This window comes from Sceloporus occidentalis, unplaced genomic scaffold, assembly GCF_023333645.1.
Source record: "Sceloporus occidentalis isolate IW3139 unplaced genomic scaffold, rSceOcc1.0.p SCAF_1, whole genome shotgun sequence".
NCBI classification, from domain to species: Eukaryota; Metazoa; Chordata; class Lepidosauria; order Squamata; family Phrynosomatidae; genus Sceloporus; species Sceloporus occidentalis.
In genome coordinates, this window is record NW_028316981.1 from 164577955 (window position 1) to 164722133 (window position 144179).

The 144179-nt window shown below is 41.3% G+C and overlaps 2 protein-coding genes across 11 annotated transcripts; one reads left to right on the plus strand and one right to left on the minus strand.

The window, feature by feature from the left end:
- Window positions 1-6885: 6885 nt before the first annotated feature.
- SLC11A2 (solute carrier family 11 member 2) lies at window positions 6886-80141 on the plus strand. 3 transcript variants are annotated; one of them, XM_089480781.1, is made up of 18 exons: window positions 6886-6933; window positions 24588-24671; window positions 34677-34795; window positions 36476-36601; window positions 38455-38574; window positions 41638-41744; window positions 42723-42793; window positions 46723-46790; window positions 47976-48131; window positions 49088-49246; window positions 51814-51900; window positions 53426-53545; window positions 55686-55835; window positions 56992-57065; window positions 59648-59801; window positions 63163-63216; window positions 70581-70613; window positions 75230-80141. In XM_089480781.1, exons 2-18 carry the CDS (start codon window positions 24638-24640, stop codon window positions 75305-75307), a joined length of 1710 nt encoding a protein of 569 aa, XP_089336907.1. In that variant the 5' UTR covers window positions 6886-6933; window positions 24588-24637; the 3' UTR covers window positions 75308-80141. The 3 variants fall into 3 exon arrangements, with proteins under 3 accessions (XP_089336907.1, XP_089336891.1, XP_089336899.1); XM_089480765.1 differs by lacking the exon at window positions 6886-6933 and adding an exon at window positions 13252-13304; XM_089480773.1 differs by lacking the exons at window positions 6886-6933; window positions 70581-70613 and adding an exon at window positions 13254-13304.
- Window positions 80142-81810: 1669 nt separating this feature from the next.
- HIGD1C (HIG1 hypoxia inducible domain family member 1C) lies at window positions 81811-115050 on the minus strand. 8 transcript variants are annotated; one of them, XM_089480825.1, is made up of 6 exons: window positions 114963-115050; window positions 107114-107179; window positions 90929-91001; window positions 87504-87606; window positions 82819-82953; window positions 81811-82006 (listed from the first exon to the last, which is right to left on the minus strand). In XM_089480825.1, the coding sequence occupies exons 4-6, from the start codon at window positions 87595-87597 to the stop codon at window positions 81951-81953; spliced, it is 285 nt and encodes a 94-aa protein (XP_089336951.1). In that variant the 5' UTR covers window positions 87598-87606; window positions 90929-91001; window positions 107114-107179; window positions 114963-115050; the 3' UTR covers window positions 81811-81950. The 8 variants fall into 8 exon arrangements, with proteins under 8 accessions (XP_089336951.1, XP_089336959.1, XP_089336926.1 ...); XM_089480833.1 differs by lacking the exons at window positions 107114-107179; window positions 114963-115050 and adding an exon at window positions 95864-95986; XM_089480800.1 differs by lacking the exons at window positions 107114-107179; window positions 114963-115050 and adding an exon at window positions 94750-94891.
- Window positions 115051-144179: the final 29129 nt, after the last annotated feature.

The window sequence follows — 144179 nt, forward strand, 5'->3', positions numbered from 1 at the left end:
ATGACTGATTTCTCTGTTCTTATGAAATTCTACCTTTACATCCCCTTTACCACTACCTCCTGAGGACTCCAGCAAACTATGAGGTTTTCTACTAATCATTCCATGGCCACCAACTGTGAGGGTTTCATTAACGCCACCTCTGCCACCAAACATGAGGACTTCCTCCTGTCCCACCATGGTGGACTCCAACCATGGGGACCTCTTAGATGCCCTTATGATTTCTACGCAAGACTTTACTCGTCCAATATCCCCACCAGGCAACAACATCTTTGGAGACAAAGCCAGGCTCTCCTGTACTTCACTCAACATGGAATGACCTGGGGAGTGGGGCTGCAGCAGATAAACTATAAATCCAAGGGGTGCTGAGTGAAGATACATATTAGAGTTCCACATAAGGAACTGTTACACTGTGCTGTGCCCTGCGTGATCTCAGCCTATGTACTTGTTCCTTGAAAAATACTTCCTTCTTCTTTTTTTAAAAAATTAATCTCATGCCAACCAATTTTCATTCTGTGACTGGATGTTTTAATGTTGAGAGGCTGGAGGAGTTTGGTTAGTTTTCCTGAACTAAGCATCCTCCAGAACTTCAGGTCTACAACTTCCAACTCTGTGATCTGACTCAGCCTGATGCGGATTGTAGTTAAAAACATATGAAAGCTATCATTTGGGGGAATACTGCACTAGCGCAGAGTTGATTTCTATATTTTTCTGCATTTGATGGGAAACAACACGCAAGTGTATCAGAAGCAAACCAGTATGCCTTGGGTGTTCAAATGAAGGATGTTTTGGGACAGCCAAAGTTCATCCCTATAGCATAATCAAGTTAGATGTTGGATGAAAAGAGGTTAAGGTAACCTATTTCATTCAGGAAATCCATATGCACTAAGGCTTAAATGTACCTGTGGATCACGTCCTGTGGCTGAGTCATAACTAATCTAGACTCCAAGCAAGCTTTATGCAAGAAGAAGGTTCAATTCCCAGTGGCTGAGATCTCAGCAGAGACAAGGAGCAGGTTCTGCCTTGGCCCCTGGTGATCTATTTAAGAGAATCATCAATTCCCCGTCTCTTGTATGAGTGGTTGCTATTGCATTTATTATGGGGAAGAAGTACCGAACTTGGGATGTAGAGCAAGGGTGCAGAACCTTTCCTCAGCAGGTGTTTGCTGAGACTTCCAAGTCCCAGATGCCACATGACCAATGGTAATGGATTATTAGAAAAGAAACTCTACAACATCTAGAACAGGGGTAGGCAACCCTTTTGAGCCGGGGGCTGGGTTGGTGTCCCTCAGACAACTGGGGGGCCGAAGCCAAAAAATAAATAATTAAATAATTTTTAAATAAATAAATAAACCGGGACAAATGTAGGACAACATTTTCAAATGGAGGGCACTTTTTAAATAAAAAATGGAGGACACACGAAAAAATTTGCTGATTTTTTAAAAAATGTTAAGATAAATGCATGTTTCTGAGGCTTCTATAGAAATTGCCCCACCGTGCCCCTCGTGCGAGACGCCAAAGGCCCCGGCGGCAATCAGTGGCAATACCGGGCTGGGGCCGGTCCCAAGGCCTCGCCGGGCCGCATCCGGCCCGTGGGCCGCAGGTTGCCTACCCCTGATCTAGAAGGCCAAAAGTTCCCTGCCCATGTTGCAGATAGAAAAAAGCCTGCTCTTTAGTCCTGAAAGAAGGTGAGTTGATCCTCACTGCACAGAATGGCAAAGAGCAGGGGTGTCACAAGGATGTACAGTAGCTGAAGACCACGCTAGGTGACACCTAAGGCGAGGGGATCTAATCCGGTACGCTGGTGGGAAGAGACTGCCTTCCTAGTCTGGCAGAACTGCTTGGTGAGTGGGAGAGAGCGGGTATTAAAAAATTATCCACACTGGGCGTGAAATATACCAGGAACACCACTGGCAAAGAGGATGCAGTATACCATATGCTTTCAAGTACAAGACTAAAGGCCTGAACAGACAGGCCAAAATAAAGCAGCTTTGGGTCACTTTGAAGGTATGCTGTTTAAATGACACACGCATCTAAAGAGGCCAGAAGCCACACCAAAGCTGTGCTCCTGTCCTTAGGACTGGAGCCTGACTTTGGTGCAGCTTCCGGCCTCTTAGGATGCATGCAGCATTTAAACAGCATACCTCCAAAGTGACTTGAAGCAGCTTTATTTTGGCCTGTCTGTTTGGGCCCCAACTCTCTTCCTTTCTCCCCACCACACAGCTGGACATTTTAAAATGGCCATAGAGCACTTGCTATCATGTGCCAAGGAGGTACAACTTAGGGTACCTGGTTAATTGGGGGTTGTTTGTAGATGACCATACGGCCATGTTTGTTTTATCAAGTCACAGATCATCTGTTCAGCTGGGTGTGTCATGATTCATGAAACCTTATGTATTCAGCACTTTCTTATCAGAAGCAATGCCCAGAAATCAAGAGACTGACTACTGGAAATCTTCAAGTCAGTTGGGTGACAAATGAAGTCTTCATGGGGCATTCAAATCAGCAGTGATTGTGATATACTTTGTATTATATTGATCTGCCTAATGGGAGTTATCTGGGCTGCACGTACCCAGCAATGGAAAATGTTAAATGGTGCCAAGTTCTGATCCTAATGGGTGAGGAGAGGGAAAACCCACCCCCAAACAAACCACTCCAATCCAGTGCAGAGGTCATGCTATCGTATGTACAAATATATAATTGGAATGCTGTCTCAAGTTTCATGATTTTTTAAAAAACTCTTGTCCTCGTATCAATAACATCTGGCCAGAAACAATCCTACTGTGTCCAAGAGTACCAACTGCACCAGTGAATCAGATCTGGGAACAAAGGTCCTTGTGCCCAATCAATTCCCCATTATGGTTAAGTGAGTTATATAATTATATGCGGGGAACTCTAAAATAGTGTGTATGTCTTTAAAAAAACACAAGCAAAGATAAATTGGTTTCTCAGGTATTTAAAACCACCCTGCCCATTACCATCCTGAGAAAATATATATATATAGTGAAAGAAGTGTAGAGGGTTTTTCATGCTGGATGGTGGGAGCTGCAGAGCGAGGAGTTAATAATGCCTATAAAGCAGCCTCCCAAGCAGATTTGTGAATTGGGTAAGTGCTTTATTTTTATTTGGGCTGCAAACAGTATACAGAGACCCAAAATGAGATGAGTTTTTCTGTTCTGACAAGCAGGCAGTCTTTTGGAGGAGCGGACTTCGCTTACACTGTTCTGCTTGGCTCAAGGGCTTTGGTCATCTGGAGTTCTTTTGCATTGTTGGAACATTTCTGCAGTCTTTGGTGAACTGAAATGGAACGTGTAACCTTGTTGACCGTTTGGTTTTGCAATGTTACTCCCAACAGAAGGAAGTTGCCTACAAATATAGAAAAGAGGATTTCACAGTTATTATTTTCCTTTTTGTATCATAAACTGAATTTGCTTTAATGCAACCACCTTTCTAAGGCTAAGCTGATCAGGGTTTGGTCAGTGACTAGATTGGGATCACCTGGGCATCCTCACCTGTGTTGTCTTGAGTCCTACAGAAGGAAGATGGAATGAAATGAAATCAATCCATGTGTAAAAGTTAAAATTATCCTCAGAGAAGAGAGGGGGAAAGTGGTGCTCTTTTTAAATTAGAATGTTAAAATATACATTTGTCCAGATTACAAATTTAAAGTGTAAACATTTGTCTTAATTTTCCCTCCAACTGTAAACACTTTCTTCATAATGAGTAAGTATTCTAATAATGATTAAATTATTAATGGTTGAAGCATGTGTTAAATTTGAAATGTACTGAGGTTAGTCATAACAGTGTGACCAAAAAAAGAGCAATGAAGGGTTTTCTTTGTGCGCTGTGTGCCTTCACACAAGTGGGTCTGTGTCTGTGCAGAAACTCTGATGGAATGTTCTAGAGCTGAGTAGCTTGGTGGGAACACCCTGCCTTCTCCTGCCTACTATGCACGTCCCCTCAGTTTTATGTGGCTATTTTGTGGGAAAACCCACCAAAAATGATAGTGGCTGGCCATGAAAGCCTTCAACTTCCCCTCAGTTTTTTTCCAACTGTCGGTAGAACAGCTTTTCTTTGGGTATTCTGCTGAGAAGTTATCTCTCCTTCCTTCCTTCCTTCCTTGAATCTTGATTCACCTTCCTTTCTTGTTAACATTTCTTTTAATACCCCTCCCCCCCCCCAAAAAAAAATATTTATCTAACCTCAGAAACTAATCTCCTCTCCTTTTCCTTCCCCTCCCCTAACTCTTGTCTTGCTACCACTTCAGGGTCATTCAGGCCCCATTCCCACTGGGCTATAAATTGAATCAAGAATCGGATTACAGGAACATCGTTCCTATTTGAATTCACGTTAGATCCTCGTTTAAGGAACAAGAACATGGGTCAAGAAAAACAGAGTCTGTTTGCTCCCTTTTGTAATGGGAATGATGGACCTGATTCTAATATGACTCAGAAACTTGATCTGATCCAGACTTGCAGCAATATAAGTCGCTTTATATGCCCAGTGGGAATGGGGCCTCACACTACAAACTAAGCCAGTGTGGAAACCTGATTATTTCAGGGTCATTCACATTGTGCCCCAAACGCACTCAGCATGGTGTGTAGGGGTGGGCGGTGAAAAAGCAACTTTACCCAGTGCATTTGGCACCAAGTAACTAACCACACCTTTTTGGGGGGGCTGGAGTGATTCCCATCTTTGGCAGTGCTAATTTGGTACCAAATTGATCTGGATCACTGGGATCCATTCCCAGCCATGAGGCGCTGACATGTTGATCTGAAAGTGGCACCAGTGTGAATTCCAGACTGGATTGGAGAGATGTGATTATGCTAAACGTAGTGTGAACATCGATTCGGTATCACATCACTGCACAGATCTGCATCTCCTCAGTACAAAAAAGTGAGTGTGAACTTTTTCAGCTTCCTAAGAAACCTAAGTCAACCCAAAACCTAAGAAGCCTAAGTTAACTCTGGTACCAATAACTCCTTTGGTATCTGCAACTTCAGCACCGATGATGGAATCTGTATTGGTGTTGAGCACTACTCCAGCTGAGGTTTTGCACAACCTCTTGTGTTAGCTCTGGTACAGAGCGACAAGACTTGTAAGAAGCACTCCAAATCTAGTCAGAAGAGACCAGCCTCTCTAGATAGCCTGTCTAAGATCCGAGAAGATTTGGATGTGCCAGTGGTGACGGAAGAAAAGGAAAAACTCCAAATCCTCCAGCAAGCAAGTGGCACCAACAGCTTCACTGGATTCCTCACCATTGACAGCTCTTTCTCAGGTACCTGCGTGACACATGTCCTCTGCATCTTCCCACTCTGCTGACAGGTCCTTGTGTTTCACCACGACAAACTGGTACTAAGATCAGATATTTCTTTGTTACCAAAGATTGTATCCCAGTTCCATCTTAGGATATTTTCTTGCCCACATATTATTTTCATCTGTAGACACCTCTGGAGAAATCTCTGCATTGTCTTGATGTGGGCTGAGCACTAGCATTCTATGTCCAACACACAGCCACATTCCATTTCTCCAAAAGACTTTTTGTTTGATATAGCGGTGCTTAGAAGGAACAACAAGTGTCCACGTTGAGATTTGCCCAAATTGATTGTTTAGACCATTTGGCTAGCCTATGCGATGGCCAGGTGGTTGGTTCTTGAATGCTTATGAATATATTCTATTAGAGCAATGGCTTCTTCAGTAGATCTTCTACAGGTCATTTCTTTACCTGACCTCTGCAAAGCTGCTCAGTGGTCATAGCTGTCCACATTTATCCAACATTAACATCTGGATTGCAGTTGAGAGCAGATGCTAGTTTTGGATGTGCTGCTCTCTCGTCTGTTTTCCAGTGACTTGACAAACCAACCTCTGGTAAGATACACAGTTGCCCTATTGTGTGAGCTGTCTTATTGAGGATGGAGCAAGCTTGTTTTTCTGCTGCTCCAGAGTGGAGGACATAAGAGCAATGGATTCAAACTAGAGGAAAAGAGATTCCACCTCAACATTAGGAAGAACTTCCTGAGGGTAAGAGTGGTTTGATGGTGGACCAGTCTCCTCCTTTGGAGGTCTTTAAACAGAGGCTGGCTGGCCATCTATCTGGAGTGCTTTAATTGTGTATTCCTCCATGGCAGAATGGGGTTGGATTGGATGGCCCTTGGGGTCTCTTCCAACTCTACGATTCTAAGTAAAGTCTAGAAAGCTCCTGCTGACAACTTCTTTCTTTCAATGACTCTCAAAGGTGCTACATAATATTTTTTATGTATTGATTTACAGACTAACACGGCTATAGATTTGAATAGTGGTCCCCAAACTTTGACCCTCCAGATGTTTTGGGACTTTGGCCTCTGAAATTCCTGTTGGTCAAGCTGGCTTGGAACCTCTGGGGAGCCGAAGTCCAAAAAACACCTGGGGGACCAAAGTTTGGGCGCCACCGTCTTCGAAATTGACCTTCCTTAGTCAATAATATTCCAAGCCAGTAGTCCCCAACCTGCACCCTTTAAGGGGGAATTTTGGACTTCAACTCCCAACATGGCTGAGGCTTCTGGGAGCTGAAGTCCAAAGTCTTTTAAAGGGCACAGCTTGGGGACCACTGCTTTAGAGAGGTCTTGTAGCAGTCCACTGGGCCCTAAACTGTGCTCTTTAAGAGATTTTGGACTTTAGCTCCCAGAAGCCTCAGCCATGTTGGCCAGTAGTTTGGAATTCTGGGAGCTGAAGTCCAAAATCCCTTAAAGAGCACAGTTTGGGGACCACTGTTCCAAGCCCTTCCTAGCAATATGACTGCGGGATGTCGTTTTGGTGGAGTTACACCAGGGGGCGCTGGCAGAAGCGGAGTGTGCCCTTCTTCCCCCCAAAACCATAGAGAGCTGGGGAAGGGGGCGGAGCCAGTGGTGACGTCACGCATGAGCTGAGGCATGGAGCTGGAGAGGCACTGCTGGCTAAGGTGAGGCAAAGGGAGCCAGTCTATTTGTGTTAATGTGTTTGGAGGGTGCTAATGTGTGGGTGCATATGACAAAGCCAGGCTGTTGAAGCGGTCAGGGATAAACTCATTAAGCTGGGGAGTAAGAGAGCCCTTTCATTTGGATGTTATCTGTGTACATGTGTCTCTGGGTGCACGTGTGAATGTGGCTGATACCCCTCTGACACGTGTACAGGGAATCCCTACAGTTCCGGGGTCTGTCATGGGGAGGAGAGGCTGGAGTTTCATGGCCTGAGTGAGAGGGGGGTGGGTGGGTGGGGAGTGTTCCCTAGTTTTCTAACTGCTGCAACCACACTGCAGAAACAATCCAGTTTGACACCACTTTTAACTGCCAAGGCTCAGTTGCTATGGAATTCTGGGAACTGTAGTTTGTTGTGGCACCAGAGAAGGCTAAATGACACAAAACTATACTTCCCCAGAATTGCCTAGCTATGAGCCAGGTCAGTTAAAGCGGTCTCAAACTAGATTATTTCTGCACTGTGTTTTGGACCTAGGGCGGCAGAAATAACCCAGTTTGACACCACTTTTAATTGCCCTGGCTCAGTGCTATGGAATTCTGGGGAAAGAGGTTTTGTGGGACATTTAGCCTTCTCTGCCAGAGAGAGCTCTGCTGCCACAAGAAACTATACACTGTAATTCCCCAGAATTCCAAAGCATTGAGCCGTGGCAGTCAAAGTGGTGTCAAACTGGATTATTTCTGCGGTGCGGATGCAGCAACACAGTGCAGGGAATGGTGCCTGAAAACCTGGCTTGAAAGGAGGGGCACCAACCAAGGAGAGGAAGGACTCCCTTTGCTTGCTTGCTTTCTTTCTTTCTTTCTTTCCTTCTTCCTTTTGCTCTGTGATTTTTGGGGAAGATGTTTTCCCTTATTGTTAGGAAGATCTTTCAATTTGCATCTCCTCCCTTGTATTGCAGTTTATCCATGTATTTTGGAGCTCACCGCCAGCCTTCATTCCCTTGAGGTTATTGGTGTCACCTTCCACCATAGGATGGAAACCTAGATCTGATCTGCCCTGCAGAAATAATGCCAGTTTGACAACGCTTTAGCTGTCACAGCTCCATGCTAGGGAATCCTGGGAATTGTAGTAGTTGTGGCACCAGAGCTCTCTGACAGAGAAGGCTAAACGGCTCACAAAACTACAAATCCCAGGGTTTTGTAGCATGGAGCCATGTCAGTTAATCAGCGTCAAACTGCATTGTTTCTGCAGTGCAAGGCTGCACCCACACTCCAGAAATAATCTGGTTTGACACCACTTTAACTGCCAGCTTCTAGTGACAGCAGAGCTCTCTGGCAGAGAAGGCCAAATAGCTCACAAAACCACAAATCCCAGAATTCCATAGCACTGACCCATGGCAGGCAAAGTGATGTCAAGCCAGATTATTTCTGCAGTATGGAATAGAATAGACTCTTTATTACGGTCATAGACCAGGGCTGGGGTTCCTAATTTAGGGAGGAACATTTAGGATGCATTCACATTTTAACTGCCATGGCTCAATGCTGTGGAATTCTGGGAACTGTAGTTTTGTGAGAGATTTAGCCTTCTCTGTCAGGGAGCTCCAGTGCCTTGCCAAACTACAGTTCCCTGAATTCCATAGCACTGAGCCATGGTAGTCAAAGTGGTGTCAAAACAGATTATTTCTGCAGTGTGGTTGCAGCCCAGGTTAGCCCTTAAAGATGTTCAAGTGTTACGAAAAAGCAGCTGCTTCTCCTGCTGTCAAGGTGTTATTGCACAGTTGTGTCATTGCTTGGCTCTCAAAAAGTGCATTTAAGAGTGGAAGGATAGTGGAGAATCACTCTTCCTGGAGTTTATCCGGCCCTTTTCATTGGAACAGGAGCCTTCCTTTTCAAGTGTCTAGGAGGAAGACTGATGATATGGTTGTATTTTTCCAGAGCAAACCTAAGACGATAATCACAGGTGAGATCAGCGGCAGAAGGAATCCTTCTCTAAACCAAACAGAGTTGCAAGGCAGGAGGGAATGGTCCTGTTCAGTTTTTAAAAACATCATTCAGTTTTTACCCCTCTGCTCCCTCTCCTTTCCTGTCAGTGGATCTGTTCCATAGTCTTGGGTCCAAAACACACTGCAGAAGTAATCCAGTTTGAGATGGCTTTAACTGCCCTGGCTCAGTGCTAGGAAATCCTGGGAACTGTAGCTTTGTGAGACATTTAGCCTTCTCTGTCAGAAAGCTGTGGTGCCACAATAAGCTACAAGTCCCGCAATTCTCTAGCACTGAGCCAGGGCAGTTAAAGCGGTCTCAAACTGGATTATTTTGCAGTGTGTTTTGGACCTTAGTGATTTCCCTGTCTAAATCAAAACACTTTCAAGGCAGTCTATCCCAGATTTTATACCATACTAGAAAGAAAGAGGGCACTCTGGGAAAAGCCAGCTGGGCTCTGGTGACTGTTTACATGTGACTTAAAGACATTTCACCACCACCACAGTTTACTTGGACTCAAGGCCAGTTGGTTTGCAGTGGGACTTATTTCCAGGTAAGTCTATTTAAGTTTGGAAGCTAAATCTTCCCATTGGCTTAGTCTGTGAATAATTAAGCCTAGTGACTTATTTTTAAGACCCCAGGTATGCAGAACAAATAACATCTTGCTCTATAAACTAAAATCTCCATGGACAAAGGTGGTATATTTATAAACAGTGGGTGCTAGAAACAAGTGGGCAAGGGCCGATCTTTATTCTATGCCTGTGAGCTTGTCAGAGGCTTGTCACAAAACCAGAGGTGGCCAAAACATGGCCCTCCAGATGTTGTCGGATCTCATCCTTGGCTCTAATGGCAGAGGCTGATGGGGGTTGCAGTCCAACAACATCTGTAGGGTCACACTTTGCCAGCCCCTTATTAGCCCTGTATATTTGGGAAGCTCAGTAACAGAGGATTGTTGCTTTTTTTTCCAGCTAGTGGCAGGCTGCTGCCACACTGCAGAATTAATGCAGTTTGACACTGCTTTAACTGTCATACCTCATCCTATGGAATCCTGGGATGTGTAGTTTGTTGTGGCACCAGAGCAATCTGACTGACAAGGCTTAAATACCTCACTAAACGTCAAATCCCAGGCTTCCACACAATCAAGCCATGGCAGTGTGTTGAACTTTATTAATTCGGCAATGTAGATGGAGCTGTAGACACTGAAGGGCTTTTCCAGGCAAAACAATAATCATGGCTTCCAGGAAAGCTGTGCGGTCATGACCTTGACCAGAAAGTCAGCATCAGCGTTGCACAGCAATGTCATGCTCTATAGGCAGGCAAGGTGTTTTGAAAATTTCAAAGAAATTAGCCAGGTGTGGGTAGCTTTAGCATGTCCAGTTTGGCTGTTTTCTGCCCTATGTTCAGCCTGGAAAAGAGACGGTTAAGAGGTGATATGATAGCCCTGTTTAAGTATTTGAATTAGTCTTGTTTTCTGTAGCTCCAGAGAATAGGACCCAGAACAATGGATTCAAACTAAAGGAAAAGAGATTACACCTCAACATTAGGAATAACTTTCTGACAGTAAGAGCAGTTTGACAGTGGAACACACTCCCTTGGAGAGTGGTGAAGTCTCCTTCTTTGGAGGTCTTTAAACAGAGGCTGGATGACCATCTCTTGGGGATGCTTTGATTGTGTCTTCCTGCATGGCAGAATGGGGTTGGATTGGATGGCCCCTGAGGTCTCCTGCAACTCTATGATTCTATGATTCTGAGACACTCGAAGGCTATGCAGATTATTAATAACCCCCTCCCCATGCTAAGCAGAACAAAACTAGAAGTATCTAAAGTCACCTTCCAGTTTGAAAAAAAAATGAATGTTTTATATTAGGGTCATTGTGACCTATTTATAAGGTGAGTCACTTGTCCTGGCACCTTCTGGGAAAGGCAGTTCACCCATTTTTGGCAGAAAAGTGGTGGTTCAGGAGAAGGGTTTGGAGTGGTCAAGGGTTGCAAAATTGCCATGGGAGGCCATATTTTAACCACTTATGGACTGTATGTAAATCTACTTTAATGCAGGAGCCCAGGTAGCCTTGTTCTTTATGTCTACTAAGCACAGTGATTTTTAGAGGTGCCCATTTCAGTAATGGGGAGCAGAGATTTCACATCAGTTTTCAAAAACCTGCTGCTAAAAATCCATGATTAACAGTGTAGTCTACTCCAAAGTAAGCCACATTGATGTGCACATAGAGTAAGTCACATTGAATGTGTGTGTGCCTTCAAGTCACCTCTTGATTTATGACAATCCCATGGATTTCATTTTCTTAGGCAGGGACACTGAGAGGTGGTTTTTCCAGTTCCTTCCCCTGAAACATATCCATTGAATGTAGTGGGATTTAATTCCAAGGGATCCTGCAGGGGATCAGAATGTAATTTGTAAAAACAACCATAAATTCTATAAATAACTACATTATTGACACTGATCAAACAGTCACCTTAAAAAAATTATCTTTACCTAGTAGTAACTATGTAGAAATAGCAAATAGGCCAGAAATAAATCATCCCGAGGAATAATCACATGTGCTCTGAGTCTTAGGGGAGTTTGCTGGAAGCGAGAAGAGGATAATATTCCTCACTATTGCACTCTCTCATTCTTTTTTTCTAAACTGAGTTTTAGCTGGTGGGAAGACAGAGCTTTGACATGGAACAAGATCAGTATAACTACATTCAGTAATCAAAGTATCTGAACACATAAAATAATCAGTACTGGGTAACATTTAATCCAGGATTTCTCAGGCAGGGTTTCCTGGAACCTTAGGGTTCTGTGAGAAGTTGCTTGAGGTTCAGCAAGAGATTGGGGTGTTTGTGGAAGTAGTTGTAAACATAATAGTTTTTATCCCAGGATTCCATGACTACTGAAAATTCTTTTAATTTTTATTTATTGAATGAAAATTGTTGTTGTTATGTGTCTTCAAGTCATTTTCAACTTATGGCAACCCTAAGGCAAACCTGCCATGGGGTTTTCTTGGCAAGATTTGTTCAGAGGAGATTTGACTTCCCCTGAGGTGGCTGAGAGTATGTGACTTGCCCAAGATCACCCAATGGGTTTCATGGCTAAGCAAGAAATCAAACCCTAGTCTCCAGAATCATGGTCCAGCACTCAAGCCACTACTCCATGCTGGCTTTCTTAATGAAAATTATTTTATGAGAATTATTTCAAGGGTTCTTCTGGAGTAAAAAGGTTGAGAAAGGCTGACTTACGGATGAAGCAGATGGGCTGCAATTGGCCCGGGACCTTAGCGAATGGACAGCCCGCATTCAAAGCAGGACACCACCCTGGTACCAGAACTGGCAGCCAGCAGGAGCGGATTAAATCTGCTCCTGGAAGAGTCTGCTCTTCCCACAGCTTCTGGCAACTTTGGAGGCGTGCATCATCTAAACAAAACTCTGTGTGGTGTTTAGTATTGTAAAAAGTGTTATCCAATGTTGCTGAAGTTTTGCATATTTAGATTGCTCGTTATATGTTTATACTGATCTTAATCTATATACAAATATATACTTTTCTGCTGGAAATTTACTTGGGTAATAAATTTAGTATATTGGTTTGTGTGTTAGCTGTAGAAAAAGAATGTCCTAGTCTGTTGTGATTTGATATGTTTCCTGCCATAACTTTTGACAGTTAAGACAACCCAAACTAAAATAAAATGTATGATTTATGATATGTAATTAAAACTACAAAAAGACAAAGATGTAACATAATTATGTACATGTTCAAGAGAACATTGAAGTATACAAGTTTCATGCTTAAAAACATGTTATTACAAGTTGAAAATTCCTTATTCAAAAAGCTTGGGACAAGAAGTATTTTGGAGTTGGGATTTTTTTTTTGGATTTTGAAATACAGTACCTGTACTGTGTTTACAAGGCTGGAGAGAGACACGAGGCTGGATCTGTGGGATGGCAGGAATGCAAGTGTATTGCTTAGCCTGAATAAAAATGAATAAAAATGGGTAAGGCTGAAGCCAGTGATGTATGAGGCCAGAGTAAAAAGTAAGTTTTTGTCTTACTCCTTTCCCCTTTCTCTATGGCTGGAATCCTTTTGGTGGCATAATGCCCTGGCTATACCTGCTTACTTATTTTTGGGACGTTGTGAAAGTGTCCTCTACCATTTTGCACAACATCCCTACCCAATGTGTGCAACAGGAGCTGGTTGGTATATCGGTGCTGCTCACTGTTCTTGGCCACCAACTGAGTGCAGGTCCCCTGGTGTGTTTAAGCTACCTTTGGACAGCTATGGAAGAACGAGCAATTTGTGCATGAGAGGACAGAGCTGCCCCAATGAGTTCCCCCTCTAAGCTTTTGTTGCCAACTAATGGAAGTAATAGGAAGCAAATATCAGCTTCCATCCTCTCCCAGACAACAGTGTAAGTACGCTAATGGAAGCATGCACTCCTTTTCTCTCTTTTTCTCACAATCATTTCTCTCTCTTTTCTCTCGGCCTCTTTCCATACACTCTCTTCTTTCTGTTCTCTCTCTGCTTCCCTCTCCCCTCCTCTCCCATGCCCTTGTTATCTCTCTTTCTCTCCCTCACCCCCAGCAACAGGCCTGAACTGATAATTTTTGGTGGGCATTTCAGTGGAGATCAGGCTGAGGGCCATAAATTGTGTGGCCCTGCCTTATAAGCTGTTTTTGCATCATTCTAAGCAACATCCAGCCTTACTAAGGGTTCAGTAAAAAGAAATACTTTTTCATTCCAAAGGCATAAGGTTCCCTTGAAGCTCTCTTGTGAGTTAATTTTACCAGTCATATTCCATGACTGCAACATCTTATTTTCCTGTATACCACCCTTTCTACCAACTTAGCTTCTTGAATTAGGCCATATTTTTAAAACTAGTTTAGCATTAAATGAACACAACCCAAACTTCAGCATTTAAACAAACAAACAAAGAAGAACAATACTGTAGTCAACATCCTGGGGTAGCTGTGTTGGCCATTTAACAAATACAAACCAAAATCCATCAGTCATACCTTTTTCAGTTGGCTAATAAAAAAATCCCTAATGCATTTTTGTTAATACTGTAGCCAGTCCTCTAAACACTCTTTAAGTATGGGCAAATAACAAGTTTTTTTAGCTTGAGAAATCAAAGTGGGCCCCGGACAAATTGATTTAAAAAAGGGTTAGGAGTTCCAGAGATGAAGTAATCTCAGATGAAACCCTGAGCAAGTTCAGATAGGATGGTGCTGAGATAGCACAAATGTTGGTCTCTGTAGATCAGAACTAGCATTTGAATTTAAAAGGCAAGGTTGATTGTCAGCTCTCTGTGAGCGTGTTAAGCCAAAACATAGGTACCTATACAAGTTTCTGCAAGAATTAATAAAACCTTTCAGCCCAAAGGCCAGATTCCAGTTTGGGAGATGTCTTGAGGGGGCATATTCCAGCAATCAGTAGGGCCTAAAGAAGTAAAGTTTACAGAAATGTTGAAGTCAGGGAAAAGGGCTGTGGAGTCAGTATGCCAGACCCTTTACTCTGTTTCTCTACTACCTGATGCCTCCTTGGAATCACAGCATTTCTTTTCATCTGGGTCCTGTGTCATATATTGTCCCATAAAATGTTTTTCATTGTAAATTATAGTGAAATGCTCAAATACAACTGATTTCATTGGACTTTTCTTTGACACTGTGAGTTTAAATGTAAATCAAAATTACAAATAGTTTTTTCCTGGAAAATGAAAAAAAAGATAAAATTATATATCTACCAGATGTTGTGATAATATAAGTTTTTATGTTGAAGTCAAAGTCAAACTCAGTACACTTCTGCTGATTTCAAATAAAATTGCTTCTAACTCTACAAGTGTAGGGCCACAGCCTCGGGTGAGGAAACCCATTTTTATGGGTTTTCAGGGAGAAAAATTAACTTGTTCAGAAAAAATATATATGCAGTATTTGCACCCTTAGCTTGCTAGGACTGGTAGGGATGCCATAGTACTTCAACACCCCCACCTAAAAAAAACCTAATATTTTAATAACAATTTAATATTTCTCCACATATGAATATTTTGGCTTAATGTAGAGCAACAGTGCCCTTTTCGCTTTGTCTCAGCCACAAAGTCTGAATCAGCAGTGGAGCATCTTGTAGGGTGGCCACGAAGTGCTACTTCCCTTGTGAAGACAACAACATGGGTGGGAGGGGGGAGGATTTTGTATAAGAAAATGACCCCAAGTAGAAAAAGATAAATAGTTCTGCTTTTACCTTTATTTCATCAGTCTTGTCCCTTAGAAATTTTGATTTATGGGCCCGTACAGACAGGCCAAAATAAAGCTGCTTCGGGTCACTTTGGAGGTATGCTGTTTAAATGACACACGCATCTTAAGAGGCCAGAAGCTGCGCCAAAGCTGCGCTCCACTACATAGGACTGGAGTGTGGCTTGGGCATGGCTTCTGGCCTGTTAGGATGCATGCATAATTTAAATAGCAAACCTCCAAAGTGACCCAAAGCAGCTTATTTTGGCCTATCTGTATGGGCTCTTATAGTGCATCTTTTATAATAGTGTGGAAATATAAGGTCCAATTTTTTTCCTTCTGTCAATGCAGAATAAATAGTAATATGTTAGTCTGTTACAGTCTTGTTCTTGTTTGGTGTTTCAGTTTTCTCTGCCCGACCCATATCTGTTTGCTGCTTTCCTTGTATTTCTGTCTGTCCTGTTTCCTTTCCTAGTTTGAATACTGTCTGAAATATTACTGAAATGTAGTGAATATCAAAAATGGTATTCTGGAAATTATTTCATATGTCAACAGTTATATTCTCTGCACATAGCAAGATGTGCCAAGGGGGCAGGAAGGTGTGGCAGAAGTAATGTTTGGGTAGGCAGGAAGGTAGCTTGAGCCAGCTCTGTTCAGGCAGTTTCTTCTCAGAAATAGTTTCCAGTAATTTCTGGCTTGCAATTTGAAATGGCTTTATTAACCTTCAGTCTCTCCTCTTAGAAATTATTATTAGATTTATTATTATTATTATTATTATTATTATTATTATTATTATTATTAGATTTATTTGTATCCCCCTCTTTTCCCAGAACTGGGACTAAGAGCAGCTCATAATATTAAAAAACAACAGTACAATGTGAAGTCGAAGGCTTTCATGGCCGGCATCCATAGTTTTTTGTGGATTATTTGGGCTATGTGGCCATGTTCTAGAAAAATTTCTTCCTGAAGTTTCGCCAGCATCTGTGGCTGGCATCTTCAGAGAATGCTTGCCTGGAAAACACACTCTCTTTGTAAAAACTAAAAAGTATTACTGACTGTTAGATCTACATAAAATAGTAACACCTTTTGGTCTTTATCAATTAGACTAGATTTTATCATTTAGATGTATAAGTTCCTTCTGTTTTGTTTAGAGGTAAAAAAAATCCTAAGAAATTGGTTAAGGTGAAGTGTCCCCCATGTTTCTAGTTTATGTTTGAGTTACCTATGATATTAGAGCACCAAGTATCTTAGTTAATTAATTGGAGAAGAAAAGAGTGTGTTAGGCTATAAAAAGCACATCATAATTGTGATTTCGGCATTACCTTTTGTCAGAGCAAATTCTAGTCAGAGTTATAGTAGGACCATGTATTGTGTGAGTTTGTAGAACATGGGTTCACTAACATGCATTGGAAAAAAAATATGTTCTCACTAGAAATTTTCTAGGTCCTCCAGCACAATTCTGTGGTAAACTACCTCCAGAAGTTCACCATATTTTTTAAATCTAATTATCAGGGAATAAATCATGCTGGAGAACCTAGAAATGCCTAGAGAAGTGTTCTCTCTAGGAATCTCTTAGTCCTTCAGCATGACTCTTAGGGCAACATCCAGCAGTAGCATACCGTAGAATTGTGCTGGAGGACCTAAAAATGGCTAGAAAGGACATTTTGTCATTCATTAAGAAAAACAGGATTCAATTTTTTATGCAAAATCATATTATGCGAAGTATCCTGGAATGGATCTCTTGCGTAATATATGTGCTGCTTGTAATATATTTGATCTTTTATTATCTGTTTGTTTATTGTACCGTTTTTATACCCCAGACTTCAGCCACAAAAGCTCTCAGAGCTGCTTACTTACATGTGGTTTTCCCTGATAATTAGATTAAGAAAATATGGTGTTTTAGCTCTTCTCCTTAACACTGCTTTCTGTTGATGTTGACAGTTGAGTTTAGTTAATGTTCAGTTTAATTAAGAAGTCAGTAGAGGGTATACATTGCATGACTTTTAATGTGTATAAAATATGACTAAAATCTAGCTGTACATCACTTACCCATATTGTTGCAGTTTGTATGTGCCAGTCCTCTTTAGAATGGCCTCTGTAAAGTTGCAATATGTGCTTCGGTGTGTTATCTAAAGAAGGGGATAGTTAGTTCCACTGAATAAATTGAAGTCAGTAGAGCATGCAACTTATGGTGGTGGCGGTGGCAAGGACTACACTGTTGATGTCTTACAGATATTACTGGGATTGCCATCCCAGTATCAATCCTGTCTGAGACGTTGCAGATTGCAGTGAGAGTACCAGACTTGAAGGATGCCACACAAACACACACAGTTTCATAAGAGAAATAGAGTTTGACATGTCATCAGGGCCAGCTGTAGGTATTTTGCCACCCTAGGCGAGAAATACTTTGGCACCCCCTGTCGCCCCTCATAATTATTTTCACCCCTTGATTTCCACTGTTTCATTTGTTAAAGCTAAACATGACATAAAACTTAGGTTCCAATCTCTTATCATAATACTGAGAATTAGTCAAAAAACCAATTAAAAACTGTACCACGGACACAGGGGACGCACATTTATGTTTTGGCCCTTGTACAGACAAACTGTCATATGCTAGCTTGCTTTTATGTCACTTGCTGTAATGAGTTTTCACTTTAATATTGTTTAATTATGCAGAAAATTATATCAAAAAAGCCGCCGTGCCACCCCTAAATTTTGCCACTCTACACGGCTGTCTAATTTGTCTATATGGATGAGCCGGCCCTGCATGCCATTGCTCAGTCTTGATCCAGTCTGAAAATCAACTTAAACATTTAAACTTTTGTTTATCTCACTTCAGGTGTTATCTCACTTCAAAATCAGCTTGGGAATACAATCCAAACAAAAGCAAACTGTCTGTACTCACATAAAACAAGCTTTATAGCTAGTCATACTGTTTGGATGACTTTCTTATTGTTTGCTCATTGTCTGCTACACCATAAATATATACTTGTTAGTTGTCAATGGTAGTTAGTGCTTGGGAATGGGGTCATAACAGTGTTGCAGAGCACAGAATTTTGCATGCAGAAAGTCTTTGGTTCAGCCTCCTTGTGTCTCCAATTAAAAGCATTCTGCACAGTAGGGGTATGAAAGGCTTCTATGGAGAGCCATTGTCTATCAGTCAGCAATACCAGGTTAGGCAGACTCATAGTCTGAGTCAAAATAAATTACCGTAGCTTCATAAACTGATACAGTTTCTGAGATGGTGCCCAGGAGCAACCTCTTGGGCACGCCACTTCACCTGGCTTGCTGACACAACCAAAAAACAGAAATAACTCATTTAAAGGGCAGTAAACTTTAGGCAGGTTTACTTCCCATAACTTGCCACTCCTTTAATTGTACCCAGCTTTATAGAGCAATGTCTAAGAGCAGAAAATACCATTTTGCCAGCAAGATGTGCAAGTTGGCACGTCCAAGAGGGTGCTGTTAGTGCCCATGTTTGCTAGGACATTGAGCAATGTGTGCAAACAACACCCTCTAGGACATGTATCCACTTTTTCCCATATTGTGACAAAAGCACCAACGTCTTGCACCCGCTGATGGAATGTCACTTGGCAGTGGCTACTCTGAAAGGAAATATAGGTACAGTGGGGGGATAGACTAGTGAAATTGTATGCTGGGAGTTTTGAGAATTAGAAATAAAGCTGCCAGTGTCAAAATAAAGCTGCCAGCTGCCATATAAACTTACATTGTGGCTACATCTAGGATACTGTGCACAGTTCTTTTTGCTTTATCCCCAAAATAATATCGTAGAGTAGGAAAAGCTTCAGAATGGAGCAATCGATGATCAGAGAGGTTGGAGCAACTCCTTTATTTTTAAAAATGGCTACAATGATTAATTCTCTTTTTTGTGAAGTGGGGGAGGCAAATAAATTAGAACATGATGAATAAGAGTTTTACAAAGTTGTATGCATGGTGCCCCACCAATGACACCGCCTTTCCATGATAGTGGGATTGCATGCTCCTGTGAGGCAAGCGGCTATGCTGACAGCAGCAATGCTGCTGGTAGTGTCTACCATATCAGACAGGCTTTTGCTGATGAGCCAAACTAAATGGGCCAAACAGCTACTGAGCAGCAACATTAGTGAAGGAGTGACACTGGCAAAAGATCTCTCAGGAGCAACAGCAATGGCATCATAGCTAAAAGGATGTCCAGCTGTTGATGTGCTCAGAGGTGAAAGGAAAGTCTGAAGCAGCACAACACATATTATAGGAACATGGAATGTGAAAAGCATGAATCAGGGGAAGCTAGACATCATAAAATAATAAGTGGGGTATATAAACATAGCAATACTTGGAGTAAGTGAGCTAAAGTAGACAGGAATGGGACATTTCGTGTCTGATAATTACAGTGTTTTACTCAAGAAATGAAAATCTACACAGAAATGGAATGGCATTAATAGTGAGGAGAGATGTAGCAAAAGGAGTCAAAGGATATCATGCAAGTCTGACCAAATCATATCAGTAAGACTTCAGGAAAAACCCTTCCATATTACCAATTACAGCAATACAATTGGTCCTCTTATCAATGGATTCTTTAGCCACAGATTCAAGTATTCGTGACTTGAAAATATTTTTAAAAAGTGTAAATTCCATATACCAAACCTTGATTTTGCCATTTTATAGAAGGGAAAACCATTTTACTATGCCATTGTATTTAATGGGACTTGGGTATCCACAGATTTTGTTATCCATGGTGGGTCCTAGAAACAAACCCAAGAGGATAACAAGGGCCTACTGTAGTTATTTGTCAACATAGATAAAAGTATCTCCAAATTCAGGGGTTGTATGCTTCTGAATGTCAGGGTAATGATGGCAAAGGAAGAACTCTTCCATGACTTCCTGGGCTTCCAGGAAACAGAAAGGCTCTGCTCAAGGTCCTTTTGCACTATCCGATCACTGTATATGCTATGATTCCACTTTAACCACCTAGCTACCTCCTATGGAATCCTGTTGGGAATGGTTTAAATTTGATTCCTGCCATCCCCCTCTGTTTTCAGCACTGATATAAGAAATTGCACAGATATTCAGAATGAAATTCACCTTGACTAGAGCCAGCACGTGTTGAACGATGACTCTGAGACCAGGGTTCGATTCCCAGCTTGGCCATGAAACCCACTGGGTGACTTGGGCAAGTCACATGCTCTCAGCCTCAGGGAAAGTCAGTGGCAAACCTCATCTGAACAAATCTTGCCAAGAAAACCACATGAGCCTTAGGCTTGCCATAAGTTGGAAACTATTTAAAGGCACACAACACAAACAGTTGCTCTTTTGATTTCAGTAGGGCTTTGTAGGGCTGGACCCCTTGCCTGTCCTCCTCACATGATTGCTATTCCTTGCTCCTAATAAAACCAAAATGGTTTGGATCCTGAAAACTGCAGGCCATGTTTTTAAATTTTTTCCCATGTTTAATCACTGACTTTTTTGCCTTGCCAAGAGCAGAATTTGAATTCCTGAAAAATGGATGTGTCACAGAATGTGCCTGATTAGTACACACTGTCCATGTTGGAGAACGGTTTTGCAAAACAAGTAAAAGTTTTTCTGTCACATTAATGTAATTGGGCAATATAATTTTAAAAGAAAGGGATCTGCCTGTAAAGGAGGTGATTTGCGTTTCCCATGAACTCTCCTTATCTAAAGCATGCACACTTGCCTAGCCCCATAGAGTGAACAGTAAACTTTTACCAAAGAAAGAGCTGGCACAACTTAGTAACCTCCACCAGAGTCTTGAGATGTGCAGAGTTCAGTGTTTATTGGGAAGGAAGAGTTCCTTCGGCTTCAGGAAAGTTTAAAGGATTATTCACACTGTGAAAATAATCCAGGTCAAATCTTTTGTGCATCCTGAATCCACCTGATTCAGTTGGGGGGGGGGGGTTGCCACCACCCCCATTTAATTCAGGATAATTGATATCAGGGGTTTCCCTGAGTTTTTTAAAAAGACCTACATCATCAGGAGTGTGAATAACCGATCTGAATAGGCCTGGGATAAAACACTGCATACTGAGAAAGGGATTCTGAATGCATTAACACATCATCGACTCCATATTTATTTGAATGCTTGCATGGGTGAGCAACCAAACTCGCAGAATGTGGATTGATGCTGATCCATAGTGTGAATAACAAACCTGGAATGAGTGAGATGATTCACACTAAAAAAACAGCGAATGTATGATCCGTAAGTGGGGAGGAAGCTATTTTAGGAACATTTTTTTTTTATTAGATAAAAAACAGAAACATTTACAACTACTTGTACATTGGAGAGAAAAATGAGATATCACAAAGACAGAAGACCGAAAACAAAACAAATAAAAAACCCATAAACACTTCTCTATATAAATAAATACAACAACACATTTAAAAGAGACTTCCCTTCCTTTACTGTGAATATAATATTGTTAAATATTTGACTTTCCTATTTTAACTTTTTAATATATTTTAATACGTCTATTTTATTATAATCAATCTATCTTTATCATTATCCTTGAGTTTTTAAATTCATTCATAATTATCATGCCCCTATTCTTATATCAACTGTAGAACATTCATATTTTTTTATTTTGTTTCCCACAGAGATCACCTGAGGATAAATTTCTAATTCTCAAAAGCAATTAAACTTTTTTCCCCTTTCTTTAGAAAGATAATTTATAACTGGCAACCAATCTTTCTTATAGCGATTGATGTTTCCTTCTCTCATAAAGATTGTTAATTTTATCCATCTCTAATATTTCATAAATTTTAGTAATCCATTCTTTTATTGTGGGTTCTTCCTTGTTTTTCCATTTTTTAGCCAATACCAATTTTGCGGCCGAGGTTAAATAAAATAGATCTTTCCTGCTTTATGTTCTAATTCTTTGTTAGTCATCCCCAGAAGGAATAGCAATGGTTCCAAATCAATCCTGGTGTCTATGATTTTTTCCCATTTCCTTGTGTATATCAGACCAAAATTTCCTTGCACGTTTACATTCCCATCACATGTCCATCATGGTGCCTACTTTTTGTAGGCAATTCCAGTTTTAGGAACATCTTGAAGGAGCTAAAAAGTTGTTAGCACTTATAGCTGGAGATAAGAAGCAACAAGGAAAAATTGGCAATTTTAGGATTTCCCCCTCCACTAGACATTTTTCAATTTCTTCAATGAAAAACTTGGAAATTCTAGGGAATGTCACAAGATACTTTTTCTTTTAGTTAGTTGTTTTTTGTTTGTTTGTTTGTTTTGGTACGTTTTTCTATATATATATATGAGTTTACTGATTAAAAGTATGCAATATAAATTGATGTAAATTTATAGCATTGGGGAAGCTATACATTTATAGCATTGTACACATACAAAACGTTAGAATTAGCTTCAGTTTTGTTGCTGACCAGCTTAATGCCACATCTCAGCTGTAAAACAATAATAATGCTTTCTGTTGTTGACTATAAGATTTGTGGTTTATGTTTTTAATGTTTATTTTTCTCTGTATTTGAGAAGGTAAAATGTGAGATATGTATCTTTAGGGTACTGCAGATTGTTGTGTGTGCACTTGCTCTAGGGTTGCCATAATGGAGGACCTCCAAACCGGGACAAATGTAGGACAAGGTTTGAAAATGTAGGACTTTTTTTTTTTAATTTCCTGGCTAGGAAATTAAAAAAAAAAGTCCTAGATTTTTAAACCTTGTCCTCCTCCTCCTCCTCCCGGTCTGGGAGGAAGCCTCAGCAGGCTCCCAGGCCGGGAAAGAGGCAGGGGCCGCTCCTCATCGCGGCGTTCGCCGCGGTGGGAAGCGGCCTCCTCCTCCTCCCTGGCCTCGCGCAGGCCTTGGAGGACCCCGCGGCCGGAGCTCCGACCGCGGAGCCGCCTCGAAGGCCTCGCTGGGGCCCAGGAGGGAGCGTCTCCGCGGCTGGAGCTCCAACCGCGGAGAGCCTTCCCAGGCCTCAGCAAGGCCTTGGAGCCGCCACGGGGGCTGAGGTGGCCACGGTGGGCGGGGCCGTCCTGGTTTGGGCGCCAAACCGGACCGGGACCGGGTTGGCACCGCCCAAACTGGGATTGTCCCGCCCCCCGGCGGGATATGGCAACCCTAACTTGCTCTCTTCATTCTCTCTCTTTCCACCACCGGACTGTACTCACAGTTTTGCATTTACTCAAGCATTTATATTTTTGAGGCTGCAGTCCTGTGTGTGCTTACATGAAAGTAGCTGTCACTAAACCAAGTAGATTTTTAAAGAAATGTGCATAGAATTGTCCTGTAAATTTCATAACTATACCAAATGGTAACATGTAGTTACAAATTACACATATATTGTTAAGCTGTTTGGTAAGTTTCAGTTTGACAAGAAAGCAGCTATTGCATGTTTTAAAAAACCTGAATTTTCTCCAGCTATAGCTTCAGAATTTGTAGAAATCGTAAAAATCTCTATATAGCAGAGACCACAGCTAGATAACTGCAGTCATGGAAACCTGCACTTATAGGTCGAACCGAGTATTGATGACATATTCATGCAGATTGGAGTGAGCAAGATGTGAGTGCTTGAAACTCAGGAACTTGCTTGATAACCCTTGCTTGAAACTTGCTTGATAAACCTTAGCCCTCCATGGTTTTTCGGGTGTGCAATAAATATATGCGTGCCACATGGGAGGAGGGGTACATGCTAGCCCCATCCCATCCATCTTTGTATTCTTCATGTGAAAATGATGTGTCTGAAGAGGAGAGCCTGCTCTGAATGCAGGACAGAATGCAGAAAAATTGCTCATGTAGAGATTCGCTTCACTTTTGCTTGAGAAAAGAAAAAATGGAGGGAGCCAGAGTTAATGCATGTGGAGTAAACATGATTACCAGATGCCTGAAGAGAGTACTAAGGAATGAAGCAGTTGAGACAAGCTACAAAGTATAAAGTAGGGCAGAAATGAGAAATTACCTGCTTTGTGGGCCTCTTGATGTACTCTGCCATGTTGATCTTGGTGTTCTGCTTTTTGTATGGATTGGGTGGTGGGGAAGTCTTGTGGAATGACAGGTCCATCTAATAAGGATTTCATTGACAAGAGATGTTGCCTTTCATGGCACATTTCTTATGCTATGCTCCTGGTGGGTGATGCCTTGTTTAGTGCTTTAAGTCAACATACCCTGCATATTCCAACATCCCTTCTCTTTCAGGTTTGTATCAAACATCTCCCTGTGCATCAGCAACCTCCATCTTGATGAATGCAGCTTAGCAAGAAACATGTGCTGTACACAGTCTGGCCATATGATTCTATATTTCATCTATCCCTGTTTCTTTCACGGTCATATATCTAAATTTTCTATTGTATCTGCTTTCTCCAGGCCTGATTTCCCAAGGAGAGGGGAAGAAGATCAATAAGAGTTCTAAAAATGTACAAACAGTTCCTGCCTATGGCAGCTTCTTGTGTAATCTTGGCCTAATTGTGAATTTAATTTCTTTGCTCTTTTTGCAGTTAATGTGACTCCTTCTAAAGATCATAATTCAGGAGAGAAGGTTCCTGCCATGACACCTGGGAAGGAGCAGGAAGCATTATATGGTAAATCAATAAGACAGTTTGGTTAAGACTAACATTGGAAGAACTGAAGGTCAACTGCTGCAACTAAACCTCATCAGCTTAAGTCTCTTATAGGCAACTAATTGTACAATTTGAAGAGTTTTTCTATATGTTTTTTGTCTGTCACATTGTAAACCACCCAGCAGTGTTCCACATGATAATTTTTACGACCTCCCAAGATTACATTATCACCATCTTCCAGCCATTGTAATGAACACTTTCAGTTTGTTTTGAATTGCTTTAAATGGCCTATACTGCTGGAAACCATAACCTACTTTATGTTCTCTGTGCTTTCTCAGAACTTCTCTCAGCATTTTATTTGTTTAATCTTCCCTAACACAAGATGGGAGTTGGAGATAATTTTTGTGTTAGGCAAGTATAGATCTTCTTTGACCTGATAGCAAAGACTTAACAGTAGTTTGGCTTTAACGGACTCACATTAGGTATGACTATGTTTAAATAATCTCTTCCGCAGCTATTTCAGCCCCCACCCTTCTGAAAGAGAAATCATTTTACCAAACACCTTTCACAAGATGAAGACTAACTTAAGTTGTCATTGTGATTTTTTTGCCTTGTTCCATAGTAAAATTAAACCTAATATCTTTTGGACTGATCTTGTTCAGTATTATCTGCAGTGGGGTTGGTAGCATCTGCTGCTCTGGGGGCTGCACATGCCTTGCACCAGACCTGGGACAGCTGAATCCTCCCCTTGCCCCCACTTTCCCCTCACCATTGCACTGGGACTCCTAAGGAATAAACACCAGCACTCTGTCCACCTCTGCTCTGCACTGATTAGCAGTGGTTCTCTGCTGCTGGTCTTTTCCCTCCTGGGAAAGAACATTGAATTTTACAAAGTCTCTGCTCTGCCTCTGAGCTACAACTCCTTTCCTCAATGGTTTCTTGTAGCACCTTGGAAGCTGGTACCCTGAACTTTCATAGACTTAAGCCTACTTCCTTAGATGCAGTCAGGAAGTAGGATATTGCCTAAAATCAAGGTGAGTAGATGACCATATGAATGGTGACTTAATCCCCTAGTGACCCTGAAACTGTATTTGTCACCTCATCTACATAACCACAAGTTTTGCATTTCTATTGCTATTATCATACACAACCTGTTTATATAGGTCTGTCTCTGGACCATCCACTCCATGCATCTGAGGAAGCAGACTCAAGTAAATAAAAGCTGATTCCTCTAGCTTCTCTCTTTCAGTTGATTTCAAAGATGGTACACGATCCCTTTGCATACTGATTTTCCAGACTAATGCAGCTTTGTCTTTGAATTTCCTCAGTGGGTTCAGGGTTCAGCCTCTGTGTTCTAGGAGAGTATATGTTGTGCAGTATTGTCCACCTTTGTCTTGTAGGTGGAAGTTGTTTTCACAACTGCATATGTTTTTTTCTTGACGACTAACAGAGAATGAATGCTATCCTAGCCATCACTCCCAACCACCATGGCACTTCTTTATGGTGGAGAAATGACTTCTAAATGATTTCAGGATTTAGATGGATTTCTTCCCGATTGAAATTGTATTTAAGCTCAGTCTTCTTAATATGTTTTGACACAACCACATGGAATAGTTCCTACCTGTTATTAGCATATAACTGTTCTTAACATACACCTGTCAAGGGAGCTGGCAATTAAGTCTGAACTTGAAGCCCTTCCATCTTTCCTTCTTTCCTTGGGTAAAAAGCATAATATTTTCCTTGATTATCACATTTTTTCTGTTTGTCTGCAAGAGACCAACTTCCTTATTTGTCAAGGTACCTTTGTGGTTTCTTTGGCATGAGAAGAAAACTGAAACAAATTCTCAATTCAGAATCTTTATCTGAACGTTTATCTGCTTCTGCAAGTGTCTTCTTACTTAGAATGAAAGAGTTAAATTCTGTCAAGGAAGTTGAGTTGAGAGTTAAAAGTGAGTACCATATTTGAAACTTACTGGCATTGGCTTAATTTCTTCTACTTCCTCAAGTGTCTTCCTTAGAAGTTTCTCTATCAAAATATGGTGTGTAGTTATATGTGAATGAGTCAGGAATGTTGCATCTCAGTGTTAACCACTCAAGCGGCAGAAACCTGCTGGTGGAAAAGAAGGAAAGTGGTGAATGATTTTCAAAACCATGTAGGCCTCTAATAGCCTATGCTAGAACATTTAATGGAAGTGGCTTCCTTCTTTAGGGGAACAGCAGGGATTCCTTTACTACCCCTATTCCACTCCCAGACAATCTCCTTCCTTGCTTTCCGAAAAGTCCCTGGGATGCTCTCCTAGGGACCAAAGGATTGTACCATAACATTACAGTCATGTATACAAACTGGCTTCTCCGTAAGCTCTGTTGAGCTGAATTGGCCTTACTTCTGACTAAAAATGCAGCTAGGATCACACTGCTAAAAGCAGAATTTGCTTCAAGAGCATCTTTTTCTGTATTCTTAAAATGATGATAATAATGGTAAATGGTGACTAATACAAGTTATTTTTGTTCTAAATTAATGGATTAAAATGATTCCGCAACACTCTCAGCAGCAAAAACATTGCAACAGTGGCCTTTGGTATCTGGCAGTCAGGAAATTTGCCTTGGGTTGCAGAGTACAGGAAGCAAGATGTACGAAAGACCGACACTGCACCATGGCTTATAGGTGTATAGATCAGTGCACCTCAAGCTATCTGACATTGGGGGACCAACACTTACTTCCCTCATGTGCCAGGGACCGCTGCCATATTTGTGCCCGTTGGCTACAGTTTTTTTTCTTTCCTGGAAACTTGCCATAAGATGGCTTATGGACTTCCACTGTGAGTATCACTGCTCTAGATTGAGCTCATCGTTGAGATAGATGATATTGCAAAACTCTTAAGAGAGCAACATCTGGATATCTGGAAAAGTTGACAATAATAAACTGTGAGGAAATCTGCTAACCAGCTTGTCTAATACTGCTTTGTCTAAATCAAGAGCAACTTTAGTGGGTACAGTGACCAGTTCCTCCTGCCCAGAGACTTACTATGGCTGTATCTCTCCATCAGAAGTAGACGTCAACTTCCAGGGGGTTGTTGCGGTATCCCCCCCCTTCAAAAATTGCTTGAATTTGAATTGGGTGTATATGGGGGAGCATACATTCCTTGTTTTAAAATTCAATCACACATCCTGTACACTTCTGGGAGCATGATTCTCATTTTAAGAAGGGAGGAAAGAAATGCAGTGTAGGTGTGAAGTGAGGGGCACTAAGATATTCAGAGCAGCATGCGGCCCACAGATCATCTGTTCCCTACTCTTTATGTAAAGTAAAGCATTTGTTGCCTAATGTAATGGTTGTTGATGATGAAAGAATTGGAATATTTGCAGTGGCTGCATCAAAGCCAAAAAAGATTTATTTATTATCATTTATTTATTTTATTTCTATGCCACCTTTCTCCTAAAAGGGACCCAAGGCGGCTCACAAGATAAAAACACATTAAAACATTTTTTAAAAGACAATTAAAATAACCCAATTAAAACACTACAAAGTTAAAATTGAAACATACAAAAGTTAACAAACATAATCTAAAACAGCAACCCCCCAATAAAATTTGATTGCAGCTATTGCAGTAAATTCTAATGATAACATTTTTATATACGTTATTTATTTAAGGCTTATTCCAGAACACATCAACAGATGACTTTTTCTTTCTCAGCCTCTTTTTGTTTTAATGACTTTTATTATGGTGGCCAGAAGATCTATGCTTGTTTAACATGCTGGGGTTAGCTGGTTAGGCAGGCTTATCTGCTCTCCCTTTTTCTCTGTTTTGCTCAGCAACCGATTCTGGAGGAAGCTGCTGCTTATCTTGCCTGTTGTAAGCAGGCACACATGACCTAGCTAGAGTAGAATCCCATCACTTCCTAACTCAAGCTTTATTGCATTCTTTATTGCAGGCACAGTGCTGCAACCTGACACCAAAAGTCTATTATTTTCCAGCCCCCCCCCCCCTCCATCCACCCAATGTGAACACTGCAATTAAAAAAAAATCTTCCAGGTAGAAAAAGAATGGGGAGGAATAGAAGCCTGTGTACACAAAAAAAGTCTTTATGGCCTGATACAGACAGCCAAAATAAAGCTGCTTCGGGTCACTTTGGAGGTATGGTGTTTCAATGATACATGCGTCCTAAGAGTCCAGAAGCTGCACCAAAACCACGATCCAGTCCTAAGGACTGGAGTGCAGCTTTGGTGCAACTTCCAGACTCTTAGGACGCATGCATCATTGAAACACCATACCTCCAAAGTGACCCGAAGCAGCTTTATTTTGGCCTGTCTGTATAGGGCCTATAGCATGGACACCTCACTATCAGAGGCTTTGTTAACTGCAGTGTGCCTGTATGTGGTTAAACAATAGATCATGTCGATTAAATGTGTTAAACCATCTGAGGTCATATGCTTCTTTTCCCCACCAAAACCTCAATCTTGCCTATTGAATTTACCATGTCATTAATTCAAGACACTCTCTTGTGCTCTGTATGAAGTTTTACAGTGCTCTATAGTGTTCTAAACTAACATTTTTTGGTTCTCTTTCGCATGCATAGAATCCACTGGTGGAATGATTCACAGGCATAAAGGAGCTTGACTAATAGTCTTCTCTATCTCCTAGTGTTTTTACTAACACACATGTTGTTTTTTCCATCAATTATTCATGTTGCAGAAGATATGCTAATTATGCTAGTTGTAGATTTTTTTTTAATTCTGAGCAATTGTAAATGGTTAACTGCTTGTTTGTTAAACTTTGCAGTTTACATTACACATGAAAGCTTAAGGCATGCCATCTTGCAATGAATGGCTTTGTTAGCACATTATGTTAATCCATGGCTTATGTTAGCCATGGTTTGATTCTTTAGCCATAGCATTCCATATATAAGCAAACAAAATGTGGCTTGTCTTCTTCATTTCTGACCCATTTCTATCCTGCCTTTTTGTCAGCTCCTTTTTTTCCTTCAGAGTAGAGAAAACAGGTCAAGGACAAGCCACGATTCTGCATTCAAACATAACAACTAGCTGTGGTTTAAATAAATCAGACTTTATAATCTGTCAACAAACTATGGTTTCTAATTGTGCCTGGCTAACAGTCCATTTTTTATTTGCAGTGGTGCTGACACAGCAACAAAGCAGAATTCGGCAAATCAAAAAACTTGACTATTATTATTATTATTATTATTATTATTATTATAGTTTATTTTATAGCACTGTAAATGTACACAGCGCTGTACATAGAAATGATAAAATCAATAAAAATGAAACCTGCCAATGGCGTACAATCTACAAAATAAGTATAAAACAATAGGTAATAATATACATTGGTTAAAATAAGCAAGTGTTCATTACATCTGAACCTAGCCTCTCTAAATTTAATAAAAACATCTAACAACCAGTTCTTCTACCAACAACTTTAATTACCCTCTGGTACTTTAATGTCTTATCCCTTTTTTTCTTTTCTTTAGATTGAGATTTTTATCAATGGCCTTGATTTTATAATAACTGGCACACAGTTCCCACTGTACCTCTGAGCAAGGAATCCCATGAGTAATGAATCGCCAGCAGCTTTCTTTTCTTCTTGTTGCAGTTGATGGTTAGGTTGGCTTCTTCTCTGGCATGCAGTGTTTCTTGCTGCTGTTCTCCTCTTTGCTCCTCTTCACCACCATTATCCTCAGGAAGATGTAGGAAGCAGTTGCTTAGTTGGACCAGTTCCAGATCCATGCACAGTCTGCTCCTGACAGTGACTGTCTTCCAGGGTACTACCTCACTATTACAGCCGTCTTCATTTTCATTGGCAGTTTCTTCCTGTTGGTTTTGTAGGATCAATTCTCCATCTGTTCTACCCAGAAGGCCCTCATGTTCTCTGATGAGTTGAAGAGTTTCAACATGTAGCTGCTGTGCATTGGCCTTCTCTTCTAAGAGGATCACTAGTCTGCACTTGCTGCAGGCGTAGTCAGTGAGTTTTTCTAGCAAGAAGACAAATATGGTACATACATTGTAGCAAATAATGAGAGGTCCTTCTTCCTCTGTCCCTTCAGTTGTTGTTTATCCACCCCTTTCAGTCAGTAATACCTTGTTACTGATGCAACCACACATACTGCAGAGTGTGGAGCACTGGTCCTCAGAACTGAGCTCCAAAGACTGAGGAGGCAGTTCTGTAGAACTAATGGCTGATCATTGAGCCCCCAAGCAAGTTAGTGACTGGTTTCACTTATGGAAATAATGGTTTGGCGGAAGATTCCATAATTCCTTGCTTAGTTGAGAGACAAAAGAAAACATGCTAGAAGAGCATACTGGGCTCACCACCTCCTTAGACCATGTGTTCAGGCCAAAGACAAACGAAAGCCCTCACACAAACCTTCAAACATCAAAGAGTCAAGAGGGTTTAGAGTGGCTGCCTTTTTCCAAACATTCAATGAGCCATGTTTCCTTACTATAGTATCATTCTGGAAAATACTGCACAGACTGTGTTTTTGGTAGCTGTATAAGAGGAAAATATTCAGAGTTCTTCCACCAGGAAAAAGGTGGCTGTTCTGAAAACTGAGGAGAGTCAGAATTGTGTTCTGTATCTTAAACATAGCCATCTCTTTTTGGTTAGCCCAGAATGTCCTCCTAATATTTTTTTCCCCTTCTGTTTCTCAACTAAGCAAGGGATTATGGAATCTTCTGTCAAATCATTATTTCCATGAGTGAAACCATTATTCTCGAAGTGGGCGAGATGGTGTCACAAAGATACAGTAACAAGAGAAGATGGAAATAGAGCAGTGGATGGGCAGTTCAAAGATGACAGAAGAGATCCAAAATGGTTTGTGTGATCTTTTATGGGTGCAGCAATGGCCATGGCTTGCCACACTTAGTAGCACAAAAGAATCAACAAAATTTATTATCTGAGCCAATTTGTAGACTACCTGTGAAGGCAGAAATCTACTGCTACTGCTTTTATGTTGGATTCCTTACAGAAGTAAGGGTGTAGAATTCCCATTCTCTGTGTCATACCTTGGTCACCAGGATGAAATTACCAGTTCCCCAATATTATGTAAGACTGCTGCCACTTCTTGATGCTAGCCTCTGCTAAGAAATCCAACATGACAGGTTGTGGAAAAAGATTGCTCAGTTGGTTCCCCTTGTTTTTTGTAGAACAAAATGCTTTCATTACTGACCTAAATTTGCTCTGCAGCCTACACACCTTCCAAAAGAGGCCATTCCAGATTCTTGTTGTCTGCCAAAGCAGTGTATTATCCTTTTTTTGTCAGGTAGCCAACTTTTCTGAGCATAACTTCAGGGAAGCTGCTGCCAACCGGTTGATCCTGTGTGTTACATACTGTTCCCTAGACTTTCCCAGCTTTGTTTAACTATCTGGCCAAGGTGAGTTTGGCTCTTCAGGAGGTAGAATTCTTCTTCCATTGGTGATAGTATTCATTACACAATGCGGCTGTACCTTTAAATCCATCATGTAAACAGATTGGTGGAGTAGTGTCTCCTCTCATGTAGGAGGTGGGGAAAGTGGAGGTGTGGGAGGAGAAACCCAAGTGCGTTCTTGCAATAGAAAACTTTCTGTACGTGTTCCCATTTTAAACTATAAATTGGTGGCTTCTGCACCTTTGAGGAAGCAGATGTAAGTGAAGTTCTGCTTCCTTCGCCTCTGGAAGCAGAAGCAGCATGCCACATAAAGAATACAAGCTTGAATACAAAAGTGAGTACAGTCAGAATGCGGGGATCTGTGGTGCAGGTTGGAAAATAGTAGAATAGAGTTTAAGGACTGGGTACAAAAATATTAATTTTTTTTGTCTCTTGTAACTTATTCCTTAGGCAAGAAAAAGAAACTGTTTTTTAAGAAAAACTTTTGTTTGACTACCTCTACACAGAACATGTTGAAGCTAAGACAAGGATTGGGAATGTGGGATCCTCCAGATGTTACTGGGTTACTACTTTCATCACTCATCCACTATGAATTAGACTGAGTAGGGCTAATAGAAGTTATAGTTTGAAGCACCACTAGTTGCCCTCCACTACTCAAATGGGTGGAAGGGTGTATTTAGGCAGCTCTTCTCTCAGCACTTCTCACAGTTTAAAAACAAGATTTGATCTGTACCAGAAGTCACTGTATTCACCAACTTCAGTTTAAAAGCAGCTAGGTTAACTTTCAGGGCTTGATAAGGAGATGAACATTTACACATGAGTGTAGCTCTACTGGGCTGGACCAAAAGTCCATTTAAGCAGGCATCTTTTTCCAGCAGGGATCTCACAGGAAGAGTACAAAGGCTATTCCATGGCAATTACTTAAGGGGTTTGTGGAGATTTTATAGAAAATTGTGTGTAGTGGTTGGGCTTGGTTAGAATATCTGTGCTTCTCTCACTAAACAAACATCATAAGAGAGCTTCAGGTGAAAGACATGTTTTACATCTGAAGCAAAAAGAGCTGGCAATAACTGATTTTTGGTATGTAGATTCCTAATGACAAATCTTAAGTATCTGAAGATAAGCAAAGAAAGAGAAAGAAAAGTGAGTGAGTGAGTGATAGGCAATTGACAAAGTCAGAGGTACTACATTAAACAGTAGAGTAAGAAGGGGGGATATCAGGGGACACACATTCAAATTGCAGAGAGGCCTGGTTTACAAGGGTAAGGGTAGAAACGACTATAAGGACAGTTACAGCTAGGCAGTGGAACATGATGTGCAAGGATTTCTCTGGAGAGTAGTTTGGTGGGACTGTTAGCCAGCAAGTAGAGTATTGAAAGTGAACTACAGTAAGAAAGTACTTTCCCTGGTCACTGCATGAAGATAGCTTTGCATAGACTTTGCACCTTACTGGATCACTGCTGCAGACTTGTGAACTTCCACAGGTCTGCACTGGAGCAACCCTGAATGTTGGGATAATGATTTAAGTGGCAACATCCATGTAGAATGAAGAGCTGTCAAATTTGGTGTATGTGGGGTGGGATGGGGGGAATCGTCAGTCTTAAAAGTCATTATTTGTATTTGTTATGCACAGGTGCCCAGCTAACATTATAAATGCTTGTGTTCTGCTTTCCCCCTTGTCATGGTGGAGAATTGGTGAACAGTATAAAAAAGCACACTCTTTACTTTTCTGTCACCTTTGAAAATTCTTTGGCCCTTCTTTACTGCTGTTTGGCCATCAACATGCAACAGAAGAGTTAATGACTGAATTTAGAGAAAGGCTTTTTAAAAATCCATTTTCAAAAGATTTGCTTTTGGAACAGCTTTCAGCTGTGTCTTCTGAAGGTGTCTAACAACTTTGAAGCCATCTTGAAGGAACTGGAGAGAAAGCATTTTTATAAATGAGAAGCAGGACTCTGTTGTTGGAACCCAAATTTGTTATATAAATGAGATCCCATAATGCATATACACACTTGAAAGACATTCAGAAAGTGGATGGTCTTAAGCATTTTTAATTCTGGCTCCTTGTTATGTGATAAGATATTGCCACTTGTGATTAACCTCCTTCCCATAATCTTGATAACCTAACAGCATAGTCCTATATACTTTCCTATATATATTAAAAAATAAATCTATTGCGTTTGTTGTGGCTTATTCCCAGGTAAGGGAATTAATTAAGGCTTTTAAATAAATATTTTCCTAGGACTCTAAGATAATGAAGGCAATGTGATGATGATGAATCATGCAAATGCGGATGTTACATGCAAAGCACTTCATCCTCTTGATTCTATCTGTTTCTGCGACAGTTCTCTATAAAATTATGTTTTGATGCTATTACACTGGGGGCACGGGGGTTGAGGGCTCCGGTTCAGACTGAATCCCAGGTCTTTAGAGGTCAGTGTATTCTCCTGCATATGCTTTACTAGACTCAGAATCAATACATTACCATAGTATAGAGTTCTGACATTTTTGAATTATTACCATGCAATAGAGTTTTAACACTTTCAGTTTGCATTTTGGGGTAGGTCAGCAACATGGTATACATGGCCTGTGCACTGCATCATTTTTCCTACTCTTTACTAAAATTTGTTGTTGTTGATTTACAGAGGATTCCTCTGGAGATGGCGTTAGCACCATTTATAGTAACACAGCCCAACGTTCAGACTCCACAGATGAATTTACCACCTATTTCGATCAGAAAGTACCTATACCTGAAGATGAAAAGGTGAGCCATATTGCCCCTTCTCCTTTGGGATGGTGTGAGTTGAAATCTGGACAACCATTTACCAGGTGCTAAGGCCACTACATATGGAGGAGGCTGCACACTGTGTCCTTGTGCGATTGTTCACTTTTACCTTGCATCCATCAATCAGCTCCTGTTAGTAAGGGTGCCATTTTGCATAAGGCATGATTGCATCTTTCAGTTGCTTCTGATAGGGGCATATTTCAGAACTAACTCTTCCTTGGAGGCTGCCCATTGGTATTCTGCACAGGTCATTGCTCTGAGCTTGCTGCTTTGCAGTTCACATGATTAATGAAACTCAGAAACTCAGAGAGTCACTTCTTCAGCCTTCCCCAACTTGGTGCCCTCCAGATGTTGACTGTGGTTTCCGTCATCCCTGGTTATTTACTATTGTGGCTGGGACTGGTGGGAGTGATTCCTAAACATCTAGAGGGGCCAAGGCTAAGGTATGTTGCTCTAAAAATAAACTGCTTCAGCCATTAAGAACAAAGATTGCCACCAGTGTTTATCTCTAAGGGAAGGATGCTTTGGCTGTCAGAATTTTAGAAGCACTGGTCCAGTGGTTTCCAGTTGTTGTTGCACTTGAGACTCCCAACAGCCCCAACCAGCGTGACCAGTGGTCAGGCACTCTGGAAGTTATAATCCAGTGACATTTGGGGAACCAGATTGGCAGCCACTGCACTGGGCTTATTAATCAAAGTGGCTCTCAGTAGATTTTCTTTTTAGTTGTTCCACCATTTACAAGGTGGTCTATTTATTTCAAAATTCTGTTTTTCTGCACGCACCACCCATTTGACTGATGTGATTTGAAAGCCAACTCCATGAGAGGTGGCTTTTGGTTCCTTACTGTTAGTTGCCAGAGGTAGAAGGCAGTCAACAGTCATTTTCTTTCCTAACATCATCAGTGCAATGGTTGACTGAAGGGACACAATAGGGCTCTGTGAAGATAAACAGCGACTGTCTTTAATTTTTGAAATGACCAGAGAGCTTGCTCCTCATTCTGCAGAACAGCAGGATGGGCAAAAGTAGCTAGCTGGTAAAGAATCAGCCCCTTCAGCTGATGACCACAAAGACCTTCTTTAACTAAAGGGTTGGACATGGAAAATCAAAACAGTGTATGATTAGGAGAGACATTATCCAAGGCTTGCCATTCCGTTATGAGCAAAGGGTTCACGTTTTTTGCTTTTAACTTTAAACAAAGTCTTAAAAGAAGAAGCTATTGAAGAATTCTTTGTAGGTAAAAGGTTGATGTGTGCATTCCTTCTTTCCAGTGTCTCAACTCTAAAACATAAACACAGTGCATATACATGTGTGATTGCATTTGTGTTTTTTCATTGAGGAAGAGAGTGCTCACTTGAAATATTTCTCACATGAAATAGTCAGACTGAGTTATATTACCAGCAGGAAGTAGTTCAGCAGAGCTATTCTGACATCACTATGTCACTTACATTATATACAAGGCATCCTGCAGCATATACATTTTTTAAAATGTGCCTGTCCTAACAAGATTGATTCTCCTGAAATTAATAATAAAGAAGCAACAACAGTATAGCAATTTTATTTGTTGCTTTATCCTTCATATTTTTTCTTGCTTCAAAACCTCTTCTTTTTTGTGAAAAAGAGAGATTAAATATTTTCCCCTCATTCTCTTCATTTTTATAGCATCCATGGTTCAGTTTTCGAAAACTCTGGGCCTTCACTGGACCAGGTTTTCTCATGAGTATTGCCTACCTGGATCCAGGCAACATTGAATCGGATCTGCAGTCTGGTTCTATTGCAGGCTTTAAGGTAAGTAGCTGTGAAATACTTGATTCTGAGCCTTCAAAGCTCTCCAAAGGACTCCAGAGATGAAAAATAATATATCTCAGCTTGAGATTGGCACCCTTCTAATAAGCTGAACTACAGCTTTGATCTCCAGCCACTGAATATTTATGTACATCTCAATAAATGGGAGGGAAGGAATTAGTACAGTCATTCCTCTGTATCCACGGATTCTTTATCCATAGATTCAAGCATCCACAGCTTCAACATATTTTTTTAAAAAAATATAAATTCCAAATAGCAAACCTTGAATTTGCTATTTTATAGAAGGGATACCATTTTACTTGAGCATCCACAGATTTTGGTATCAGTGGGTATCCTGGTACCAAACCTCAGCAGATAACAAGAGCCCACTGTAGTCAGCACATCTGTAGAAACGATATATCCAACTATAAGTTGACCTCATATATATAAGTCGAGGGCAGGTTTTGGGACCGGAATTATGGATTTTGACCCGTGCATAAGTCAAGGGTAAAACTTAGGGGCATGTAAGGATATAAAGGGCGAAGGAAAGGAAAACAATGCCAAAGAACTTACAAAATTCCAACAGACATAACTATTTGTGCTCATACTAAAGGCTAGATGGATGAGAAAGTAGAAAGGGGGTCAGTGCTTCCAGGGCATAATAAACTCTTGCCTTTCACCACACAGACACACATATGGTTTTTGGGGTCACTTTTTAAACTTAAATGTCTAGACTTATACATGAGTATATACAGTAATCATATTCTAGGCACTAAAGTAATATTATTAATAAAAAAGTTATTCACTGCCAGATATTTACCTTAATCAGTATTTTAAATCTAGATTTTTTAAATTGTTTAATGGAGTTGTGTGTGTTTGAAGGTTAAAAGTGTTTTCCTAACAAGTCCTTAATGCCATTTGCCATGCCTGAGTCATGCTGAAACATAGGTAGTTAATTTCCAGGAGACCAATCTGACTTGACATGAGTGGATGTTGCCCCCTTTCCATACATCAGAAGTTGATGTGGCCATGCCAATGATGTTGGACTGCAGTTCCAATGAACCTTAATCAACATAGCGAATGATGAGGAATGCTGGCAATTGTAGTTCAACAAACTTCTGGAGGACCACACAATCCCCCCTCCCACCTCCACATTGTATAGATTAAGAATATGTTGTAATTGAGTCCCACTCTGTCCTTTAGATCTAGGAGGTCAGTTGCTGCAATTGTTTACTTCGTTTATTTCTTAGCCCGGGCAAAAATCTGAATTTTAAAAAATAACATAAAGCTAGGTGATAAGGCCATGCAAATCAGACAGCTTTTCTAGATTAATTTTCAATCTTTAAACATTTGTTTTAAATGTTAAAGAGGCAGAATATTGCACTGCTTAAGAAGAAAACAAACAGTATTAAATCCTGGTTTGGAGGGCACACATCTCCAGCTGGCTCACTTTGCTTCCTGCTCCTTAGCTAGCCAAATTATTGAAATAAAGGGTTTTGCTTGGTTCATTAAAGTAGCAGAGGAAGTACATAAACATTTTGTTTTTTCCATGAAACTGTATGTGTGTTGTGTAAGTAAAGTCCCAAGTCTGCTGTTCCCATAATTCTTGGAGGCTGATATTTGTACAGTACAGACACAACTGGAATATGGTGCTTCATCAATCAAAACTCCAGAAACCAAAACTAGGTGCATTGGAAAGCTGTGTTCTTCATGCTGTGTATGGCTTTTAACCCGAAGCTGGAATGAATTCAAGAAGAAATGCAAGCTCACTTTAGTAGGCAAAATCTCCCAGGTTGGTTGGCTGGTTGCTAAGAGTTCTCATAGCATATCTGGTTTTTACTTTTTGTGTCTTTCAGCTGCTCTGGGTTCTCTTACTGGCCACTGTCATTGGTCTGCTCCTGCAGCGTCTGGCAGCTAGGTTAGGAGTGGTAACAGGACTTCATTTGGCAGAAGTATGCAACCGACAATATCCCAAGGTGAGCATCAAAGCTATGCAGTTGTATTGTGAAAAACCATCTTGCGTGTGAAGCACTTGTTGGCAAAGGAGCACACCTTGTTGTGGAATCATGTCTGCTGGTGGTCTTTAAAATCCCAGGCAGTCAGGTTATAGGAAGTCTTAGTGAATGAGGAATGAGCAGAAGCAGGGTTGAAACAGGCCAGAACAAATGGAGCCAGGAAATGAGATAAGTCCAGAGAGACTCATGAAAGGGCCAAGCAATTCTCAGAGTCTCAAAGCTGAGCCAGAGTCTGTAGCCAAATTAGCCTGTAAGTATATGGGAACCTGTGCATGTAAAGTGGCAGCAGTGGATCTAGAATGGCAAGTAAGATAGGAGCAAGGCAAAGGGGTTGTGCTAAAGAACAGCATGCAATTGGAGGAGATATTTGTCATGATGTCCATCATTCCCAAATCTTTCTGGTTGTTGCAGTCCTTCCATAGTCACATAGTGAAACCACAGGCTTTGGAGATAGGACATAGGTTGATATATCTGAGTGTACACATCATGTATCTTTTAAAAAAAATATCATCATATTGAACAGTGGTTCTCAACCTTCCTAATGCCACAACTCTTTAATACAGTTTTTCATATTGTGGTGACCCCCAACCATAGAAGAGTGGTGTCTCGGTTCCTAAGACCTTTGGAAATATGTTTTTTCCCCGATGATCTTAGGCAACCCCTGTCAAAGGGTCATTCGACCCCAAAGGGGTTGTGACCCACAGCTTGAGAACCACTGATATAGAGGAACACCTAGAGCCTATATACCCTAGGTACCAGATTGTGTCTAATCTTGGAAGCTAAGCAGGTTCAGCCCACATTAGTTTATACTTGGATAGGAGACCACCAACGAATACCAGGTGCTGTGGGTTATATTTCAGACAAAGCGACTGCCAAGACCACCTTTGAATATTTCTTGCCTAGGAAAACCCTAGAAAAATCATGGGGTTGCCATAAGTTGACAGGCAGCTTGAGGGCACATACGCACACATGGGGGATCACTAAGTGCTTATAGAGAATCTCCTATACCAATTTTATATTTGAGCCAGGAGCTGCCCTTAAAAAGGAGGTCAATAAATGCATGTCCTTTGAGCATGTACAGAGAGCACTGCTCTTACTATGGAGTAATCACTAGCACCTGGAATGATTAGGGGCTGCTGTTTCCAGACAGGTTTGTGAATTATCCTCTTCTTCCTGACTTTTCTATAAATGCTCATGCCGTGCCAAACATTACCTCCAAGGTTGTTTTAATTACTGATTTTTTGAGAAACCAAACTGCTAAAGCCGTCCTTGGTTTAAACAAGTACATACAATGCTTGGTTCACAATGAAATCTTTCCTGGGCTTGTTTTGGCAGGACACATTTACCTGAAGATCTGGTACTGCTTTATGTATTCTTCCTTCAGCGGTGTTAACTAATCCCCCTTTTCTCTTTTCCCCTCCCCTCCCCCAGTCATATTTGATGGCCTGCCTTTGGGTGGTCGTGGGAGGGAGGGAGGGAGGAAATGTATTCCTTTCTGGGATATGCAGATCATGATTGTAATGCAGAAGTGTCCTTGTTGCCATGTTTTCCTCGCAGAGTGAGTTAAGTTTTTCCCAGGACACGGAGTTGGGTTCAGGTCATACTGGACCACTCGAAATAACTAATTTTTCCTGAACTAAAGAAGAAAGGAGGTGTGCAGTAAGGTTTATTGGGACTGAAGTGGTGTGGGAATTGCTCCAAAATGTCTCCTTCCTCCTCTATTGAAGGTTGTGTCACAAACCCCAGAGCTGCATGGGAGGAACTGCTTTCTGGGAGAACCGATACTGTTGGCACAAAGCAGAGCCACAAATGTGGCCGCCTCCCATGTGAGCTGGAGTTGCTGGTGTTTTGCTCTTTGTAATGGCACTAGAAGATAGTGCAAGAAAGGAGAACTGAACTCATTTTGAAAAGTAACAATGCCAAATAAAAGGTGTCTTTTGTTCTTGGCTTCCCAATAAGAGGAAGACTGTGCCAGAATGTTTGACCTAAAAGCACATAGCTTTTCATGCTGACCTTGTTTTTGTTCTATCATACCCTCTTAGATAGAGGCTGACAGATCTTCTTGCTGTCTGCCTGTTTGTGACTTCACTGAATTTCAGACAGCATAATCCACATAGGCAGTTGCTGGTCAGCAGATATGGAAGATTTTCACACCAGCGCTTACTGTGAGGTAAGTGTTGGTAAAACGCTAGGGAAGTGTGCATGTGTGAAAGCTTGACACACTTCTGAAATGTTTGGGAATCGTCCCCTTGCTTCTGGCATCCTTGAATCATTCGCAGAGCAGCAATTCCCTATGAATGCAAAGTTTCCGTTCATAGGAAATTGCTGCTCCATGAATAATTCAAGGCGGGGGGACAATTCCCTGATGTTTCAGAAGCACATCAAGCTTACACACACACACACACACACACACACACACACTTCCCTGACGTTTTACTTGCGTTTTACCAGCACTTACTCCACAGTAAGCACTGATGTGAAAATCTTCCCTTAATCCTCCCTTCACCAGGAGTATTTGATTTTTAATTTTAGACTTCAACAATGCTTTTTATTGCACTTGTGGTAACAGGAATAGGGAAGAAAATTAAAGATATGTTTTTGTAGTTCTTGCTTAGTTGTGGGGAAAGGGGGACATCCACTAGAATGGTGTGAACCCTATCACATATTGCCTGTCAAGATTCTCAGCTCAGTATAGGTGGATGAAGGACTGGCTCTCCTTTGTTCCCTATTCTCCTCCCTTAACTATTAGCTTCTAAAGCAGTAGTTGAGAATGGGAGATGTTTTGCTGTTTGAACAGGTGATATGTTGAGGGCCACATGGGTGATGGGTGGAGCAGGTGCCAAAGGTGGGCTGAGCTCTCTTTCTCCCCATCTAGTGAGTTTCCTGGGAAGGAAGAAATCTGGGCTGATTTTCTGCCAAGTGCCAAAAATTGTCCACTTGTGCCCTAGTTAGGGAAGTATATGTTGCAAGGACTAGATTCGCATCTTTGTACATATTAAATGAAATTGTCATGTTTTTGCCTAGGTCCCTCGGATTATCCTGTGGCTGATGGTTGAGCTGGCTATCATTGGGTCAGACATGCAAGAAGTCATTGGCTCAGCAATTGCCATTAACCTTTTGAGTGCTGGGATGTAAGTTGGCTCCAAACCCCTTGGTCTCTCTCAACACATTGATTATATTACAATAATTGCCTTTTTCTCTCTGTGTTTTATCTTGTCGTGTGACATTTGTTCTTTTTAAATGAGGCATCCAGAAACATACAGTGTTTGTACAGTATGCACTTACTGAGGCAGTGGAATCAGGGATGGCTCATTGGTTAGGGCACATATGAAAGGTTTCAGGTTCAGTCCATCCACACCAACATCTCCAAGTCTGCTGGCTGAAACCCTGGAGACTCGCTGCCAATCCTGTGTAAATCAGAAGTGATGGAATCATACTAACTTCCAGATATTGTAGGACAACAGTTTCCATCAACCCTGGCTGGCAGTTCCAGTGGTGAGCGATTGTGGATGTTGGAGTTCATTGACATCTTAAAGCCTGCATATTCGCCATACCTGCTGTAGAAAATATTGAGCTAATGGTCATTCTTGTGGGGATAATTGCCAAACTTGTTTCAGGTTCTTTGAATAATTCTTGTTATTCAGTTGCCATTTCAGCATTAAAGATCATTAAGTGAGATTTTATCGTCTGTAAAACCAATGACCATTTCCAGAAGAGTCACACATCTTGGTGTGAGGTAGCAAGGCCTTGTTCCCCCCCCCCCCCCCCTTTCTTTCCTGGAAGGATCGGGCTTTTCTAAGATGATTGGAAGATTCAGACTTCAGTTAGAAATATCCAGCTGTATCTATGTTCCCATTTTCCTCTACATTTGTTTTTGGCAATGAGCATAATGTTATGCTCCATAAACTTTCAGCAAATTATTAGGCTTCCCAGCATCTTGCCTTTAAATAAGGAAGTTGTTGGTCTGTCTTTTCAAACTCTACCTTGAGGTATGCCTGTGGTGCATTTCTAAAAGTCACCTAAAGGTAAGGGATGCTGGGCCAAATTTGATTTGAGGAGAGATACTTAGAGTACTCTGAAACCTACACACCTGTTTTGTCTTCCTGCAGAGTACCTTTGTGGGGTGGAGTTCTCATAACAATTGCTGATACCTTTGTGTTTCTTTTCCTGGACAAGTATGGTAAGCTGCTTATTTGTATTTGTTTATAAATGAAGCATACATTTATTTCATGTAATTATATTTTTAATGCTGCTCTTCCTAGGGAGGGATGCAGTTATGCAAGGTTCAGTCTTGTTCACCATCCCATCCATTTTGTTGAAATTTTTATTACTTTCAGGCTTATGGTAAGCTGCTTATTGGAGCAACTTTTCTTCCATCCTAAGTCATCTGTTTTTTGTTTGTTTGTTTTGTTTTTAAACCATTGGGGTAAGGGCTCTTTCATAAGTGGCATCAAAAGGAGGCCTGCTGACCTATGTGCCAGTTTACTAATTTGGATGCACATTAAATGGGGCTTGCAAAATCCTGAGTGCAGGAAACTCCATTAAAATATATCTTGTATATCAGGGACACTGTCAGGAATGTGGTTGGATTGCATAGTTCTCTGAACTGTGGGTGAAGTCTCCCTACGCATTTTGCAAACCTTGTGACTATTAGTAGCATAAAGTTTTACATGGGAAACAGCCATTGATTCAAACAGTCCCCTTGACTTGTGGCTTTTTCCTTCCTGTAGCAATCAATCACCTAGTATTTTTCAAAAACAACTGTGTTAGTCTGGAAAGTCAGTATGTGAATGGATCTTGTAGCACCTTTGAGATTAATTGAAAGAAAGAAGCTGGGAGCAGGAGCTTTTTGTAGACTTGAGCATACCTCCTTAGGCGCATGCACCTGAAGTCTACAAAACCTCATACCACAAGCTTCTTTCTTTCAGTTAGTCTCAAAGGTGCTACAGGATCCCTTATCAGTTATTCTTTTTTTCTTTACACATTCCATCCCTTGGCCATAGAGACCTCATTGGCATGAACATTGATTTTATTTCGGCACCAAGTAAAAACATGCATTTATTAAAACTTCTGGGCATCATTGATTTATCCCAAGATGCTCATACACAAGGTTTTAAAATTGTTTTGATCTTTTAAACCTGCATTAACTTGTTAATCATAGTTCATATATTTTAGTCTATTTACATTATTTTTACTGTTTTAAAAATGGCCAAGTGAGGAATTAAACTTGTTTGGATTTATTTTACTTGTATGATACCCTGACCTTTTTTTTTATAGAGTGGGATAGTAATGTTTCAGTCAATCAGTAAAATAAAAACTGTGGCCCTCTGGCTGTTGTTGAACTCCAATTTCCAATGAGTCTTAATTTGATAGGGAAAATTACAGCCTGTGCAAGTGGTGGATGGAGGGAGTGGTAGTTTATCAACATCTGGAGGGTCAGAGGTTCCTCACCCACTGTCATAGAGAACTAGCTTTTGTGCATGGGACTGTGACAGCCTTTCCCAACTAAATGTGTTGGACTACAAATCCCATGACCCACCCAGTTGAACTGCTGCCTGAGGATGGTAGGTACTGGACTCCAGCTTATCTGGAGAGCGCCAGTTTGGGGAAGAGTATGTTATGAGATGATGAGTTTGATATCCCATATGATATGAGGATTCTTGATGATGGAAATAAGCTCTCTTGATTATATTCTGAGTAAATGAGCAAAAGCTGCTTTCTCTGTTGCCTTTTGTGTAGTATGTAATATGTCTGCATCAATTGCTTCTGTTCGAAAGGGTGCTTGCGCACACACACCATGCACAGCATTTGTCCTTCAATTTATGGCTGCGAATAGGCTGCTTTTCTTTCTCCCACCTCACTAACAGCTTTTCCTCCCTGTTCTCCCCTCCACACAAAGAAGCACACTTCATTGTTGTTTTGCTGTTGTTGTGTGTCTTCGAGTCATATTTTCTAGGGCTGAGGCTCTGTGACTTACCCAAGGTCACCGAGTGGATTTCTATGGCCAAATGAGGAATTGAACAGTGATCTTCAGAGTTGTAGCCTGCTGCTCAAACAACGACGCCACATTAGCTTTATACACACACACACTCACAAGTTGCTTGTAATTTAATTTGACAATTCTTCTCAACTACTTGGATTTTGTAAGATTTCACATTTTTTCTACGCTAAAACCAGAGTTTCCCCCTCCAGTTGCAGTAGAGAAGGAATACCTTTTGAAAGTGATTTACATTACAAGTGAAACACCAGTATGGCCCCTGTTCACCAGTGTTAAACCAGTTTCTGAACTTTCATGCTTGAGGAAAGTTCTGGAGGCTGTGTTCTTCCTCCTCTCCAGCATTGGACTGTGTGTTTCTTTGGGAGATGGGGAGACAGATAGCAGTGAATCATTGTTTTTCCTCCTGACAGAATGGGGCAGTGGGTGACCTCTCATATTTCACAAGTGAGGGGCATCCCAGGCTTAAGAGGGAGCCCTAGTGGTGCAGTGGTTGAATGCCTGTACTCAGCCACTCACTCAAAACCATAACGTTGCGAGTTCAAGACCAGCAAAAGGGCTCAAGCTTAACTCAGGCTTGCATCCTTCTGAGGTCGCTAAAATGAGTACCCAGATTGTTGGGGGCAAATTAGCTTATAGTTGTAAACTGCTTAGACCAGGGGTTGGCAACCTCCGTTCTACCGGCCCTCAGCTGCTGCCGGCGCCGGCGGTCGCGGCTTCTTGCCGCCGCCATTTCCCCCCCAAAATGGCGGTGAATTCTCGCGCGACTTTCCCTGCCATTTTGGGTGAAAAAATGGCGGCGTCCAGAGGCTTTTCGCCGCTCTGGGCGCCGCCATTTCCCCCCCAAAATGGCGGTGAACTCTCGCACGACCTTCCTCGCCATTTTTGGCAAAAAATGGCAGCGCCCAGAGGCAAAGTCTCGCGCGACCACAGAAAAGGTTGCGCGAGACTTCGGCCTCCAGGAGGCCCGCTGCGGCCACCGGAGCCCTTGAACAGGGCTCCGATGGCAGCAGCAGGCCTCTGGGAGACCCGCTGCCGTGGCTGGGGCCCTCCAGGAGGGCTCCGGCGGCGGCAGGGGGCCCCTGGGAAGCCCGTTGCCGTTGCTGGGGCCCTCCAGTAGTGCTCCGACAGCGGCAGGGGGCCCCTGGGAGGTCCGTTGCTGTTGCAGGGGCCTTCCAGGAGGGCTCCGGCGGCGGCAGCGGGCCCCTGGGACGCCTGTTGCCGTCACAGGGCCCCTCCAGGTGGGCTCCTGCGACAGCAGCGGGCCTCCCAGAGGCCCGTTGCCTTCGCTGGGGTCCTCCAGGAGGGCTCCGGTGGCAGCAGTGGGCCTCTGGGAGGCCCGTTGCCTTCGCTGGGGCCCTCCAGGAGGGCTCCTGCAGTAGCAGCGGGCTTCCCAGAGCCCTGTTGCCTTCACTGGGGTCCTCCAGGAGGGCTCCGGCAGTGGCAGCGGGCCTCTGGTGTCAGGGGCTGGCAAAGAGGGGGAGGCCTCCAGCGCTGGCAGTCCCCGCTGGCTCTTTCCCGGCCTCTGACAGGGCCTGGGGCCCCGTCAGGGGCCGGCAAAGAGGAGGTGGCCTGGCCCCTGGGGGTGGAAGCTCCGCCCCCATGGGTGGGAGCTCCGCCCCAGAGGGTGGAGGCTCCACCCCCCGGCACGCGGCTCCACCCCCCCGGCTTCGGCCCCCCCAGTTGTCTGAGGGACAGCAACCCGGCCCCTGGCTCAAAAAGGTTGCCTACCCCTGGCTTAGACACTGCTTAGGCGGTATGAAGCAGTATATAAATGAAGCTTGTTTGTTTTTGTTTGTTTAATGGAAAGCTGCCACTCCCCTCAGGAGGGATGATGGGAGTTGGAGTATTGCAGCTCCTGAACGTCATTACTCCATCCTGTTGGAGCAGGATGCAGCCATCCCAACCACTGGGTCAGTACTTGGAGCTTATTTTGGCAACTACTGTAGTTACACTGTAAGAGAACGACTGGGCTGATGTTGGCAGACATACAATTGAGGACAATGTCTATTGTGATTATGTGAAAAAATGAGAAATTCACTTGATTCATATGGATTGTTAACCAGAACATTGGGTTCCCAAAGTGGCTAATGGTGCATGTGTTTCTTTTTCAGGCTTGAGGAAACTGGAAGCATTTTTTGGCTTCCTGATTACTATTATGGCCATCACGTTTGGGTATGAGGTAATGGTGCTTTTTACATATCTGAAACTTTGAATGTAAGAGGTGACTGCTGGTTCTTGCACTCTGTGGGATGGGCAGGGAATGAATGAGTCACAGGCAAAGTGGACCCCCAAAACTATTTTTCAGGGCCCACAGCAAGAGAATTTTTCATGGTCTGAACCCTTCAAATCCAAGGGCAGGTAGCTAGTGGTGGCATTCCACTGACAGAACAGTGGGATCTAGCAGAAATGGGAAAGTGCCATTCTTTTTGTCCCCCTGAACCTGAAACCAGGCTGAGAATCCCTCTGGAACTTGTTTTTGGGAAGCAGAGAAGGCTACTGGAAGGAAAGGAAGTGCCACTGCAGCCCTGCCCTGAAGAATGTTGGTTTTTAGCCACCAAGAATTTTATTCTGCTAACTGGGTTTAGATTTCTTCATTCCTGTGGTAGATAACAGTAGTTTAAAACAAGTATTTTTAATTATAGTGATCATTTATTTGTGAAAACAGTGCACTTTCCCCTCTCTGAAGTGACTTTCTCTCTGAAGATGCTGGGGAAACATCAGAAAGAAACTCTGCTAGAACATGCCCACATAGCCCGAAAAATCCACAAAAAACTATGGATGCCAGCCATGAAAGCCTTTGGCTTTTTTGTTTCACAGTTCTTTTTGCTTTTCTATATGCTTACTAAAGCTATTTGAAAGTTTGCATGGGGTGAAACACATGTAACACTTCCTTTTGAGCTGCTCTGTGTACAAGGATATGATATTCCAGGAGTCTTAAAGGAGAATATTCTTTGAAGCAGTAAATAGTACTGTTTAAATTGTTTTTAATCGATGTTTTTAGGTGCTGCTAGCACAGGGGTTTTTTTCCCAGTGGAAAGACAGATTAAAAGTGTAATGTTTAAAATATATATATAAGAAGTCTATGAAGCCGATTTGACTGTGTTGGTGCCTATTTTTAAGTGACTCGTGGATCTTGGTGGATCATTTCCCCAGCCCAGATCCAACACTTCCCAGCCATTATAGCACTCTGACTCTGTTTCAACTTCACTTTGTGACAGTACACTGAGACAAGAGCTCCAGTGCTTGAAAAATAGACAGGAGGCTTACACCAGACTAGAAGTAGAATGGGGACTGCTTTTGTGGCTTGCTGAGGCCTGTCATTATTGCAAGAGGGGCTAATCCTAATTTTCTGTGTATTCTGTAGTATGTTACAGTACGACCAAACCAGGGCCAGCTGCTAAAAGGGATGTTTTTGCCATATTGTGAGGGCTGTGGGCCCCCCCAGCTAGAGCAAGCTGTTGGAATTGTTGGTGCTGTCATCATGCCACACAACATGTACTTGCATTCTGCTTTGGTCAAGGTAAGATTTGGTGGGTTTTCAAACAGGAGGGAGGCTTTTCTGAACAGTCCCCCCAACACTTATCACACACTTGTTTTCTGAAGTGGTCAGTTATTTGTTCTGTGACAAAATTGCTGTTTGCACCACTGTTGCTTCAGTTTTGCATATACACACACAAAGAGAAAATCCTAGTTAAAATGGTTGCCTCTACAATAATAATTCACACTGACAGCAATTTTGGTTATTCTGCTTAAATAATAGTAGTGGAATGGTGGAAAGAAGGTATCATGGCAACACTGTCCTCTCCCACAACATCCCCACTTGATGATCATACTGTGCTTTCTAGTGATGTCTATATAAATCAGGCTTCCATTTGGAAACAGTAGCTGACCCAAAGGAACAGCAGAACTTAAATGTCAAGCACCCTGCCAGGAACACTTACTGCTCCTCCCATACCACAGACCTGCTCTAAGACCTGCTAAGGTGGGAGCAACTGATTCCTGTGGTGTGAGCTCATCTCTAGTTAATTCTATTTTCTGGTACTGAGAAAGTGTCACAGCTTGTTAACAAGCTTTTAAAGTAGAAACTTTCTGACTTACTTTGGTTTGGTTTTGGTAGAGTATTTAATAGCTTTGTTTTGAAATAAATACAGCCCTTTTTTTTAAAAAAAAAGGTTTCTTGTTCTGTAAGGGATTTTTCTCTCCTGAGTACTTACGTTCACATATAAAATACCATGTTGAATCAGCCACATTAGACATCCCAAGATATTAATATTCTGTCCTCAGATGCTATAGCACAATAGATGGTCACAAAAGCCTCCCTAATTGTTTTATCTTTCATAAGATAGATAGATGGTACCAGTTTGCAGCCTGTGAGTGTCACCCTGTGGGTGAACCCCAATAACCTGGGGCATAAGTGTGTAAATTAGCTTCGCTCCTGCCTCCACAGGCTGTGTGAATCTGTTGTCTTTTGTCCAGTCTCGACAGGTGAATCGTGCCAACAAGAAGGAGGTCGCTGAAGCCAACAAATATTTTTTCATAGAATCCTGTATTGCCCTTTTTGTCTCCTTTCTCATCAATGTTTTTGTTGTCTCAGTATTTGCCGAAGCTTTCTTTGGAAAATCAAATGAAGTTGTGGTAAGTGTTCTCTCAATGTCTCTCATCCCTCCCTGACACACTTTCTTCTGTAAATTTTCAGTGCTTACTATAAAACAACAAATACTATTGTTTACATTAACTTGGTTGTTTTTTTTTGGGGGGGGGGGGAGATGTAGACCTTCAGATAATGTTGATTTTTCAGCTCCCATCAGCCCCAGCCAGCATGCCCAGGAGTTGAGGGAATTGGGGCCCAGCAACTTTTGGAGGGCCACAAATTCCCCAACCCCATTCAAGTGGGATTCAAAACTTCATTTTGAAAATAAAATAATTGACTCTGAAATCCAGGGTTGACTTATATATGGGTCAGTATAGTCACCACAGATCAAGATAAACTGGAGAACAGTTAACAACAACAACAACAAAAAGTAATACTGCTTAGAAAGGTCCTTTAAAAAGTAGCTGTGACGCTCCACTCTCCATGCCTCTGCAGTGATTTCTACTGCTGAGGCAGGAGTGAGTGTCAGTGTGAGTGTATGTGATGATTCCCTTCTCAATTTGACATTAAAATTTTCTCTCCCCATCCTCCTCTTCATCCGCTGGATCTCTTTGACCACCAAACACTCTGTTTCCCTCCACTTTCCTCACTTCCCAATCCGATGTTAACATCTTTCCTCCTCCTCCTCTGGATTCCCCCTGACTACCAAATGCTCCATTTCCCTCCACTTTCCAATCTAATGTTAAAGCCTTCTCTCCCCATCTTCCTCTTGCTCCTCCGGATCTCTCTGACCGCCAAACAACCCAATTTCTGTCCGCTTCCTTCCTTCTCAGTCATCTGTCAAATGTCCAATGTTAAAACCTTCCCTTGACTTACCCATGAGGTTGGCTTGTACACAAGTATTTAGTAGTTTTATCCTGCATGTTGGTTCTTCTTCTGGACTTTCTTCCCAGCAAAAAGCAAAAGCACTATATGACTCTTCTGGCTGCAGTCAGTAGCCCTCCAGAATCTGGAATAGTAGTTGGCAGGGCTCTGTGGTAAACTTTTCCTGAGCTGGAAAGGGCCATGCAGGTTCTGTGGTGTTCCTTTGTATAGTATGTCCTGGCCCTTTTGAGAATGACAGAGTCAACAAGTGAAGATTGTTGATGGGGTGGGAAAAGGGGATGGAAAGTGCTGCCATGCATCTTCTCATCTCTGAGAAGTGACGTTTGTCACTCATGCAGCTCAGGCTAGCATCTAGAGACAGCTTCTCCCCTTGGATTTGGGATTTGCCCCTGCAGACCGTTTCTGAAACAGGACACACGAAGGCTGGGAGACTGACATCCAATGTGCAAGTTCTGGTTCTATAGAGCTACCGTGTTTAGGCCTGGCAGTTCATATCTAAAAGATTACACATATTAAGGCTGTGAAAGACCCCTGTCTGCAATCCTTGACCATCAGAGTTTGTGTGTTTAGTAGTAGTATTAGTAGTAGTCATAATAGTAATAATAATTATGATGATGACAAATTTTATTTTTTACCCATCTTTCCCCAAGGCTCATGGCAGAGTACAACATAGATTAAAACACATAAAACCATTTTAACGCATTAAGTTAAAAACACATAAATGTGTGTGCATGTCAGTGTCAATATATAATTAAACATTCCTGTGAACTCAAACTACTGCACTGTCAGGGAGGTTGCCCACTGCTTCTCTGCATGACTCTCAAGAAACAAATCAGGAACATATTCACAGTATTGGAAAGGGGTAGGGAGCTCTTATTTCTTCTACTTTTAAGAACTGTTGTTGGGAACCAGTAGCCCTCCAGGCATTGTTGGTCTGCAGCTCCCATCATCCTTGACTACTGAGTACTGATTAGAGCTCATGGGATTTCGAGTCCCCAAACACCTGAAGGGCCATAGGACACTCATTTCTGTTTTGGAAGCTCACGTTTGGAATACAGGGATAAAGACTGCTTCTCAGTTGTCATTCGGAAGAATGTCAGAATGTGGGGAAAATGTTAGGTTAGATCAACCATCTGACTTGTAATAAGCCAGCTTCATAGGCCCAAGCTTTACCACGGGTATAAAAGCTTTCATGGGGGAAAATATTAATAGTTTTCCTTGGGAGTTTCTTCTTCTTTTCTCTCTCATTTTTCAGGCTTTAACAGCTGACTGTAGGTAGCTGTGCTGTCATTATCCCCATTTGGATGAACTGCACCCCCCTTTCCCCTACCCCCTTTCACATTAGAAACCATGAAATACGGTGGGGGGACAGCCCTTTTATTCTAAGCTGTGCCTGGGATTACATCCACTGAACACTAGAATAGCACCCAGTATTTGTTACATCACTGTGTGTGTGACCAGTGCTGTAGCATACTAGTGCCTCATTAATACTATTCCTACTGTTTATTTCAAGGCTGTTCCTGTCATTTTCATGATGAGCTTTTGCACTTGTGTTACAGTGGACCATTTTGTAAACCTGAATTGGGCTGTTTACTTGGCCTATTCTTTCCTAAATGCATTTTTTGTGTATGTACCCATGTGCATTGCGGGTGCCTGCTTCTGCTCATAGTAAGATCTGTCTTGTGAAAATCTTGTCCCTAAAATGTATCTAAATTTGTGTTTCTAGCACAACTTCTGTGCAAATAAAAGTGATCCTCAAGCAGGACTGTTCCCAGATAACAACCAGACCTTGGACGTGGATATCTACAAAGGGGTGAGCAAGTTTTTGAAAGACCCTGTGTGTTTCCCTTGGGGAGAGATATGAAAGAGGACACTTGCTTTGCCTAGAGTTGGTTAGCCCTTCTGTTTTTGGGGGGTATGTGTGTGAGAGAAATAGCGATAGGACAAAAAAAAGTGATAGAAGAAAAAAACTTGCCATGGATTTAGAGTAAGGGTGGGAGTCATGCAGCATCCCTCCCTCACCAGTGATGTAATACTGAGCTTCTGGAGCATGTAGATTCTTTGAAGCTTACGGAAAAATATTGTTTTTTTTTTAATTGGGATCCGTACTAATTTTTGAACAACAGTGAAAAATGCAACTCAGCACGAAAACTGATGAAAGGTTTAAATTTAAAATTCTCATAATCTAAGACAGTCTCTGAAAAACATTGCCATGTATAACTGTAACATTTTATATTTTTGAGGGAAACCAGTTCATATTAACTATTTTGCAGAAAACGTAATCTGCTCACTGTGTTTTGGGGCAACAGAGCTGTAGTAGAAGCTGGCAAGTCCATAGTTGACACTTGGCAGATTGCTCGCAGACGGACAAATAAATGGTGCCTCTATTTTTATCAAGTACCTACTTCACATCCTGAAAATATTATGATGTGGAAAATGCCACCATAAGTAAACCTGTCAACATGTCTTTTTGTGGTTGATCTCTAAAGATTGAAAAGATTTTACCTTGAGAAAAACCAAAAAACAGGAATGAGGCTTTATCAGACATTGAGGGGCTGTACAAACAGCCTGTTCAGGGGTGGTTCTGTACCACCCCTGGAAGTGCTGGGTTGGGGATGTGGCAGACGCACGCCAGCCCCCAACCCGGTGCAAATAGAAGCTGTGAAACACGGCTCCTATTTGCGCCCTATAAGGGGCGCCATAAGAGCCGCAGCACGGCCTTATGATGCCCCTTGTGCGCAGCACCATTTGGACACTGTGCATGACGTACGTCATCATAGGGTGCACCATCTGAACAGGCGCATGCCAAGACGGCACCTGGGCGGTGGAGTAGGGTTTCTGAGCATGTAAACGCTCAGCCCTTATCTGGCCCTAAAAAGTGCTGGTCTGTATTCCCCCTTAGTCAACAGTCCATAGATCACTAATGTTAAAAAACACCCCCCACCACCACCACCAAATCCATATTATTCAAGGTGACAAGTGGTATACTGACACTTGTCTTTTCCCTCTGAATTTAGCTAGCAAGGCCTGGGGAATGAAAAGTATGTCCAGGATTCTATAAAGGGTTATGTGTTTCTGTGCACATGTTTTGTCCTATGCATAGGAGGAAAGCAGCCCATGGTCTTGGAGAAGATGAACAGCACCCTACTTAGCATAATTATAAAATGAGTGTATTTGCACTGTGGCCATTGCTTTTCAGATATATACTGTGTTTTGAATAAATTGGCAACTCTGATCTAAATAGAGTTTTTTAAAAAAATCAGCATAAATCTGTTTTGCCTCTTACATGCTCAGTTTTTATCTTTTTATAACCTTGCTTTGATCCTTCTGTGCTTTAGGGTGTTGTCCTGGGTTGTTACTTTGGCCCTGCTGCTATGTACATCTGGGCAATCGGGATTCTTGCTGCAGGCCAGAGCTCAACAATGACTGGAACTTATTCTGGACAGTTTGCCATGGAGGTATTTTCTCTCTCTTCAGACATGTTGGCTTACATTTGTTGTCATGGCTCTTCCCACCTTCTCCAGTGTGTTCCTACAGCCATTTTTAAAAAGAGAAGGAATAAATGCAAGAGCATAGTCTAACTGGCTCATGGCCCTCAAACCTAGCATATGACATGTGTACTTTCCTTACCAGAGAAATTGCATATGACGAGAATGCTAGTTTGGATTGAGTGATTTACATTTATATCCCACCTTTCCTCTAATGGACATGATTCCGTCTCCTTTCCCATTTCTCCTACTAATGGCCCTGTGAGGTAGGTAGGCTGAATGGCCCACGGTTACTTGCTAAGTCTAATGGGGAAACCACCACCTGGATCTCATCAGAGCAGCTTCTTTTGCTTCCCAGAGTGTGTGTGTGTGCATGAATTCCTTAAACACATTAATCTATTCAGATTTCTTCCATGGCTTTCTTTTTGTAAAGTGCCAGTAAAAGAACGTTGTATAATAATACTGTTATAAAGTTGAAGTACATGGGCCCAGTTGAAAAATGAAGATTTGTTGAATTTAGAAGGCTTTAATATTATTTTTGGCTGGCACACATACCTTTGGTATGACAAAGTAAAGCAAAATAAACAATTCAAAGATCACATTGTAAAGCATTCACTGTTAAAGGTATGGGAGAAATATAAAGGAAAATTCTTTAGACATTTACCGGTTTGGGTATCCTCTCACGAAGCTTTTCTAAAAAGGGATAAAATAGAATTAAAAGGATGGTTAAGTTACAAAGATATCTTGAGAAAACAGATGGGGAAGTTATCTCATCTGAGAACATGTTTATTATGAGCTAAATCTCTGGCAGACAAGGAAGATATTTCAGGACAATAAAGGAAACAAAAAATTACCATGCTACATAAAACTGCTACTTTATTTTCCCCTCAATGTTTCAGTTTGATACCATGTAAATCAGAGTAATCATCTGACTCCTCAAGGACTGCTAGCTGCCATTACCCACAGAGGAAGGTACTCTAGTGTTACCCTCCTCTATAGCTGCAGTTGTCCTGATAATATTACCAAATCATAGACACAGTAGACTGAACTCTGCAGTTAGAATAATTAATTAGAATAAGTCAGACATAGGTGGATTCCAAGACATTGAGAAAACACTTGCTTATTTTGGTTGGGGCACATCATACACCGTCTTATATTCTATATGGCCGGGGAGAAATAATTGAATGAATAATCAAACTGCAATATTTGGGTTTCAATATACTTCTCCAGTGAAGCCTTAGTTTTTAGAAAAGCAAGGGTCAGAAACACTGCAGAAATAATCCAGTTTGAGACCGCTTTAACTACCCTAGCTCAGTGCTAGGGAATTCTGGGAACTGTAGATTTGTGAGACATTTAGCCTTCTCTGTCAGAGAGCTCTAGTGCCATAGTAAACTACAGTTCTTAGGATTCCTTAGCACTGAGCAAGGGCGGTTAAAGGAATCTCAAACTGGATTTATTTCTGCAGTGTGTTTTAGACCATGGTGTTTAATCCTCAAGCAGAATATCTCAAAAAGAAGATAGCAATACATGCATCTAGTGGGATCTGTGTGGGATACCTCTTACATAGAAGGCAGAACTTAATCCTTACAATTTGCTGCTTGCCTTCCTGCTGCACATTTACTGCCTGATAACAGTCTATGAATCTTACTCTGGTGCTGGTGGGTTTTGTTTTGTTTTGTTTATCTTTCTGTTATTTTGCAGTTTAGCCAGGTTTCCTAATCCAGGACGAGGAATATTACATAGTAGATTCTATTTGTATCTAATAATGTATTCTGCTTCAGGCAGAACCCAGCTATTCTGATTGTGGTGGGTATATAATTTTGCAGTCAAATGTCTTTCCTCTCCTCTCATGGAATCACATCTTGGTCCTGCTCCTATTCATGTAGTGTAGCAGTAAGTGCTTCAATTAAGCTCAGCCTCTCTTGCTTTGATTCATTTACCAGATCCTTAGGTTCAGGTTTGCTGCAAGATTCATATTTTACTGCTCTGGGAAGAAGAATGTACCTGCCATGTGTAGCATTATCCCTCCGTACAGTTTTTTCCACCATTGTTCATTTGTTGCACGCTCTGCTGGCTCCTCCATCTTAATCCCGCCCATTCTTTGTTTCAGGGTTTCCTCAATCTGAAGTGGTCACGTTTTGCTCGTGTGGTTCTGACCCGCTCCATTGCCATCACCCCAACCCTTCTGGTTGCCATTTTCCAAGATGTGGAACACCTGACTGGCATGAATGATTTTCTCAATGTTCTTATGAGTTTACAGGTAAAGGCATCACCCTACCTAAAGAGCAGTTATAGCAATATATATAGTCCTAAAATAGGTATAGGGACCTAGAATCCAGTTTTGAGAATTGTTAATTTAAAATTATGTCTGTTAGAGAGGGTCCAGAAATATGGTGGGATTGAAGGTAGGGATTTTTCCCCCAAAGAGGGGTCTTACTACAACCTCTTTCAAAGTTACAGGGACTACCCTTTCTCACAGTGAGGAATTTACCATTCCCCATGCATCTGAGGAAGTAGGCTCAAGTCTATGAAAGCTCACGATACCAGCTTCTTTCAGTTAGTCTCTAAGGTGCTACAAGATCCCTTTGCATATTTATTGTCCAGACTAACAGGGCTATGTCTTTGAGAAACAGAGGGAAAACCAGGTATTTATTTATTTGATTTATATCCTGCCTTTCTCCCCGAAGAGACCCAACACAGCTCACAAATAAAATCTAAAAACAAATACAATGAAACAATTAAAATATCATTTAAAAACAGTATAAAATTACAGACATTAAAACCACACTAAAACCATGGTATCTACCCTATATAACGAACACCCAAGCCACCCCATGATTATACACCAAATGCCTGCCTGAATAGAGCTGTTTTTGTTTGCCTACAAAAGGCAAGCAAAGAGGGGGTCAGCCTTGCTTCTCATGGAAGGGCATTCCAGAGGGCAGGAGCAGCCATCAAGAAGGCTTGCTCTCGTGTCCTCACCAGGCGAGCTTGTGATGGTGGCAGGACTGAGAGAAAGCCTTCCCCGGAAGATCTTGGGGTTCTAGCAGGTTCGTATGGGGGGCATTTTGGCATGCTTAGGGGAAGGATGTGGCACGAGGGGGCTGGGTCAGAAAAATTGGGCTATGGTCTCTGTGCAGTTGCATACTCGTTCTCTAAACATTATGCAACACTCACTCTCACTCATGAATAGGAATGATTTTTAATGCAATAGCCTCACAAATGGGGTCCCATTGTGGGGAAAAGGCAGAATATAAATCCTAGAAACAAACAAACAAATAAATAAAAGTAACGAGGTGGGGAGAGGATAAAAGAAGTTGCTCTCGAGTTTCAACCATCCAGATTGGTCCAGATTTCACAAAAGCAACAAAAGGAAGAATACATTCTTCAACACAATTTCCTTTAATTCCTTACAGCTTCCTTTTGCATTAATCCCAGTCCTCACATTCACCAGTCTGCGTCCTGTGATGAATGACTTTGCCAATGGCTTGTAAGTATGAAGAACACCATATATCTCCCTCCTTTGAGTAATCAAATAATCTGGAATCTATAAAACATCCCGCCTCTTCGGAGGTACTTTGTAAGGGGCTGGAATGTTGTTACCACTTTGCCAAGTTCAGCACCTTACTGTCTGGTTGCATTTCCCATTCTTACCATAGTACTGATAATCTTGTAGTACACTTAAGATGTATTTTGTTACTGTGGCAGAAAGTTTTTGTGATATGAAGTATAATATATGAATGTGAATATGCCCATATTTATTATGTGGTTGCAGACTATCAAAACACAGGATGCCCACCATATAAAAATGTAGTACAGAAAATAAATATTGTAAAAAAGACAAAGAAGTAACAATTTAGCAGTTAGATAAGATTTTAAAGCATAATAAACAAAGAATAATTTAAAAGGAAAAATATGTCTAAATAACAATTCCATAAATCTTCGTAGCAGATAAAATGAACTTTGCAACAATTTATTAGCATCCAGGAATACCAAGTACTGTACTAATCAGACGATCTTCCATGAATTGTATTTAAAAGTGGTGTGATATGTCACATTATAAACTATACAAAATCATACTAAATAGAGGGTCTCTTGATCCATCTCTGCACGAACAGTTATGACTTTTGTAAGGAATTCCATAGAAATAGCCATCCAGCACATAACAAGTGATAATGCTGAATCAAGCTTTGGTAACAATTATGCAGTATTTAAGGACAGTCAAGTTTTCAAGATAGCTTGCACCCCTAAAAGCATGCTGTATATGGATGTACACACACACACAAAATATTCTTCTTTTTCCCAAAAGGAAAGAAACACAAAACCCTCATATGTAGGACATGTAGCCAGCAGATTTGCAGCTGTTCTTCCAAAGCCAGGCCCTTACCATATCATCTCTTCAATATGTGACACATCTGCATGGAAAAATTATGCACACAAATGCCACTGGCCTTTTGGCTAACCTATCGTGCACATCTGTTGCCACCACATGTAGAATTCATCTTTTATCTCCTGGCCAGGATCTGAATTCTGCACAGTAGTTTTACAGTCTCCTGTCCAGGCTTGGAACTGGTAGGATTTGGTGGTAGCAGAAATAGACCTAGGAACAGATATGTGATTCAGTAGGATCAAAACTGCACACAAATGGCCATTTCTTTAATTTCTCCTCTTTAATTAATGTGGGAGGAAGAAACAGAATTGCAATTAAATGCACTACTCTCTTTCATTCAATATTGCCAAGATGGAAATGGGGCCCCTGGGGCCAGATCCAGTTCTCTTGTGCTCCCAGTCTCCCCCTCTGAGTTTCTCCAGTTGGTCATGTTCCTTTCCCCATGAAGCTGTCCTCATTTGGTGATTTCCCAGATCATGTATGTCCCCCTCCCCTCCTATTTTAAGACACTGAAATTCCTATCCAAAGGCTACATTGCTGGCACTAAAAGCTTTAAATTAAAATACATTAGCATTTTTGGTTCCACCCTTTGGCCCTGCCCACTACCAGAATGTGGCCCTCAAGAAGTTTTCAGAATTGAATTAGGCCTTTGGGCTGAAGCAGGTTCCCTAACCTGGACTTAGGGCCTGAACAGACTGGCCAAAATAAAGCTGCTTCGGGTCACTTTGGAGGTATGCTGTTTAAATGATGCATGCATCCTAATAGGCTGGAGCCATGCGAAAGCCACTATCCAGTCCTGAGGACTAGAGCCTAGCTTTGGCGCAGCTTTTGACCTCTTATGATGCATGTGTCATTTAAACAGCATACCTCCAAAGTGACCCGAAGCAGCTTTATTTTGGCCTGTCTGTTCAGGCCCTTAGTGAGTTGAATCCAGAGCAGTGTGGATGAAACTTGGTTCACCTAGCTAAGCTTTCCAGGAATTTGCTCACAGCACAGGTGGGGGAATTGCCAGAATTTAGGAAAGCTACTTTGCATGAGCAGAAGTGCCTGTCTACATTCAGATCCCAGTGTAGCTGCTTAACTTTGCTTCCCTATGTTTGGTATACTGAAAGAAATTAATGTTGCCCTTCTTGCACTGCACATGAAAGCACACTCTTGCTTCTTTTTTCCACAAACTTCACATCAGTTTCTGACCACAAACACAGAAAATTTCTGTCTTATTGCAGAGTTCCAGGTTTATTGGGTGTTATCTATAAAAGTTCTGAATTAACTTGCTTTTTTGAGCCTTTGAATGAGCACTGTGCCTGTTCTTGTGCCCTGCATTCTATTCTTAGTCCCAACTAGAGTAGACTACTGAATCAGTGAGATTTGACTTATCAACTGGTGTATTTGTATATTGATTGTATTTGATGTTATGTAATTTGTGGTATTGTTTGATTTTATGCTGTTCACCGCCCTGATCTTTGGAAGGGCGGTATACAAATAAAATTTTTATTATTATTTATTTATTAACTTGTGTGTTGTCTTATCATTGAATGATTCAACAATTGATTCAGTGGATTTACCCTAGTCAGGACTAACAACAGGATTCCAACTATTGTATTTCTCAGCTGTTTTCTTAGGTAGTAATTTCCAACCCATCACTTTCTGTTGTAATGCTGCTTTCTTAATTTGATTTCTAGAGGCTGGAAGATTGCTGGAGGAATTCTCATTCTTATAATCTGCACCATTAACATATACTTTGTTGTGGTTTATGTTACTGCCCTGGGACAAATGGTATTGTATGTGTGTGCTTCCATTCTCAGCCTTGTCTACCTTGCCTTCGTGGCATACTTGGTAAGTGAACAGAGGGGTTGGCATGCTTTCTTTTCTTTCAGGTGAGGCTGGCAAAACTGTGGCCCTCCAGGTGATATTACGCGGCAGTACTCATCATTTCTAACCAGTTGCCATAATGGTTGGGCCTGAAGATTGCTGTTGGGATCCAGCAACATTTTGAGAGCCATAGGTTTCCCATCTCTTCTTTAAAGATTTCCATCTTACTATGGCTTATCTCTTCTTTGAGCATAAATATTTTAGGCAAAAGGCTGTTACTAGGATCTGTTGCCTTAAAAGCATGATAAACTGGGGGACAGGCATCCAGTTTCTCACTGCTATCCTAATTGCAATATTTGATCCTTTTATTTCACTGCACTTCGATTTGTAGCTGTTTGTGTGAGTGTCTCATATTCCATTTTAAATTCTGCCATCTGGAGAAAATGAAATCAAATGAACAAGATAAAATGTGTTCCGCAGGCCTCATGATAATATTCAGAAATATTTACAGAACAGTGCTTGTGTCTCTAGAAACACCTGTCCTTCAGAACAGAGGACAGCGATCTTGCTTTATCTTTCTAAAAAATCCCAGTCCCCAGAGTAATGAGCAAACTGATCCCATTCGCATTGGCTCAGCAAGTTATATACCCAATCTTTTAAGCATGGGTGAAAAGTTTTCTTATGAGACTTAGAAGTAATAAATTAAAACATACAGTCATATAAGGTGGTCTGAGAGCTTTTAAACTGTTGCTTTCAGTGGTAAAAAACTCTCTGATAGACTAGGGAGCATGGTTCCTGGCATGTGCTTTGAAGCTGAGCTGACCCTGAAAACAATGCTACCTTCTCACATGACATTACAGGAGGTGTGCCCTTTCAAAATAAATAATAGGCAGGTAGGGCCATTTTCTCATAAGGAACAAAACGGTGAGCCCTTATACCATTGTGCATTGCTCTTGAATATATTACCTTGTAAATTGTCAGGATTCTGAAGGTCCCTAAACTACAAAAGACCACTGACTCCCTAGGGCAGCATTGGGCAACTCCAATCAGGTAGGAGGCTCTTTCCCCTCACTCCATGCTTCAGATGGTATTAATTGGGTGTGGTGATACCCCCAACCTTATTTCCTCCCATGTCAACTAAGGAGCTAGCTAGATTAAATATTCTTCTTCGAGTGAGTTTTTCCACCAGGTTGTAGGACCTAGCTAGACTCAATATTCTCCTTTACCCATAGACGGAGCAGGAAGGAGGTGTGAAATACTCCCAGACAATACCTGTAGGCAACATCTGGCAGTTCCACCCCTATCACGGTTTCTCCCCTCATTCCTCTTCCACATGTGGAGAAGGAGGAAAGGAGTGGGGTGAGGAGGGCAATCCCTGCTATTTAATTACTAATCAGGATAAGGTGAGGCTCAGGAGAGGGAGACTTCCATGCCATGGACAGAGATTTCCCACCCCAGTAAAGACCTGCCTTCTTGTTTCATTACCCATGACATCTGAGAGTTTTAAGCCAAAACCACTTGACATACCTACAGTTATATAGCTCAATTAAACTCAGCTAAATTTGTATACTTCTGACATGGCTACTGGCCCATAGAGTGGTTGCAGGTCTGAATAAATACAGTACATGAATGGGTTCATACAGTTTATGTCAATTTTTAATAATAATAATAATAGTAATAGTAATAATAATGTTTATTTATATACCACTTTTCCAAATTAGATCAAAGCGGTGTACAACAGGAAGTACAATACAATATCCAGAGTCAAAATAAAACATAACAAGACTCTCTCCCCCTCAAGATGGTGGTCCGAAGGAGGGCTCTTTTTCTTTCAGGCCAGGCCTCTCTCCCCCTCAAGATGGTTTTAGAATTTTTAGAATTGCAGCATCCAACTATGAGTAAAGTTCTTTGTGCTGGATCAGGCAACACTTCTTTTTTAAAAAATCATTTAATAGTGTACTTGTTAAAACTACAGGGGGCACTTGCCATTTTAGAAGATGTATTGCCTTGTATTTAATAGAAAAGAGCAAATGCCTTTTCTTTAATATGGTGCCTGCTGTGACTTGTGTCTCATGGAAAAACAAAGAGTGCTGTTTTGTCAGAATTGTCTGCTAATGCTGTTAGGCATGTTTAATTGGATCAGAGCTCCTACACAGAACTAGGAGAGTTACTTTTCAAAATTAATTGGTTCCAGTTGTTTGTTGCAATGTTGACAAGATTAATTTGTTGTTGTTGGTACTTGTTGCAATATTAAACAATAATTTATTATTTGGTCATTTGTCTTTTTGGGGGCGGAATCTTAAAATGGATGAGAGAATGGAATAAAACCTGAAAAAAATCAACTAAAAGGACCTTTAAAAGCAAATTTAGAAACTAATTAGAAAACATTACTTCTTCCAGACATAAGTCCTCCTGATTAGTAAACAGATAGCAGGAGTTACCTTCCCACTTAATGCATTAGTTTTGAAATGTAACTTTCTGCTCTTACTTTGTGCTGCCTCCCCATTTCAGGTAATTATGTTACTTGTAACTCAGTATTTCCGAGGTTTGTTCCTACAGTTACTACAGTTGCTGAAATTTCTGGGCAGAGCAATCCTATGAGGGCAGGAGAAGTGAAGAAACACCAAACCAAAAGCCCTTGTTGGGCTTCTGTTGGTAGGAGACCAGATTGAACAAAGTGACTGCAGGGAGAATAAATATGCCACCTGAGTTATTTCCTCCTGTTCCGATGAGGAGGGCTTTACATCCAACAGATATAACACTTTATTCCAACCACAACTGGCATGCCCCTGCCTTTTTTTGCCTGATCCAAGATTGGAGTCCCAAACTAGAAAAAGCCTGTGGTCCTTGGGACACACTCCCAGGGAACAGAGACCTATGGTTTCAATCCAGGATGCCATTTTCCATTCCACTGAAAGGCTTCAGTGCACTTTCAGGGCTGCCATTTAGGGTAATGCCATGCCATTCCCAATTAAGGGAGGGTGCCCCCCCCCCATTTCTGGTCTGTGGAACAATTGTTTTTAGCCTTATCTCTAGCCACCTTGAATCCCATTTTGGGAGAAAGGCAGAGTAGAAATCCCTTAAATAAAATAATTCCAGGGTGTTGGTTTTGTTTTGTTTTTTAAAAAACCTTTATAGCTGAAAATTTAGAGAGTGCTGGAGATTTTGCAGAAGGGTGCCAAGGCTACACACTTAATAGGAGGAACAGTGGTGTTTCCCCATCATTACCCTGCCCTTTGGTGTAAAACTCTTTGAGCCCCTTTGGAATAATGCTCTTTTCATTTATTGTAGCTGTTAAAAAATACTGTATGTAGTGGTGATCCTGGCCTGCCCCAACAAAACTGTTACTTTTTCATTTTTATTTATTCTTCCTCTGTCCTCCCAGACTTGGCAGTGCTTAATTGCTCTCGGGATCTCCAGCCTGGCCTGTGGGCACACGGTAAGAGTCACAAGAGCCTTGCTTACTGAAGAGCCGCCTTCTTCACCAATGAATTAAATACTGGGTCTGTCTGTATGCAACAGGTAGCCATCAGGGCCAGTGTGTTTCTATGGTTTACTCTGTGAACACATCCAAATGTATGTGCAGTTTTGCACAAAGTTTAAGATTGTGATAATGATGTAAAATTAATCATAGATGTACATAATGAGAAATATTTTGGTTGTTCTTCTCCTTGTTGCTCCCCTATAATCACACTCAGGAGAAATGCCTGTGTTTCTGTTGTAGCATCTGACTGACAATGTGAGCTCTGCTTGTAAGCTAACAACACTAAAATGCTTTGGACTGACATTGTGAGCTCTGCTTGTAAGCTAATAACTCTAAAATGTGTTGGAATTTATTTAAAGAGTAAGTATTACGGGACTTATCCCATCCATGGCGATCTTCTTTAAAAACATTTTTAAAAAATTATTGATAGCATTAAATGAAGTATAATTTCCACTTCAGTAGAGTGGGACCAAATGAGCTGTACTGATATCTGTAGCTAGAATGAGAGCATTTTTGTCTGGGCTGTGTACCCAGAGCTTGAGAAAGTTATTTATTTTGGCCTACATTGCCTAGTACCCATCAGCCAGCCTGACCCAGTGGCCAGGCTGGCAAAGGATTCCAAAAAAGTAACATTTGCAGGCTCTAAGTAAACCCTCCAAAATGTGATAGGTGTAGAAGACAGACTCCCTGGACATAGTACAAGAGCACCGGGGCTAGCTGGAATCCTGTTTGCTTCTCCATGCCAGGGAGCAGTTTGTCCACAGCAAAGCATTCAGATCTCCAAATCAAAATGGTACAATCTAGGTAATGCTTTACCAGTTGGTTCAACTTAATGTAAAAACACTATCCCATCATATAAATTGGAAACTTCAGTCCATACCTTCTGTTAATGATTCAAAAAGTGTGTAACTTATGCCACTGAGGCTGCATTCTGATCACCACAAACTGTTTGACTAAGCAGACATATGTAGTGGTGTCAAGCCAAGTAAGTTCCCCCTTAAACACGCATGCAGTACAAGCATCAGGTGGTTGAGCTGTCTTCTGCCTATCAGAAGACCAGTCAGGAAAAATAGAGTTCCATGGAGTGCCTGCACATTTTGGCTAAAGAGAGAGAGAAACAATTCTTGGCTTGGTCATCCCCACTATTTTTCTTTGATAGAGGGATTGACTAAGGAAAACTCCAAAGATGTGTAAGCAACAGGAATGTTTCTCATGGTGTTCTTCTGAGTAGCTGGCCTCACAGAAGTCCCAAACAGCTATCTCAGTTTTCTTTAGTGCATGTTTACCAAGCTGTACTTAAGAGATAGTATCTAACTGTGAAAGTGTTTCTTTTCTCTATCTCCAGCTGATTTTGCTGGATTACATTCAATTGGTTTTTCTTGACCAGAAGCATGTGGGGCTAAAAAAAATTAACACCAGCCCCATATGTAAATGAAATGCGTGTTATGCTATTTGGTGTGCAATTCTGGGGGACAGCAAGGAGAAAGTATTTTATGTTCATTGTTTACAAGTTTTAACTTTTGTGATTCAACTTTGTGTAATGCAGTAGAGTCTGTATTTCCCATAATTCCTTGTAGCAGGAACATCAGAGTTACAATCAGGTTTTCTGGGTCACATAGCAAGTGTGAAAATTTGAACCCTCTTCTCTACTCAATAATCTCCCAGTAGCATTATAAAATATGTGTACTTACAAACACATATTTTAAAATATACGCTTGGTTAATGTGGCATGTGTTGTAATTGACCCCTTCTGTCTTTCTTATCTGTCTATATATCTTTATTTCTCCTCTTCCTGTAACAGTTTTTACCCTCCTGTTGCAAGATTGTCCATCTTGTCATTGCAAAATTCACAGGGAGCTTGGTGGTGAGGGAAAACTGGTGATAGCATTAAGAATTTTTTAAACTTGCATCATTGAGCTTTGGGTGGGAGAGGTAGTGATTAATTGATTTCTTAGATGCAAAGTACAATTTTTTTAATATTCATGAATACTCATTGAAACAAATTTCATATTAACTTCAAGAGGCTGTAGTACAGACTGAAAAAGTCCAGTGCAAGTACCTGAGTCTGATTACAGGTTGTGTATGCTCCTTAACTGTAAAGTGTGGCCCACTGAGAGGCTCACCACCCAGCTTCCTTTAAAAAAGAAGAAGAAAAAGTGGGATTTGGCCCTTAGATGGTCTCTTTGAAAATATTAAGTGCCCCAAATAACTTTTATGTTCTTAAAGAAAAAGAAAAAATTGAAGAAAAACCTTGCAATTTGCCTCAAGCAACACTTGCTTGAACGTTATGTCACTGATCTGAAATGTAACCTTGATCTCATAAAATTAATAAGTGTATTTGTTTTGATGAGCTGGAAATTTCAGTACTAACTTGTTCAAACGTATGCTATTAACTTTGTTTCAAAGACAGACATTTGAAAATTTTGGATGTAGTTTCCAAATGAAATAGATTCAGATTTTGATTGATTTCAAATTTTTATAATTTTCCTTTTCCACACATGCGCTGTGACACTAACTGCCCTCTTTGGTCGATGACGGGCTTGTGATTGCTAGTTCGGCTCAAACAAAAGTAAATCCCATATATAGAGTGGTATAGCTTGACTGCTGTCTGAGCTCACCAATACATTTGTGTGTTGCTCGTTAAAAAAACAAACTCTGTTGCTAAATGTTAACTTGAAATGACTAGTGCTTTTTTGGAAACCTGTATTTTCTGCTCTTTGCTAAAAAGCAGAAATTGAGTTTACCTAGAGTTTTGAGAACGCTTCACAGGTTAAAGAGTAACGCTTTTATCAGGATTAACCTTTGTCCTCCTGTTCTGGACAATTCTAATACATAGTTAAGGATACAAAAGTCCAGTTCAAACTGGAAAATTTAAAGAACACTAACCAATATTCTGAATTTGAACCAGTGATAGTCACTAAAATATCCTACTAGTCAGCTCAGTAATAAACTCCTAAACCAAGGGATTCTGAGCTGCCTATACAAATTTCTGTTATCACCTCTTCAAAGTGAAAAGATGCAACCAGTCCTAAAACGTAGGGAATAATACCATTATCTGTTGTTTTAAAGGTGGTTTGTACTGAGGGCACTGAGTATTAGTTGTGTTTGAGGCTTACTCTGAGTTTTTGCATCTTGTGTTTTGTACTGTGAAAAAAATATGATTGCTAAAATAATTATTTTAGAGAGGAAAAACTGTGTGTGCTTCAGGTTTTCATTGGGGCTTAAATGGAACTGTACCCTCACAACTGTACGTAGTCATATAAATGTGATAAAATGTATTCTTTCACCTATGGTGTGAAACAAGAAAAGTCTAGTGTTCTGCCTCACACAGCTAGATTAAGCATTAACTGGAGCTTTTCTCTCTCCTTCGTGAACACTAAACTGTAACTTCCCACTTGGTACCAGGGTTTGGATCTCTTTCCTGTTGTAAAGTGTTTTGAGTTGACCATAGTTTGGGGATGTGTGAATTCCTGTCAGCAGTGCTGATGCACCTCCATTTGCATCAGAGGGGTTTGCAGAGGACTTTAGTCATTCTTGATGGATGAGCTTTCACTTCCCATTGTGAGCTGGCCAAAGCTTGCTGAAATGAAGTTCCTAAATTTTAATAACTACTTTCCTGTCCATCTCACATCTCCACTTGAGTGCTTTTCTTTTGTAAAGACCAAAACTAATGTAGCACCTCAAATAGACATCATTTTTAAATCCTGTTTTGCAGACTCTAAGGATATATCCTATAATTTCTATATAAACTTAGCAGCATGACTTTAAATGTTTTGCGGAGTGCATGGTTTTATGTCTTCGGTTTTGGATAGCCATACAGTTTACACTGAGGCTTGCTGGAGAGTCACATTATTAAAAATGGCCAGCATCCTTCAGCAACTCTAATTTTTTCTTCTATGCACTTTAACTCTGTAAGTTCTCAGAATGAAAATAGATAAACTGCCTCCTGGATGTCAATTTCTGTCTGACACTGTTTGAATACGGTACAAGATTTTGAAAATCAGAGCTATGTAGCAATCATGTACTAAAACATCTGCGCTACATTTTGGCTTGTATAATCTGTGAAAAAAATGTCTTATTTTTATCTAACATAACCTAGTCTGTATAAGCAAAAATTTCAATTAAAAATGGAACATTTTTCAACTTGGGTCTCTTTGTTTCATAAAATAAAATAAACATCACAAAGATTATCTGATAGATATAGTGGTATATACTTTTAATCACAAATACACAAAAGTGTTGTTTGCAGGATCAGCGCACACATGTAACCCAGTCTAGAAAACAAGCAGTTCCTCTTGTCCATTCACATGAGTGTGGAAAAATTCTGCAGGCCCATTGGCAGAGGACGCCTTGCTGCTGAAAGGGATATGGATGTTCCTATTTTCTCACATGCAGTTCTATACATGCAGATGAATCTGTGCAGTCCATTCACCCAAGGCTGCAACCAGTCAACCACACAAAAGCAAAAATTAAGTTTGTTCCTTTGAGACAAAAAATACACAGAAGAAATAGTCCTGTTAACTGGCCATTAACAAGAATGGTTATGGCCATGAGTGGTGGATAGAATTAATCTTGAAGAGCCTAGCATAGCAATTCTTTTTAACACAGAGATGGACATCAAATCATGATTGTTGTTTGACTGCAGTTTCCAGCATTCTTCACCATTGAGTGTGCTTGCTAGGACTGCTGAGACTTACAATCTGACAACATCTGGAGGACCAAAACTTTCCCAACCCCTGCTATAACAGATTAAAGTTTTAAATTTATTTCGCAATAAGGACCAGCCAGATTCTTCTGCAAAGTGTAACATCTGGATTTAAAGAAAGATTCTATTTAAATACCTTGCTGAATATATGCTGGTAGATCTGCCTTTGCCCATTTTGAATAAAACCCTTTTGAAAAGGGAGCTGGCAGCACTCATCTCTTCTTAAAAGTAGTGAATTGCACTAAGCTGTACAACCTGTCATGTTTTCCTCCTTGAACTTTACCAGGCCAAGTTCTAATGTTGCTGAAGGATTAGAGCCCTTGTCAGGCCACAGTATCGTGCTATATTTGGGGATGGAGAGGGGAATACATGCTCCTTGTTTGAAATTCTACATCACTACCAGTGGGCCAACAGATTATAGGAAACAAACATGGACTTACATCCTGTTAGTGAGTTATACAGATGCACTCACTAGTTCATTCTGTAACTCACTGTTTCTGTTGAGAGGTCAGGATCTTCTGTCTTCCTCACACAATGATCAAAACCCCCTCCAAGCTTATCTTTTTCATGCTGCTCACCACTAACACAGCCATGTAGGGAAGCATCTGAGAAACAGCTGGCTATGTCCCTATAGCAAGAGAGAGCAACTGTGCAGGGGGCAACGATTATTTTTCCACCCTGTGCCTGAAGTGATGCAGTTTCTCTCCTGGATGTCATTTTGGCTTATTTTCAGCTGATTCTTTTAAAGATTTGTTTTGTATTTTTTGGGGGAGGGACTTTGAAGAATCAGGGGAAGTTGACCTCAGGGAGCCCTGGTGGCGCAGTGGTTAAATGCCTGTACTGCAGCCATTCACTCGAAACCACAAGGTTGCGAGTTCAAGACCAGCAAAAGGGCCCAAGCTCGACTCAGGCTTGCATCCTTCCGAGGTCGCTAAAATGAGTACCCAGACTGTTGGGGGCAAATTAGCTTACTTGCTAATTAACTTACTTGCTGTTCACCGCTATGATCTTTGGAATAGCAGTATATAAATAAAACAAATTATTATTATTATAAGTCGAGGGCAAATTTGGGGGCCAAAAATATGGATTTTGATATGACTCATGTATAAGTCGAGGGTAAAACAAAGGGCATGTAACAAAGGATCTAAAGGATGTAGCAAGGAAAACAATGCCAAAGAATTTATAAGATTCCAGCAGGCATAGCTCTGCTCACCCTAAAGCCTGAATGGATGATAAAGTAGAGCTGGGTCAGTGCTTCCAGGACAGGCTTCACTCTTGCCTTTCCCCAGGGGATAGTTCATTTTTTAATATGAGTTAAAATGCAGTATGTTTGTTGACCCATGGATAAGTCAACTCAGTTTTTGGGGTCAATTTTTTGACTAAAATCTCTAGACTTATGCATGAGTATATACAGTACTAATATGGCTTGGGTAATTTTGGGTGGTTTGGGGGCAAAGATTTGCCTCCAAATTGGTTTGGAACGTTTGGGCATAAATTTAGTCTGGGGATTTTTAGGAGCTTCAGAGGCTGAACTTGGGTGTATGTGGCCTGCAGGCCCACTTTGCCCACCTCTACCCTATAGGCAGCAGCTCAATGGTGAGGGCATCCTCTAGGATCTTCTAGGGGTCCTCTGGAGGTCCTAGAGGACAATGTTGTCATTGTGCTTCTGGATGTAGGGCTATAGGCAGATGCTTCTCAGACATTTCCTGCACTCAGCTGACTACTACACACTTGCCAGGGTGGGCAGCATGAAAAAGATGAATTTCTAGGGAGATGAGACAAGAGACTTGGTGTGGTAACACCTGTGAAACTTTTCCACTGCATCTCTGTGAGGCAAACAGAATCTCAGGTGACATTTCCTTGTAGGCCACCTTATAGGGACAATAAGCACTCTGTCTTCACTTTTAGGCCTCTGGTTTTACCAGAGTCCATTTATATTTGTTTTTTCACTGAATGATGGCTGAGGGCCCAGCAACCTACTAACCAACACCAACCTGTGACACTTGGCTTTAACTCTCCATCCAATCAATGCAGGTAGCAACAGAAGCTTTGAAGTGAATCGTCTTTTTTTGAAATATAGCAGACACCAGATGGGGGAAATGTGTTTGCAATGGTGGGAAGATCAACCAGGGTATCTACTGATGTTAATTCATGGGTGGGAGTAGATATGGCTTATCTTGCATAAGTGGAAAGTAGCTAGTTTGGTTAATAAAGATGAACAGATATTTGAGGAGGCACATTAGAAAATACACTGTGTCTAAGTCCTCTGTTAATTATCTATTCCTAGTTGAAATGTATTGCTGTATTTCTCTTTCTGTTTCTTGTGGTTTCCTATTTCGCAATCCAGACAGTAGATTTACTGAAACGAGTATACATCTTTAGTAGTCTCTTTCTACTAACACAGTTAAATCAAATAACCAACAGATCAATTAAATAATCTTCAGATGACTACTTCCAAATTAGTAAAATCCTTTCTAATATATTATAGATAAGCACAATGTGCAGAATGAAACGACTCATTCTCCTCTTACACACAGGTTAAATCAAGTTATAACTTGAATTCTGATACAATATGTATTATGGGTATTTTCTCTTCCCCTTCTTTTATTACAAGCTTTCCCTGCTATCTTCAAGGGACCCAGAAGGTGTAAGTAATTCTTTCCTCTAAGAAACCTTCAGCTTAAACTCTACAATATATAAAACACACAATACATTTTAATTTTCAGTTCCCAAGCTCATTTTGTTAAATTCCAATGTTTTAAACAGTTTGTCTATCTTTTTAGATCCATCCCTCCATAATTTAAAGACCTTCCATAACCATGAATTCTGCATCAAGATTCAACCATTTACAGATTTTATATATTTAAATATATATATAAATCCCAAAAGCAAACCTTGATTTTGCTATTTTATATAAGGGTCACTATTTTATTGTGCCATTCTATTTAATTGGACTTGAGCACCCACAGATTTTGATATCCACAGGGGACTTGGAACCAACCTCAGGAGATATAAAGGTCCCACTGGAAAAGCCTAAACTCTTCTCAAATTTCTGGTTTTTCAAAAATGGTTTTGAATTTAATGGGAAATAACAGTTAAAAGTACAACAGACTTCAAAATCAAATCTACGACCTCTTAAATTTTATCAGTCTAGCAGCTTAGATGCAACACTCAGAACAATGTTTGTATCTAGCTGCCAGATAATCTTGGGTCTTTTTAAAAATGTTTTTTGTAGAAGATACAGTAGCACTAATGGAAAAGTTACTTGTCATGAGACATGTAGAGGATGATGTCAGTGGGTGATGTGTGTCTTTCATGAGGACTGCTATGTTTTCCAGAAATAATATGGACAAAGGCTCCATTCTTATTGCTGTAGCTTCAGCAACACAACTGTTTCCAACTGAAATAAATTCATTTAAACTGCTCACATTTTACTTGGTTTTTGCAGACCCACTTATGAGTATGTGGGGTGTGGTTGAATTTCCTGCACATAAATTAGGACATTATAACATCACAGAACTTGGAAGGAATCACAAGGTCCATCCAGTCCAATCCCCTCCCATGCAGGAGTACACAACTAAAGCGCTCCCAAGAGATGGCCAACCAAACCTCTGTTTAAAAATATCCAAATCTCATGATCACTCATCCTACTAATAAAATTAGACATTTTACATAGCTAGTATCCACAGTAGGAACTACCATAGGTGACTGTCGAATCTTGCCACTCCATATACAAACAGAAACTAGTATCTCTCTGACATGCAAATGAAACAGTAAGAAATTCTTAAGGTGTAAAGTGGTTCTTAGACTGGGGAAGTAGGAAATATTATTTTCTATCTGAAGCATCACCGCGCTCAGCAGTTGGTTGAAGTATTAATCTTGAGGCCTGCGTATAGTTCCCCAAACCTTAAAATCCCATGAAATTTGCCTGTCTTGATGCATTGAGTCCTGTGGATGCTCCAGTATGGTCAAGGACCTTCAGTCAAAAGAAAGAGTCAGGTGCCCAAAGAAGGTACATGTATGTGTCTTCTTCCAATAAAATGGATGGGGAAACCCCACATAATATTCCCACAATAAAACTCTACATTCGCAGGTATTTTATGAATGGGTTTAATCATTTTGGAGGTGGAGGAGCCAAGTCACACCAACTGGTCACTCCCCAATATTAGAAGGAGTGTGTGTAGTTGTACTAGTTCTTACATATGCAATGCCCCCCCTTGACACACAGACAAACTTTGCTAAATGGATTGGGGCGAAAAAGGATTCATTTCTAAGTTCTGGCATGAGGCAGTTGCTTCCACAAAATAATGTTTTTAAAACAATAAAAAATCAGTTGGTATGTTGCCCATGTAAACCACTCATTTCATACAAAAAAGCGAAGTTGACATAACGCTCATAAAGGGGGAAAGGGCAAAATACTTATTAGACTAACTCTTCTATCAGGCAAATTGAAAACATGGAAACATGTGGTCAAGTGTTCAAGATCGGGCAAGATACTACAAAAATTGAAGAATACATAAATTGTCCTGGTGTTGAAATCACAGTGTCTGAATGATGTTCCAGGATGGAATTAAGGGATACAGCCTCCAGTTTGTGTGTGTGAAAGAGACTCCCAACTAGGTGTCACCATTCATGGAACTGGCATAATCAGATTCATGACACAAAGAAATACAATATTCCACTGTACGAGTACCGCTGAATTACAAAAATACTTTCTCAGCTCCCTTACCATTAAATGTCTCTTCCCAATCTGAGATACATTTATCTCATTGTGAGCTTCATGGAGAGGAGGCCCACTGAGAAATCTCATGAGACCTACAGTGATTTCCACTCTACTATTAAGCTATGCTTCAAGCACACCATGCAGAGAGATCATCCCAGTACAACTTTGTGAGGGGCACAAAAATGACTGGAAAGTGATTCAGCATCACATATAATCTACATTCTAGCAGCCAGCTGCAACCCACAACACACCACAGACCCAGTTGTGTATGGCCGGGCTTATGATGTAATAGCATTTATTAGATTTCAACCCTTCTGGCAAAATTTACAGCAGCCATTTATCTATGGAGGTGAGGAAACAGATTAGCATGGTCAGGAGTTGCCAGCTACAGACCAAGTCAGAAAGAACAAAAAAATGGCAATTGGTACCTTAAATTCTCAACTAAAGCCCCTCCAGGATACACAGAATGTAATCCAGAATAAATGAAATGATTAATCCTCACAGGACTTGCAAAGATGATCTACCCTTGCTTAGGGGCAGGCTCGCAATCTAAATAAGCAGCTTACCAGTAACAATGAGTCACAGAAACAGGAGATAAGGACCAAGGAGCAAAGGCCTACAATCAGCGCCAACAGTCTACTTATCTATTCAAGTAACACAATCACATGACCAAACAGCAACAACCATATTATCAAAGGCTCATTCATCTACATATTGTCTTCACATTATATACAGCATCAGTTGCCAACAATGATATTTGGTTATTAGTTAATATGCGGTTTAGCAATTCAGTCTCACACTCAAGATCATGAGTGCTGGCATATCAGATTTAGAAACCAGTTGGGATGCATTGCGTTATTCTGAGTCATGGAGCAGAGCTCAAAGTCATACCCCAAGAAGAAAGATGCAGTACTAAGTTGTAACTAATTTGCAAATTGAGCAGTGTAGACTCTTAGCCCAGCAACGACTGGCAGTGGCAAACACACTACATAAAACATCTGTCCCTCTTTTAAGTGCAGATTTTAATTTTCCTTCTTGTTTGCCTAACCACCACATGGCCCCTGGACTTGATAGCTGTGACTGCACAGTGTGCTCATTTGATTGAACCTTTAATTAACATTATGCTCTTGTTTATAATCTTCTCATTATGGTCACACACACACACACACACACACACACACACACACACACACCATTTCTTGCTTTGCTTGACTTTTTGGCTTCACTTTATAGAAACAAGTTCCTCCTCTCTTCTCTGTGATCAGAGTATGTGTGTATATATGCATATATACAGTCACCCCTCCAAGTCCGCAGACTTGAAATCCGTGGACATGAAAATCCGTGGAGGGGTGACTGCTATTAACTTTAATGGGGCGCACGCCTGCAGTGTGTGCCATGCATGCATGCGCCCCATTCAAGCCTATGGGGCTTGAATATGTACGAGATTTCATACTCACCAGAGGGGGATCTGAAATGGATCCCCCACAAGTACAAAGGGGTGACTGTATATCTACCAACTTCAGGTGATAATGGATATAATGAAGTGAGCTCTGGCCCAGAAAAAGGTGTGATCCAACAGATCTTTTAGGACTTTACATAGCGACATTACGAAGATACCTTATACTGAGTCAGACCACCTGTACATCTAACCCTGTCTTGATAACCCTGACTGGCAGCCAATCTCCAGGATTTCAAGTACGTTTCTTCCCAAGCCCCTACCTGGAGATCCTTGATGTTATTATTTCCTAGTGCCTGCTCATCTAAGTACTGTACTAACCAGCCCCAACCTGGCTTAGCTTCCAAAATGAGACACAACTGGATATGTTTAGGGCAACATGGTGGTATAAACATTATTGCTGCTGCTGCTGTTGTTTGCTGAAGCAAACTGACCTGGCTACCTGTCTAGAATTTTTCCCAGTTTAGATGTATGGTTTATATAATCTAAGATGATGGTTCACAAATTTTGGTTCTCCAAGTGTTTTGGACTTCAGCTCCCAAGGAGGCCCAGCTGCCTTGGCCAACAGTCAGGAATTCTGGGAGCTGAAGTCCAAAACATATGCAGAGCCAAAGTTTGGGAATCTCTGATGTACGGAAAGGAGTGTAAAGAAATAGACATTTTGAAAATAAGAACAAAAGGGATGCCATACTTTTTAACCTACACTTGTCTTCTTCAACCAGGTTCTGTCAATACGTATTAGATGAAAACGTCTACCATCATCATGCTGGCTGGGGATGGTCAGACTTGTAATCCAAAAGAATTGGAGGGCATGGGAAGGTTGATATCCAGGTATTTTCTGTTAGCTTCAACCTGGACAGCATTGGCATCAAAATTGTAAGAGAAAGAGGTTAAATGCTGAGCCAACCTCCTGAGAAACTCAAGAGTTCAAAGTTCAGAGAGGAGCTAGCCTTTCCTTAACAAATATTTTCCCCTCTCTGGAGGATACTTCCAGGTCTGGGCATGCCTGACTTTAAGAGCCTTTTAAAGTCTGTTTTTAAGAAAGCATTCCTAATTGTCTACTTCTTTTCTCCTCCTTCTCTAGTATAATCTGGGACTCATCTCTCATCCTGAACTCTTCCTCCTCAACGACATTGATGCTGAACCAGTCCTGAGTAGGTGAATCCTTCTGAACCACAGAAGATGGGAACTTCTTTTTAAAAGGAAAAAAAAGCCCTCCTATGCTGCACATTAGTTCAGAAGTGAGTGTGTATGGCAAATAGAGACAGACTTCTCTTTTGCACGAGGAGCACAAGTGAGAAGCAGGGAGGGGGAAGTGGTGCTATCAAGGATTGTTTGATTCACTGGAAAATAGACTTCTTTAAAGATGCCAACAGTGAAGGCTGTTAAAGGGCTACTGACATCAAACACTGTGAAGGGGGAAGAATTGTACTTAATGGTTGATGGACTTCTATCTTTTTATGTGGGTCACTGCCAAACACCTGCAAAATGCAAGAGGAGGATATCACCAGAAACAGAAGAGCAGTTATTAAAGGGAGGGTGTTATTCTCTTCTTCCATTTAATCCTCTCCCCAATACACACATCCTCTCACCCTGGTTAGTTTTCTCCTAGTTGGGCTTATTCCTCGGAGCCCAAGTGGAAGAAAAGTGGCTGAATGAGAGTTGCCTGTTGGGTTGAAGAGGAGGCAGATGAGAGAGTTCAGCCCTCCTTTCCCATCTGCTGTTTTTCCCCCCTTGAAATATTTCCTTTTTGCCTTACACATTTTGGGCAGTGAGTTGTATATCTAAATAGCTGCCCCATGACCTGTGTTCTCATGTGACTCGTTTGTCTGTAGAATTTTTACAGATTTTTAAAATTTTAAAAAATAATTTGAGTAGCCATATATTTATCAGTGAAGGTACTAACTCTGTGATTCTAATGCAGAGCACTATCTGTCTTTCTGAGATATGAAATGTCTTCCTTGACCTCAGATTTCTAGAAGCTGATGGATATTATCGTTGAAATTAAGAAATACTCTTCTTGAAATATTATAATCTTAACTATGATCCTGTTGGCAGTGGACTGGAGCCAGACTTAGTCATGAACTAACTTGAGTCAATTGATATTAAGCAGTCCAGACTAATCATGTTAAAGTCTAGATCCAGTCCAGTGAGCTCAAATGAAAACTAGAAAGAGAATTTTGAAAAATAACACTATGCAAGAAACACATATTGACACAATCCACAAATAACAACTTCTTCACATACCCCAACAAAACATCTCCTTCAGGTAACTTGCTCTTTCAAAAGGCAGCATAGAAATCCCAGAAAAGAATGATGGAATGAACAGAGATGGAACAATGTCCCAAGGAGAGTTTGGACAGAAAAGTTGCTTGATGGATTTCCTGGGGAAGTTAGTAAACTTTCCCCGGAGTGCTCTCCCCGGAGACAGTTCCTTTGTGACTTTTTATCTGTTCAACATTTTCCTTCTTCCAACCACCCAGTATTAATTGTCTCAACCATCCCCATTTATGTATGGTTATATTATCTGCTCCTGGAAGTCACACAAGCCAAACTTTCTTGGCCATCTTGAGTTCCTGAAGACCACTGTTTTCATTTGATATGCAGGCATATTGGTTTGTTTTTAATGTAGGATTAAGGAGACCCAGACAGAAAGGGAATTGTTCGCTTCTGTGTGGTTGTACTGCAGACTCTTTTTAGGACTAAATGGTTGAGCATTATGCCTTTTTTATCCCCTAACCTAGATGTCAATCATACCCCCCCTAAAAAAATGGATGTGGAAAGCATAGGACAATGGAATTCAAGGGAAGACTTCATTATCAGTGTTGTGACTAAGGACACATGTGCACAGTTAAACAGTTTAATTGCCATGGCTTTCTCCCAAGAAACTTCGCTGGTGTGATTTTGTGACAATGCTTTTGAATGTGGTGGCAGCATGGTTAGGGAGCCTCTGAGGTAATGGTATGGTCTCTTCGAGAGCAATCTGAGATACTGTGGGCCTTCCTTTGTGCAGGTAGAGAGGGAGGGTCTGTTCTTAAAAGAGGCAGGTCCCTTGCTGTGGTCCTCCCTTGACTGGGAAGAGGGAGCTCTCCACTATGGTACTAAGGACAAAAGGGGTGTCTGTGGGGTATATCAGAGGTTTTGGATCTACCAGATTTCTTATTGTTATTTCTTAGCCACGGTTCCCAAATTGCCAGGCTGAGTGGGTAGACTGAGACTACAACAGCCCTAGAACTGGTCCCCTCTTGCTAGAACCAGTGTAGGAATAAAGGGAAATTAAAAAGACAAATTGACAAGAAGGGAGTGAAGGTGATATGAAGGAATGGGTAACAAACCCTCCTTCCCAGTATCTTCTGCCTTGGGGACTGTAAGCTTGACAGGACTTTGGTAGTGGTTCCTCCTCCTGGATTTTTCTTAGCCTCTTCAGAAGGATTGCTGAGCCCAAGAAATACAGTTTCTGGGCATAGGTAAACTCTGATTCAGCACAAGGCCTTGTTAAGAACATTTATATCCTTTCTGAATGATATCACAATAAATCCCATTGTCTCCCTTTGTGCCACATATATTCTACCTGTATATTTCAAGTTCTACACAACCTATGTAAAATTCAGAGGGTGAGCTCACGTATTACATAGAGAGTTTCATTGTTCCAAACAGAATAATGTTGATTTAACTTGCAACAGAATATGTCTAGGCTGGCTTCTGTGTTCTTTCTCAAAAAATTCTCTACGCTTTCTTATGGCTGGCAAAATTCATTCAGTGCAGAGGAGAAATGTGGTGTTAGGAATTTGAACATGGCATATCCACTGAATCCATGAGATTCAATAGTAGCTATCATTTTTGAGAAGCAGAGCAAGTTATAGCTCTTGTGATGCAGGACAGTGATAAAAAGATGCAAATTGCATTAGATAAAAGCTTTCTAGTTTAGAGAGACTTCTCAGTTCATGAAAGATATTCCCATCTTTTATGTGTCCTTATCCCTTTACATCCAACTCCCTTCATCCATGATCTGACTGTCCTTATGTTTATTCTTCTCTTTATATATACAGTATCAGCAATATGTTTTCTAATGTGAAGTCGAAGGCTTTCATGGCTGGCATCCATAGTTTTTTTAGGGTTTTTTTGGCTAAGTGGCCATGTTCTAGAAGACTTTATTCCTGACATTTTGCCAGTATCTGTGGCTGGCAGCCTCAGAGAATGCTGGAATGGAAGAGAGTTGGGTACACACACACACACACACCCCTGCGTAAGGACCCTGCGTAAGGAGGAGTGTTAACATGTAAATCACTCCTGGGTCACACAGTGTGTGTGTGTGTGTGTGTGTGTGTGTGTGTGTGTGTGTGTGTGTATCCATCCATCCATCCAACTCTCTTCCATGTCAGCATTCTCTGAAGCTGCCAGCCACAGCAAGCTTCCCTAATCTGGTGCACTCTAGATAGATTGGAATACAGTCTGCATTATTCTCTGACAGCCTAGGAAATGGAGACAGCAGATTTAAGGAGGGCTCTCTTACAGAGCAACAAGAATAATTTTGTTTCTTCCTACTACTCAGTCTTGCAATTAGGACAGAGTTGCTGGAGTAGCAGAGATAGCAAAGTTACAAATCAGTTGACTTGTTTAGCAAGCTCGGTGGGTACTATGTCATGTCTGATTTATGAGATAAGACCTAAAGCGCTGGGGTCTGTGTTGTTTATTTTGCTACTGATAGACTGCCTTTAAAAAAAACCCAGCCCCCTCTTTCACTTTTGTTGCTTTGCCTCTTATTTTATACAGGCCCACTAATGATACAATACAGATAGATCAGACCCTAATGTGTTCTGTAAAGATTCCAGACAATGCTTGGGATTTAAATAGAGTTGTTTTATCTTTGGTACATGTCAAAGAAAACACCTGGTGCTGAATTTTAATTCCTGGAGATGCTCAACCCTGCCACATCTAGGTTTCCTGACCACTTGCTTAGGACAGACAGATGGCCTGGAATAGATCCCACATTGGCAGGTGTGGCTACAAAAATGAAGCTCATTTATCATAACTTTGTGTCCTAATTCAACCCCCCACAAAACCCACCTTAGAAGCCAGGCAGTTGCACTAACTCCTCTCTAGGCCTAGGAGTTTAGAGGTGCTGGAGCACAGAGTGAATAATTATGAATGCAGCCCCCTCCTGTCAATGAGATGCCATGCAAAAAAAAAAAAAAAAATCCTTATTGCACCAGTCTTTGCTGGCAGGCGAAGGCTGGATGTATCATTGTTCAGCATCCTGCTCCCCAAATTCCTCCAACTGGTTTGGCTGCCTAGCTTTTAAGGTGGGTGAGTGGGGGGCATTTGCTGTCATTACAATGGTGCCACAACCATGGGATTTGCAATATTTATGATGTCATATATCTGTCTTATAATAATATACTTGGGGGTGTGACAGACCGACCATTAAGGCCGGCTTGGGAGCAGAGTTAGGGCATGGTGTCCACATGATGCACGGCCCTACTCTGTCCTCAGCCCGGTGTGATGCCGTGCCATCACTCCATATGGTGTGCAGCATTACAGAGCTCCTCTGGTCCTACATCTACATAACACAGCGCCAAAGGAGCATGAAAAAGGCATGTACCAGTGGCCATGGCACCCTTTGCAGGGTGCAAAAAGGAGTGTAAATGAATCAGGAAGTCTGACAGAGTTTATTTGCAAGCTTGGCCCAGATTGTTACATCTGAACTGAATAGGTACATTTTTCGTGCAACCACCTTACTGAAAATGTTCTGTGTATCTTTCCTTCCATATGTATGAAATATTTGGAATTGTGTTACAAAGCATTCAGCAAACATTGTCCTTTGGTATCTGGTGTTTCTAAAAAACATATTTGAAACCAGTGTTTGTTACATATTCTCCTTCTTTTTTCTGATTTTGTTTTAATTTTAGCATTAATTTATTTTATATGTACTGGTCATCAGCTTTTGTTTGTTTCAGTGCAAGTCCAGATTTTCAAATAAATATGTTCACTACCCACTTCTGTTTTTTGGCATCTAATCATCTTCTCTAGTTTCTTTAGTTAACCAGGGCCAGATGAACTACATCCAAGGGTGTTTTAAAAACTGGCAGAAATAATCTCAGAACCACTGGCAATGATCTGATACCTTCTAAAGAATAGGAGTAGTCCCAGCAGACTGGAGGAGGGCTAATGTTGTCCCTATCTTCAAAAAAAAAAAAAGAAAAAAAAAGGGGGGGGGGGATAGGATCCCAGCAGTTATTGCCCAGTTAAGTCTGACATCAATACCAAATAATTAAACAGAGAGTCTGTGAATCTTTATAAGGGAATGTCATAATCATTCTGCTCAGTATTTTATCACACCTTGGCCAGAATCCTGCTGGTTTCTTACAGATGAGCCATGATGGAAATGGTTGAACCTATGTCTGATGCAGAACATCCAAATTCTGTGGTGCAGATGCCGAGATGTGCATATGGTGTCCTTGGGCACACAGATGTGCACTGAGGTACATGTGCATTTGAGTTGCCTTTCAGGACATGTGATGCATACCACAACCAACATATAATTGCAGAAGCAAAGATTTACACTATTCAACCTTGATGTATGATCTTAGTTCACCCAATCTACAGACTCCTTACTAATTGGCAGGACAAGATAGGTGAACAAGCTCTTCTGGACCAGAGCACTCATTCCAATGTGTGGCTGACTTCAAGATTGTATCTAATTGCATTGTGGGTAAAGGCCACACTACCAGATGTCGCCTGGGAACTGCCGTTGTGTGTGCATTCAACAAGGAGCTGCAGCAAATCCTGGCTTTGTGACACGTGCAATTGTGATGCCTATCTCCCAACAAATGCTTGCCACATTTACATTTCTTATGTTGAGGTGTAAACCCTTACAAATGTGTGACAGATCTCCTCCGTTTGTGTTTGTATACTGCAGATGATGTTAGAGAAGGAGTTGTTTAGCAGTGTGATCTGATAAATGTCTGCTCAGAAGCAAGTCCCATGAACTTCAGTGGCACTTCTTCCCAGGCAATTGTGCATAGGACTGCAACTGAATTTAGTAACAGAGCACATGTTTCAGATGCATAAGGTCTCAAACTCAATCCCTCATCTTTGAAAAAACACCTGATTTAAGTGCTGAACACCTGTTACTAGTCACAGCAGAAAGCAGGAATATCCGCAGACCAATGGTCTAACACACAGAGGGAAGCTTCATACAGTCACACATTATGCAGATTAATGTCCCAGTAACAAGCCTGACTGCTTGTGTTTCAAAAAGCCTGTTGTAATGCATTAAATCCATGCTATGGTCCGAAACTTCTCCAACTCTTGAAATCTATACTTTAAAGCCGTGGTTCTATCTGAAGTGGGGGGCCAGCAGAGTTCCTCCCATTGCATGAGGGTCCAACACCATATTTTTGTCTATTGATTATAATTGTTTCTTCTTTTCCTGCAAACTTCCCACAGACTAGGTCATGGACTGGCAGTGGTCCATGGCCCACCACTTTTGAGTAGCAGTGATTTAGAGGAGAAGTCTGATACAGGATGGCTAGAAATTATAAGAATAGCAGTTCAGCTGTGGTGGACCACAAATTCTCCAGCCCTGCTCTTGCACCAGCATGGAACTGCAAAGGTGAGCCAGGTTTGAATACTGAACAAAAACATAAATTCAGGGCTCCGTTCAAGCATACCGCAGTTGTTTTAATAAATAAGAAAGGTACAGAAATCATAGTGCTGTGTGACACACATGTTTGAAGCCATTATACACATTTTTAAATGATGTGAAATACCATGCTTTAATCTTCATGCTTCCATGAGACGGATCATTTTTTTGTGACTGGATTTTTGATGTAATCTGTGTACATAGAATACAGAACACCTAACAAAAAGAAAGCAAATGTGCTTGATTTCAATGGCTGCTTCAATATATCATCCAACAATATGTCAAACTCTTTAAATAAAGTGACGTTTTCACTCCTTAGAAGGGCAGCTATGAAGGAACTAGACATGGTCCTGAGGTGCAAAGATATATCACTGAATAGTAAAGTTAGGATTGTCCATGCCATCGTATTTCTCATTTAATCTAGACCGATAGTAAAACAACAATATATGGGTCCTAGAGCAAATCAAGCTTGAACTTTCCCTAGAGGCCAAGATGACGAAACTGAGATTAGAATTCAAAGGCATAGTCTGGAAAATGTATGCAAACATCTGTAAACTAAGGCTGTTGTACATTGGCCATATCATGAGAAGACACAACTCACTACAAAAGACAATAATCCTTAGGTTGAAGGCAACAGGAAAAGAGAAAGACAACATTCAAGATGGAGAGACTCAAATCAAGGAAGTCATGGCCCTGAGTCTGCAAGACCTAAGCAGTGCTGTTGACGATAGGGTGACTTGGTGGTCTCTCATTTATAGGGCCAAGGTAAGTCGAAATTGACTTAACAGCAGTTAAGAACAACGAAGCATGGATATATTGGGCTATTGTTCACTGCTGATCAATCAGCAATAGTGGTAACAGTTTAGGAATAATGCCAAAAAGCCCAATAGTACTTCTGATATAGTAAACTCCAGATTCTATGGAAGAAGTGACAAGAGGGTATAGAGAAGGGACAACATGTTACACATATGGTTAATGAAAAAGAGCATATTTAAAAGGCCAGTAGCCACAACAATACATTATCTTACCAATGGTTATTGCACCAACAACAAATCCTTGTGCTGCAACTCTCATGTGAATGAGGTGGACTGACATTTTTTGGCTTCCTCTGTTCTTCAGCTTGTAAAGACCATATGCCACAACAGCAAAGCAGCCTGCCAAGCCTGTATATCAAAAATATAGGTGAAGATCAGTCCTAACACTAAAAACAGCTCTGATGGCTTGGGCCAGAATTCTGTAGTTCAGAACTAGCATGAGGATGGATGGGTGGGTTGATGGAGAGAGTGAGAGACAGACAGAAGACAGGAGGGAGAGACAAGAGTTTTTGAATTATTTCTTCATGTGTTTTATGGTGTGATTAGACTTGAAGGAATTAAGAGAAAAGATAATGTTTACCTCATTTTTAATTGTTCTAGGAACCAATTAAAACTCATATACCGATGTGCCAATTTTCATGGACATTTGCTTACCTGGATTCCTCACTGATGAACCTAAACTGGTGGACAGCTTGACACAATAAGTGTTGGAGAGTTGGGTTTCTCAGGCCAAACTCACTGGGATAGGTCTCTCAACCTACCCTAACACAGAAGGCTGGTGTCACAACTGATTATACTAGGTCTGCACAACATACAGTCTGGGGGCAGCCTGCAGCCTGCCAAAGGATTTTGGGCGGCCTGCAAGGATGTGCAATGACTTCAAGGCTCCTCCACTGCTTGGCCTCCTCCTGAGGAGAGGGCTGGGCAGAGGAGGACGGAATTAATATTAATAATATAAAATACATTAATTAATTAATATTAAATTAAAACCTATTTGCAGAAGAAGTTTAACCTATTTTAATTTTAGCCCCTACCTACTGACAAGTTGTGCAGGTCTGGATTATACCATTAGGTCGAGTAACGCAGCTGCTTCAGGTGGCCAGTTTCAAGCCTCCTTCCTCTCTAGAGGCCAGGGAGCTGGAAACAGGCAAGGCAGTGCCTCTGGTGTGTCCTACTCTTCTGTGTACAGATTTATTGGTGAGTCTGGCTGCAATCTTGCTGAGAGCTGGTAAAGTGGAAGGCTGTGTCAGTGTGTAACTCCAGGAGTTGCAGAAAGGACAGAAGCAGCCAGCTTTCGGGTGGGGTGGGGTGAGATGTGTCACAGGGTGCATTTACACTGTAGAAAAAATGCATTGACACTAAGTGCTGTTGCTTCATCTTATGGAATCTTGGGATTTGTAGCTTTACAAGGTCTTCTCTGTCCAAGAGTACTGATGAGTCACAAAACTAAAAATCCTAGCAATCTGTAGGTTGGAGCTATGGCAGTTAATATGGTGTCAAACTGCATTATTTCTACAGTGTAGATGCACCCCTATGAGATCGGACACCTCATAGACTGTTGTGGCACTACAGCAGCGAACTGCTTGGGTAAGGGAACCTCCTTATGCAAACACAAGTTAAAAATGGCTCTGCTAGTGCAACCAGCAGTCATGACAGCTTCAAGTCCCTTTAGGATCCTGCGCTATGTGACTACATTGGAGACAGTGACAGAAAGGTTCTATTGGAAAGAACAACCTATAGTCACTTTTTGGTACAATGGGCAATATGGATGGAGCAATGCAAGACAAGAGAATCAAGTGATATTCTTTCTGAAAAGAAAAGGTTTAAATTGTATGCCACTTTTCCATGCAATGGCTGCAATGTTATTGGTGACATATGTGCACTTAACTGGAGATTACGTGTATGTATGTCTTTTTCTGAACAATGTAGAAGGAGGTGTTTGGGCACCATCCACTCTCACTGCCCCAGCCAGCTTCCAAGTGCCTGGAACACCCTGCCATAGAAGTCCGCAGCCCTGGCTGGAGTTCTGTAGCTGGAGAAGGAAGTTGATCTCACCTTCCCTGATCTTCAATGAGTTGCTGATAATGTGGGAGGGTGAACTTAGCTTTCTCCCTGGAGCTGCAAATTGCAATCAGATGCTGCCTGGTTGCCCTCCATTTCCCTCCAGCCAATATGTGGCCATAGCAGTGTGCTCCAGTTGCTTGAAAGCTTCTTGGGGCAGGAGGAACTAAAGGTAAGACTCTCAGCAAATTGCTCATAGCAGCTGACAACACAAGAACAGAAGTGTAACAAGAACAGCAATGCAGAAGTAAATATAACAACACAGTAGTGCAGTATCACAATATTACTGTACATTAGTAACTCAAACAATTTTATTTCATGAATACTAGCACCATATTTAAATTCATCATGGTGGAGGCAGCCAATAGAGACACTTGTCTCACTTTTTGAAGAAACCAGTTGGAATAAATACCAAAGTAATTCTTTTTTCTGAAGGCTAGGTTGTTTGTGACAAAATGTATCATTAAAAAAAATCTGAAATACAAGGATATATTTTTTAAAGTCCCCATTTTGGGGGGGGGAGTTACTTAAAGTAGTAACTAGTAAACACTAGCTTATTTTCTTTAAAAATGTTTCAATTTGTTGAGCAGAGGTTAGATTTTGCTTTCCAGATTTCACTATAACCATAACCACAGCTAGGGAATTATATGTTGCTCTAAAGTGGTATCCAGAAGTGCTGTGAACAGCTTGCTCTTGAAGATTGGCCAGGCAATATAAAATTGCTTTTAGCTTCTTCATGTTTGATCCATAAATTCAATATAATTACATTTAAGTTTCATCTTTCAACTGTAAGCGTGGTTTGGGGCAGGCAAACAGTGTCCTTTCAGCCAGTTAATTGACAACAGTGCATACAAATTAGTGTGTGTTCGTGAGCACTGCATGTGCACATTGCTTTAAATTGTGGAAAGGTTCCTGTAATGTTTCAGTTCTGCTGAAGTTGATGAATGGGAGGGAAGATTAAAGAAGGTTGAAGAGTACAAGGCTTCTGCTTACCTCTTTCAATGTGGGCACATTTTTTTAAAAAGTAACCCTAATTGTGGAGACCCAGAATGGTGTAGTGGTTGAACTACAACACTGGAGACCAGGGTTCAAATCTCCACTCGCCATGGAAACCCACTGGGTAACTTTGAGCAAGTCACATTCTCTCACCCTCAGAGGAAGGCAAAGACAAGTTCCTCTCAACAAATCTTGCAAGAAGATCCTCTCATAAGTTTGTCTTAAGGTTGTCAACAATCAGAAATGACTTGAAGGCACACAATAACAAAACCTAACTGTGAAAGGAAAAGCCATTCACTCATCTGTTTATAGCAGCTGTATATAACTTGCAGCCCTGAAGCTGAATGCAATAAAGAAGAGTCCACCACTTTCTGAGATAGTCTATTAGGATGTCAAACATCTCTTAGCATCAGGCACTTCTTCCTAATATTTATACAGACTCTTATTATAATCTGAATCAATTGGTTCAGGTTCTACATTTTAGAGCAGCAGAAAACAAGCTCACTCTATCTTCCATCAGAGTGTCCTTCTGGGGGCCAAATATACCCACTTCTAAATATCTGCCCAGAACCATGGAAGCAATGCAAAACAATGCACCAAATGCCTGAGGCTATGAACAATCTTGGACATCATTATGGGAACATTCCTGAGATATTTCCCCCCCTACCTGTGCCACTTTGTTCTTGTATGTGAACTTTTCCCCTGCCACCATGACGTAATGCATTGAGTGCTAGACGAGGCATCCAGGAGACCTCCACTCAATCTTGGAGAATGACTGGACGATCTTGGGTGAGTCACAGTCTCAGAGGAAGGCAATGGTAAACCCTGTCTGAACAAATCTTGCCAGGAAAAGTAGTGATCACTTCACCTTAGTGTCATAAATGAATTGAAGGTGCACCGCAACACATGTCAATCAAATGGCCCACAAAGCAGCTGCTAACAGCAAGCATCAAATTGCTATTAGGCAACTAAGCTGCTATTACAACTAAATAGCCTGTGCAATAGGCCTGTCTTTTATATTTATCAGTTTACTGTTCTTCTTTTTAAACATCTTGCTTAAATGTACAAATTGTTTGGTTTTATGGATTGTTTTAATTTACATTACCTTTAGACTTGTCATTCTGATGGTTTCTGAAGCTGCCATATCAATCATCCCCTGTCTATCACTTATTCACCAAGATCATAACCTTATATGGGTGGGGTGTAATATTTCACCTGTACAGTTGTGGTGAGCAATCAATCCTTCTACCACCTGCCCTGAGGAAGACAGCTTCCCAGCACATGACTGCAAACCTTGGCAGTTTAGTAGCTGGGGGAAGTAGGGAGTGGAGCCCAAGCAATGTCCAGCTGCAGTTGGGAGAAAAGAGCTGCCATTACCCTTCCACAGCTATGGTACCTCTTTTTTCTCTGATACAGAACTGCAGATGGACACTGTCCAGGCACTTCCTTCATCCTCTCCCAAGTACTAAATGGTAATGGGGGCACAAATGCAGCATTGTGAAGCTGCTTTGTCAGGAGGGAGAAGAAATGCTATACAAGGGGATACAGAATACTATCTTGCACATCCACTCATGTAATCCCAGCTATATACTAACAGGATTCCAGCCGTATTTATCTGCTTTTCACATTTCTCTCCTACTCTTCTTCCAATTAATTTAAGATAACTTACTCAGTTTTATCTTCAAAACATTCTTTGAGTAATTTAGACTGAGTGCAGTTTCTGGCCAAGGAATACCCTGCAAGTTTAATTGCTGAGCAGGGATCCAAACATAGGCCTCTTCAGAAAGGGCAGCACTAGTCACTATCACACTGCCTCCCAAGTGCTTAATAATTCAACTTACCTATGGGGACAAAGGGAGAATCCCTGGATTTTCTAGCTAGCTTAGATGCTTGGCTGTCATCCTCAACTGGAGACCAGTGCTCATCAGAAGACATCTCTCACACCTGAAAGTAAAAAAGGGGGAAACACTGAAAATTAGAAAAAGCAGAAAAGGCTGCGGACAACAGACTAATCAGTGTCTGAAGTGGGACATTAGCCATTAGCCATTTATTTTCAGGTTAAATTTCTTCTGAGCTTCTTTTGAAGTAGCATTCATACATGAGACAAACCGGAGGTACATATTATCCACAGCAAAGATATGTCAGGGCCTCTTCTTATACCACTTTTCTCCATGTACTCCATGCTAAAACACCACTATATATTTTTGTTAGCGGACTATTCTCAGACAATTAATGTTGGTTCTTTAGCCTCTCCTTGAAAGGGACTAGTTTGATTAGCACCAACATTGGTTTCTTTTGATTACCAAATCAAGACGTTATTTTTCTTAAAGCCTTTGTGGATTAATTTTCTTTTAAATGTACATATACAGATTGACTATCCGTTCTGGAATTCCAAAATCCAAAATCCAGTTGTCCCTCCATTTTTGTGCGAGATCCATTCTGGTACGAAAATGAAAATCCGCCGATATTCAAGCCCTATTGGCTTGAATGGTGGCACACACCCCATTTTAAGTCCCTCCATTTGCCCCTCGCGAGTAAGCAAGAGACGCAGATTCGAAGTCCGCACAAATGGAGAGACGACTGTACTGCAAAATCCAAAAATGTCCACATGGGTTCAGTGACACTTTTGCTTTCTGGTGATTCAGTGTACATGAACTTTATTTCATGCACCAAATGATTTAATCTTGTTTAAATGATTTTATTCTTTCAGTCTGGAATTGTTCTAACATTTTTACTGCCTTATCTGTACACCAGCTTATAGTTATAAAAGTTATACACCCGCTTAAAATTATAAAAGGTGAGGTATAAATATATTAATGATATTAATAAATACATATACGAATATTGGGAGGGGGGTTGTTGCAGGTTCAGGAAACCAAACAGTATAAGGAAATATAACTCAGATTTGATCTGTCTGGCCTGGAGAACATACAATAGAGAGACAAAATGAAAATTATTTATTATTTATAATTATATTATAATTATATATAAAAAGTATTTGAAAGGCTATCAGATAGACTGCTTTTTTTTCTTGCCATGCTCCTATCTCACAAGAAAAGCATTTTGCTAGCATTACAATTACATCCAAGAGCAAAATATTTTATAACATCAAGAATTATATTTCCTATATCCAAACCTGTTCTTAATTGCTTTTAGTATGAGGACTCATAAATCTATGGCAAATAGTTGCTTTAAAGGTCTTATAAATAGCAGATATTGTTTATCTTTTCTTTTTATTTCCCAACCCCCTTACTGGAACACAATGACCGCTTGAATTTAAAAATGTTTAACTTGAACAGTTTATTGGCAGTTGTTCATTATTATAACAGTATCCAATGTCAGTTGTTTTTTTTATAATCACTTTATTTTATAGTGCAAGCAATGCCATTCTGAAATAAATGCTTCCATTAACATAAGTTCAGCTAAAACATCTCACTTTAAAAGAACACTTTATTTAAAAAAAACACTCATTATTTAAGCTAGTGGCCATAACCTCTCAACTAAATTTTGCTACTTAATTTTCTGATTTAGTCTTTATTGGTGTAGTACTGTACTCCTATATACTGGCTACTAGTTTGCCAATACAGTTCCCAAAGTTTTTTAAAAACAATTTTTACTGAATTATTTTATTGACATATACATTCGCATAATTAATAAGCAACATAACACACCAATGTATTTACATATAAGACATACTCCTTCTAGTCACCACACTTTAATACCCAACCACCACAAGACAGCCCACCTTATGACATTTAAAAATCACTTCCCACTTATGTCACTCGGATTTTCTCATAGCCATGCTCAAGTATTGTATCAGTGTTCAATGTAACCTCCAAGAGTCATCTAATAAACTTAACAGAAATGTCTGCAGTTTGAGACACACCTTTGTCTTAAATATTCTGTTTTACCATGAATCTGCTTCCAGTATCTTTTTGCATTGTTACATGTCTACCACACGTGGTAGTATGTCCCCAATTGCTCTTTACACATCCAACATTTGTTTTGAACAACCTTATACATTTTAACCAAGTTCTCTGGCATTAAGTGCCATCTGAACATCATTTTATAGCAATTTTCTTTCAAATTATACAATAAGGTAAATTTCATTCCCTTTGTCCACACTATCTCCCAACTATCTAATTCAATAGTATGTTCAAAGTTTTGAGCCCCTTTAATCATATACTCCTTTACCTTTTCCTCCTCTACTTCTAATTCCAACAACATATTATACATTCTCTTGAACAGATGATCATCATTGGTGCATATTTGAGTCTCAACATTTGTCTTTTGGAGTTCAAAACCATACATTTTAAAACTTAATTTGTATATTTCGAACATTCGATGATTCCTAAAGTTTTGTTGAAAAATGTAAATCATATCAAAGACAAATAACTTTGGATTATTAATGTTTGAAAGAATTAAAACATAGTTGATCAGGCTTTCTAATACATGAAACATTGTTTCACAGTATTAATATAATAAGCAGGATTCAAAAATTTTCATTAAAATAAAAGATTAAACCCTGAGGTTTCTTTTAAACTGTTTCCCTCCCAAATCCTGATTATACAATCGCAACCATTCAAAGGTGTGGAATAAAACTTTCGGTTAAATTAGCTGTCTAATTTCTTTGTAATTTTATGGACCACATACCCTGTGAAGACATATGCAGTAGTATAAAGGGACTTAACTAAAGGCTATCCAGCAGTCTCTACTTGAAAGCTTGATTTACCTTTTTAAAGTACCCTAACCATAAATGTTGTTCTTAAGACTAAATTCGTGTCGTTTGAGTTCCCTGCCAGTGGTTTATGCCTTGTCTATAAGATTCAAGAGGATGCAACTTTCAAAAACATTTTCTCAAGTGAAAAATACACATCATGGTCTTTTGTTTCCAGACACTAAAAAACAGAGTACTGTACCCTGACTTCCTTATTCTTAAGACTTGCTCTTTCCCCAGACTCTTACAACCTTTCTTTAAAGTTGTTTAGAGTCCTTTATTCTTATCCAAGAGTTTGGGGGGAAAGGGTCAATATATGGAAAATTCAAATGTACATCATATCTGTATAAAGAAATAGCATTTGTATAGCTGTCTTATTACTATTTGTAATAACTGCATTATATACACAGAATCCAACTAAACTGAGTATTATATAAAATTGCTTTTTAAATTAATGCATCACTATAACCCTCTTTACCTGAGCCATCAATTTTCAGTTTTGTTAGAAATTTTAACTTTTAAAACAATGATCGGAAGTAGCTGAGTTACCTTTGCTGCTGAAGCATCAAATGCCCATCTACTCTGTGGTTCAGGGAGAAATGATCTTGTACTGCAGGCTGAGCTGTTGACAGTAATGAGACAATGATCATTACAGGTGGCTGGAAAACAATGTACGATAAAACTGTAAGCTTGGTTAATTTCATATTTTTTCCTTCAAGCACACAGGTCATAAATCTCTTCTAATATGGGTTTAATGACCAGATGTATTATTTATTCAGGATATCATCCCTAAAACGTCATCAGGTCATTTATGGCTATAATTCAGTTTTGATAGAAATTTTAATAGCTTTCTCTAAACCACAGTATGCTACCTGTGATTGGAAATATTTAAATGTTTAAAGTTTTACTTTTTAAAAACCATTTTCTGTTTTATCACCATTTTCCGTGTTAGGAATACAGGTCGAGGCTTTTTTATCCAGAATTCCGAAAACTGAAATATAGTATTCCAAAATCATCCACACGGGCGGCTGAGGTAATGATACCTTTGCTTTCTGATGTGATGGTTCAGTGTATACAAACTCTGTTTCATGCACATAATCAAAAATGCTACATACAAAATTATCATCAGGCTATGTGTGTATGAAACATGAATCAGTTTCATGATTAGACTTGGGTTCCATTTCCAAGATATCTTATTATGTATTTGCAAATATTCCCAAATCTAAAAAAATCCAAAATCCAAAATACTTCTGGTCCCAAACATTTTTGATAAGGGAGACTAAACCTGCATCTTTTGCAAGTTAAAAAACAATAATTAACACATTGTCATAGGATTGTCTTTTTGTTATTACAATTTTACTGAGTATGTACTACAGAAATTACACCCCCCTCCAAGTTTCCTGCATTTTATAAATAGGCTGTCTGGAACCATAATCTTTGCTATAATTCCTCAAAGTACCAATTTACTTATGCACTTGATTTTATCCTAAGGAAAATTCTCCACCCAAGTATCTGAACCATATTCTTCAGAGAATGCCAGCAACAGATGCTGGCGAAATGTCAGGAATAAACTCTTCTAGAACATGGCCACATAGCCCGAAAACCTCACACAAAACTAAGGATGCCAGCCATGAAAGCCTTTGACTTCCCACAGAATTATTTTGCATTTATTCCATATAAGCACGCTTAGTAATTGCAGTCTTACTGCTTGCTACACATTTAGTAACATCTTGGGAACTAAGCAAGATCACCCAAGGTTAGCACTTGGATGGGAAACTGTCAAGAAATACCAGGTGCCGTAGGCTATATTTCAGAGGAAGAAACTGTCAATACTATCTGAATATTCCTTGTCTAAGAAAACCCTATGAGATTAATGGGGTTGACAAGCTACTTGAAGGTACATACATACAAGCTTCAGTAAGGCTCCATCCAAACTGCAGAAATAATCAAATTTGATACCACTTTAACTGTCATGGCTCCATCCTATGAAATCATGGGATTTGTAGTTTGGTGTGACATCAGAGGTCTCTGACTGGCAAGATTAAATATTTCACCAAACTATAAATCCCAGAATTCCACATGATTGAGCCATGGCAGTTAAAGTGATGTCATACTGATGAAGGAGCAAGCTTGTTTTCTGCTGCTCCAGAGACTAGGACCCAGAACAATGGATGCAAAATACAGGAAAAGAGATTCCACCTCAACATTAGGAGGAACTTCCTGACAGTAAGGGCTGTTCGACAGTGGAACGCACTCCTCTGGAATGTAGTGGAGTCTCCCTCCTTGGAGATCTTTAAACAGAGGCTGGATGGCCATCTGTCAGGGATGCTTTGATTTAGATTTCCTGCATGGCAGAATGGGGTTGGACTAGATGGCCTGTGTGGCCTCTTCCAACTCTACGATTCTATGATTTGCATTAATACTGAAGTGCAAATGCAAGCTAAACCAGCGGGCCTGCTTTCTAAGCCAAGCCTGTATATCAACTGAGAAAGAAATGCCCATATACGTTTACATTGTGTTTTGCAGGTGCCACATGTCAGTACTAGTATCAACACAAAGTGAGTCCCACCACTTATTTATCATGAAGCTGCATGTAAAACAACTTGATTCTACTGGTTCCCAGAAAAGCTGGTAAGGGATATTGAATTCAAGTACTGCATAAGTATTGTATAAGTATTCAAACGAGATCAGATCTTTTGTAGAAGAGGCAACTTTGGAAGATGCTGATTACCATAATAGTAAATGGGATGCAGCAGCTGCAAATCTTCTTGGGAACATTTCATCAATTATGCTTCCCAAGCTTTCTTGGAAACATGTAAGAGGGACCTTTATTTATGCTGCAAGGTTCAGATACATGGCATGAGGTTTAAAAGCTCTCTCTATTAAAACAAACAAACAAACCAGGGGAATATGCCCCTCGAAGGTAACTCCCATCTAGATTTTAATTCATCAAATATAAAGTGGCCAAGGGAAGCTTAAAAGTCAAGCCACGCGATCTGTAGTTATATCCTTCAGTCTCAAATGGATGGAGGCAACTAAGTAGTATGAAAAGGCTCTCTGGTGTGGCGTAGTGGTTTAAGCATTGGAGACCAGGGTTTGAATCATGGCTTGTCCATGGAAACCTTGGCCAAGTCACATTCTCTCAGCCTCAGAGGATGGCAATGGCAAATCTCCTCTGAAGAAACTTGCCAAGAAAACTCCATAATAGGTTTTCCTTAGGGTCACCATTAAGTCGGAAACGACTTTAAGCCACACAGCAGCAACAACATACTTAGAAGCACCCTCTTATCAGTATGTGTGCCTGACCTGCTTATAATAAGCTAATTTTCTTAACTCTGGGCTGGAGAACCTCTGCCCCTCCAGACGTTTTGGACTAAAATACTGATAATCCCTTGCCGCCTGCCAAGTGGGCTGGGGCTGCTGGGTGGGACCTGAAGTCTAAACATCTGAAGGGCAAAATGTTTCCCTCTTCTAGTATGATGGTGCATCTAAAAGTAACACAGAGTGACATCACTTGAACTGCCATGGCTCCATTTTACAGAATACTGGGATCTGTAGTTGGCTGGGGTAACCATACATCCTCCTATCCAGGCAGTTTTTAATCATGAATTTTAAACATTAATTTTATATTTAATTATTGTTCTACGTATTGCAATATAAATATTGTTTGGACCTCTTAATATGTGTATTTTATGCAGCTTAATATGTGTATTTTATGTAATGATTGTGTTTTAACTATGTTGTAACCCGCCTCGAGCTGTGAGGAGAGATGGGTAAGAAATAAAATAATAATTATTATTTTCCAGGACATGCCCTATATTTCAACCTTCTGTTCAGGAGGAGTTCCAAAATGTCCTCCATTTTGAGCATGACCAAGAAGCATGAACTGACATTTATTTTAGTGGTTTTGGCTTTTATTTAACTTGTTACATTTTAACTGTTTTAAATTTTATTGTAATTTTTAAACGTAGTTTTATATTGTTTTTAGATAAAACTATTTTAAATGTTATTTTAATTTTAAGTGCAATTTTATATTTAGATGATTTAACTGTTTTAAATTTTATTGTATTTTTAAATGCAATTTTATATTGTTTCTAGATGATTTTCACTGACAAAATAGAATAAATAACTAAAAAAATGTATTTGGTCATTCCCCCCCCCCCCCCTTTGAACGTCCTCCATTTTGCAGCGCCTTGTCCTCCTTTTGAGCCCTAAGACTCCTTGCCAACAAGAGCTCAAATACAACATTATTTCCACTACAGTTCTCTGTGTCACCCCTCCATTTTGTTTTCTGCCTGGCAACCCTCCCTCAGAAAGCAGCCAACCAAGCCCCGCCCCCTTGCTCCTCCCAAACCCCTCCCTTCGCTGACCTCCCCAAAGAAGGCCGGTGAGAATGGGCGGGGCCAGGGTGAACGCCACTGCGCTCATCCTCAGGTTTCTCCATCTCCCTCATAGACGTCACGGCTGAGCCACCAATCAGAAAGAAGGAGGGGTTTTATTTTTTTAAGTAAGGGCGATAGAAGCTGCGGTTAACCCATGCAAATACCCGGATGTAACGGTTTTTCTGCATGGGTTTCCCCTCCCCCCACTGTTAAAAAAAGGCGGGAAAAGTTTAAAGGCGCCCCTCGCACTTGGGTTGCGCTTTGTTGTTGTTGTTGTGTGCCTCCAAGTTGTTTTTCATTGAACCTATTATCACAATGATCCTTGGCCAGATTTGTTCAGAGAAAGTTGGCCATGATTGCCCTCCTCTGAGGCTGAGAGAGTGTGACTTGGTCATCACCCGATGGGTTTTTATACTCGGGCTAGGATTTGAACCCTGGTTTCCAGAGTCATAGTCCAACACACAAAGCACACCAGGTTTACTTTAGAGTAATCCTCACTGGTTTCTGTATTGGTTACAAAACATGACTTTGGCACTGGTTACACAACCTTGGGCATGTTACTTGTGGTATCATAGAATTATAGAAGAGTTGGAAGAGACCGCAAGGGCCCTGATCCAGTCCACCCCCATTCTGCCATGCAGGAACTCTCAATCAAAGCATCCCTGAGAGATGGCCATCCAGCCTCTGTTTAAAGACTCATGGTACTCTTGTGGATTTGGGGCATTAATTGACACCTGTTTAGGGCGCTGGGCAAAAATATTTCATTTTGAACAAGACAGAGTGTGTGGTGTATTGGTTTGAGTGTTAGACTGTGACTGTGGAGACCAGGATTTGATTCCCAGCTTGGCCATGAAACCCATTGAGTGACTTTGGGCAAATCACACTCTCTCAGCCTCAGGGGTAAACCTCTGAACAAATCTTGCCATGAAAATCCCATAATACGTTCGCCCATAATAGGGTCGCCATAAATTGGAAACAACTTGAAGGCACAAGACAAAAGTGTGAAAGAAGAGAGAAAAATTTGTCACCATCAACCCTGCCCTGGGTTGCCAAAAAGAAATGGAAGGGGCTCCTGCACTTTTAACAGTTGCGTCTCTCTAACCTGGTTGTCTGAGAAGCAACAACTGGAGAAATCCCTTCTTCTGCAGAGTCTGCAGTTTTCAAAATCAGGCTGAAATTCAGGGAGTGTGGAAAAGGTGCATCACCTGTTGGATTTCTGCCTGACATGATGATACACATACATATAATGTGTCAAGTGTGTAGAGAGACCTTGTAGCTGACAGCATGAGCTTTTGTAAAGTCTGTTTCCTCAGATGCATTTTTCGCAGGTGAAAATGCATCTGAGGAAGTAGACTTTAGTCTAGGAAAGCTCGTGCTGCCAACTTCTTTCTTTTAGTGAGTTTCAAAGGGGCTACAAGGTCTCTCCACATGCTGATTCTAAAAACTAACACGGCTATATCTTTGAGGTCCAAAACACACTGCAGAAATAATCCAGTTTCATACCACTTTAACTGCCCAGGTTCAGTGCTAGGAAATCCTGGAAATTGTAGTTTATTGTGGCACCAGAGCTCTTTGTGACAGAGAAGGCTAAATGTTTCCCAAGTTAAAGCAGTCTCAAATTGCATTATTTCTGCAGTCTGTTTTAGACCTGAATTATACTACTATGGAAATGGTGGTGATGATAGAATTAACCGATGTGATTTTAGCCTGTAAAGAGAAGAAACTAAAAGCTATGCTTCAAATTCTCCTTTCTAAACCGGTGCAGGAGCATCTGCCCACACTAAATGCAACTGCCTTACTATTTTTTCTGACAACGCCAGCATATAGTATAGGAGATACAGTAGCATACATACACACTCTCTCTAGTATGTGTAAATGTGTGTGTCCTGCTGTAGGGCTAATAGAACCTGGAGAGGGGGATTTAGATAAGAAAACTAGGAAGTAACCCTCCAACTGCTTTGGGTAACATTTGAAACTTGATATAGATGGTGTGCGTTTTATCTGTCTTTTCCCTTTCATAACATGATGTAAGACCTCCATGACTTGCTCAGGTCCTGCAGAGTCAGGGCTGTGACTTCCTCAGTTGAGTCCGTCCATCAGGAATATACTCTCCCTCCTTTTCTACTGCCTTCTATCTTGCAAAGCATTATTGTCTTTTCTAGTAAGTCATAACCTCCCATGTACAAAGTACTGTATGACAGTCTTAGTTTAGTCTTCTTGGATTATAGTGAAAGTTCAGGCTTGCTCTGCGTTGGTTGTTACATGCCTCCAAGTTGCTTCCGAGTCTTATGGCTATCCTAAGGTGACCCTATCATGGGGTTTTCTTGGCAAGATTTGTCCAGAAGGGTTTTGTAGTTCCTTTCTCTGAGACCAAGAGCATATGACTTGCCCATGGCCACCCAATGGGTTTCCATGGCTGAGAGGAGATTCAAACCCTGGTTTCCAGAGCTGTAGTCAAATCATTACACTGGCTCTAGGATCCATTTATTTGTCTTTTTGGCAGTCAAGGGATCCACAGAACTCCTTCAACACCACATTTCTTCACTTTTCAGCTTACTTCACTGTCCAGCTTTCCAACCATACACAGTTTAAAGTTATGTAAATCACCATGAAAACCCTATGATGAGACAATCTAAAGGGAAAAAAGAAGACATTGCAAGAAAATGAGACTTCCAGGTGGGATGGCACACAACAAGGGGACAACTAGAGATAATGCTGTCGCTAATGATGCAACTGGACTCAAGCTGAAAGGACATTCAACTGCTAACATGCTCAGAAGCAGAAGGAAAGTTTGCACAACACATATTACAGGAACATGGAAAATGAGAACTATGACTCAGGGGGAGCTAGACATAGTAAAACAAGAAATGGGACACATAAACATTGCAACACTTGTGGTGAGTGAGCTAAAGTGTACAGGAATAGGTCATTTTGAGTCAGATTGTTTTGCTTAGGAAATGAAAATCTAAGAAGAAATTGGGTGGCATCAAATGATATAATACAACGTATGTTAGGAAAAACCCATGAATATAACCTTAATCCAACTATGAAGGGCAGAAGAAGAAGAAATTGAAAGATTCTATGCTGGAATCCAGGAGGCAATTGATCACACACCAAAACAGGACTTCGTGTTAATCATATGTGATTGGAATACAGAAGTAGGAAAGAGAGCAGAATAAAAGATTGTAGGAAAAATTGGTCTAGGATCAAGAAATGAAGCAGGAGACTCAATTTTGCGAGGGCAACTGTTTGTTCATCACAAATACATTCTTCAAGCAACCCAAGAAGCACCTGTATTCATGGACAATATAGAAATTAAATAGACTGATCAAACAGACTAAGAATTTGAAGCAGAAGATGGAGAAGCTCCATTATCTCTGCAAGAAACAAGGCTAGGAGCAGATTGTAACACAGACCATGAACCACTGAGAATTATAGTAGTTCTGCTTTGCACAAAAGTCATTGAACAGTTCCATTCAGAATTCTGACTCTATATCTGTCCCCTTTTACTTTTCCTTCTTATTTATCTTTAACTGCTTGAAGAGCTTTACCTGACACCCAGAGGAGCTTTTATTTTTGGCTGTAGATACTGTATGCTGCATTCCTCCCTGACAATGATTGAAAACAGACTGCAGAAATAATCCAGTTTGAGACCGCTTTTAACTGCCCTGACTCAATGCTAGGGGATTCTGGGAACTGTAGTTTTGTGAGACATGTAGCCTTCTCTGTGAAGAGAGCTCTGGAGCCACAATAAACTACAATTCCCAGGATTCCCTAGCACTGAGCCAGGGCTGTTAAAGCGGTGTCCAACTGGATCATTTCTGCTGTGTGTTTTAGACCAATGTCTCTGGCTTCAGTCCAGAGTTTTTCTGGTTCCTGGACAATTAAACTTAATAGAGCAAATATATATTTTTACATTATCTTTAAATGCTACAGGGATATTCTCCAGGTTGTATTTTGGCACAATTATTGATTTAGTTAGTGTTCTTCTTTAGCTTTGCTCTAATTTTTTATTTTAGTAGTTCATGGTCTGGGTTTTGCTCTTGGTTTTGTTTTTGCAGAGAGAAAGGAGCTTCTCCATCATCTTCTTTCAATTATGTAGTCTCTTTGATTTCTATATTGACCATCAGGTGATGTCAATATATACATTTGCCTCCTTGATTGCCTGAGGAATGTATTGGCAATGAACAAATTGTTGGCGTCGCAAAACTCAATCTCTTCTACTTCATTTCTTGGTCTTAGGCCAAGTTCTCTCCTGCATGGTTTGCTCCAGCTTTGTTTCCTGCCTTTGCATTCCTATCAATGAGGATTATCAGCATGTCCTGTTTAGCTGTGTGTGTTCATTTTCGTCCTGGACTTCAGCACAGGATCTTTCAATTTCTTCCTCTGCTGCTTCTGTAATTGGAGCATAAATTTGGATTATGGTTATATTGAAGGACTTTCCTTGAAGTCTTATTGCTATCATTCAGATTGACTCTGTATTATATATCTGTGGAAGAGTGCCTTTAAAACTGGGCTAGTTTGGAGTGAAGGGAAGCTTGGCAGCTAGTTGAAAGCAATGGGTAGCTCAAGAGAAGCAAAACCAAACCCATCTGTGTTGGTAGGTTTGGTTTTTAACAATGTTAAAAATGTTAAAAATGCAGAGTCAATTGTGACAGTTAGTCTAGTGAGGTCTGGGTGGCGGTTATACTTAAGAGAGTGAGAGCAGAATAAAGAGTGTTAAAAGCCTGCCAAGTGTTTGATTGTAATGTAACCATACTAAGTTTCAAGTTAATACACAAAATTCCCCTTTATTTCTGTGTGTTTCTCAATAAAGGATACTGTTTATTTCACAGTGGTGGACTTTGACTGATGTGATTACCATAAACTGGAAAGAAGGACAAACATGCTACCTAAAATATTGAAACTGGTTTAGGGAGATGCTTGGGACCCTTTTATCCTTAAGGATTGTGTTAAAAGAATAAAAGAGAACAAGTGTTAGCGATGGAGGCCTTCTGAGGTTGGAAGGTAAAAGCAACCTAAGGCTTCAAGAAGGTCCTGCTACAATTCTTTGACTGCTTTTGATACCTATCTCTTTACTATTATTAGCCACCCCATTTCTTCTTAAATATTCTTCTTAATATTACTATATATACTCAACTATAAGTTGACCTCATGTATAAGTCGAGAGCATACTGAAGGCTGAATGGATGAGACACTAGGAGGGAGTCAATGCTTCTAGGAAAGATTATACTCTTGCCTTTCATCAGGGGATGTGTGTGTGTGTGTGTGTGTATGTACAGTACTTGCATTGACCCATTGATTAGTCGACTCAGTTTTTTGGGGTCAATTTTTTAACCTAAATTTCTAGACTTATACATGAGTATATACAGTTATAATCAGGATTTAACAGCTGAGCCCTCACTGGAAGAAATTAAGCAGCATGTGCTCTTACCAGTATTTGGGAGAAGGCTATACTCAACACATGGAGGGGCCTCTTAAGTCAGTGCTATTCAGAGTGATGGTCCATGGACCAGTGCCAGTCTTAGAAGTAATTTTCCTTTCCTTTCACTGTATTCTCAGGCACCATGTGACCTGGCTGGAGATTTTTATCCTCATTTCTGGAAACATCTTTGACTGTATTGGTCATGAAAAGCTTTGGAGCACTCTCAAAGACATAGGAGTGCCAATACACTTAATAGTTCTGGTGAGAAAGCTATACTCAGGACAAGAGGCCACTGTTGGAACAGGATATGGAGAAACAGAATGGTGTCCAATTGGGGTCAGGCAGGCTGAATTTTATCACTTTACTTGTTCAACAGCTGTCTCCCGAATCTCTGACTGAGCATGAATGAACAACAAAACAGAGAGAAAAGGAGAAAGCAGATAAGCCTGCTTCACCAACCACTCCCAGCATGTGAAAAAGCATAGATCTGGCCACCAAAATTGAAATCATAAAAGAGTCTGGTGATGAGGGTGGGGGAATCATCCCTGGATGAATTCTGATAGAAGCTTTCAAGCTGCTTGTAGAAGGTTCAAAATGTTTTTGTTTACCTGTGCAAGGATTACCTGACCTGGTTATTTAATTTCCCATGTGCATATTGTTAGTTCTGAATGTTAGTTACTTAAAACATGTTGATCTGCTCTTCTTTTTTCTGGTGTATAAACCTATCTCTATTCTTTATCTGCTATTTCTGCCTCTAACACCAAATTTTCTGTTAAAGAAGCATTCATTTATTTATTTTATTTGCATGCCACCTTTCTCCCAGAAGGGACCCAAGTAATGCCCAAACATCTACTTCAACTGAAGAATATCTGTATCCTTTGGTCAGCTGTCGCTAACTCTAATTCCTTCAGTAAGTGTGTGTGAAGTTGGGTGTTTTTGTTCCAATAAGCATCAATTTAAGCTTATTTTCACTGAATGCCTATTTCCTTGGAGAGATCCTTTAAAAACTCTTCTGTATTTGTTTTCACCACTCTAAATAATTTAGTGCCACCAGTAGATATGGCCACTTCACTTTATTTTTACCATGTTCATTCAAAGATAAGGACATCTAAGCCATATTCAAGTGCCACATTTGAAGGACTGTTACTTTGAATTATTTGATTTTACATCATTCTGTGTCATCTGATTTTTCTTTTGGAAGAATTAAAATGGCCAGAAGAGGGAGCAGTTGCAAAATAATGGAGTCTTAAAATGCGTGAATCGCATTCCAATGGCTATGAGTCATAACATTCATAATATCATCCAAAGGTGGTAGAGCAAAAAAACTATGGCTGATTCATGTGAAAAGTGCCAACTGATCCCTCCTCTAATTTTAATAAATTCAAGATGAGATGACATGTAGAGCCGGTTGAGCCAACAGCTGGAGTGATGGTTGCATTCATCATTAATGGGAAAAGCTGGAAATAGGAAATAATTGTAAAAAAGCGAACTGGAAGTGCTCCCTGGCATTTCAAGAACTGTTTGCTTTCCTTCAAGCTTTTATTTGGTTTTATATGGTATAGTGTTTCTAATCTTAGCTACTGGTTATATTTTTGGGTTTTATTCTTTATTGTGTCTTGTAATGATTTCCTTGTTGGTATATTTGTAAACTGTCCAGAGAGCTTTAGTCATCAGGTAGTCCAAAAGTGCAACAAATGCACAAGGAAATTGACTTGGAGTGGATAATATCCTTTCACCTAGTGGTTGGCAGAGCCCCTTGGGACTAGGGGGCTGGAGAGTAGGATGGTCAGTGGCAGGGAGCGACAGAACAACATGCTATGTTGCGTTGTATACCCTCAAGTCATTTACAGCTTATGATGAAAATGTAATCATGGGCTTTGCTTGGCAAGATAGTTTAGAGGAGGTTTTCCCTTGCCTTCTTCTGATGCTGAGCAAGTGTGACTTGCCTATGGTTACCCAGGATTCAAACCCTGACCTAGTCCAACACTCAAACCACTACACCATACTGGCTCTACAAATAGATGCACCCCACCAATAATGGTTTCATTCTTGCCCTCCTCCCTTGAAGTAACACCAAGAAATCACTGCAGTACAAAATACCATCAGATTAACAGCAGACTCCATCATACAGATGCAAAGCCTCATTTGGACCCTTAAACCCACAATCAATTCGACCTTCTTGCATTTGGGCAATTTACCCCCATAGAATCTCTCCCAAAGCATCATCACTTTTTAGATAATATATGTCTCTGTGATTTGAAGAGTAAAAAGCACTGAACATATCAGTAACACCCACTGAATGATAGAATTCATTTGTGGACACAGAAGGAACTTATAGCTTGATGGCGATTTGTGGAGTGCTCTTGCAGGCTTGATGCTGAGCATAAAGAAAACAAAAATAATGACCACCGAGGACCTGCATACAGTCAACTCTGACCCTGAGGAAATCGAATTAGTAGAAAATAAAAGTTCCCATACCTTGGATCAAACATAGATCAGAATGGAGACTGCAGTCAGGAAATCACAAGAAGTCTAGGAATGGGACAAGCAGCTATGAAAGAACTAAATAAGATCCTAAAGAGGAAAGATATACAACTGAGCACTAAAGTTAGAATCATCGAAGCCACTGTATTCCTCATCTCCATCTACAGGATACAAGAGCTGGACAGCGAAAAAAGCTGATAGAAAGAAAATCAACTTATCTGAGCTGTGGTGCTGGAGAAGAGTGCTAAGGATACAGTGGACAGCCAAAAAGACAAACAAATGGGTCCTAGAACAAATCATGCCTGAAATCTCCCTGGAATCCAAGATGTTTAAACTGAGCTTGTCCTACTTTGGCAACATCATAAGAAGGCAAAACTCATCAGAAAGGAAAATACTGCTAGGAAAGGTAAAAGGCAGTAGAAAGAGTGGTAGACCACAAGCTAGATGGATAGACTCTGTTAAGGGGGCCATAGGTCTGAATTTACAGGACCTGAGCAGAGCAGACTAAGGAGGACATCGTCATCTGTGGTCCGATCAAGGTTGAGAGGAGGATCACATTTATAAAATCATACAAATACAAGAGGATTTTGTCCAGATCATGCTAGCCATAGAAAACGTAACAGGCCTCAAATCAACAAAGCAGGGATTAAAATAAAGAAACAGGTAAGATACCTAGGTGTAACAGTAACAGATAAGACAAACAAACTATTTGATAACAACTATGAGAAGATGTGGAAGAAAATGAAGATTTTGTAAAATGGCAAAAATTGCACCTATCTGTACTAGGTAGAATTGCAGCCTTTAAAACGAATGCTCTTCCAAAAATCCTTTTTCTTTTTCAGACGCCAACTATCAGAATTCCAGATAAAACTCTAATGATTTGGCAAAGAGACTTGATGCAATTCATATGGGAAGGGAAAAAACCCAGAGTTAAGCTCAAGATTAAGCAAGATGCAAAAGAGAGGGGAGGTCTGGTGGTCCCAAACATTACATTATATTATGAGTCAAATTGTTTAAATTGGATTAAAGACTGGTTAACCTTGATAGATAGAAAATTATTAGAACTAGAAGGGGAAGGACTCAAATTCAGTTAACATGCCTTTCTATTATATGATAAAGAAAAAGCAAATTATGCCTTTAATGATCATTGTATTGGAAACTCTCTATTTCATATTTGGAAAAGATATAAAAATAGAATCATAGGCCCTGGACAGATGGGCCCTTTAGCACGTCCTGGTGACGTGCTAGGGTTGCCTCAGGGCGCCATTTCCAGACGCCCCACAACCCTAGGACGTCATCAGGATGTCACTGCTGCGCGCCGTCCAGATGGATCTGCACAGCAATGATGTACTCGCGCTGCCATAGGCAGTTTGCAGCGGTGCTAAAAGGAGCTGCTTTTCAGCGCTTCTTTCTGCGTAGCCGTGCCATGCAATTTGGTTGCTGCGGCATGGCTACATGGAAAAGAGAGGCGGCTCCTGGCTACCTCTTTCTGGTGGTCTGTACCCTGCCATAGTTAGCTTACCCACATGGACTTCACCTTTAGAAGCCATATATAGAAAAGAGATGTACAGGAAAGCAGATTGGATTAAATATAAAGATTTGTTAAGGATCCAAAATAACAAATTTGTCTTAAAAATGCATGATGAACTAAAACAAGAGGGTTTCAACTTAAATTGGTTTGAATATTGGCAAATCCAGGAGAGAACACGCATAGATATAAAAGAATGGGGAACTGTAAAGAAAAAATCAGAATTGGAAGAAATTCTGAATGTGGAAGAATATAAAAGAGGTATGATGAGAAAGATATATAAAAAATTATTATCTTGGGACACTAAACAGAGGCTGGATGGCCATCTGTCAGGGATGCTTTGATTTAGATTTCCTGCATGGCAGGGGGTTGGACTGGATGGCCCCTGCGGTCTCTTCTAACTCTATAATTCTATGATTCTAGCAAGAGGTAGTCAAGGAAGTAATGATTAAATGGGCTAAAGATGTGGGCCATCCAATCAATCTAGACCAATGGGAAAAAGCTTGGATTAGAAATTTAAATTTTACAGCCACATAAATTTGAAAGAAAATTGGCTTAAAATATATCTGAGGTGGTACTTAACACCAGTACAATTAACTAAAATATATAAGGATATAAGTATCCTTTGTTGGAAATGCGGATCCACACCAGGATCTTACTTTCACTGCTGGTGGTCCTGTGAGGTAACTAAAAGATCAGAATTTGTTACTCCATACTTATATTGTTGTATGTTTTATATATGTATGTAACTGTATTTTAAATCAATAAAGAATTTATTTTAAAAAATTAACAAAGTAGGTTGGGTATACAAGTTATGGTTTTTTTGGACATTAAAAGATCCTATATTTATGTATTTTATGTAACAATGCTATCCTTTGTGGAATTATTTAAAATTACTAACATTCTTATCTTTTCAAAAGCTTCACAGTGCTTTAATATAAATCAGAGGTGCACAACTTGTGGCCCTTTGGATGTTGTTAGACTTAGCCAGCACAGGCATTCCAGAACATCTGGTGGGTCATAAGTTCCCCTCCTCAGTATAAATCATATATAGTTTTGTCTTTCATATTCATGTATTTTTGCTGTGATCATCAGTAACACATACTTATTGCAGTGCCATCTCTTTTCACACCCCTACATTTTTTGTTTCAATAAGAACTCAGTCAGGGAAGTTGGTGATGGGAACAAAATATATTTGTCAATGTGTACTTTATTTCGTGCAGCAGAGGTCGCCCTCCTCTCAAATACATTTTTTATGAGTATCATCCTCTTGATTTATGCAAATACATTCTGGAGTTACAGACGCTTTATGTAATTGTCCTCATGTCCTAATTAAATGTAGAATCATAAAATGATAGTCTTGGAATTTCAGTTCCAAGACTGAGGCTGCACATTTGCTATCCTTGCCCAGAGCTTACAATGTCTAGTAAGGTCAGACAACTGTAGAGGCATTGAAGGGCTGAGCAACCTGATCCCACACCTAGCAGGATCTCTAATCTTCCTACCTTTCTTCTCTCTTCTATTATGTAATAGATCAGCAAGAGAAGCGTACATTTGGATCAAGAATTATGGAGGGAAGAATGGATCTTTCCTATCTCCCAATATTTCACAGATGAAAACCAGGGCAAACACAACATCAGAGTATGAGCAAGATGGCAGAGGTTCTTCATTAATGAGGAAGAACACACCAGCAAGGAAAGGCTGCAGCAGTTTGCTTTAGCCTCTGCCTACTGCGAAGGGCAAGATTCCACCCCACCTCTCCCCCACCGCATGCTGAATTAATAGAATACAAACTGCTTTTGCAGTTTTAACTCCGTTTGCAGCAATTGAAGTAAGACCAAAACAAAGGGGAAAGGTGAAGGGGATGAGAGAGAAATTGGGACATTTTAAAAGCAGGAGTAAAATGGGGAGGAAAGGGGATTAATCAGTCTGTCCCTGACAAATTGGGAAAGCTGGAGGGTATGATCTCTTGCTGATGAAGAGAGAATCTACTCAAAATCATCTAAGTCTTTTGGAATTGGCCATGCTTGCTAGCAAGGAGGTTCTATTGTCCTCAATGGGTCTTTTGAGACAGCATTTTTGAAACTACACTGGACAAAAATTCAAGAACAGAAAATATTAAAATTCCCTTTTTTTCAGAAAAGGAGGGCCAGAAATACCACTACAACATGTGTATTGATATGAAAATATCATACTTTCTTTTACTGCTTCAGTAACATAATAATATACAGGATAACACCTGAGGTGTACAGTCCTGGTTCACACTTTACAAAATTCCCCACATAGAGTGGCCCGTCCTCCCAGCCATATGTTGTAACAATGCACAGATCCACAATTTTTACATTGGTGGCTGTTTTGCCAGAAGCTCTCCTTGAATGATTTATCAACCTCAAAAGGAAGGGACAGAAATCTCATGAGTAAATCCTCACTGGTACAGGTCATCTGTGTGTATACCCCAGTTCATGTGTTACTTCTGTGCCCTAGTGGCTCAAGGGTTGCTCTACACGGGGTGTGTAAGCTGCTGGGGACTGTAACAGACCTTAAAAGTGACCCATGCCCCTCATGCGTTTTCCCATTAGAACATTAACGATTAATTTGCTAAAACTGGCAACATTTTCAAGCTGGAGAACAGAATGGAGATGTCACAAATAAAGTGATAGAGGCAAGGCTTCCTAAATTACACTTCTCCCTGACAGTTCACAGGCAAGCCTATTGTTCTCTGAAATCTTTAAATTAAAGCAACAACAAAAAATAACATAGGTTAAGAGAAGCTGGGAAGGTTTGAGAAAAGGTTGTGAGCCTTCCTGTCATATTTAATTACATACTGCTTTGCAGTGCGATGAGAAAAAGCATAGTGTGGTTAGAGCAAAAAATACAAAATGAAGTCACAAAAATATGATGAGAAAAACACTTACCAGTAGCTAACACTTAGTATTAGTACTGCAGAGGGATTTGGAAATATTATTTCCCAGCATGAACATCTATTGAAAATAAACAATAAAAATAGGTGAAGGAAAGAAGGCAGAGACAAGATAGAATGGCTGGTTGAATTTTATTTTTTGGAACTAGGTTTGTCTGTAGGCGGAACAAGGCCTTATTGGTGGTGGTTCCAGAAATGGCTGAAGACCTTTTGGTTCCTGAGGCAGAAAATTCAAATTGTACCCCTCCCCCTTGTAGTAAAATAATAACCATATAACTGCCAATTTACAGTACATTATTTTAATAGCATTTAAATCTGTCACCAAAAGTGACCTGCCTCAGTCTGCCCAGAGGGAGAGCTGGTTTTGGGTAGCACCTTTCTGTAAAGATCCTTCTCCAGATGCATTTACATGGCCAATGTGATGGGTGGATCAAAATTGAGGCCTATTTAGTCCAGTATGCTGTTTCTCACATTAATCAACCAGTTACCTATTGAAAATCCACAGGCAGTTCATGAGTGTAAGAGCAGAACCCCATTTGTTTTCTCCAACAGTTGGCATTCATGGCCATACTGCCTTGGGTACCGGAGATAATATATATCCATCATGGCCTTTAGCCATTGATAGCACCATCCTCCAGCATCACCTTAACAAAGCATTTTGCCTTCAATCAATTGGGCTGTAAATTACAGTAATGCATTTCCATTCCAAGTAATCTAAAGTTAGAATCAAGAAAAACTGTTCTTTAACCAATTAAAATTGAGAGAATGCTAGTTTATTAATAGGGATGTCTGCATTGGTGTGAGTGTGCGCATGTTTGAATGAGTGAGTGGATTGGATGCTTAAACCCATCAAGCCACATGGCAGGTGTGCTAAGTTGAAGACAAGTGGGAGGAAATCACAGTACAGTAATTATCTTCTTTCTCTGCTGACAGATATGAAATACTTCCATCACACACAAAATATTTAGGACCAGGATTGGGAACCTTTAGGGGGTAGATAAAAGTCACAATAGTTAGGTTGGTTGTATGAACACCAACTAGCCAGGGTTCATCCTGCAAAATGAGAGTTCTTTTTCCACAGAATCTAAGGTTGGTAGTTGGATCATTTGTTTCCATGCATGCACTTCTGACCACTTAGTGCAGGGCAAAATCAGGGTCGTCTCCTCATCAGACAGAGCTTTCTCTTCCAATCACCAAGGCCCAAGCAAAGTGCCATCTTTTCCAAAAAGCTGCCAAGAAACAAGTGCTTTTTACCAAGGGAAGGATTTCATGCTGCCTTCCAATTTTTTCTTAGACTTCAATGCCTGGCATTCTCCTCTGTTGGTAATGCTGGCTAGGGCTGATGGGACTTGCAGCCTGACAGCATTAGGAGGACGACAGGATTTCTACTCTTGTGTTTCACCAATGGCCCTTGATGCTGTGACTCAAATTACAACACCAGCACAAAGCTATCAGGGAAAGAATGGCACTCGTATTAGAACAAATTACCATCTTAAGAACATGGATCAATCAAAGTTCGAGTCGCACTATTTTAATGGGAGAACGGAGTACATTAACTCCCACTTTGCCTGGGAAAAGGGAATAATCCAGCCCATCTGCTGTTGCAAACTTTCTTTGCCAAGCTCTGTATAGGTTTATCAGACACGAGTTTTTGGCGATTTTTCCTGCCTATCGCGCAATGTTAGCGTCACCAACGTTGTGCAATAATGTGAAAGCGCAATGTTCTTCCAGACGCCATTCATTTCTATGGGAGCCTGTTGCGCAATGCTCCCGTAGTTTAAGCGTCATTCCTCCCCTTTTTGGGCATTGCAGGCAAAAGTGGAAGCCAGGCCATGGTCTCCCGTTATCTTGCAAAATGTGTTGCAAAATGGTTTGGTGTGGTAGGCAGCAGCGCAACGCAACACTAAAGTTACTGATTGCAAAGTTCCCATGATGCTGGGCTGCTTTTGGACCCCATTCCCTTCCGGTGGCCTTCCTTTTCCAGGACAGCCCCCGGGGAGGGGAGGTGGCTCTGTCTTGCATGAACACCTAGGAGGCTTCCAATGTAAGGAACCCCCAGGGGTCATCCATTCCAGCCCCATTCCTCTTTCCAGCATGGACACCAAGGAGGCTGCCCCTTTCCTCTGTCCTGCATGGACACCTAGTAGGCTGTAAATGAAAGGGGGTCCTGGGGGTCATCCATCCCAGCCCCATTCCTCTGTCCTGCATGGACACCTAGTAGGCTGTAAATGAAAGGGGACCCTGGGGGTCATCCATCCCAGCCCCATTCCTCTGTCCTGCATGGACACATAGGAGGCTGCCCCTTTCCTCTGTCCTGCATGGACATCTAGTAGGCTGTAAATGAAAGGGGTCCCTGGGGGTCATCCATTCCAGCCCCATTCCTCAGTCCTGCATGGACACCTAGTAGGCTGTAAATGAAAGGGGGCCCTGGGGGTCATCCATCCCAGCCCCATTCCTCTGTCCTGCATGGACACCTAGTAGGCTGTAAATGAAAGGGGACCCTGGGGGTCATCCATCCCAGCCCCATTCCTCTGTCCTGCATGGACACATAGGAGGCTGTAAATGAAAGGGTCCCCTAGGGGTCATCCATCCCAGCCCCATTCCTCAGTCCTGCATGGACACCTGGGAGGCTGCAAATGAAAGGGGCTCCTAGTGGTCATCCATCCCAGCCCCATTCCTCTGTCCTGCATGGACACCTAGAGGCTGTAAGTGCCACCCCAGAATGCCTCTTGCACATGTAATAATAATAATAATAATAATAATAATAATAAATTCGTCACCTCGTAAATGCCAGAAAAGGATGCAATTGTCATGCATTCTTTTATGACTTTAAAAGCACTTCAGAGCTATCCTTGCATTCCTTGCAAAAGCACGTATCGTTTTGCCAATTGCCTAATTGACAACAGCAACAAATGTAACATTCGATTGTAACATTCGCATTTTAGCATGGATTCTCCAAGGAAAAAAGTGCCCTTTCATTGTTCCCTTCCCCTTTCATTAGCTGACTTCCAGCAAAGGGATACTGTTGCAAAGGGCATATATATATATATATATATATATATATATATATATATATATATATATATATTCCTCAGGAAAAAACACAACAAAACATGCGCTCATTTTTCCAAAAATAGTTTATTTAGAAAGGGAGGATAGTGCCTGATGGGAGCTCTGTTCATGCCCTGCCTTTGACCTGACCTGAACTGCCCCCTTTCCTCCTGCTTACACTTTGCCATTGCCTTCCACTGAGGCTGAGACAGAGTGACCTGTCTGTTCCAACTGACCCATGGAATCAGTTGGGAATAAAATGGAAATGCAGTGCAGGCATTCTGACTGTAGCACCCGCATATAACACAAACAATAACAACAACAACAACAACAACAATAATAGCGCTTAAGTTCCAGGAGCAAGAAGAAAGCAAGCACCCCAAAAATCATGTGCATAAATTGTCAAAAGAGGCTGCTCCTGCTGCATCCATTTCCCTACATCCCCAGCTTTTCTCCACAGCCCTATTTCCCTGGGCAATCCTCCTCCTCCTCTTCCTTCCTTCCGACCCTCACCTCCCTCTGAGCTGCCCTGGGTCCTTCATCCTCCTCCTCCTGCTCCATTATAGGATGCCCTCCGTGGCTCCCTTCTTCCCACGGCTCCTTCCTCCTCCTCCTCCATCACTTTCTCCACTCCCCCCCCACCAAAAGCCACCTGATTTCCACTTTTGCCTTCTGTCACTCTTTGCATCCAGATTCCCCTTTTTCCTTCGCCTCTTTCCTTCTCCCTTTCCCCTCCGCTAAATAGGACCCTAAAGATGGGGGGGGGACCCCCTCGCTCCCCTGGAAGCACAAAGGTCATGATGCCACCAAAGCCTCCAAAGGGCATCACAAGGATTTTGATGTGAAATGCTCGACAGAAACGGAAGGCGCTGGTGTTGTAGACAGTTCCGCTATGCATGGTTTCACATCATGCAAATCACAACTTTCATGCAATTGTAGCGCTAAGATAACGTTATGGGAGAATGATGGAAAAGCAAGCAATGTGGTAAGACATCGCGCGAAACAGTCATTTCGCAACGTTCTTTACATTTCCTTAGCGCAATTGCAGGGTCCAAAACTTGAGTCTGATAAACTCTTTACACTGGTCCAGCACCGTGATGACATGGTGAAGAAATGGGGAGGAGGTGATTACATCTGCACTGAGCCTGAGACTTCTCCTTTTTTTACTTACAATCTACTCTTTTCCTCAGATCTTCACACTAGTATTTGACCAGCCTCATTATTCCTACTTGCACTTAACACAGTTTCCTATGGCAGGCTTTAGAAAGCATGCAGTTTTGCCAGGATCAGAGTGAACAGCAGCACAGAAGGAGCCTAGTGCTTCATATTAAGCAACCTGCATCCAGTACAGTCAACCTGAACATTTCAAACTTGAATAGCATAGATGGGCTGGCTGCTGATTTAAATTAAACTGGAACAAATAAAAACCATGGACTTTATCACACCAGCCTGCTGTCCGGCCCCAATTACACTTGTTTGAGAATAGAAGCATACTGGTTTGGCATTTCTTTTCACACTCTTCCTCATGGGGATTATCACATTTGTCAAAAAAATCAGTATGCTCTCATCAATATCGCGTGATAACGTGAAGTTTATCACACAACGTTGTGACTATCCTGTGAATAAAGAGCAATTCTAGCACCACTTTTTATTAATGGGAATTTTCTGTGAATAAAAAGCAGTGCTAGACTTTCTCTTTATTCGCAGGATAATTGTGATGTTGAGTGATAATCTTCGTGTTATCATGCAATATTGACAGGAGCATATCATTATGCTCCCATCTTTTTTGCTGGTGAGATAATTGCCCATGATAGTGCTTTGACAATGCATAGTCATGTGATCTGTTTTCCTCACTACCAAATGCCACCTTCTGAGGGTGGGTGGGGAGCACAAGCAATTGCAGCTGCCGATCACTTCCCAAAGCTGGCTGGTATGTGAATGTGCCCACGGCAGCCAGCTTCAAGAAAGTGTTGGCAGCTGCAATTGCTCCTGCCCCTGCATGCCCTCCCAAAGCATAGGCCTGCTGTGTTTACATCCACAAACATGAGGGTGGGGGGGTATTTGACAAGTGGTTGTGACTGCCAGCTGCCTCCTGAAGCCAGCTGCTGTGTGAATGTGAACACAGCAGTTGCCTTCGGGAAGCTGTTGGTGGTGCAAGTGCCAAGTTAGTGCCTGAGAAGTGGAAATGCAACAGAAGGTATCTATTGCATGAAGGCAGTCATGGAACGGCTGTGAGATTGAGAGCCTATTGATGGGTTTTACCCATCAATGAAAATATATACTACTATAATGAAAAGAATGCAAGGCAGTAGCAGGACATTGCAACATTATGTGATAAGTACCTGCCAAAGACACTTTTACTTTGTTAAAATATCTTGTTTTTAGCCTCATGTGATAAAGTCTCATGTGGTCCAAAGATGATCTCATTTTGTTATTTCTGAGAAGGAGGTGATCCAGCAACTGTTGGTTAGTGTAATGGTGCCATCATTTTCCTGATAAGGATTTGAACTATTTGTTCTATGCATTCATATTATGATTTTAATTACTGATTATTAAATTAATAATTTTAAGAGCACATTTTACAGGGAAGGTTTAAATATAAAAGTGACAGGGACATTAACAACTAAAGTTAAACATCATTTGATCCAATTTATTTCAGTGAGAAAGATTTAAGCCCATGCTTAACCCTAGCATTTAAATTAAAAAGTGAGAGTGTGTAAGTAGCTAATAATATTTCTAGAGTGGGCCCAGTAAGCAATAAAGCACTTTGCTGCAATGTACCTGACATCAGAAGAATCTCTTGATCCTGAAATGCTTTCCAAAATGGAGAGTCTGAAAATGCTCCTGGAATCAGCTCTTTGAATGAAAGCAAAGATGTTCCAAAAATCTACCATACAGGATGGGCAAAATGTTGTTGGACTGCAATATCTATTAGCTCTACCCAACATAGCTAATGATAAAGAATGCTGGGAGCTACAACCCAACAAAATCTGAAGATTTTGTATGGAGGCTGCATTTTGCCTGCCCCTGCTGTAACCAGGAACCAGTCAAAATACCATCACATGGGTAAGGCATACCTCTATTAACAAACAGACTTGAAAGACTGGCGATAAAGGCCAGCATTGGAGCAGAATAGGGGCATGGTGTCCGCATGACGCATGCCCTGACTCTGACACCATGTGATGCTGTGTGCCCCACTGCATGGCGGGTGGCATCATGGCACTCCTCTGGCACTGTTCAGCCCCATATTCTCTGAGAAAGAAGCTTCTTTTTACAGTCTTTTTATAACTGCCTTTTCCTCTGTCTGACTGGAAGTTTAAAAAAAACAAACCAGCATTGGCATTGGGATGATGGCAAAGGATGGTGGGAGAAACACAGGCTTTTGTTGCCAGAATGCAGCATCATGTCTACAGTAAATAATGCAATAAAAATTGAGAAAAAAACCAGGATTCTACTCTAGCCAAACTTACTGTAGCTGTATGTGCCTGCTTACAACAGGCAAGGTAAATAGTCACTACCTCCATCATCCCTCCCTGAGCACGCATGGACAGTTAAACAGAGAAACGGGGAGAGCAAATAATCTTCCCTCTCCAGCTACCACAGAATAAGAAAGAAGCATGTATCCATAGATTTTAAAGAAGCAAACATTCAGCCACCAAAATGGAAATCTTAAGAAAACTGAAGGGAGGGGGAAACAGTCATTCTTGGTTGCATTTTTGATGTTTTCAAGTGATCTCTAGAAGATTCAAAATGTTTTTCTTTACTTGTGCAAGGCTTACCTGGATGTTTCATTTATATTGTTTGCTTTGAATGCAAAGTTTGCTGAAATAAATTGAACGGCTCTTCTTTTTCATGGTGTTATTTCTGCCTCTGGTACCAAATTTTCACTGAGCTATACCGTATTCACCTATCTAGAAACTTCCTTGAAGGAATGTATGACTCAAGTATTTAAGGCTTTATACATTAAAATATTTTAAATTGTGCACTGTTGGGTGAGGGGGAGAGCACTACATATGCTGCTCCACAAAAGATGGCTATTTGTCCTACATTACAGAGGACTCTCCCACATTTGAAGGGTTGTCTAAGGACTGTGCAGTACTTTGGGGTCACCATAAGTCAACAGGTGACTTGAAAGCATACACACATTCACACAGAGCATCTGTAAGACTACTTGGTATTTATTCTAGCACAAGCTTTTGGAGATATAAACCCACTCCTTCAATGCAGTGAAGAAGATATCCAGGCCTCAGCCTATAAAACATATTCACACAGTTATGGGAGTGGGATGGAATATAACAGGATCCAGAATTAATATATTAATAAATAAATATTTTTCATTAAATTGTCTTAATTTTCCTCAGTTTTCATCTGTACTTATAACTTAGCATTTTTGAATACTATGCAAATTTTTGTCCTCTCTTGTCCTCATTTTTGGTGCTATGCAAATGACCGTCCTCATCCCAGCCTATACACAGATGTGGCCTTAAGACTTCAGGAAACTGTTTTTGGGATGTTGCTGCTTTTTTATTTTTTTGTTAGCTATGTTCTGCTCTATTATGAAAACTGAGTAGATGAATACTGACAGCAAACCACTTAGTAAGAAAAAAACACTTGTCCTGTATACAAAGCAGTCTAAGGACTGCAAACTCTTCAAAAATTCTAAGGATTCTGGGAGTGTTAGATAGAGCCAAGACCAGTTTTCTTGTCAGGGTCAGGCCTAGTCAGTCACTTTTGCTGGATTTGGAGTGTGTGCGTGTGTGCGTGCGCACACATTTGCATGCAGGTGCACATACCTTCAGGTTGTCTGTTGATTTATGGTGACCATATCACTTCATCAGGTTTTCTTAGGCAATGAATACTCAGAGCTGGCTTGCCTTTACCTTCCCACAGCACCTGGCATTTGTTGGCAGTTTCTCATCCAAGTATTCACCAGGGATGACCCTCCATGATCAGATGGGATCTGGTGCCTTCAGGATATTTTTGTAGCAGTAATCTTCATTTTTTTGGAGAAGCTGAGGGCAGTGTCTAATGCAAAATATTTATCTACAAAAGGGGGAAAAAAAGGATCCTGGTCACTTGCTTGTCTGATACAATTGGTCCAAAAGCAAACAACAGCATCAAAAATAAACAACCTCCCTTGCCACTAGGTTGGTTTTGATTTTGTTTATTTGGCTGGTTGGCAATCCTGCGCTATGATATACTCTGGGGCAGCTTAGTACAAAACAATACACAGAGTGACTTAAAGTGCTTTGTTAGGTTTAGGGAAACCAACATTGGCCTGTTACAGACTGCCAAAATAAAGCTGCTTCGGGTCTCTTTGGAGGTATGCTATTTAAATGATGCATGGGTCCTAAGAGTCCGGAGGTTGCGCCAAAGCCACACTCCATTCCTAAGCACTGGAGTGCAGCTTTGGTGCAGCTTCTGGATTCTTAGGATGCGTGCATCATTTAAACAGCATACCTCCAAAGAAACCCGAAGCAGCTTTATTTTGGCAGTCTGTAACAGGCTATTAAATCCACTCTTAGGCTGGGAGCAGATGGAGGGGAAGAGCAGGTTTACTTCCAGGGTCTCCTGATTCACAGGGAGAACCTGCTGACTGGACCGCTAGCTCCCACAATGGGCCAACAACTGACAAGCAGTCAACCCTGCTCCTACAGGGATGGACCTGCCACAATGGGGCATTCACGGTTACAAGCTTCACCCCTCTTTTTTACTGCTCCACCCCAAATGTGCACAAGCATACAGATGTCTTGCCAACGGCAAGCAATCGCCTCCCTCATCCTGCCAAGCCACCAGCCCATTTGATGTCCCTTGTGACTGGCCATGTGACTGGGCACTTGATCACATGAGTAATCAACCACCTGTACAGCGCATCTGTGTGCCCAGTGACACATTGGCACAGCATGTCCGTAGAGGCCCCTCGCACGTAACCTTTCTCCCCCTTCCCCCCAGGGCTCCCGATTAGACCAACCAGTTTGTTAAGGTTTTAACAAACATTGTATGGTGACCTGTTGTGTTTGTCCTCATTTTGTTTCACAGGGTGTGTGATGGGCTGATGGTGCAGCTGACCACCCCAGGCAAATTCATCAATTTGTGGGAAAGCAACAAAAAATTATGGACAGCAGTGTCGCTGGCAACTTCCTGACCCCTTCCCCCTTCTCAGCACCAGTGCACAGATCATACTCCGGTGTGATAGTTCACGCTTTCTGACTTAAGTGTGGAGCAAACTGGGAGATATTTTGTTCCAGTGTTTAGCTCTAAAATGTAGCCTGGTTCCATTTTCCTCTTGTTTTGTCCACATGTGTTTAAACAGGTAGGTTTCAAAATGGTTTGGGGCAATTTCTGTTAGCCAATACAGAAAACCCCTCTGACACAAAGCTTGCAGGATGATAATGGGGCAATTCTTAATTTTAGCCTAATCTGCTTCACAGTATAGTGGTGAGACTAACATGAGTGATACTACAGAAAGTTGTGCAAGGACTGCTTGGAACTTCCTGGAGGAAACGTGGGCTATAAATGCAGTAGGTATCTCAAACCATTTAATGATTAGTTTTTAGTTAAAGTAATAATAATAATAAATTTATTTATATCCTGCCTCTCTACAAAAAGCAATTGGGGCAGTTTACAAGGTTAAAATATACAGTCTGAACCCTCAACCCACCCCCCCAATACAATTAAACAGTGTGGAATTAAAAACATAAAACATATTTAAAAAACAATACAATAACTGTGGTGAAGTCAGAGGTCAGAAGTTAGATTTTTCCTTCCGATGGCTGGAGAACTATTCAGGAAAGGCCTGCTGGAAGAGATCCGTCTTTATAGCTTTTTAAAAGCTGTTTAGAGTGGTAATATGACAGATCTCGTCCGGCAGGCCATTCCACAATCTGGGAGCAACAGCTGAGAAGGTCCTCTGGGAGATCGTTGACAGCCTAGTTTTACAAGGCTGTAACAGATCTAAGTATACGGGGAGGATTATATGGAAGGAGGCGGTCCCGAAGATAGGTTGGACCCAAGATATTTAGGGCTTTAAAGGTAATAACCAACACCTTGTACTGGGCCCAAAAACTGATGGGCAGCCAGTGGAGTGATCTTGAGATCGGTGTTATATGGTCTCTTCTGGATGGACCAGAGACCAATCTGGCTGCCATGTTCTGAACTAATTGAAGTTTCCAGACCAAGCACAAGGGTAGCCCCATGTAGAGTGCATTACAGAAATCAAGACGTGAGGTTACCAGAGCATGTACTACGGTCTCAAGGTCCCTGACTTCCAGGAAAGGGCGCAGCTGGCATATCAGCCAGAGCTGATAACAGGCACTCCTGACTGTCGCATTCACCTGAATTGTCATGTGAAGGGATGAATCTAGGAGCACCCCCAGACTGCGAACACAGTCCTTTGAGGAGAGTGTGACCCCTTCTAGGACTGGAGGTTGTATCCCGATGCCTGAGTTTGGAGCCAATACCGTAAGTACCTCCATTTTGTCTAGATTCAGCTTCAATTTGTTTTCCCTCATCCAATCCATTACTGCCTTAAGACAGTCACTGAGAGGCAAGACGCCATCAGAAGTCACAGCTGAAGACCAAGACATGGAAAAATATATCTGGGTGTCATCAGCGTACTGATAACACCCCGCCCCATGCCTCCAGATGATCTCTCCCAGCGGCTTCATGTAAATGTTGAAAAGCATCAGGGACAGGATGGCGCCTTGTGGGACGCCACAATTAAGCTCCTTCCTTGCCGAGCAACTCTCCCCGAGCACCACCCACTGGAATCTGCCCGAGAGGAAGGAACAGATCCACTGAAGCACAGTGCCTCCTATCCCTAACCTTCTCAGGCAATTCAAGAGGATGTCAGATCTATAGTGTCAAATGCTGCTGAGAGGTCCAGAAGCACCAACAGGGTTACACTACCCCTGTTGATGCCCAGACGTAAGTCATCAGCCAGAGCAACAATTGTGGTCTCAACTACAAATCTCATCCTAAAGCCCATTTGAAATGGATCTAGATAATCATTTTCATCCAAGACCAACCGCTCTCTCGATCACCTTGCTCAGAAATGGCAGTAAAGAGATTGACCTGTAGTTCTTCGTATCCAGGGGGTCAAGGGATGGTTTTTTCAGGAGAGGCCTAACTGCCACTTCCTTCAAACAAGATGGAACGTGACCCTCTCTAAGGGATGTATTGCTGATGTTCCTTAAGAACACCCTCAAAGCTTCTCCCCCCTGGATGGCCAGCCATGAAGGGCAAGGGTCGAGAGGGCAAGTTGTTTTCCTCACTCTACCAAGTATTTATTTTGAAGAAAAGTCCTTGAGAACATTGAGAGCTGTCTTACTGAATATGGTCTAGGGATGCAGAACATGTGGTCTTCCACATGTTTTGCAGTTTCCATCAGCCTAACAGACAGAGTCAGTGGCATGGGATGATGGCAGTTGCAGACCAGCAACAACTAGATGGCCATATCTTCAACATCCCTGATCCAGTCCACTTCTTCTAATCCCAACAGCATCCTTCTGACCAAACCCTCTGAGCTTTCAGAGAAAGTGTAAGGTCTTTCTGTGTTTGATCCTATTGCCTGGTAAGAGTTGTTCCCTTTTTGTGAAACAGAACATGGCAAAGCAGTGGATTATTTTTACCAGCTTTACCAGGTCTGTATGAGAGTGCCATGCTGGTTGGGGATCCTAGTAATTGCAGTAACAAAAAAGTTTCCAATCCCTGGCTAAATCCAGTTAGCAGCAAAAGGGATGGAACTAACACGAATCTGCCTACCACTTAATATTGTTTCTAATCAGATCTGCTAGTACTACTGTATATGATGAAATCATGATGATTCACCAGTCATTGCTCACTCCCTATCACTCTGTGGCTTTTGCAACAGTCAGTAATTTTCACAAAACATTAGTTACTTTTTAGGGTATATCCATGTTAGACCTTCTTAATGGTTTTATATCCCAAATGGTCCTAGCTGACCCCAAACAACTCCTTTGGTTACAGGGATTGAAAACTCACTGTTAAAAGATCTCTAGTGTACCTCATGAAACTACAGTTCATTCCCGACAAGAGGAAATAGCCAGTTACACCAGCTGTTTCCAACCTGATGCTCTCCATGTTGGGAGCTGTAATGCATCTGGAAGGCATCAGATTGAGTCCAGCAAAGTCCAAATGTACATGTGGAGAGGGTAGCGGTGTCACTGGAGGATGGAAGACATATGGAAGACTCTCTCTGCCTGGCTGGTTCTGTGTACAACAGCTGGGAGGGCACCTGGGCATAGCTGTGGCTCTCTGGCCATTGACTGCCTTCAGGGCTTTTTCCAAACTAATTCCAAGTGCTTTTGAGCATACAGAGGAGGAGAAGGAGCAGCCTCTGTCCTTAGTATAAGGCTGCATCCAGGCCCATCACTAGTGGGGGTGAGGATGGAGACTACAGAGGGGGTGTCACCCAGTTCACTAGTAGAAAGGAGCTACCTTCCAGTTACAGTGGGCTTGCTCACTGGACGGGAAAGCGTCAGATCCGGTAAGGCTTTAGGCGGCAGCATCATCTCACTCCCACCAGTGGCCACTGGTGGGAAGAGGCTATCTTCTGGGTTTTGTGATTCTACTGGCCAGGCAAGAAGAGAATCGCCTCCCTCTTCTGCTCAGCCAGGAGCTCCGCTAGACCTGGAAAAGGCTGTTGAAGAGAAGAAGAGGATATTAAAAAATGATCCGCACCAGGTGTCACATATACTAGGTAGGCCATTGGCTGCACCTTCCTTCTTTGGTGCTCAAAAGTAGCCAAAATGAACTGTGGTGCTTTCCTGCAACCACAGTGTCTGGGAGAATGAATCTGTATGCAGCATCTCCCAGTGGATGTTGCATGATGGAGTGGTGAGCATTGCAGAAGAAGGACACTCATTTCACAAGGTCAGAAAAAAGTCCAGTCCCCCCCCCCCCCCCGTTATACCTGTGCACGTCACCAGCAAGACATTGCCGTTTCATGTTTTTGCAGCTTAAGAAATAAAATCTTAGCATTACCTTTTCAAGTAACTGAAAGAGATCTCAGCTAGTTAGGGATCAATACATCTACGTTCAGTGCTGAACTTAAGTTGATTTTACAGGCTATGTCTCTCTCCTAAAAACCTCTAAGAATTAGTGTAGGTGCCATTGCATGTTGTCATTGTATAGGCTAAGATGTATTACTTAAGGTCCATTTGTCCAGACAGATATCCACATTCACCTCAGACGCTACCCGCATGGCTAAGATATATTTATAGAGCTGGACTGTCCTTGTGCCCTCGTTTAGCTTTTCCATATTCCCACTGACAAATAAGGTGATAATGTACCAATCATAACTATTTTCCATCTATGAGGGTGGCAGGCAAAACAAAATCCTTGCCAGCAACATTGGAGAAGAAAACCACACCAACAGAGCCAGTAATTTTGGTGTAGGTTTAGCCCATTGCTGAGCAAACACAAGATCTTTTTGTAATTTGGAAGCTGTTTTAAAAGTAGGTGGTCAAATATGAAATATGCTGTATGTCTGGCAAAGTAGGTTGCAATGCACAGAAACCCCCTCAGGGATGGTTCCCTAAGGAATATATGAATCTTGTTTGATTTAAAACACAAAACAAAATATTGCATTCAATGACTGGCAGCCAACCATGTGATTTTTCTTTTCTTTTTTTAAAAAATAATTGGCCCTGAAATGAATTGGGTTAGTATTACAGTTCTGCCTATGGCATTATCTCTGTGAAGACCTAAGCACCCATTGAAGTGATCACTCAATATTACAATCATCTAGAGATTAAAATGTTTGTATGACCCAGTTCTCAGTCTCTTTTGGAAGAATTAAGATCTTGTCTGCTTTATTCTACTTTATTTGTTAAATCTATATCCTGCCTGTCCTCCAATGATCTCAAGGCAGATTACTGGAATCTCCTCTTTTTCACTTGATCCTGACAACAACTCCATGAGCTAGATCAGGCTGAGAGAACACTGCTGACTTTAGGTCACCTACTATTTAGAAGACAACGTTGAGTTTTTCTTAAAACAAGTATTCCACCCTACCAACCAGAATAAGGGATAAAGCTGCGTTTGCAAGAGCTGTATGTAGATGGCTCTAATGTATCACAGAGTGGAAAATAAATGCTGTAACAATAGGACTACTATGTCTCTATCCTGTGAAAGGAAGCTTCAGAAGGTGCTCTCTATTGATTTTTTTAAAAAATCTTAAAAACTGGCACCTTTCTGGTACATCAAATGGGGTCTCTCCTTGAGAAAGGCCCAGCTAGCGCATAGGTGTTTTTGTTCTTTCCAAAAGGGGAACTCTGTGCCTTTAAATCCCCTGCAAATTGAGAAAAACAAGCTGTGATTTATATAAGCTGGGTAATCATGTGATTTGCAGGAAAGCTCCCTCTGCCCCCCCTTCCAGCTCCTCATCCCCACGCTGGCCTCCAACTGGCATGCAGCAAGAGTTTCAAGAAAAGAGGCACCAGCATTTGGGGCCAGATCAGGGGGCAGAAAGGGAGGGATGGAGGGGTTTCATTCAGAAAGAGAGGAAGCAAAACAAACAGGAGGGAGGCAGAAAAGGCAGAGGCTGGGGAAGACGAGATGGAGAGACAAGGGCCCCTCTACATTGTTTTCATTTCTGTAATTCTCTCCATAGAACTGTGAACTACCTGTAAAAGCAAGTTTTCTGCCTCTCCAGTGCTTGCCATCAGTGCAGGCCTGATTCACGCATTGACGCCATTGGAGTGGAAGGTGAAAAGGAGAAATCTCACAGCATTTAGAGTACAGTGGGCCTTTGGTGTCCACCGGATTTGGGTTCCAGGATCCTTTGTGGATACCAAAATCTGTGGATGCTCACGTCTCGTGATATACAATGGCATAGTAAAATAAGATATATCCTCCATAGTCATAATTCTCACTACAATATTGTTAAGCTTGCCTCTGATCAGCCATAGCATGCAGTTCAAGGGCACAGTGCCACTAAGCGAAGGCTTAGAGGAGCATTTTTGACAATTTTCAATCATTTACAGGCAGGCAGACAGACAGACAAGTTGAGGTTAAGTGGAGGCAGGCAGTTTTACCCCCTCACCAGAGAATGCTAAAGCCCACTGCTTGAGCATCAGGTCCCTAGGAAGACAACCAGCACCTCAAACTATGGCTAGCTTACAGAGCCAGCACCACACTCTCTATGGCTCTCTTATCAGTGTACGAACTGTGGCTCACAACAGCAGCCTATTTCTCCTTTTATATAGGGACACAGATATGCTGCTGCTAAAGGATGGAAATGTGGAGGAGTCATAATTTCTTTTGACCATCATCTAAGCTCCCTTAGTTCATTTGGAGATACATCTCCAGAACATTATGGGCTATCAGTGCTTTTGTCTGGTGCTAGATTCGAGTCATGCTTTGTAATTAGAATGCTATACTGCTACATAGAGTGCTATGATGCCCTTTTAGACTACATAGTTGTAGTAGCATGATTCCATGTTTAAATTTAAAGCTATACTGGGGGAAGAAGAGATAAACCTACCCATGAACAATAGTTCCTTCAGAAACCAGGTTTCTTCTGTGCATGTTAATAATGTAGAAATCTTCCCCCACCGCTGCCACTGGCTCTATCTATCTATTTATTTTATTTGTATGCCACCTTTCTCCCAGAAAATGACCCAAGATAAATACATTTTAAAAATTAATTAAACATAATTAAAATAATCCAACTAAAACCAATATAACATTACATAAAATATATACAGAACTTAAAAAGCATAACTAAAATGCACATCCCACAAAAAATCCACCCTGGCATGATTATATATTAAAGGCCTGCTTGAATAAAAATGTCCTAGCTTGCCAGAGAAAAGAAAGCAGGGAGGGAGCCAGCCTAGCTTCCTATGGAAGGGCATTTCAGAGGGTGGGAGCAGCCACTGAGAAGGCTCTCCCTTGTGACCTCTCCAGGGGAACCTGTGATGGTGGTGGGACTGAGAGAAAGCCTTCTCCTGACATTCTTAGGGATCTAGCAAGTTCATATGATTCTTCAAATAATCTGGACTAAGCCATATAGGGCTTTATAAGTCAAGACCAACACTTTGAATTCTGCTTGGAAATGAACCGGTAGCCAGTGAAGCTGTTTTAACAAGTGTCATGGCATGTGAAGATGCTGGCGATTCTGAGAAGGAAGCAGAAGAACCCAGCCAGGAAGATGGCCCCAGTTCCTAAGTGCCAGTCGAGACTGCTGCCAATGAGGACAGGGAGGAATTGGGCACCAGTGCAGCAGAGGTTCCTGCCAGTTTGGGAACTGGGGAGAATGAGGAGACAAATGTACCTGTGCCTTTGTTCAGTGAGCGGAGATCTGAAAGAATAGGCATGTGGAGATCACAAAGAATTTATATGAAATGCTGAGCAATCAGGAAACAGCTGCGCCAGTGAGAGCTGAAGATAAACGCCTATGAAGAATGCCAGAACCTTTGTCAGAGATTAACTGACTTCCCTGGAGAAAGCACTTTCTTTGTGGACTCTCCTGTTGCCTGACTTCCTTGATTTGGACCTTTGGACTTTGGACAGATGATTCTTATTGTTGGAACCCCAGACTCCTGGACTGTTTGACTACTCTGATTGCTCGAAGCCTGACTCTCAGACTGGCTAAGGACTTTGGCTTTGGAACTCTTTGTGTGCCTTAACTTCTTGTTGTCTGATACTCAGGACTTGAATTATTTCAGATGCTGTATTTTGTTGCTTTTTTGCTTTGCCATTATCTCAGTTGTTTTGGTTGCTGTCGGCTGTCGGCTGCTTTCCCAGACAACAAGGGAGTTATATGCTACCTATAACTGGCCCCCGGCCAGCATTCTGGCCACAGCATTCTGGACCCACTGGAATTTCCGAACAGTTTCCAAAGGCAGACCCACTAGAATGCATTACAGTAATCTAAATGGGATGTAATCAAGACATATGTCACCATAGCCAGATCTGGCATCTTAAAAAACAAACACAGCTGGCACACTAGTTTTAGCTGTACAAATGCACTCCTTGCCACTGCTGAAACCTGGGCATCCAGGTTTAGAGTTAAGAACAGCCAAGTTGTGAGCCTGAGATTTCAGGGGGAGTGTAACCCCATCCAGCACTAGTAAAATCCTTTTTCCATATCTGTCTATATCTGTCTGTCTGTCCATTCAGCCCCTAATTTGTTGTGGCACCATAGTGCTCTAACAGGGAAGGCTAAATATCTCACAGAATTACAGATCCCAGAATTCCATAGCATCAGAAACTTTCCTGAATAAAAGTGCCCAGCCACAGAATGACTGCCCCTCACATCATGTATCAGCCCACCGCTCTGTCCTCGCTGTATTTTTTATTGTATTTTTAATAGATGTTTTAATTCTAATTTGTTTAATCCTTTTTTAAGGGGGGGGGGAAATTGTGGACACAAATTTGTAAATGTGGATTTTAACGTGATGTAAGCCGCTTTGATTGTCTTGTCACAGAAAAGCGGGATAAAAAAAATTGTACTAGGAAAAGAACATTATACCCTCCAACTGTCTCAATTTGGAACAGTTCCAATTTACCCTCTCTCATTCCTCTTTTTCATTCGCTTTTAAAGTGTCCCACTTTCCTCCTTTGTCCTCAGCTTACTTCCATTGCTGCATACAGAACTCAGAGTACAAAAGTAATTTGCACCCAGTAAACTCAGCAGAGGGAGAGGAGAAGAGGGGTGGAATTTTATCCTTTCCAGTAGCTCAGGCAAAAGCAAACTGTTGCAGCCTCTTTTAACTTGTGTTTTCTTTCTCATTAATAACTTTCTCCATCTTGGCTTATTTGTGTCTAAATTATCCCATATGAAGTATTAGAGGGTATCCAACATAGCTTCCTGAGAATATGGAGCTATTAGCATAAGATTTCCGCCCCCTTTCCTTTTCACTCTCTTTGTACCTTGAGAGAAGAGACTGTGTGCATACATGACAAGGGTATTCAGGTACACTAGACTTGTTATCCTTCATTTCAAGTACAAAAAGTACTTGGAAAGACACAGTAATAATGCAAAGTACAAGTGAGCTGGTTCATCTCTTTCCAACAAATACTGAACTGAAAATCTCAAGAATCATGTGTCCTGATCCAACAAGATCCAGCATAATAATTTCCATCTACAGCTCAGTCCCCACCTGAGCTTGACTGACCTAGCAGGAAACATCTTTTGATACAGATGGAGATAGCAGGCATCCACCTCCATACAGCTGTCTGTGTGTGTGTGTGTGTGTGTGTGTGTGTGTGTGTGTTGTGTGCTCAATGTTCAAGTTGTTTCTGACTTATGGCAAACCTATCTAGGGTTTTCTTAACAGGATTTGTTCAGAGGTTTACCATTGCCTTCCCTGAGGCTGAGAGCATGTGACTTGCCCAAGGTCTTCATGGCCCAATGGGCTTCATGGCTGAGCTGGGAATCAAACCCTAGTCTCCAGAGTCATAGTCCAATACTCAAACCACCACATACCCAGTTGCTCACAATTACAGTTGTGTGGCTTCCTGCGGCTGGTACCTTTTCTTCAGAGACAGATTAATTTTTATCCTGCTGATCATGTTTGCAATTATAATTTTTCTCTCTCTTACCTCTCATTTCCGATTTCTTATGAACAGTAGAACTGTCAATTGTATTATGGTTTTAATATAAGGCTATTTGTTTACTCATGAATGTAAAGAGACCTTTGTCTGGTAATCTGTGAACACACTACCTGGGAGATTTGCTTATGATAACAGGCCCTCCTAATATTTTGTTTTACTGAAAATGCTATTGTGCATTGGTTGTGGAGGGATACTCCAGTTTGATCAGACTAATGGCATGGCATTGCCCACTAGGATGGTGTCTAATCCTTTCTCTTTATGCAATCCCCCCAATAAAAAAAATCTCCCATTCGGTTATGAATCTTGTGGTGTGTGGAATGTGGTATCTGTTCCAGAGAGGAAATAGTAGCTGGGGCATCTTTTATTTTGATCTATAGGGTTGAAAATATAGGGTTGAACAGTGTGGTATAGTGGTTTGAGTGCTGGACTATGACTCTGGAGACCAGGGTTCAATTCTCTGCTTCGCCATGATATCCACTGGGTGACCATGGGCAAATCACATACTCTCAACCTTGGAAAACCTCCTCAGAACAAATCTTGCCAAGAAAACTCCATGATAGATTTGACTTATGGTCACCATAAGTTGGAAACGGCTTGAAGGCACACAACAACAAGAAATAGTATTAAAATATCCCTCTTCCTCCCCTCTTCCTCCCCTCCTTCTGCCACGCTCCTGATCAAACTGACACATGCACACCTCTCTGTATTTCATTGGAAATGAAACGTTTGGAGGTCTAATTATGGATTACTCACACAATGCATAATTTAGTCCCTTTGGCATGCCATAATTACTGCCACTTGTCAGAATCACTATCCCAGTTTATTCAGGGGAGTTTTGAAAACTGGTTGAGAGAATATGGCTACTTCTGGGGGGAGAAATGTGTACATACAAACCATAATGTAGCAGGCAGGTCTCACATTCCAAGAGTGGGGGAAACACAATAAAACCAAAGAGTGTTTTCAGATCTATCATTCCAGTGATGAATCAATAAGACCCTGTGAAATCTGAGCCCTCTGCACATGATACATAGGATCCATTCCAGTAAATTACAATGAAACACTATAGCTCAGTGTTGGCAAACCTTTTAGAGATGAAGTGCCCAAACTGTGTGGCGTTCCTGCACTCGGTTTCACCCAGTGCCGGGGTTGGGGTGGGACTTTGGGGACGATACCTCTGGGGGAGGGTCTTCCACCTTCTGGGGGAAGGACATCCTGGGAGAAAAACCCAAGGCACACACTCTCAGCCTCAGGCTAGCAGTAGCAAACCCCCCACTGATGAAACTTACCAAGAAAACTCCATGATAGTTTCACCTTAGGGTCGCCATAAGTCAGAAACAACTCGAAGCCACCACATTCACAAGTCATGGTCATTCAGCCTCAGAAGATGGCAATAGAAAACCACCTCTGATGAAGTTTGCCCTATAATAGTTTCGTCTTAGGATCGCCAGGAATGATCTGAAGGAATGTCTTCATGCTTTAGTAAGTTTTTAGATTTGCGAACAAACATGCACTGAGGGGCATTTTTAGTGAAAGTGATCAAAGAGTTTTTATGTGATGTTTTTTTCATATGTTTTCTCTTAAAACACACACACACACACACACACACACACACGGATTCTTATCCTTACTGTCAGGTCTTTGATGATATGCCTCAAAATGATTTACATAATCATGTGGGGTCAAGCAGTCTACTAGTCCATATGTCTACTTTTAAGGCTTTATTTTCAAAGCCAAATTAACTGCCTTGTTCTGAGATGATGAATCAGTTTATGCAATTAAAATAAATAGGAATCAGTTGGGGTAATGTTTAGTCAACCTATTTAGGAGCCCTGGTGGCGCAGTGGTTAAATGCCTGTACTGCAGCCATTCACTCAAAACCACAAGGTTGCGAGTTCAAGACCAGCAAAGGGCCCAAGCTCGACTCAGGCTTGCATCCTTCCAAGGAGGGAGCTAAAATGAGTACCCAGACTGTTGGGGGCAAATGAGCTTACTTGCTAATTAGCTTACTTGCTGTTCACCGCTATGATCTTTGGAATAGCGGTATATAAATAAAACAATTTATTTATTTATTTATTTATTTACTGCACTTATTGTTGTATTAATTATGATTATTATTAATTAATTGGACAATTATTTATTGAAGGATACCTGTATATGCTCGACTATAAGTTGACCTCATGTATAAGTCGAGGGTAGGTTTTTGGGCCCTAATTATGGATTTTGATACGACCCATGTATAAGTCAAGGATAAAACTTAGGGGCATGTGACAAAGACCTGGGACAGACCACCCGAAAAGGGCAGCTTGCTGATGGCCTACTTTCCTCCGGAGGGAAGCTGCAGCTGCCAAACCATGCGGCTTCCCTCCGGAGGAAAAAGAACCTGGGAAAAGTAGGTTCTTTTTTCACCACAGGGCAGACATAACGGGTGCGTCAATGGCACACATTACGTAAGCAATGTGCGTCGATGTGTGGATGCCGCATGTTGCTTACATCACAATGGAGGCTCCCATGTACATGGGGCACCGCCATTGTTACGCCGCAGTGGCATATTAGGCTGAGGGACCGTGTGGTTGCTGCATGGTCCCTAACCTTAAAATCGGCGGCAGCATGGTGCAAAAGGGCAGTATGTACCACGCCAATGGATCTAAAGGATGAAGCAAAGGAAAACAACACCAAAGGCCTTACAAATTCCAGCAGGCATAACTGTTTGTGCTCATCCTAAAGGCTGGATGACTAAGAGAATAAAGGTGGTGGTTGTGGGGGGGGGGGGGGTTAATGTTTCCAGGACAGATTATGCTTTTGGTTTTCACCAGGGGATGGTTCAGTTTTCAAATACTTAGTACTTACATTGACCTGTGGATAAGTCAACTCAGGTTTTTGGGGTCAATTTTTTGACTAAAATTTCTAGACTTATAGATGAGTATATACAGTAAATATTGAATAATATGATGTATATATTGAATAATATTATGTAACTAATTGATTAATTAACTGAATAACATAATAACCAAACTGATATTAATTAATGAATATTTTGCCTTTCTTGCAGCATGGGACCCAAGGCAATGTACAAAAATGCTAAAACACAGTAAGATAAACAAGATAAACAAGATCTTGTTTAGCAAAAAGGGGGGGAAAAGAAGAAAAAAAGCTAAAACAACATAAACAAGATTAATACTTATAGGAATCTAAAAAATGTTCCTCTCAGTTGTTTGTGCCAGACAAATTGGTTTGTTGTGCTAGTAAATTACCACTCCCTTGTAAAGAAACAGTGACAACATATCCTTCAACTATCTGATTTGGCAGGGACAGTCTTGATTAATCTTCTGTCGTTCCAATTTTTAAGATGCTTCTAAAATGTCCAGGTTTTCTTTTATCCTTTCTTTCTTTTTTCTCAACTTACTTCATTTGTTGCAGTCTTGAGTTCAAGGTGCAAAAGTAGCTTGTGCTCCATTAATTCAGCAGGAAGCAAGAGGAAGGCAGCCAGTGGAATCTTGCTTGTCTCAATGGTCTCAGACAAAACCAAACTGCTGCAGCCATTCATAGCTTATACAGGGGCATCACTACGGAGGTGCAGGGAGTGTGGGCTGCACCATTACTGCTCCCAAACATCTGCTTTTTGGCAGAAACAGGCTGTGGTGTCACCTAATTTTTTTAAAAATTAAAAGTTAAAGGAAGAATTAATAGAATTCTGTAAAAATAGTTGAAAGTGAAGAGAAAGGAGGAATGGTCGAAACCAAAATAAGATAGTAATAAACATCAAGATCTCATCTTAGCTTAAGGAAGTGAAGTGCACTGAAGCAATACACTAATTACAATATCAAGTAGAGAAGATGTTAAGTATAAGTAATTACGTTTTACCACACAGAACCACACAGAACTCAAGGAAGTCATAAAAGAAGAAAATACCCGAAGAGAAGAAACACAAATTATCTATTTGACAACATTAATGCTGATATAAATACATTGATGTAAATCTGTATATTTCAGTTAAATATGTCTTAAAGACTAAATAAAAAAATTAAAAGTTAACTTAATTTTTTAACAAAATAAAACAAAATATTTAATTAAAAATTAAAAATTAAAAAAATTATTCTTTTAAAATTTGCTTTAAAAACATCACATCTTATGAATTTTTACTTTAACCACATGAAAGTATGTACATGTAAATACAGTCATCCCTCCCGATTCGTAGTCTTGCTGTTCGCATCCCCCAGTCTTTCACAGACAGCAAGCTGGGAGGGCCATAATGGGGCACGCCCCATTGTAATCAATGCGGCTCCAATAGTGCCGATTTTCTCGATTTGTGGGTTTTTTTCCAGAACGGATCCCCCGCAAATTGGACGGAACGACTGTACATTTAGGGTATGTGTAAGATCTTGTACTTTAAAGGTATAATTTTAATTTTGCTAGTTCTTTATGTCACAACCATTGCCATTATGTTCAGTTATATATGGGAATTATGATTTATGAATAAAATTAATACCAAAAACATTACTAAGGATTCTGTATGGAGTGGTATGAGAGGAGGTTAATGGAGAGGGTGACACCATGAGTTATTGCACTGGGTGACACCAACCCTAGTGCACCCCAGCACAACATTTCTTTCTCTTTTGACTCACCTCATATGCCCATGTTTCTCCTGCACCTTGTGCCTTACTACATTTTCCTGAATCCTAAAGACTTAATTCTGGGAGTTAACCTAATAAAAAATATTTTTTAAAAATTCTGGGAGTTAACCTCTTACATAGCTTCTTAAGCTTCTGAATTCCATTATAATGTTATTTAGCATAAACCTGGGATCCTATATACCAGGTTCTTAGAGACTAGAATTGAGAAGAAACCAAAAATGCATGAAATGAACACAGGAATTCAAGGAGAATTGGATTCAGAAAATGGCTTCTCCACAGTTTTTTTAAAAACAATTTTACTGATTCTTCCATCTGATTCTTCTTATATGTTCTTCCTTATTAATAACTTTTGCTGTCTTGACTATACTCTGATGTTGCTTGGCCACACGTGTTCCAGTTTTCACCTGTGAAATGTTGGAGGGCATGTAACAACTTGCCACATGCTGCTGCGAGGAAAAAGCAGAATCTCATTACAGAAAATGACATGACAGTTTAATGAAGGAGGAAATGCAACATAATATAGAATGCAAAGGCTTTATGGTGATGCTTTTGTCGTGCAACTATCTTGTCTCAAACAAAGAATTTTAAATTGAGTCCAGGTATCAGAGGGACTGTCTGTACAGGCCAAAAGACCTGTGTTCCCCTGAGACTCACATCATCCAGTTTGGACGATGCAGACCAATATCCTGGAGTCAGGAGTGGGCCGGATCCTGGCAGATCCCAGAACAGCCCTTAATGTGGGGTAATTTGACCCCCGCTTTGCCACAGAGAATTTCCCAGAAACTCAATGGCAAGCCTGAGCTATTTAGATGCCCTATGTGCTCCTTCCCTTCCTTTGCATCTCTGCTAGTGTGCAGACCCGTCACCGCGTTTGACAAAGAAATGGCACAACTGGATGCACCAGTGTAGTCAGGTGCCCCGTTTTTGTATCAGGCTTTGCAGCAGAGATCTGCTCACTAGTGGAGAGGAGGGCAGAGGCAAGGAGTGTGTGGTGGTAGAGGGTCCCCGGGCATGTAAACACTTGCTTGTCCCTGCACTATCCTGGGGGTCAATCCAGGTTAGTATCTGGGCCAGGAAAGCATGAGCCACATCTGCTTTCCTGGCCCATCTGCTCAGAGGTAGAATCATAGAATCATAGAATCATAGAATCGTAGAGTTGGAAGAGACCACTAGGGCCATCTAGTCCAACCCCCTGCCATGCAGGAAATCCAAATCAAAGCATCCCTGACAGATGTCCATCCAGACTCTGTTTAAAGACCTCCAAGGAAGGAGACTCTATCGCCTTCCGAGGAAGTGCATTCCACTGTCGAACAGCCCTTACTGTCAGGAAGTTCCTCCTAATGTTCAGGTGGAATCTCTTTTCCTGTAGCTTGCATCCATTGTTCCGGGTCCTGTTCTCTGGAGCAGCAGAAAACAAGCTTGCTCCCTCCTCAATATGACATCCTTTCAAATATTTAAACAGGGCTATCATATCACCTCTTAACCTTCTTTTCTCCAGGCTAAACATCCCCAGCTCCCTAAGTCGTTCCTCATAGGGCATGGTTTCCAGACCCTTCACCATTTTTGTCGCCCTCCTCTGGACACGCTCCAGTTTCTCAATGTCCTTTCTGAATTGTGGCGCCCAGAACTGGACACAATATTCTAGGTGGGGCCTGACCAAAGCAGAATACAGTGTCACTATTACTTCTCTTGATCTAGACACTATACTTCTATTGATGCAGCCTAAAATAGCATTGGCCTTTTTAGCTGCCACATCACACTGTTCGCTCATGTTCAACTTGTGGTCTACTTGGACTCCTAGATCCCTTTCACACGTAGTTTCATTCAGCCAGGTGTCACCTATCCTATATCTGTGCATTTTATTTTTCTGCCCTAAGTGCAATACCTTACATTTCTCTGTGTTGAATTTCATTTTGTTAGCTTTGGCCCAGCTTTCTAGTCTATTCAGGTCATTTTGAATTTTGATCCTGTCCTCTGGGGTATTAGCTATTCCCCCTAATTTGGTGTCATCTGCAAATTTGATAAGTATGCTCCCAATTCTGTCATCCAGGTCATTGATAAAGATGTTGAATAGCACTGGGCCCAGGACAGAGCCCTGTGGAACCCCACTGGTCACTTCTCTCCAGGATGAAAAGGAGCCATTGTTGAGCACCCTTTGGGTTCGGCCGGTCAACCAATTACAGATCCATTTAACAGTTCCTTTGTCTAGCCCACATTTTACAAGCTTGTTTGCAAGAATGTCATGGGAAACCTTGTCAAAGGCCTTACTGAAATCAAGATATACTATATCCACAGCATTCCCTTCATCTACCAAGCTGGTAATTTTGTCAAAGAAAGAGATTAGATTTGTCTGGCATGACTTGTTTCTCTGAAACCCATGTTGACTTTTTGTGATTATGGCATTGCCTTCTAGATGTTCACAGACTCTCTGTTTAATGATCTGCTCCAGAATCTTTCCTAGAACTGATGTCAGACTAACTGGACGATAATTGTTGGGATCCTCTTTTTTCCCCTTTTTGAAGATGGGGACAACGTTTGCCCTTCGCCAGTCTGCTGGGATCTCTCCTGTTCTCCAGGAGTTTTCAAATATGATTGCCAATGGCTCCGATATTACTTTTGCCAGTTCTTTTAATACCCTTGGATGGAGTTCATCTGGTCCCGGAGACTTAAATTCATTTAGATTAACAAGGTGTTCCTCTACTATCTCTTTACTTATTCTGTGCTACATTTCCCCTATTGTGTCCTCTGCTCCATTTTCCTCAGGTTGAACACCCTTTGCCTTTTCTGAGAAGACTGAGGCAAAGAAGGTGTTGAGTAATTCTGCCTTTTCTCTATCTCCTGTTACATTTTGCCATCTTCTCCACGCAGTGGCCCTACCGTTTCCTTCTTCTTCCTCTTGCTGTGGACATCCACAGCAAGAGTCTTCCACTTGCAACCCACTTGTTTCCCACTTCTTGTTCCATCTTTTTTCTTAGCAGAAAAAAGGCCAATAAAAAGGCAACAACTTAATAGGTACTCTACAGTGCTTGTTGACCATTCAGGTTAGTAACTCTTAGCTGGATGCATCCTGTTATAGGTCAAGTTTTTTACTGATGTGTTTTTAATTTCATGTTTAATCTACTTCTGTATTTGAATTCTATTTGTTTTTATTTGAGTTTCAAAATTAGCCACTTCGAGTAACTTGTTCTTTTTCTTATGGAAAAAAAAAGTTAGGCTACAAATAATAACGACAGAGGATTAAGCTAGGTTTTTCCAGGAATATGTATTTTTCTTACTCCAAGTAAGACCAGGAGACTCAAGCGGGACTGGGACTTTAGTATGAGAGAAGGAGCTTAAACCTTCCCCCTACTGCAGTTTTTCTGATCAGAATGCAGTCCTTGCTCTTGCACTTTATATTGCCAAAATGCAATCTGGATTTTTTTTAGCAAATCATTTTGTATTACGAAAAAAATCAGGTTGCTCCACTCCAGTGATCTAGACCACACAGCAACGGATGAAAGTTTAAAACTCCTCTACTTGACCAGATCCAGGTCAGGTCCCCTGTAAGCCTGGAGTAGGAAAGTCCCTGGCCTTGCAAATTTCCTCTGCCTACTGAAGTGGTGATGGCGATGCCATGTTCTTTTGTAAAGAAAATTGGGGGGTGCTTCCTTATTACTCTTTTTATTGTGCCATCATCCTGCCTCATTCACAGTATTATTTGTTCACACAAATTGTCCATGAAATTGGGTTGGGGAATTGTTTTGGAAGCAAACTGATAACGTGGAGACATTTAAATAAAGCAGTTGCCCTTCTGGCCTTTCTCCTTTCTTCAAGCCACAGACAAGAAACTGGGAGCATGCAAGTAGTGATGTACTAAATGCTTTATCAGCCTGGCGCAGATCCAGCAGGTCCCTTCTTTGGTACTTGTGGCCTCAGATTTAATGAAAACATAACAAAAGTGCAAAACTGTTGTAAAGAAGGTGGGGGAAAAGGTTTTCAGAGAATTTCATTACTGGTGGTCTCAGATTGCTTCCTTCACTTCAGAGATCCCTGACTGTCTTTGGGCTTTACCGCAAGCTGCGATCATGCTACTCAGCGTAAACTGAATTATACTTGTTTGTACAATTGCATCACTGCACGCAGTGGTGTCACTAGGGGTATGTGGTGGTGTGGACCACACTAAGTGGCACCCCAGAAGGGGGGGGGGGATGACACCCAGTCGAGTCCTCCTCTTGCACTTCCCCCTGTGCCATCCCCATGCTCCCTCCCACACTGTCCCCACATGCGCTCCATCTCCTTGCTCCCTCATGGGCTGTCCTTGTACTTGCCCCTGAGCCATCCCCATGCTCCCCCCTGTATGCCATCCTGTCCTTTTCCTCATCAGGAAAAGGCCAGGGTGGCATAGGGGGAGGGAGCACATGCTGCACCCGAAAGGCACACCCCCTGCACCGGGTGACGCCACTGACTGTATGACTTCTCAGTTACAAGACTATCACCATTGCATTCTGTTCCTGAATCCCCCTTAACCCTGCCTCTCTGCCCATCGTCCTCCTCAGCATGCCTTCCAGGGTTTGTTATTTCATTTTAGTTTTTATTTATTTTCAGTGTTTCACTCACCTTTGCAGCTCTGCTTTGTGAACTAATTTATTTTTTTTAAAAAAAGAGAAGAAATTTAAAAACATAATCGGGCTGCTTGGGAATAGCGAGGGGGAACAGGAAGAGAGAAGGGGACACTGACACAATGTGACTGCCAATAATGTGACTGGCCCAGGAGGAACGTTTTGCACCTGAGAACTAGTGCTATGGAGAGCTCATTGACAGGTTTCTCCTGCCAATTAAATTGTTGTTGTTGTTGTTGTTGTTGTTCGCCTTGAAGTAATTTCTGATTCCGACTGATGACCACCCAAAGGCAAACCTATCATGCAGTTTTCTTGGCAAGGTTTGTTCAGAGGAGATTTGCCATTGCCTTCCCCTGAGGCTGAGAAAATGTGACTTGCCCAAGGTCACCTAGTGGGTTTGCATGGCAGAGCTGGGAATCGCACCTTGTTTTCCAGAGTCACAGTCCAACACTCAAACCACTATGCTATGCTAGTTCTCACTGTTAATGAAAAGGTACAACTTAATAGTGGTTGAGAGACATAGCAGTTACTTGTTGGAGGCGTTGTCATGTGTTTAGTATCACCGAAGCCACTTTTTTCCCCTCCAGATCTAGTCATGGTTTAAAAGCTGCATATAGTAATCTTCTCAGTTTCTTTCTCTTTTCAGGTATCAGTAGGACTTGAAGAAAGAATTATTGAAACTGGTCTATCCTACAACAATGTGTGAAATCCCATCCTGTCCCACTCTTACTTTTTGCCTGCTTGAGTCTTTGCTTCCCCCTTTTCTGCTTTCACTTTCGCTGGTGGCATTGCTCACAGGCCAACATGAGAGACTAACATCTGCCTTTTTGAAAGTTGGAGCCTTTCTCTCCCCATCTCCCCAGCTCCCCAAAACACCCACCAGAACCTACCTTCTTTGAGCTCTTTGGGTCTCCTGTATTGGTGCCTATGATTTCTGGAGAGGAAGAGGTAGGTGGCTAAAGAAAAGTCAACACTTTTGCACAAGACACAGGTATGTGGTCATTTGACAACACACCAGTTTCTTACTCTGTCACCAGTTAGTTTAATGTGAAGTAGGGGCCATAGCATCATTCTGGCCAGTCTCAGACTTGGTTTGCTAGTACAGGTAGCAGAAGGTAGGTTTGAATCTACTGCCAGATCTCTGGGTTTGATCTACAGTAGATCAGCACAGATCTTTGACTCCCAATTGTTTAGTTTTGTGGCACCACCATGACTCTTCCCTGCTGAAATTATGAAAGCTTTGTAGTAATTGGGATTGACTTGTATATTGAAGGACTCTGAACTCCATCCGGTTCTGATACTTAAAACTAATTCCTAGGCTCAGAAGGATTTTAGATTGTATCTTTTGTACCAAGCTCCACTTAATGGGTCTCAGGTTTCCAATGAAAAACAAAATAGATCTTGCAAGCCTGAAGTCTGCCCACTTTAATGCTGGAGAAAGAATTTTCAAGCACTGTGTCTTCAGGGATCTCTTTTCATTAATATAGCATATAGTCTGACCCTGGGTACACCTTCACCACCACACACCTCATATCCCTCAGAAGCTGGACATGGCAGGTATGGAGAATGCTTATGGTGGCCAAGTTGTTTTTCAGGAAAATGAATCTTCTAAACCAGTGACGGTGAACCTTTTAGAGGCCGAGTGCCCAACCTGCAACCCAAAACCCACTTATTTATTGCAAAGTGCCATGCCCCTCTGGCCTTCTAGTAACAAACTCTGGCAAACTCTGTGCTGGGGCGATGGCACATGTGCCCACAGAGAGGGCTCTGAGTGCCACCTCTGGCACGCGTGCCACAGGTTCGCCATCACTTCTTTTTGCTGATGAACATCTTCAAAGGTTTCCAAGTTTCCTAGAATACCCCCCCCCCCAAGTTTGGAAGCAAACCCTACAAGCTCTGCAACCTCCAAATAGGCAGAAACTTATAAAGGTGTCATTCCTCATCAGACCCAAAATAAAGGTGTATAGCCCTGGATCCTGTCCATTAGATTCATGACTAAGTGGGCACGATTTATAATCTGAAAGCAAGAACTGGAATAGTCAATCTATTGAGTGGTCTGCTTACCTTATGAAACAGACATGTACAGCAACTTTTTCCAACCACACAGTAAAAGACTGGCACCTTTAGCTGTTGCTACATTTGCTTAATTCAGTGATCATTCTAAAATACAGACATTGAACTGAGAAGTCTGCATGGATGATTCATTATTATGCCATTAGCATTAAACACTTTCTTAGCAACATTTTCTACTAAAATCCAGTATTTAATAGATCACACTTTTAGCTAAGGCTGCAATTAATTATCTAATGCTTTATCCAATTAGTTCTCCCATCCAGCCCCAATAAATAGTAATTTTCAGAGGCAAAGAACATAAAAGATTTGTCTGCCTTGCTACTGAAAGATACAGGGATGGATAGATCAGAAAAAGTTTGTTTTTGGACTTCCTCACCATGGATCTTTTTGTGTTGCTCTTTTAAAATCTAATGGTACACAGTAATGTCTTAGTTATGACTTACTGGTTGTCCACAGGTTTTCCCTGGGTGAATCTTATTTTCTGTAGTGTGATGGAGACAAGGGGTTTCGACTAGTGTAGCTCTGCTTGTTTACCCAAACCTTGTCCATTTTGATGAATAGCCTATAGCTGACAGAGAGAGACTTCTGTAGCAGTAAGTGTCTCTTTGAGTAAATCAGACCACACCTAAAGAAATAGTAGTCACTGAATTGTTGTCATTGCCTTCAAATCGATTTCGACTCATGGTGACCCCATTAATGAGACATCTCCAAGCCCCTCTGTCCTCAGCTGTTCAAGACCTGGAGGGTTAGGGCTGTGGCCTCCTTGATGGACTCTATCCATATGCTATACAGTCTTTCTCTCTTTCTACTGCTTTCCATCTTTCCTAGCATTTGGTCGTCTGGGCTGCACACACCAGAACCAAGGCTTGGTCCATATATCCATATATTAGCAGAACAGGGTGGAGAACAGTCCGTGGGCACTAAGAACCCTGAACATTTTTTTCAACTGTACCAATGAATATCCAGTAGACTATATTGCAGAGGAAAGAACTGGCAAAATGACCATGGGGTTGCCATAAGTTGACAGGCGACTTGAAAACACACTCACACCATTGATAATTCAGCTTTGTTGGTGATCTTTGGTAGGACAGATGCATATGCCTATAAAGGGCACATGCCTATAAAGTTCTCACAGACCTCTTTAATACCATTGATCCTGGTATCTCCACAGTGGATTTTGAGCCAGTTTGCTGTGTTCTGCCCAAAGCCACAAAGACTTCCACTCACACAACAGAGCCTCCTCTTCCACTCTTGCACCTCCTGCCCAAGACAATCCCCCAGCTCTCCAGAATAGATCTGGGGTGCATGCAAGAGAATTGGAAAGGGGAATAGGAAACTCTTCCACTAGCAGTGTCTGGTTCTGGTGCTTCAGAGCGTGGAGAGACAGGTGTATTCGGCCAATTAATTTCTGCTGCTTCTTGGAGTCTGGATAAAAACAAAAACAAACCCTAGGCTCCAATATGCTCTCAACAAAGTTGTCAGGAACACTCTGAGGTCTGGATGCTTTACCAGTCAATAACTGTTCCTTTCAAAAAATAATCAGAATAGATTTGGATATCCTCAATTTAGTGCCATTTAGACCAATTAGAAACTGGGCTCTGGAAAATCTACCCTTCATGATTTTTTGTGGGACTGTCTGCAACAAGAAATATAGTTGGATGTCTTCTATCCCCCATGGCTGCATGACTTGTGTGACCTTCCCTAAAATGCACAGATACACAAATCAAAACCCAATTTCTTCTCTCTTTAGGAAAATGAATCAAAATTAGAAATATACAAACCAGCTCATTAACCAACCCAGACTGTTACCTTCCCTTTAGCAATTTAATCTTCCTGACATTTATATGAGAGATGTTTTTAATGCATTGTTCAATCTTTCCACTGTTGTATATGGATGGATGAAAGTGATGAGCTATTTCCTGCTCCTCAAAATGCATAGTTCCATTATTCTTGTCATTATCTTATCATGTAAAATTACATCTATTCATAATCCTTAGTGAAGGAGACATCTTCTTACACCATTTGAAACCACATACTTTGACTAACAACAGTTTTTTTTTTAAAAAAAAATTCATTCTGATTTGTGTAATCAGGATGGCTAGAAAAAAGAAAAAAGAAGACAAATTGTGGCAGCTCCCGCACCCTGGAACACACCAGTTAATATACATGGAAGCTTAAAGAAAATTTTAAAAATAACCTACTTACATATTGTGGTATGTTTGGGTGAGCACAGCTGGCCCTCCATATCCACAGATTCTGCATCCAACCATACACAGTATGACAATATTCTTCCACCCCCAATTACAAGCAAACCTTGATTTTGCAATTTTATATAAGGGACACCATTTTGCTATGCCATTGTATATAATATGACTTGAGCATCCAGAGATTTTGGTTGCCACAGGAGGTCCTGGAACCAAACCCCAGCGGATACCACTGTATCCCACATTTCCAAGAAACTGGGGGGGGGGGGGCATTGCCAGCTCATGTAGACCATCCCCATGTCAAAAATCCAACCATTTGCAGAACGTTGGCCAACCCTATTACACAGGTTGTCTTGGGTACTGTCTAGCAGCTGTTCAGAATCTTACTATAGAGAAGTGTCCTACCAAATCGACCAGCTGCCTCCATATTCTTACTATAGATTGGGGTGATCCTATATTAGAAAACTCTGCTCTTCCCTTTCTGTCCTTCCTCCCCCTCCACCAGTCAGAATTTCATGCCCACTGAGCATGCCCATTCCTCATTGGGTTGTTGTGGAAAGGCGTTCTTATATGTTTTCTGTACTCTGCCAACATTCAAATTCCTCTAAACCACTTGATTTCTCCCTCTTGCATGTGTCTTGGTGACATTTAGCTATATACAAAATGATTCCACATTTGTTCATGGCATTGCTATAATGGCTAGTTTAAACAATATAAATAAACTTCCATTGGTCAGAAGCCTCTGGGTAGGGTTACCATATTCCAGTCCTGCATATCTAGGCATCTAATTTGTATAATATGCAAATTATTATAATTATGCAAATTATTAATTCACATTCTGATTATGCAAAATCAACACATTAATCACTGCACTTTTCCTACCATATGTTTCGTACTCAGTAACAGCACCAAGCTAGAAGCTCATTTTTCGTCTCCCCCCCAAAAAAAATCTGGTGTGAAGAGAGGGAGGCTTCCAAGCAGCCCGAGAGAGTAAAGATTCTCCCCTTACTCTCTTCAGGCTGTTTAAAAGCAAAGTTTCACCGTGCTGCCTAACCCTAGGATCAAGTCACCGACACAATCACCAGACAACACAAAGCCTCCTTTCGTTCTTCCTTCCTATTTGCCTCCTTTCCTTTCCCACCTTCTCTCACAGAAATGGAGGAGGGAATGGAATGGAAGAATAAGATGGCAGTGCTATACCTATACAGTAGTAACCAGAGCCTGCAGAGTGGGATGAGGCTCACCAGTGCAAATCTTCTTGCATGGTTTCCTGCTTCATCACCACTGCTACATTTTAACCTACCCATTCGCCAAAGATGAAGAAGAAATCTGGGATTTACTGCTACAGTTGGCCCAGCTGGCCAGGTTATTTTTAGATTCCTTCAATCCGGGATTTTTCAGGTTTTCCAGGACAAATGGGTACTCTACCTGTGGGTGACTGTAGCAGCTATTAGTTTTGGCAGAATCATTCGTAAATAATAACCTTCCAGCTAGGCTTGCCATATCCCGCCTGGGGGCGGAACTTTCCCGGTTTGGGGCGGGTATGCATGGTCCCGCCCCGGTTTGGCCCCACCCCCAGGATTCCCCCCCCCCCAGCGAGGCCCTGGAAGGCTTCGCCTGGGGCTTGGGAGACATTGTCTCCCAGGCCCCAGTGAAGCCTTGGAGCGGCTCCGCGATTGCGGAGCCCTGGAAGGCCTCGCCGGGGCTTGGGAGGCACTGTCTCCCAGGCCCCTGCGAAGCCTTGGAAACGGGCTCCGCGATTGCGGAGCCCTGGAAGGCTTCGCCGGGGGCTTGGGAGACACTGTCTCCCAGGTCCCGGCGAGGCCCTGGAAGTGGCTCCGCGATCACGGAGACCTCCAAGGCCTTGCTGGGGCTAGGGAGACGCTGTCTCTCAGGCCCCAGCAAGGCCTTGGACAATGTTTTAAAATGTAGGACCTTTTTTTAAAATTTCCTGGCCAGGTAATGTAAAAAAATAAAATAATTTTAAAAAAAAATCCTACATTTTAAAACATTGTCCTACATTTTCCCCGGTTTGGAGGTCCTCGGGGATGGCAACCCTACTTCCAGCTCTATTTCTGCAGTGTAACTTCGATTTGTTTGCTTGCTATCTGACAACTTCTGGGAAGAAGGAAATCATAGTGTAGGGCTTGGGAGTGTATGGCCCTCCAGGTGTTGCTAAATTGTAGCTCCCATGAACCTTACTTCTATAGCCAATGGTAAAATGATGAAAAGAGTTGTAGCTGAGCAATATTTGGAGGGTCATGACTCCCCCTTCTTTGCCTTAATGGTTTCATTATCCCTCCATGATGGGAGAAGCCATTTGCAACTGGATTGAGATAGGATTACATTACTGAGAGAGGGTTGTGGAAGGGGATTCTCCACAAGCCAATATAAACAATTCTGTGACCCAATAACAGCTATAGTCATTCAGAGGCTTTTGATCACAAGGAGCCTCACTTATGTGAATGCTCATGATCAATCTCTAATTGTGAAAGTAACCCCCGAAATAGTCTGTCATTTTGTGTGTGTGATTCTACACCACAGCTTTTCCCTGATAGTATGTTGGTATGCATATAGCCAGGGAAATAGTGGGCCCTTGGTATCTGCTGGGGTCTGCTTCCAGGATCTCACCCCCGTGGATAACAAAATCCTTGGATGCTCAAGTCCCACTCAGTACAATGGCACAGTAAAATGGTATCCCTTTTTGGAATTTATATGCTTTGGGAATATTTTCAAGCCTTGGGTGGTTGAATCCATGGATGAAGAATCTGTGGATATGGAGGGCTGACTACATGACAAGCAATGAAAAGCAAAACAACATAGTATGAGTAAAAAGAGGCATTCTGTAGCTTGTAATTTACTAGAGATGCATTTTGGTGAAATGAATTTCTGAAGCAAACAGGCCTAGAAATCTTTACAATTTGACTTTGTTTAAGTCGTCCCCTCCCTTCCTTCCACACCCTTTCACTGGGCACACTTTCTAAGGGCTCCTCCTCGAAAAGGAGTTGAAGACTGTTGAAGAAAGTCCAGTTCTAATTTTTGGCCAGTGCCGCCTCCCTCCCGCCTCGACAGTGCAGCATGTGGCAACTTTTGAGCTTCGCAGAAGTTGCACAACGTTAATCCCTTGCGGCAAAGAGGCCCTCAAGAGGAGCAATTCCCTAGGAAAGTGCTTGAGTTTCACAGAACTCATTTTCTCTCCCTTCCCTCCCCAATTTTCTAAGTAAAGATGCCTCAATTCCAAGAAAACCTCACGTTGCTGATATCTGATGGCAGTAGAAAATGCCCTTGAACTCCTCGTGTTCCTTCCTAAAGACAGGAAATCAAGTAATTTCTGCTGAATCCTGAAAAGCTGTGGTCTAAATATAGATCTTATCTAGCACTAACTTTTGTACTCTGGTTAACCTGATTTTGACATCATTGTTCCAGGCAAAGGTAATAAAGCTTGAGTATTCAATAAGCACTCCGGTAGGTTGCCAAGTCCAACATGCATTTGCCTGGCTTCACTGCGAAATTGCAACAAGAGTCATGGGTAGCCCTGCCAAGACTTTTGAATCCATTCATGTGCCTCTTCTGTAACCTAGGTTCTCTAAGGTCATGTAATTGAGGCTGGGAGGTTGAAACAAGTATTGACCAGGCAAAGGCAGAAGGTCAGCTTCCCAGTATTTGTACCAAGCATGCTCCATTAGGAAGCTTTGCATTGCCTTTCGGTCATAGGAACCTATATTTCACCCGCCACTGTTCTTTTCTGCATCTGATGAAGGGTCTCTGGTCCTTATCACACTACACTGTTATAGTACTACATTCCACTTTAACTGCCATGGGAACATGCTGTGGAGTTCTGGGGTTTGTAGTTGAGTGAGGCCCAAGAGTTCTTTGGCTGAGAATTAGAAATGTAGCAATAGTAATAGCAATAGCAAGTACATTTCTGTACTGCTTGTCAGTGAACTAACACTCCCTAAGTGGTTTACAATGTGTAAGCTAATTGCCCACAACAAGCTGGGTACTCATTTTACCGATCTACGAAAGGATGGAGGGCTGAGTGGACCCTAGAGCCCTGCCTGGGATCACACTCACAACCTTGTGGCTGTGAGTGGCTGCAGTACTGGTGTTTAAGTACTGCACCACCAGGGATGTACATCCCTAAACAACAAATCCCAGAAGTCCATAGGCTGTTGCCATGTCAGTTAAAGTGAAATATAGCAGTATAACAGTGTAGTGCGATATAAGACTTGGATTCTTATCACACCAGGTTGTTATACCATCATAGCAATGGCATGGTCCTGCTTTTGTCTCAGCTTGATGGCATGGCATCATGGTTCTCCCAGTGCTGTTCTGATGTACAGTTGTTGAGAGCGTATTTTTTTTCACACTGAAAATAATCCATTAATGACTGAAATTCAGTAGCCATTTTGAGTGTGTCAGCCTCATTCCATTTCATTGTGAGAACAATCTATTAGTGGGTGGGGTGTGGGCAGGGTGACCAGACGTCCCACACTGGAACCTTCTGTCCATCTTGAGCATGACTAAGAAGCATGACTTAATATTTATATTAGTATTTTTAGCTTTTATTTCGCAATATCCTACATTTTTCTCCAATGTCCTACATTTTGTGGTGCCTTGCTCTCTTTTGTGATTATTATCTGGTTACCCTGGGTGTGTGGTCTGGTTATCCCTTTTTGGAGATTCCCAAAGAAATCATCAGCTAGGACCCCTCAGACTACCTCCAGTGTTTGGGCTGGGAAGACAAAACCTCTGAAGAAAGCCGTGTTTTCTGTGGTCTATGCTCTCAAAACTCTTTTCAGATTTTTTAAAAAAAATCCCAATAGTAATGGTTTGCTGTTATCATGCAATAACGATCTGTTAACCTTTTAAAGTCACTATTCAAATGCTATTAGTGCATGGGAATGTTTTCCAGAGGT

Bases quoted from the DNA above. Each gene is read 5' to 3' on its own strand.
- HIGD1C (XM_089480825.1), bottom strand. From the start codon at position 87,597: ATGTCTTCTGATGAGCACTGGTCTCCAGTTGAGGATGACAGCCAAGCA. The intron at 82,954-87,503 runs GTAAGTTGAATT...TTTGATATACAG, and splicing joins TTCTCCCTTTGTCCCCATAG to GCTTGGCAGGCTGCTTTGCT. The intron at 82,007-82,818 runs GTAAGATAATGT...TCTTTTTGTTAG, and splicing joins TGTTGGTGCAATAACCATTG to GTGTTCTGTATTCTATGTAC.
- SLC11A2 (XM_089480765.1), top strand. From the start codon at position 13,253: ATGGAAGTAATAGGAAGCAAATATCAGCTTCCATCCTCTCCCAGACAA. The intron at 24,672-34,676 runs GTAAATCAATAA...GTTGATTTACAG, and splicing joins GGAGCAGGAAGCATTATATG to AGGATTCCTCTGGAGATGGC. The intron at 70,614-75,229 runs GTAAGTAATTCT...CTCCTTCTCTAG, and splicing joins CTTCAAGGGACCCAGAAGGT to TATAATCTGGGACTCATCTC.